The 139,017-nt window shown below is 41.9% G+C and overlaps 4 protein-coding genes and 2 long non-coding RNA genes across 6 annotated transcripts; 3 read left to right on the top strand and 3 right to left on the bottom strand.

The window, feature by feature from the left end:
* Positions 1 to 3,252: 3,252 nt before the first annotated feature.
* Positions 3,253 to 6,505, top strand: foxg1b (forkhead box G1b). Its single transcript, XM_028007073.1, has one exon. It carries the CDS (start codon positions 4,020 to 4,022, stop codon positions 5,247 to 5,249), a length of 1,230 nt encoding a protein of 409 aa, XP_027862874.1. The 5' UTR covers positions 3,253 to 4,019; the 3' UTR covers positions 5,250 to 6,505.
* Positions 6,506 to 35,166: 28,661 nt separating this feature from the next.
* Positions 35,167 to 64,458, bottom strand: LOC114138086 (uncharacterized). Its single transcript, XR_003594155.1, has 3 exons — positions 64,250 to 64,458; positions 55,111 to 55,303; positions 35,167 to 35,774 (listed from the first exon to the last, which is right to left on the bottom strand). It is a non-coding gene; the product is annotated as an uncharacterized LOC114138086 (long non-coding RNA).
* A 5,017-nt stretch (positions 64,459 to 69,475) lies between these two features.
* slc30a6 (solute carrier family 30 member 6) lies at positions 69,476 to 121,595 on the bottom strand. Its single transcript, XM_028007051.1, has 15 exons — positions 121,372 to 121,595; positions 120,361 to 120,407; positions 119,176 to 119,262; positions 114,727 to 114,811; positions 98,573 to 98,615; positions 98,281 to 98,346; positions 92,162 to 92,242; positions 90,131 to 90,166; positions 87,476 to 87,570; positions 84,444 to 84,492; positions 73,625 to 73,744; positions 73,452 to 73,554; positions 73,327 to 73,374; positions 71,785 to 71,853; positions 69,476 to 70,305 (listed from the first exon to the last, which is right to left on the bottom strand). Exons 1-15 carry the CDS (start codon positions 121,553 to 121,555, stop codon positions 69,709 to 69,711), a joined length of 1,710 nt encoding a protein of 569 aa, XP_027862852.1. The 5' UTR covers positions 121,556 to 121,595; the 3' UTR covers positions 69,476 to 69,708.
* On the top strand, positions 78,313 to 89,720 carry LOC114138081 (uncharacterized). Its single transcript, XR_003594150.1, has 3 exons — positions 78,313 to 79,739; positions 79,829 to 80,036; positions 87,889 to 89,720. It is a non-coding gene; the product is annotated as an uncharacterized LOC114138081 (long non-coding RNA).
* A 2,339-nt stretch (positions 121,596 to 123,934) lies between the features above and the next one.
* Positions 123,935 to 129,810, top strand: sult6b1 (sulfotransferase family, cytosolic, 6b, member 1). The gene is made up of 7 exons (XM_028007082.1): positions 123,935 to 124,259; positions 126,836 to 126,948; positions 127,639 to 127,728; positions 127,895 to 128,021; positions 128,811 to 128,905; positions 128,987 to 129,143; positions 129,243 to 129,810. Exons 1-7 carry the CDS (start codon positions 124,064 to 124,066, stop codon positions 129,368 to 129,370), a joined length of 906 nt encoding a protein of 301 aa, XP_027862883.1. The 5' UTR covers positions 123,935 to 124,063; the 3' UTR covers positions 129,371 to 129,810.
* Positions 129,811 to 131,452: 1,642 nt separating this feature from the next.
* Positions 131,453 to 134,258, bottom strand: LOC114137868 (neoverrucotoxin subunit alpha-like). The gene is made up of 3 exons (XM_028006701.1): positions 134,035 to 134,258; positions 132,629 to 132,675; positions 131,453 to 132,505 (listed from the first exon to the last, which is right to left on the bottom strand). The coding sequence occupies exons 1-3, from the start codon at positions 134,256 to 134,258 to the stop codon at positions 131,976 to 131,978; spliced, it is 801 nt and encodes a 266-aa protein (XP_027862502.1). The 3' UTR covers positions 131,453 to 131,975.
* Positions 134,259 to 139,017: the final 4,759 nt, after the last annotated feature.

Genomic DNA, 139,017 nt, shown 5'->3' on the forward strand with positions numbered 1-139,017 from the left:
TCCAAACTTTTTACTAAAGAGGGAAAAATGGGTCAAATCAAAAGAAAATGAGGGGAAATTATTTTACCAGCTAAATATTAAACTAAACATGCAACACTTTAAACACATAATGGTTGATTGTTCTATGAACAGTGAATCTATAATCTATGAATTATTATTGGGATAAAAAACTTTGCAGGTTTGTCTTTTCAAAAGAAACTTTTTAGGTTCAATTGGAATAAAGAATAAAATCAGGATTGAGGTCAGTATTTCCTCGAAAACACTTGTTGTATTTAGCCAAGATTAATAAAAGAGTTCAAAGCAGATTTGGGTTTAGTAAAGTAAACTTTAAAAGTCTCTGACAGAACCAGAAAAACTTTAACGCTGTTAAAAGACAAAGATTGATTTTCTAATGAAAGAAGATTTTACTTTGTAATAATTTTATCCTGATTAAAAACAGAAAGTCTAAATCAAACACCTGTAAGCTCATATCATTCTTGATTTGAAGTCAGGGGCCACAAATGGCCCCCGGACCGCGCCTTGGACCCCGTCTACCTGAGAGCAGAGACTCAAACGTCCCGTTGCTTCTGCCAGGTTCTGACTTTAAACGTTTGACTCCACTGATCAGAGCTGAGAGGAAACTGATGATACAGCCTCTGATTGGCTGAATGCAGTTTGGTGATGGTTGAACTGGTGTTGCTGGTTTGGAGGCGCAGCCGGCTCCATGTTGCACCAACAGCTGCTCTGTTGTGGGTCGCCGCTTCTCGTTGTGTTTCTGTTTTCTGCAGCTTATCCGGGATTATTCGCTTATCCAAAGTGAGCTTTGTTGGGCTCAGAAACAAGGTGGGCGACTTTCAGGCGGCACCATGAAAACGGTTCGGCCCGGCCCAGCCCGGCCCACCTTCAGGCTGCAGCTCCACAGACGCCTGGCTGGTTCCCAGTCCCAAACTGGGACCGAACTGGGATGAATCTCCATCTGACTGCAGGTCGGCTGTAGAGCGCCGCATGGAGCCGTCGAACGCAGCTCACAATGTTTACTGTTGACGCAGCGCTGACATTCAGGGGTCAAAGGTCAAACACAGAGCCCACACTGAACAGCACCAGATTTTAACGGGTCTGAAGGCTCAGCAGGAGGCCGGCTGGACGCTTTCAGACCCGATCTCAGACTGGAAGAAGTTCAGAACCAGAGGAAAGTCCAAGAAGTCCGAGAAGATCTGAGTGGAAGAACTTTGGAGAAATTTATAAGAAAATCAGAAACATGAAACTTATTGATTCTACAGGCTTAAAGTTTTATCCCCATATTTAGGAGAATTATCATAAAAACTATTTATTACATCTCATTTAGGCAATAATAGCCTGATGAGCATGAATATCTTTAGAAAACATATTTGTTGTTAATGTGCTTCATTAGGGAACCAGAAACATGAAGTGTGATTTATTTCACTAAGCTGAACAAAGTATCTGCGTTTCATCATATTTTCAAATTAATTAATTCTTATTGATGCTTTTATTGATCAAAATGTGAAGAAAATAGTAAAACTAAAACAGTTTTGAGGAGTTTTAACTGTCAGGCCACCGGTGAGGGTTAAATGTTATTAACTATAATTTACCGTGATAATGATAATTCAGAATTGTTGTCATAATAATTTTTTATCTTAATTAATCACAATAAATAGTAAACGACATGATGAATCCATGTATGAATATATTGGATCATTTCTGACCCAAGAAAATCCAGAAATTCTCTGAAAATCTGTTTTATTCACCTGAAAGTTTCCTGCAGGGTCAAAGGTTCTGAAACCTGCAGCCTGTGGAGAAGAACCGGACCGAAACCTCAAACCGGACCAGAACCATCTCAGCTTTAAACGACGTTGAATCGTTAAAACCAGGTTCATGCTGATGATGAGAGGATGAGAAGGTCTGACCCCTGACCCCTGACCCGGTCCGGGTTCCCCAGCGTTCGGACCCAATCAGAACACAATGCACCACCGGTTGGACCAGAACAACAAACTGCAGGACCAGAGGGGATTCGGTTCTGTTTGGATTTTAAAAATGGTTGAATGCTATAAAATAATATTTTCATTTGCTAATTTTATTTTAATTGTTTATTTTGCCAATGTTTTCTTAATTGTTATTATGGATTATTAATTAATCCTTAAAATAAATCCACTCATTTTATTTCACTATATTTTAGAAAAAAGTTTAATTTCTAGATTTATTTATTTTTAATTAAAAAATCAATTATGCTAAATATGTAATAAATAAACTCATTTGTCTCTGTTTATATAGCAGATTTTAGTTTATTTGTACAAATATCAATTAAAGACACAGGAAATAAAACAAGCAGTTTATTTATAAAATACAGCAGATCCAGAAACACATTAAACAAAACAGTTTATATCAAATTTAAAATCTTTATAAAAACTGTTATTTAGCTACAAATTACTCTTTATGAAAGAAGAAAATACTTTGAACAATATTTGCATTTGTTGGAGAGGTTTAAAAAAATTTGACACATTTTTCCTTTTATTTAACATAAAACAAAAATTCAGAAGTTGAACATATTTCACATATATTGACTGTAAATTAAAAAGCTTCGAATGGAACAGGAATCAGTTTCTGTGCGTCACAGATTATCGTCCCCCTGCAAACAAACAGGACAGAAAACAAAATTATCCAAACAAACGAGACAAATAAGCAACTTAAATTCCTAAATAGATTTTATAATAATAGTTATAATAATAACTTCTATTATTAATCACAGTATTAGTCACTAAACTGGTGGAAATATCCAGAAACCTGTTTGGACAAAAACACACAAAATGATAAAACAGTAAAACATGAGATTGAAGTTTCTAATTATACTGTCTATTTACTATTAATAATTAAATAAAATTAACAAAAGGCACCTAAATATGCAATTAAAATGAAAAACTAAATCAGAACAAATAGAAAAATAAATGAATGAAAATTAATTACTTAAATGTACAAATTACATAATAATTAAATAAAATAAATGAGGAAAATAAAAAATGTAAATACATATAATTCCAGTAATTCAAAGTCATAAATTTAAAAGAAAGATTTTGAATAAAGATGAAACAATGGTAGAATCAAAAATTAAAAACGGAAATTAAAAACTAAAGAACTAGAAAATAAAATCCCAAGATTAAGAAACAACCAGAATAATAACAATACAACTAGTAACAAAAATAACACGAATAATTCCTGATTAATAATAAGAATTCAAAACAAAAGGTTTGTTTACCTGTCAGTTCCTCGCTCTGACCGACAGGAGGCGCTCTGGTTACAGCATCAACCCGCCGCCTCCAGTCCGCGCGCGCGCGCGCTCGCCGCCGGCTCGGTGATTGGGCAGCGCGGCGCGCGCTCAGCTGTTCGCCCCTCCCCCCCTCCTCTTCCTGTCCGTAAAACGCGCACGCGGGCGCACGGTGAGCGCGCGCTCCGTGTTTGCCCACATGAGCCCAAACTGTTTTCGTCGCTGAGAAAACAAAGTCTGATCTCGCGCAGCTCCAACACGAGGCGCTCTTTTACGCACAGCTCAGATCTGGATTTTACGCACACGGAGCGCGGAGCTGCTACACCTGTGCGTAAACAGCGCCGCGGGGTGAGGGGGCGGATCAGAGGCCGCAGGTTGATGATCAGAACCCGGAGCCGCTCGGGACTCGGTGGAGGTCTGCGGTGTGAGCGCGAGGCAGCAAGGAGCAGAAAGAGGATTTTTGGAGAAGCTCCTCCTCTCCGTGATGTCGGAACCTCCTTAATTACTAATTTCTCCACATCGAAGCCACGCTCTTTCCCTCCCCCTCTTTCTCTTTCTCTTTTCTCTCTCTCCACTCCTCCATCCATGCATCTCTCATCCTGACCCTCCTTTCTCTCTCCTCTCTGTCTCTCTCTGGTTTCCAGGATAACGGAGGTGGACCAGCCTGGAGGAGCCGCTTTTTATTATAATTATTATTTATTCCCGCTTTTTGTTTGGGCTTTTTTTTGTTTGTTTGTTTGTGTTTTCTTTCCTGCCACCGGGCATGGAGGACGTAAAAACCCCGCCGACCGTCCACCGGTCCTCCTCCTTCAGCATCAAGAGCCTCCTGCTGCCCTCCAAGTGCGAGCGCCCGGACCCGGTGGCCGCCGCGATGGTCGGCCTCCCCGGGACTCTGTCTCCATCACCGGGCTCCGACTCAGACAAGTCGCTGGGCCCCCCGGAGCTGGACTCCGCCGCCGCGGGACTGGAGCAGGGGAAGCCGGGCAGGGAGGAGCAGGGGGAGCATGAGGAGGAGGAGGACGGAGGAGGAGGAGGAGGCGGAGGAGGGGAGGACTCCAAGCCGACCCCGACACCGGAGCAGAACTCCACCGGGAGCAACAACAGCGCGAAAAACGGGAAGTACGACAAGCCTCCGTTCAGCTACAACGCGCTGATCATGATGGCCATCCGGCAGAGCCCCGAGAAGCGGCTGACGCTCAACGGCATCTACGAGTTCATCATGAAGAACTTCCCCTACTACCGGGAGCACAAGCAGGGCTGGCAGAACTCCATCCGGCACAACCTCAGCCTCAATAAGTGCTTCGTCAAGGTGCCCCGGCACTACGACGACCCGGGCAAGGGCAACTACTGGATGCTGGACCCAAGCAGCGACGACGTCTTCATCGGCGGGACGACCGGGAAGCTCCGCCGGCGCTCCGCCACCTCTCGCGGGAAGCTGGCCATGAAGCGCGGGCTGCGCTTCGCTCCGCTCGGCTTGGAGCGGCCGAACAACCCGCTGTACTGGCAGATCTCCCCGTTCCTCTCCCTGCACCACCACCACCACCACCACCCGCACTACAACGGATCCTCGCCCGGTTTTCTGAACCAGGCGGCGGGTTACGGGTCTCTCCTGCCCGCCGTGGAGCAGCTGAGTAACGGGGACCTGGGGCGCTCCATGGCGCTGGGCTTGACGAACACTTATGGGATGAGCACGTCGCCGGTGGGGCTGCTGTCCGGACAGACCGCCGGGTACTTTGTCTCAGGGAGCCAACACGCCGCGGCGGCGCCGGGGCCGCCGGGAGGAGGGCCCCCGCCGCAACCGCCACCCCCGCAGCATCTCCCGCAGGGCGCCGCAGGCTTCGGCGGCCTGGGCTCCAGCGGCTCCCCGCAGTCGCTGCTGTCGGACTCCCTCAGAAACAGCTCGTTACCGGCCTTCTCCCCCGGCGTGTCGGCGGGGTTCCCCGGGGTTCTGTCCCACCAGAAGCGGGTGACCCCCAACGCCTTCCTGAACTGACCTCCCCGCCTCACCCCTCCGGACTCTCAGCGGAACAAAAGACGTCTGTAAAGGGCAGAAAATACGCGGTAAATATCAGACAATGCGCAGATTTATAGAAGTATATTAATGAAACTTTTTGGCCATATTCTGGTTTATTTCGATTATTTTCAAGAGGAAAAAAAGGGACAAACTTTTGTTACCCGCGGGTGTAAAACTGTAAACTAGACTTGCCAAAGGTAACAAACACTAGAAGATTATTTCAAACTATTTATATCTTGTACAAAGATTTTCAGTACTTCAATTTGAGTCGTTTATTATTTATGTTTTGTATTTATTGTACAATGTATTTAAATTTTATTCTCAGTGTATTTACTCATCAGTATTAATGAACACGGTGGGTAGGGGGGCTGGGATCATTATTATTTATGAAGTTTGGAGACAATCACAACTTTTTCTGTTTATTTGGGTGGAAAGGCGTTTGAATAAGTTAATAATTAATAATAAGCCTTAAAGTTGTGAAAACAATCAGGGGTTTCAGAGGAAAAATAAGCCTAAAAATCATATCTGCACTCAGGTTTGACCCCAGACAGGAGAGTTTCCTTCCAGAATGAAAATATCCAAACTGAACGTTTTTATTTCTGTGAAACAGAACAAAAACAAAAACAACAAAAATAATAAATAATAACTAATCTCTGCTGCTGCTTAAAATCCGAATATTTGACCCGGATATTAAAGATTTTGGAACCGAACTCTTCATTTTAAAGTATGCAAAGTAAATCCACGTGTTTTAGAGACTTATAGGGTTTGGTGTGTGTGTAAGTGTGTGTGTGAAGGCCTGTAGGAGCCCAACCCCCTCTCTGCGCATGTGCGTAAAAAGGCCCGGCGCTCATAGTGTTTGGAGCGGAGCGGCTCCCCCCTGATGGCGCTCCTCCGCCCCGCTGAGCTGAAGCAGCTTCCCGCTGATCCGCGGAGGCCCCGCTCCGACCGGCGGATCCAGTTTACCACTTATTACAATATTACAATAAATTCAAGCCTCACACACAAACAGGCTCCGTTAAAACTCGTTTTTGTTCCTTAAAGAACAATCAGAACAAATCCTGACAATCAGCCGAACCTTTTTGGGTTCAATTCTGCTGCAAACAGAAAATATGCAACTTTTTCTGCTGTTTTTATATTTTTTCTGACTCAGATGCATAAATTTATTTACAAACTTTTCTGAAAAGAAAACTTTGCTCGACGTGTTTCATCTCAATCATTTTCAATTAATAAATAAATTTTAAAAAATCCCAGATTTTCTAAATTATTTTAAATGTTTTATTACAAATTAATTATGTAAGGCCCGCAATATTTTTACAAAACTAAAAAAAAGATTTTGAAATGACTTCTCACAAAAAATTGGGAATTAGATTTTTTTTTTCTTCCTGGAGCTGATTTTAAATTATTCAAAATAACAAATAATTTATGTTTTTATTTTGTTTGTTTTTTATTTTTAGAAAGCTAGAAATTCTCCAGCAAAATTATAAAATCAGGTTTTATTTTGAATTAATTTTTTTAAGTCCACTTAAGATGAAATGCAACATTCGTTTAAAAAATGCAGGAATAAATTTTTTTCTGAGGCAAAATATGAATATTCTCATTGGTTTTGCTGCACAGAAAAATAAAGGAAATGTCTAATTTTCTATGCAAACGTCCCAATAATCAGCATTGATCAGTTTGTTTATTGATCACTGATCTCAGGTCAGTTAAAAACAAACTGAAGCTTCAGATTATTTTAATCACAGGAAGATAAAAATGTTTTTGTTAAATAAATGCAGGAGTTTTCGCCGCCATGTTCCGGAAGCGGTTTGGGTTTCTGTCTGTTCTGGAGAGTTGCTGGTTAGATTCCTGCCTCAGACCGAAGCCTAAAAGCACAAACCGTCCAGCGGGTCTGACTCAGGATCCTGGACACATTTTCTCTTCGTGTCACTTTGTTTTCTCATATTTTGGGTTTGTAAAAGAAAAATGTTTTGCAGATTTATTTGTTTTTATTTTACTTTTTTTTTTTTTTTTGCACTTTTGTAGTTAGCGTTCACCTGTATGAAGTCTGTACCGTCTGTTTCGTTGCCGTTTGTCTGTCTGTTTTTTTCCAGAGAAACTAAAAACTGATTAAAAAGAATAAAATAACCTGACGGCGATCAGACTGTCATTTCAACTTCCAACAAAAACGGTTTGAACTGTTTGCATGTAAAGATGCTCCGTTGTTTTATTTGACCTTTTAAATACATGCAGTTTATAACTAGATGTTTTCCTTCCACAAAACTTTGATTTAACTGTCAGGACAAAACCAATCATATTTATATTTATATATAAACCTGAAGAAAATCAGGAATCTTATTTTTTCATGTAAATGTTTTCATCCTTCTCGCTCAAACTGGTTAACTTTATTAATAAATATGTTATATATTGAAATTGCCCCTCGGAGACACAAAGAATTTATATTTTAAAATAAATATTTTTTATCTATATATTTGAGGAGATAAATAAGCATCACTAAAAATAACTAAAAATAAAATCCTCAAAGTTACTTTTTCTGTTTTTCCAACATTGAACTTGTTTTAATTTTGTCTTTTAGAAACTTTTCTTTGTTTTAAAGGATTTTTTTATTATATTATTACATATTATAATGTAACGCGTTTACATTTTTTTCTGTTTCAGGCAAATGTTTGTGCTTTAAAAAGAAAGTTTGACCTTTAGGAAATCTGGAAACAATGAATATTTAATATGTTTGTTGAATGATTCTTGCAGCATGAAGCTCTGAGGTTTAGCCGTAAACTCAGTTTGTCAGGCTGAAGTTTATTTTTTATTCAAAGTCAGATGAATTTTGTGTTATTCTTCATGTCATCAGTTTGGTTTTAGTCTAGAGGCGACTCGGCTCGACTCGTTTTGGACCTTTAAAAGTTAAAATCCAGTTTTTTGAGCGTTTTTCTTGAGCTGTTGTCCCGTTTCAGGAGCACAAAGCCTACAATCGAGCATTCAGTCAGTTTCCAAACAGTTTGAGCTTCTTGGACCCGGTGAAGCGTGCAGAGTCACATGATCCATCTGTGTGTGTGTGTGTGTGTGTGTGTTTGCTCCCCAGCGTTCAGCTGGACTGACCTAGAAACAGGCCAGCACTGCGGCGGGATTAGAAATAAAAGACTGAATTTTGTTAAAGGAAAGTGACAGTTTTTCATCTCTTTCTGACAGAAATTGTAATAATTTTTGCACCGATAAAAACAACAACGTTCCTCTGATTGTTCACTGCAGCGGCTGCAGGCAGCGGTTACCTCCACGCTGCAGCCGTCTGCAAACACACAGCAAGGATCATTCAGGCAAATTATTTACATTTTATTACAATACATTAATATATTTGCAACTTAATTGAAATTTACAAAAAAATTAATCCCAGAGAGAAAATAGATGTTAGAATATAGATTAGCAATCAAAGAAATAAACAAAGTAAAAGATTTGAATAATGAAAGAAAACAACTCAGTACATGAAAAGTTACTAAAGACGATCAATAGTAATAATAATACTGATTTAAACTCAGTTATTTTCTGCTTGAAAGAACATTTTTAGTTCTTTAGAAAGAGAAACTCCTGATAATTTAAAAATAGAAATAAAACATAGACACTCATCAGGATCCATTTAGTTGGATAAAGTTATTATTTCACAAGTCCAACTACAAAAACAACATATTAGTTTTAGAAATAATCTCAAACGCATCACCAGGTTTCTGCACAGGGCCGCTCCAAAGATTTTCAGGGCCGCTCCAAAGATTAATTTGGGGGCCGTTTCTACTTAAGCCCCTCCCCCTGCCGTCATCTTTAACATGTTTTTATTAAACATGCTTGCTAGTTTATGTGCTGCTAACAAGCTGTGATCCTCATAAATGTGACCTTGAAGCCAAAATGATGAAAACACAGAAATCATCTCTTCCATAAAAGATCTGCCAGCAGCAGGTTCTGCCACTCATGATGATGAGTTTAAACAGCTTTAGTTTGAGATGCATCAAATCATCACCTGTCATTAATTCAGCCACAATTTAACAACTCTGGTGGAAAAATAAAAAAATATATTTTAAACTAAATGATTTTAATGGAAGGTTGAAGAGCAGCTTGTAGTTTTTAATCTGTTCTTGTTTTTCAAACATCAGATTGTAGCAAAGTTTTATTCTAACCATGGAACTTCTTTAGAAATGTAGACCGAGGACATTAGCGCTAGCTGCTACATGTTTAGCATTTAGATACTACTTTAGCCTTGAATAGCTTCACTTACAGGCTAACTCCTTTTAGCACAACTTGAACACAATAACAGTCTTTTCCTGCTTCCCATCAGATCCGTTTATGAAGCAGAAATCAACCTTCAATGGGCCGAGAGAAGCAGCTTAGTTGTCCGTTGCTGTTAGCGGATGTAGCTTGTGGTATGCTAATTTACATTCACACCAGAAAAACAAGAATACAAACATCCCAGTTCTGAATTTTATATGTAAAAGAAAATCTAAATGTGCTAAAATCCACGTAGTTAATGAAAATAAAAATGTTACTGTAATTATTAAAAGAACTGATCGTTAGCTTTGCCGCGGTTTATTTTTCTGAACATTTTGAGGTGTTTTTTTAACGGACCAATCAGACGACGGGGTTGAAATCAGCCCACCTGATGATGTGGCCTTAAGCGGTACTGCATGTGAAGTTGAGGTTAGCTTTCAGTATTAGCATTGGTGGTATAGGTGTTTTACATCACGGCGTCTCAAAGCTGAGCAGCACAAAGTGATAACTGCATCACATGATGAATTCAGAAGTTCTTTAAGATGTAAACGCTGAATTGGGACCAATTAGAGAAACAGAAAAGCTCCTGGTTCTGACAGGAAACGGTCAATCTGACGATGATGAGATTCAGAGCGACGGGCCTGATGAAGAGCAGCAGACAGAGATGATGAATCAGGACTGACTAAACTCACGACGGCGATGGAGAAACATGGCGGCTGCTCATAAAAAATGTTTCCATGTTTTATGAGGAAACTAGTTTTATTGGAGGACAGAAAGTTTCACCTTTAGAGTTTGATGCAGCCAGAATTAAGTTTATGTGGAAGAGAAGAAAACTTTGAAGTACAAAGTAATAAAAGGCTATAAATTTATTTCTAGTTTTAAATTCAAAAGTTTATTTTATCGTAAACCTGTTGAGGAAAGAAGACGGCGATGGAAGCAGCATGGACCGAACGGACCAGCAGAACTCGGCGTGTTTGTGGATTTACAGCAAACAGTTTTTCATGGTAAGAACAATAATGTTCATATACTTCATAAGTAAGATCCAACCAGATATTATAGAGAAGTTAGGAGTCCAATCAGTTACCATGGAGAAAATGTCCCTCCATCATGTAGCCTAGCATGTAGCATCTGGACATCTGTCTGTTTTTCAGTCTGATCCAGTGGAAAGAGTCGTAAACGGTGTTACGCCGATCCATGATGGCGGAAATCATGTGACGCAAATTCAACCAAAGTCGACGATTTGATCAAATCAACAAACACGTCAGCATGAAGAAGGTTTGGGTCGTTTTCCGAGCTGAACGGTCGACTAGCAGAGTCTTCACACCGACAGTCCAGTTGGTTCTGTGAACCTGAACCGAACCAGAATCACTTCAACCGAACCGAGACCGACGTTTGTAGACGCACCAGAGTTTGATTAGCAATAATCCCTCAATAAACGAACCGGATTTCTAGTCAAACGGACCGGAGCTGGACTAAAGCGGACCGAACTGGGTTGGTGTGAACGCAGACTAAATATCAGAGGCGGTTGAAGCAGAAACATGAGCCTGTATGTATAATTCTGAGCCTGTATGTATAATTGGAGCCTGTATGTATAATTGTGAGCTTGTGTTGGTCATAGAAATGTGAAAACCTGATTATGATGTTTCCTGGTTCAGTCTTTTGCAGAAAACAAAAAGAATCAGTTCAGATCAAGTGAATCTCTTGTTCAAACTGCGTTTCCTTTGGCCTGAAGGATCTGGAGAAGGTTCTGGACCCGGTCCAAACCCTGCTATTTCATGGTCATTTCTGTCTAAAATTATACAGCAAATTTAATGTTGAACCATTTGACCCTCATTTTAATGCCAAAACATGTAAATATTATAATTATTCCATAAAATCATGAACAAATGAGCAAATAAAGAGCCTTTTGTGACAGAAGCATAAATTCACTAATTAAAATGTCCAGCAGACATCATGGCCGCCGCCCCGGTTCCCAGTCTTCATGCTAAGCCAACTGGTCGCCTCATATTTACTGCACAGACATGAGGGGAGAGTTAATCCCGCTCTGATCCAACGCTTAGCAAGAAATCCCAACCCAAAACAATTCCTCTGAGGTTTAACGTGAGAAACGTGTTGATTCAGGACCAAACAGCAGCTTATTCTCTTCTGGAAAACAGACCATTAAAACCTCATTATGGGTAATTAATGTCCATTTTCCATATTTCAGGGAATATTTGTGGAAACAGTGGTCAGGTTTGGGGCGGCAGACTCAGACTCGGTCAGGGACTCGTATCAGCTGATGACTCGTAAACACTGACAATACTGAGCTGTCAGGAGGCAGAACTGGGTTGAGGTGATGAATAAAACATGCAGGCTGGCCTGTGACCTGCTTCCTGCGCCGCCGTCACGCCTCTGATCCACAAACCGCCGCAGATTTCTGCCTCAGCGGCGACCGAGTCCCGACCGAATGACGGATCGGAGAGCAGCGTTGAGTTCGGGCACAGGGAAAGAAATCTGTGTTTTTTGGTTCAATAAGAACCTGCTTGGTGACTTTCTTTATTAGGTTTTATATCTTAAAACAAATTCAGATTGAAATGCATGAATGAGTTTGTGGAAGCCATATTGGAGCCGAGGATTCCCAGGTGAAGCTGGAGGAAAATAAACTCAGCGGTCGGAGAAAATCCTTCCTTTCAGTCTGAGGAAACTTTACGAACAGATCTGCAAACCCTGCGACAGACTGGCGACCTGTCCAGAGTGTACCCCGCCTCTCGCCCGGAACGTAGCTGGAGATAGGCACCAGCAACCCTCCCGACCCCATTAGGGACAAAGGGTGAACAGAAAATGGATGGATGGATGGATGGATCTGCAAACCGTTTCTTCTCCAAACAAACAAAAATATTCGCTGCAGCTTTGGCGTCTAAATGCAGCTGGTAAATCAGTAAATCTTAAAGGGGCGGCGTCGTGTTTTCCAGGGACATAGTGACATTTTATAGCATAATAAAGAAACTATGTTACCATCAGTTGATATAAAAATATAAATACCAGATATGACTTCAAACAAATGTGTCTTTGTAATTTAATTCCTTGAAATTGGGTCTCTGTCTCTTTAAGAAACTCCTGCTCTCTCTGAAGCTCCGCCTCCAGGAAGTTGTCCCAACATGGCTCCTCTATTAACCTTTAACATTTTCACCAGCGTTGCTCTGAGCAGCATGAGATCAGCAGCTGTTTGCTAATTGCTGCTGGCTAGTCTGAAGGAGCAGAGCAGAGCGGGGCGGAGAAACCGCAGCGCCTCAGAGGCGGGGCTAGAGCCAACCAGGCGTTTTGCAGCTGAATGGTTGCCATGGCGATTCTCAAAGAATCAAAGCAACACTCCAGGTTTGTTTTACGGAGCAACATTATAACACATTGAGTTTACATGATGCCGTCCCTTTAAAAGGCTACTGAGTGATTTATTTGACATTTTGAATCTGAAATAATTTACACATCCTGTCCAACAAAAAAATCTCACAACTTTACTAGTTTAGTTAAATTATTGCAGCCGGTTTATTGCTGAGTGTATAAAAAATATTTAGTTTTTTCCTTTTATTGGCCCAGACGTCCTTCTGTCTCTGGGATTTTAACCTTTAACCCCAGAAAAACCTTCAATAACAAACTGTTAGATACTGTAAGTGTCTCATTTTACTGCAGTTTATTTTTAAATCAGCCGACATTAAGAAGCTGAATTATGAGACTCAGGAACAGATTCTTTTAACAGAACCAGATTCTTTCTTAACCAGCTGCATTGAGAAAAGGAAACTTTTTGGTAGAAAAACCTTGGAATGAAAACTAAAGTCAGAGAACAAACTAAGAAACTAAACACATTTTCCACCTCCTGCATGTGAGGATAAATTTATTGATAAAACAAGAGAATAATAACCTGATTGAACTGATTTCCAGTCCAGGATTCAGAACCAATCAGCTCAATAAATGTTCATTTTGCACCAACAATTTAATAAAGTGAAGAAGTTCCTCAAGTGGAGGGAACTTCCTGTCTGCAGCTATAATTTTACTAACTGAATGAATGGTTGGGGATTTTATTTTGCAGAAAGGTTTTATTGCTGCTTGGCGTCGATTTGTTCATTTAATGCAGGTTTTCTGCTCTTCACAGGAAATCTTAACACATTTCTGTTGTTACTATTGAAGAACTTAATAAAATTTCTGCTTCCTTTGTTTAGATACCAGAATGTTACCTGGCAACATGAAACTATGTAAATAATCGATCCTGTTGAGCTGAAATGATAACATTAAATATTGCAGTCTGGTGGTTTTATGTGGATATTTATCAGAAGCAGACGGTTCATCCAGCCGCTGATTGATGGGAGTTTAAACGGTTTTAAGTTCAGCTGTCAGTTAAAGCAGTTTGAATCTGCAGCTTTAGTTTTATTTCACCGCCTGCCTGCAGCGCGTTGACCTGATTAGGTGAAATTAGCCGGTAATTGATGGTAAAGGACAGATGGTTGATCTGGTCGACTGTAGCAGAGGAATCTCAGGTCAAAACTGGAATCCATCAAAAAATAAAAACGCTTTGAATCCTGGAAACATTTTGAATGAAGAACATAAATCAACATATTTGTGTTGATTATTTGACTGATTTTCCCATTTTGGAAACAAAAGTCCAAATTAGAAACAAATAAATGACCAAATATAAAAACTCAGTAAAGCCCATAATAATATTCTAAAAACATTTATAACGTTTCTTCAGCTGCAGCTTGATCAATACATTATCAATATATTTATCTGTTTTCCTTCAGAAAAAGCAGCTAAATAATGAAATTCTGTCCTAAACAAAAGTTTGGATGTTTAAAAAAACAAACATTTATTCACCTGTTTGTTTCTCAGTTTCACCAAAATAAAACAGATTTATAATCAAACTTTACATTTTTAAACATCCTGTGGATCCAGGATGTTTTTAGAATATGTTCATGGTTTTAACTTTATTTATGGCTACAATAGTTTATAATAATAATTTACAAAACAAACTAATATTGTGAAGTAAAGTAACAGATTTTAAAGAAATTACTTTATTAACTTTGAGTTAATTTACACAGGAATAAAGTTTTGGAAGAAAATCAAGATGTTTATGAGACAAAACAAGCAAATTAAAAACCTTTAAAGACGTAGAAACTAGTTTGACGTTTCCAACATTTAACTTAATATAAAAGCTTTATTAAATTCTTCTATGTTTAACTTAGCGGCAGGTTTTTGATGGATGGAGTCGCTGAGCAGGAAGTCTGTCGGCCCTCATGCAGGCGGATCATTAGAACAGAATCCACGACCCGCATCACTCACTCATCAGAACCACGAGTCTGGACCCGGTTGGTTTCACAAGAAAAGGATTACATCATCTAAAAAATACACGTGTTCATTCCTGTACATTTAATACAAATATTCAGAAAATGTTCACAACCAGAAAAAGCCACAAATGTACAAAAATAACTTTAAAAGAGATTCTTCAGTAACAAACTGAGAAAAACTTGTTTTAACGTCTTAATTTCTGTTAATTATTATAAAAACTCAGGATTAAGATTAGAATAACACAACAAACCAATAAAAACTATATTTAATACAGAAATATGAGCTTAATAATGTTTTAAACCTGTTGGTTAATATGAACATAAAACCACATATGAAGGACAAATACTTACACAATAATAACATTTTGACGGTCATAAAAAGCAATAAGAACAATAAATGTTTTATTATTGCTTTTTATTAGTTCTTCTGCTGAAGCCAGTCCAAATATTTAATTCATTAATGTTTTATTTTAGGTCATAATTGATTTCAAAGTTTAAAAGTTTAAATGTTCCTGGACTGTTTGTTTCTTGGAGTTTGAAAAGAAAAATAATTAATTTCACATTTTCCCCGTTTTTATCATAAACTTTGGTTTCTAATCCAAAACCAAACATGAATATTGATGATAACAGAGAAACATCTGAGCTTTTCATTGCTAAACGTTTCTGTCTCCACTGAAGCGTCCAGAACCAGCAGTTAGATTTCCTCTGATGGATCCTGATGCTGATGGCTCATTTAGAAACCACCTGCAGAACCTGAACCCGGGTCGAGAGGTCGCGGCCTGCTGACCTCCCTTTGAACCCGACAGGAAGCTTAACGGGAATTAAAGTTTAGTCAGCGTGGGGAAAGCCTTAAATCCTCTCCTTTCAGTTTGTCTGCACAATAACAACTGAAACTTTGATCAAAGTCTTGTGTTGTTTTAACACTGATGACCAAACCGACCCACAGCGAAACCCGTCCGGCGCCACAGAACCAGCAGCTCCAGGTCAAACGCTTGTTTTGTTTTAACATTTAAGTTTAAATATTTTATTTCACAGTAAAAGAAACTAAAACTTTACTGATGAGGCTCCACTTTATTAAAACTCCCACTCAGGTTGTTGTGGAGAGAAGTGGGCGTGGCCAGCGGGACAAAATGGCAGCTGTTGGGTTTAGAGTCTCTGGTGGCGCCGAAGTTCCTGACTGAAGTGTTTACCGGTCAGATTTACTAAGCCCAGTAAATTAGCAGGAAGCTGCAATCCAGAGGAATCTCCGATTGGAGCGGTCAGCCCTGCAGGCGATCCCGCCACATTAATCTATAAATACAGAGGCGGCCATCTTGATTCGATCAGGCCCAGAGTAATCGGCCTGTGGGAATCAGAGCCGAGCCGCAACCGGGCCGACCTGCTGCTAATCGGGTCCGGGTCTCACGAACCCGACAGGCGTCGATGTATCAGCTGCAGGTGCAGAGAAACACGGCGACGAGCCGCCATGTTTCAGAGCCAAACTGATTCACAATTATTCAATAAATGACTGATGAACTTGAACAAAGTCAGGAACTATTTCTCACAAAATGAAAAATCTTCACTTCAGCGACACGGCGGATTTTTCTACTGCCTGGTTAACGTGGGCATCAACTAAAACATGAAACTAACGATTATTTTTAATAAATAAACAGAACTACATTTACTTTAACTCTGCAGCTTCAAACCAACAAACCCCCCTGTCAGCTGGATTCTTGCTACTCACTGCTGGTCAGCAGGCTTAAAGGCTGCTCTGCCTGTCCCTCCCTTAGAAGAACCACAAGTTCAACAGTTTGGACGTATTTCTGGTTACTAAGAAAACAAGCAGTCATGATGTAGAAACTGAGAACTTTATGAATAATCATGTTTAGCAGCTGCAGACCAGCTGCAGCAGCAGACAGCCTGACTAAAACCAGTGAAACCAGTGAAACAAAATGTCTCCACAGAAAAACTGTTTGATTTATGAAGTTAAATGTTTTTCCACCATAATCTGTGGATGTTGTTGAAAGGAAAACGTTTCTCCACGGCTCGGTTCTGACTGGAAGCTGTAGTCATAATACTGGTTGTAATGGAGCCTGGCTCGGTCGGGTCGGACCCGCAGAGTAAAAGCCTGAGCAGAACCGCTGACTGAACACGCTCAGGGTTGACGCGCCGCTCTGCTTCTCTTTGTTCGCCGTCATGGTTGGTGTTTCTGTGACGGGACGGTTTCACGTTTCACAACATCATGAAACCCAAAAGCTTCTGGACAGAAACTGTCATCACAACGGGACCGGGACCAGGAGAGCCTGAGGGTCCGGACCGGGACCCAGACCAGGACCGGGACCCGGACCAGGACCCAGACCAGGACCAGGACCAGGACCAGGACCAAGACCAGGACCGGGACCAGGACCAGGACCGGGACCAGGACCGAGACCAGGACCCGGACCAGGACCAGGACCCGGACCCAGACCAGGACCAGGACCCGGAGCAGTACCAGTACCAGGACCCAGACCCGGACCCGGGACCCAGACCCGGACCAGGACCCAGACCAGGACCAGGACCAGGACCAGGACCAGGACCAGGATCTGGACAGGGACCAGGACCAGGACCTGGACCGGGACCAGGACCCAGACCAGGACCAGGACCAGGACCAGGATCCGGACAGGGACCAGGACCAGGACCAGGACCAGGACCAGGACCAGGACCGGGACCTGGACCGGGACCAGGACCAGGATCCGGACAGGGACCAGGACCAGGACCAGGACCTGGACCTGGACCGGGACCAGGACCCAGACCCGGACCAGGACGTTAAAACGACCATGAAGGAACCGACGCTTCACAGCAAAGCTCCGTTTTCATAAACAATGCATCCTGATGAAAGCTTTCACTAAATTAAAGATGTTTTTCTAAAACATGTTTTCTGCTGTAAATGTTTTAATTTCTTCCTGTTTCTCCTCATGTTTGGCTGCGAACCAGGACCAGAACCGGGACCAGAACTCATCGGTGGAGCGTTGCATCTTTCACCAAAACTTTATCACACTTCAGCAGAAACTGCTGCAGGTTCATTTCCACACAAACACAAAAATGGAGGAAATATTTTATCCATCTGCTTTATATAAATTTATATTATATATATAACATTATATACATTATATAGTTACGTAAAGATTTTATAAAGTTTTTACTGAAAGGCTTCATGTTTGTTATCAGGTTCAAATAGTTTTAAACTATAATTTTTCTAAATTAAAATATTTTTTACTCTCTAAGATGGTCTATTGATTAGTTAATAACTCAATTAATCAAAAAGTTTATTTGTAAAACATTTCAGTTTTACAAAACAGAAATAAAGTCATAAAATCAAAAGTCACCAACTGAGAGATTAAAACTGGTAAACAAGAATAAAAACATAATAAAATGACGAAAATAAGAATCAAAATGGAAATTATAGATAATAGGAACTAGAACTAGATACAGCAGAAGATCTGAACATAAAGCAGATTTTTTATTTATTCATGATTAGTTTGAATCTAATTTAACCTTAAAGATCTGAAAGATTTATCACTAAAACTCCAGTTTTAGGAAACTGATTCACCACCTGGGGAAAAATCATTTCATTTGAAATATGAAACATAAACAGATCCTGATTCTCAAGTTTAACATGAAAAGTTTTACGTGTCTGAATAAAATATTTATAATGTTTAAAACCAACATTTATCTTTTCCACGTTTACTTCATGATTTATAATAATACTACTATTATAATACTATAATAATACTTTATTTTACATTTTAAAGAATAAATTAAAACATAAATAACAAGAAACAAAAAGAATACCAACCAAATCTAGCAGTAAGTTTTAATTAACGATTTAAAGGATAATAATGAAGATCCTGGTTAATATTTAGAGTTAAATCATTTCATAAACCAGCAGCTCTGATGATTAAAGTCCTAAAATGAAAATTTTAACAAAATCAGATTAAAACTCTTCATTCAGAGCAGATCAAAATAAAAAATACATAAAATACTCTGAACAAAGCAGAATAATTCAATACGAAACAAAATGAAAGTTTTATTATTTATCTGGACATTAATTTATTTAAAACAGATTTAAAACAGGAGAACTGAACGATCCCGTTTTATAATCAGGAAAAACAGTCAAAAAGTTTCCCAAAAACTTTGAAAGTCCTTCAGATTTACTGAGCAGGACTTTAAATGAGGTTTTATTTTATTTAACATCCAGAATAAAAGTAAACCAGGGAATCGTCTTCAGTCCAGAACGTAAACGTGAGAATAAAATGTGGATTTAACGGTAATAATCTCACATTCTGGGGTTTTATTGAGCAGATTAAGATTAATGAGGCGGCAAGTCGATGCGACCAGGAAATTAGCCTCAGGAATATTTCCTACAAAGTTCACAAAATAAAACCCACTCATGTCTTATTTTAGTTTTCTCTGAGATAATTAACTTCATTTACTGGTTCAGAGACAAAACGACTCAGAAAAACTAACAGAAAAAATTAACTACTTGTTTCTAATAAAGATAATAAATCTTTAAAAATCATTTTAGTTTGCATTTAAATCACTAGTGACGCTTTAAAATACAACTGACATTAAATATTGAGTTTGTAGCATTAAAATAAATCATTTAAAGTGTTTAATTCTGGATGATGGCGGTGGATTGATCAACAGGAGGTTCTGCAGTTTGGGTCGAGACAAACAGGAACCAGAATCGATGTCTGGTTGCGTGTGAAGCAGCAGGACTCTGATTTTGGACGTGTGAGTCCAGGATTATTCTGGTCGGTGGCCTCTGATCGTCTAATCTGCTGGTTGAACGGCGCGTCCTTTCGGGTCGCAGCCAAAGAAAGTCCTGCAGAGACAAACACCCAGGTCCACTTAGGTAATCCTGGAGTCCGGTGCAAAACAAAACGGTTCCAGCACTGAAGGAGATCAGATTCACTGACCTTCAGTCAAATCCAGCTGAGGAGCCGAGACCAGAAGGACCAGAACAATATTTAAATGAACTTTAAATCAGACAAATTTAGTTCCTGCTGACTGACGTGTCGACCGGATCCAGTGGGAAACAGAATAAATCCCAAACGGATCATTTTTAAAACCTAAAACATCTTAAAAACTTCAACAAACTGCAGGAATTTTGAGCAACTTTTACAAAAAGCACAAGTTAAAATAATCTAAATAAGGTCAGGATTTAGTTTCAGGTTTTTCATTTTTTGGTGGCCCAAAAAATTTCATTTATTTTTTTAGGAATGAATATTTTGCAAGCAATCATAGAAAACTCATATAAAGATGGGAGAGTTTTAATATTGTTGGATTTTTATGAAACAGAACAAAGTAAGAAAATAAATCAAGAGAATTTGAAGGTTATAAAGTTACAGAATCCGATCAAAGTTCAGTCATTTTATGTGTAAAACACATTTTTGGTGGATAAAATTTATCGTTAAAACATAAATTCTGATCAAATTTGTGTTTTTGTGCAACAAGTTTCCACTTTCTGCAACAATTTAAACATTTTAAATAATTAACCCATCAAACGTCACGCAGCCCAGGAGTCTGGGGAATTTCTCTCATTAAACTGACAATTAAGATGAAAATAAAAAATAAAAACTGATCATAAAACAAAACAAAACTTCAGCAGCAATTTAAGGATTTAAAAATGTTTCTGATTTCTGGAAATGTTGGTGCAGGAAGTGAAAATTGTTTCTCTAAAATTTTTCATGAAAGAAAGAAAATTTTAAAAATTTACTTTTTGTTTTACTGATGACATTAAAATCACAGAAATGTTTTTTAACTGAATGAAAACTCAGCGCTGCGACCGACCGGTGAACCCAGAGGTCAACGCCGGCTGACCTTTCATTCATCTCTGAACTTCCTGTTTGAAGAAAGTTTATATTTTCAGTTAAAAGCAGAAAATAATTCAACTGTAATTTCTGTCCTTTATGATAAACAAGGCAGAAAATAATAAATCGTCATAAAATCCAGAAAAGTTCTCAGATGTTTGCTTTAATAAAATAAAATGTTAAAATTTTTAACTTTTTGTTTTTTATCTTGTTGGTTTAGAAAATATTTTTAATTTATTCAAAGCAACTGAAAAGAAAATCAGCGGCGAGTTTAATGAAGCTTCACGTTTCTGGTCACAAAAACTATTTAATTATTGAACAGAGAGAAAAAAACTACAATACTTTGTGTTGTACTAATATTTTAGTTTTAAGAAGAAAGAAATTTGTTTTGAAAATATAACAAACTACAGAAAGTGTTTGTCTGCAAGCAGTTTTTATGGATTTACATTCAGAAACAGAATTTTGTTAAAAGACGCCGTAAAAATCAAGTTTGCATCACAAAGTTTCTTCAAACTGGAACTTTTTCAGATGAACGTCAGTGATAATCCAGGAACCATCAGAAATTATTAATCTGGTCAAATCTGGTTTGGCACAATTCAGCCGTTTCTGCTCAACAAGAGCAGCGAGTTTAACTTTAATAAAATAAAATCAGTCACGAAAATAATCTAGATTTAAAAATCTAACCTCTGCTTCCCTCGGTGATCCCTTTGAAAAGTCGTGTTTGCTGGTTCTTACATTTTTAATTTAGTTATAAAGAATAAAAAATACATTTATAATAGAACCCTAAAAAATAAAACAGGTTGTTTTAATGTAATTAAATCAAAGGGTTAAAATCCTGCATTGTTCTAATATAAAGGAGAGTTTTAATAACTAATTTAAAAGTTTTACTAAATAACACCAAAATATCCTCCATATGGAGATTTTTAGTTTTTCAACAATTTATTAAAATGTTTATGATTCTAGAAATTCAGAGTAAAGAGAAAAACATTTAAACTTTTAATTACATTTTAACAATCAAACCTGTTAATGCAACTTTTTACAAAATAGGAATAATAATAGAAAAAAATCTGCACTAATGACAGATTGTCAATTTTTTAAAGTTAGAAAAGTTCATATTTAACGATTTTCTGCTAACAGGCGTTTCTTACATTATTACTTTAACAATAACAGATTATGAATTAATGAGCCGTTTAGCTGCTGGAGGAATAAAAAACAGTCAAACAGGAAACCAGACAAATCTGGTAAAAACCAACTGGTGAAACTGGTGAAACTGGTGATACTGGTGATACTGGTTACACTGCTGCGCTACAGGAAACTGTTTTAATATTTAATGCTTCCAAGTTTCAGCATTTTAAAAATTAAGTTTGTAATTTAGATCAAACTGTGAAAAAGTAAAAATGTAAACAAAACTAAAACACAAAAAACTGAATTAAATTAAAGACACTTTAATAATTATTAAAATTCAGCTTTTTATTCAGCGAGTCGTTCAGATAAATTTAAATTTAAAAACTTCCTCCGGTTTTCTGAGTTAGTTTAGTTAAATTGAGCTGATGCTACTTTTTTACGTAAAACTTATTTTTATTCCTTAAACCTTTAACATTTGATTTATGTGAATTATTTTTTCAACATTTACATTTTTGTGTTTACATTTTTTTAACAATTTACACTGGGCTGAAAAATTAAAAACAGAAAAATACCATTAATAAATAAAAAAAGATTAATGAGGCTTAATTACAGCAAACTTCAGTTTACAGGAAAATATTCTAAATTTTATTTAATTCAGGCAAAACCTTTTCCAAAAAGCATAAAGTTAAAATTCTGAAATTAGTCAAATTTAGAAAATATACAGTTAATTTAATTAATTAAATTTTCTGTTACACAGGAATAAAAGTAACTTATTGTAGTTTTAAATTGTTAGAGATGTAATTTTAGATTTTCAGTAAAAATTCATTAAACGGTGAAATAAAAAGATTTTATCGTTTCACTCGTTTGTCGCTTTTAGTTTTTTATCTGTATAAATATTTAATTATAATTATGTTTATTCACAATTTTATTTTGTTTTTATGTTTAACGTAAATTAATCTAATTATAAACAATATAAACAAAACCAGATCATATTATTTTGAACGAGTTGCAGAGATTTCTGCGTCTTTTTGTTTGATATTTTTCACGATTTTTAATCCTTGTGAACTTTGAAGACAATAAAGAAAAAAAAGTCAAACCTGATGAAACTTTAATCCCAGCCTGAAAAATGAACCATATTTTGTATATTTATTTTAAAGGTGGGATTAATAAACCCGAATCTTTATTCCCAGGCATGAATGTTTCATGTGTTGGTGGAAAAGTGCAGAAATCTGCCAGAAGCTGGAACTGGGTCACGGTGAATCCTGCTGACTCGGCGCTCAAAACGCTTTCAAATCTTAAAAAATCTTATTTTCCTGGTTTGAACTTTATGTGACAGAGAACCAGACGTGGTTTGGTTCTGTGAAATGTGAGTAAATCAGCGACAGCTTCAGGTTCATCATCATTAGCGCTTCCTGTGACAGCGGCTAACAGCCCGTGTCACATCCTGTTTGTTTATGATGGAGGACTGTAAACACCAGGACGGCTGTCTGGCGTTTAAACATGAGGACGACCCTGAAGGGGCCGCGGGCCGGGCAGACGACCCGGCTCTGCAGAACTGAAACACTGAAAAATCACCAACGTTGAATTAAATCGGTTTCTGCTCAGATTTTAATGATTCATTTTCCTGGAAATGTTGGTGGTGAAGCAAAAATAATTTTAAAAACATGCTGAATAATTTTAGGTTTGAAAAAAGATGTTTGGGTTGTTTTTAATGTTTTGTAAAAACATTATTTCCGTCTCTGATTCTGATATTCTGCTCACGTTATGTTGAGATTTATTAAATATGAATATGAACTGCAGGTTAAACGGCTTCAAATGATCAACTTTCTCATTTTCACAGGATGTTTTAATATATGTCACAGAATCTGACCAGTCTTGTAATTTCCCACAGTGGTAGGAGTCAGTGAAGGCACCACAGGTTTGTTTCCAGTTTATGAAACATCAAACCAAAGAAATCATTAAAACGTCGTTTAATCTCAGTCACTAGGAACATTTAGCTGTTTATTTATAGTTAAAACTGAGTTTTTTATTATTTACATTTATTAGATGTTTTAGAGTCAGGAAGTTTGATGTTATATTTTAAATGTTTAAAGGCAAACTGGCCACTTTAGGACAAAATTAATTTGTTTATTAAATGATGAATAAAACAAAAACATTTAAATGTAAATATTTCACATTTCTTTAAATGCATTTATTTTTTAAATAATTTACATTTATGTTTTGCAAATCAAAACAATTATAAAAATCCTAACAAACACGTTTCATGTTCACTTTAATTTATATTTTTAAATATATTAACATGTAATTGTTTTCAATTAAACATTTTATTTAAGAATGTTTAATTATGTTCAGTGAACATAATTTCAAATATTCAATGATTCATTTTGAATTTATTTACACAGGTGTGATTGTTCTGTCTGCTGATGTATCTTATTTTTGAATAACTTTTTAAAGTCTAATAATAAATTTCCAACTGGAATATTTCTGTAACTATCTAAAAAGGCAAAAATATGAAACATTTTTGATTTGGGGAAAATATTTAAGCATTTGAATAAAAGAAACAAACTTTTTAGGTTAAAATAGAGACTTTTAAATAAAAACCTGCAGTAAATCAGCTGCTTTCTGATGCATAAAGTTTAAAGTTGAGTAAAATCGGCAGTTTGACGTGAAGAAGTGACGGAGCAGACGCTGCGCTCCACTTCAGACGTTTGTTTTCCTTGGAAACTCGACGCAGAACTTCAGGAGGACCGTCAGACCCGACGCTTCGCTGCAAAGATTTAAATAACTTCCTGCTGCTCACTGATGCGTTCAATGACCGACTCAACGAAGGAAACAAAGAAACACATCAGCTGAATTATTGAAGGTCCTGATTAAGTCCAGATGAGTGGACAGGTTATAACGCGGCGTCATAATTTGAGGGTTTTAAAACGCTGCCATTGTCAGTATTGGCAAACACCTGCATAATAAGTCAGGATTTGGAAAATCTGTGTTTAATCTCTGCAGATTAGAGATGTTCTGCTGGTGGAACCGCTCCGTGCCGCTCACTGGGTCGGTTTCAACGTCTTTGGCTTCCTGTTGTTTTGACACATTTTATAGTTTCTTATCTGCTCAATGTTGAGTTTAAATCCCTCAAAGCGGTTTGTGTTTGTCAAAGCAGAAAGGTTAAACGTGTATTTGCGCCGCACCGGAGCCATTTTGACACATCGGTTGGGTTTTGGTCCCTCCAGCCTCAACCTTCCAGAGTTTTACTTCTGAACGTGTCGCCGACGATGTTTTGGCAGCGTCTGACGGCCTTGAACCCTCCCTGGCCTCTGGAAAGGGCATCGGCGCTAGCCGCGGCCACGACGCAGTAAAATCTGCGCTGCAGTATTTTCAAACAAACACCGCCGCCCTGACCCGGCTGGCGGCGGCGCTCGCTCCCGCCCCGCCTCCCGCCGAAGATCGCGTGCAGAATCCAGGCAACGGCGAGCGAGGCGAGGCAGCGCTCGGCGCTGCAGCACACCCAGGCGGCGTGACCTTCCCCTCCGCTTCGTCACACAGCTCAGCGACTCACTGAGCATGCTCAGTAGGAGCCGCAGTGTTTCGTGACAACACTAATGGTCTGCATGGATCACTGGCACGCAAAGTCACTTCTAATTAGAATTATCTCAGTCTTCGGCAGGATCTCATGTCGGTATTTTTTTCATCCGCTACGAAACGCCGCCGCCGAGTGGTCGGGTTCGCTGCCAGTCACGCCACTGGCCCCGCCCCCGGCCCCGCCTCCTAACCTCTCCTCGCTCTCTGCTCCGTCTTCCCAGTTTTGTTCCTAAACAGGGGGGACACCCCGACCCGCTCTTCATCCACACCTCGTGGCTTCACGCTCCGTTGCCTGCGCATGCTTTCGTTTCTTCCCACAACCATCTGCTCTGTTGGGCTTTCCATCGAAACCGCTCGACGTCGGCCATTCCTGTTCGCTTTCCCCGCCTGACGGGAAGCAGGAAGAGTGACGGGTGTTCCTGTGATTCCTCGTCAGATAACTTCACATCCTCGATTCGCCCGTCGATTCGTCTAGTAAAACCTTTCCTGTCTCTAAATCACTTCCTTCTGGTCCTTTTGTTCAGGTTTAATCCGCGTTTCCAACCCTGACACTTTCCTCTGAAAGGAGCAAAACGCTTAGAGCTCCTTGATTCAGGCTTAACAAATACAGGGTCAAAGGTCAGAGACACAACCTGACAATAGGTCCACAAGAGCTTGACTTCAACGAACAGATTAGACCCTTCACATCTCAAAGTAGTTCAACACTTTAAAGAGCAAGTAACAGTTAAAGTTTCTGAGTTTGGTCAGACAGAGACGGAAGGTGAGACCGGATCCAAACCGAGCGCCGACAGGCTGACGGACGGGAGGGAAAGAGACAGAACCGAGAGGAACACATCAAGGTCAGTCAGTCACAGGGACAGAAAGACGGACAGGTGACCGGAGGGAAAGGACAGCAGAGCTGCCACCGAGTCCGACAGACACATTAGGAGCCTCTCATGGTGCGTTTAGGGGCCTCTCACGGTGCGTTTAGGGGCCTCTCACGGTGCGTTTAGGGGCCTCTCACGGTGCGTTTAGGAGCCTCTCATGGTGCGTTTAGGGGCCTCTCACAGTGCGTTTAGGGGGCTGTCACGGTGCGTTTAGGAGCCTCTCACAGTGCGTTTAGGGGGCTGTCACGGTGCGTTTAGGAGCCTCTCACAGTGCGTTTAGGGGGCTGTCACGGTGCGTTTAGGAGCCTCTCACAGTGCGTTTAGGGGGCTGTCACGGTGCGTTTAGGGGCTTCTCACAGTGCGTTTAGGGGTCCCTCATGGTGCATTCAGGGGGCTGTCATGGTGCGTTTAGGAGCCTCTCACGGTGCGTTTAGGGGTCCCTCATGGTGCGTTTAGGGGCCTCTCACGGTGCGTTTAGGGGTCTCTCACAGTGCGTTTAGGAGCCTCTCACAGTGCGTTTAGGGGCCTCTCACGGTGCGTTTAGGGGCTTCTCACAGTGCGTTTAGGAGCCTCTCACAGTGCGTTTAGGGGGCTGTCACGGTGCATTTAGGGGCTTCTCACGGTGCGTTTAGGGGTCCCTCATGGTGCATTCAGGGGGCTGTCATGGTGCGTTTAGGGGCCTCTCACGGTGCGTTTAGGGGCTTCTCACGGTGCGTTTAGGAGCCTCTCACAGTGCGTTTAGGGGGCTGTCACGGTGCGTTTAGGGGCTTCTCACGGTGCGTTTAGGGGTCCCTCATGGTGCATTCAGGGGGCTGTCATGGTGCGTTTAGGGGCTTCTCACGGTGCGTTTAGGGGTCCCTCATGGTGCATTCAGGGGGCTCTCACGGTGCGTTTAGGGGGCTCTCACGGTGCGTTTAGGGGCCTCTCACGGTGCATTTAGGGGCCTCTCACGGTGCGTTTAGGGGTCCCTCATGGTGCATTCAGGGGGCTCTCACGGTGCATTTAGGGGCCTCTCACGGTGCGTTTAGGGGCCTCTCATGGTGCGTTTAGGGGCCTCTCACGGTGCGTTTAGGGGTCTCTTATGGTGCGTTTAGGGGCCTCTCATGGCGCGTTTAGGGGCCTCTCACGGTGCGTTTAGGGGCCTCTCACGGTGCGTTTAGGGGGCTGTCACGCGGCACCTTGTGCATCTTCCTGGTTGGAGACTCACAGCAAACGGTTCAGCAGGATTCTCTCTGCAACGTATCAAACTTTAAAATCAGGAGCTTCTCTAGAAATCAACTTTTCAAGGTGGATCCAGATGAAAAACATCCGTCTGTCAATGAAACCCTTTAACGCACCATCACAGGTTCCCCAACGGAGGATCAATGTTCAGAGGCCATTTTAGGAAGTTTGTAAATGTTTGTGTTGAAGATGATTTTAGTTTGAAAGAGAAAGAGTTAAAGCTGTAGCATCATTTAAATCTCATCTTAGCAGCTACATTTGAAATGTGAGTAAACGTTTTTGATACTGAGCTAATGTTGGAAAAACATCATTTCTGTTAAATAATAAACGCCGTTAAAATCACGTGAATCAGTTGTTAATCGTGTCAGTGATGGATGTAAATGAGCTACATTACAAGCTTTTATTTTGAAAGTCGAGCTGTGAGGAGTTTGTTCTGCTGGTATCGTCCAGGTTTCCTTTCTTCACTAAAAAACATCTTTCAAATGTCTAAACTTTAGGAATCGAAGCCTGGAAGATGGAACATCTAATTCTGTGAAAACTTTTAGGTAAATGTAAACTGTCTGATTCTGATCTCATGAACTGGGATGAAAAGTTTCAGGATATCAAACGTTACTTTTGTCTGATGCCAGTTTTTGTTTCTTATTCATTAATGAAGCATCTCAGAGTAAAAATCAACCTCCATGTTTTCACCCAACTGTTCAAATAATTAGAGATGCTCAGAAAGGAAGTCTGTAGAAGCATTTAGCATGCAGTGGTGAGTGAATCTTCAGCAGCGCAGACTGAGCGTTCGCATTCTGTTTAAGGGGAATAAGAAACACTTTACTGAATCAGTAAAGAATCCATCTCTGCTAATTGGATTTTGATGCACTTGCAGTGATTTATAAAGTCATTTTTTGGTTGTTAAAGAATTTAAAAAGATGGAAGTTAAAATATTCACCCATATTTTGTATTTACCTACTTATAGACGAGACGAAAAATAAGCAATAAAAGATCATATTTGATCTGTTTGGTAAAACTACTGACAGCCAGAATAAGTATGAATGTTAGAAACAAACTATGTTCTCAAAGCTAAACATGTTATAGAAAGTGGCGTGACAGAGGAGGAGATGAAGAACGAGGAGGAGGAGGAGGACGTGTGAGGAAGAGGAGCAGGACGTGTGAGGAAGAGGAGGAGGACGGCAGCAGGAGGGGGAGGATGAAGGCTGGGACTGCGGAGAAACAGGAGAGCTTTATTGGAAACGAAGGAGGCTGAAGAAGAAGAGTTGTGCAGAAAAGTGAGTGGATGAAGTGAAATGAGGTCAGTGTCAGGTGGGATCAGCAGAATCCGTTCAAACCCGACCCAGAACGTGAGCCAGGGTCCATTTAACCACCAGGTTGTGTCTGAACTCCTGAAACTCAGAGAAAAACTCATTTACAACCAGACGTGATAAATTAACCAAACAGATGGATTTTATATTAGATCTAAAATAAAACATTTAGTTTCTTTACTCCTCAACTCTGGAACTTGAGATGCAGAAACAATAATATTTATATTTACTGCATAAATTAGTTTTTCCGTTTCTATATATTTCTTTTTTATGTGATATTTGGTTTGTGATGAATCTGGCGTCTCTGTTCCTAAATAGAGGAGATAAAGTTACATTTTCCATTTCAGTTCCTTTGGTTCCTGATAGAGACGATGTGATTATCCGTTAGTCGGGTTTGTTGTCGCCTCATTTTAAGATATTTTTAGGGGGCAAAACTTCAGCTTTTGTGAAAAAGAACCAGTTTGTGGTTATAAAGTTTCAACATTGAATCTCGGTACATTTCTTCATGATTTTTGTTTTTTCATCCCACTGCGTCTGAAAAATAAAAACGCAGAGAAACATGCAGCCCAGTCTGAAAAGACGTCAAACTTTTGGTTTTACTACATGTGAAAAAGCAAAACCAGTTCAACCAGGATCCGACGTTTGACTGGATTTTATTGACAAAATTAACATTTTAATTTCTAGTTTGATTTTTATGATTCCAGTTGAAGATTGTTGAGATTTCACCCAGAAAGGTTCGGTTCTGTTTTACTCTAATATTCAGAAACATTTAAACTACTTTCACAGCTTCATCTAAACGTCGTTTTACTGTTAATTAATTCATGGATTAAAAAGACGAATAATTTGGACTAAAAATTTAGAAAACAAAGTTTTTTATGTTTTTTACGGCTGACATTATAGTTCCTGCTAACTATAATGCTACTGCTAACACAGCATCCAAACTGAACATTTATATTAAATACCAGTTTGTAAACACTTTCAAGACATAATCTTTTGACATGTTTCCACTTTTTTGGGAAACCGGATCAGAACCACCATTAGAAAAGGATCCAAAGCTGCAGATTAAGGGAAGATTCTTCGATCCGCTGGTTCGGTCCGAACCTAAAGCCACTTTATTGTTGCTGTTGGCTTTCAGATTGTTTGACAGTGAACTATAACTTGTAAATGAGCAGGTAATGATCGTTGCCTCCATTAGACAGAACCATCAGAACCAAACCTGGTGAACATTCTTGTTTCTTACTAGCAGTCGGTTTTCTGTGAATCGGACCCAGCAGTGAGGAGCCCGGGTCTGTAAACGACCCACTGTGGAGCAACTATGCATTTCTAGTGTTAGCAACATTTCAGCAACATGGTTCTGATCTGCTGCTGGTTCTGATCTGTTGCTGGTTCTGATCTGCTGCTGGTTCTGATCTGCTGCTGGTTCTGATCTGTTGCTGGTTCTGATCTGTTGATGGTTCTGATCCAGACTGGTCTGCATTCACACCAGAAGCAAACGAACCAGAAAGTGTCGGGTGAAACTTCACCCTAACTTTACGCTTCCTGTTCCTTCTGACTCGATGTGTTTAAACATTTCATTTTGTTGTCGTAAATATTAAGTTAAAACTGTAAAAACTTGACTAATAAGTTTCACCTGAAATAAATCTTGACTTTTTTCTTGTCAACAGGTTAAAACAAGTCAATGAAACTCAAGACGTTCATGTGAAACTTGATCTTTCTTAGAGGAAGATTATTATTTTGTAACATGATCAAAAGTAAATGTGTTCAGGGAGGATCATTTAGGGTTTTTTCACACCTGACGGTCCAGTTGACCCGGTTCTACTGGAACCAGAACTCCATCATCTGCTCCACCTCCAGCTGTTGTGGTTCTGACCCAAACCAACCTGTTCCCCTCCTGGCCTGTGGGGGCGCTGCACCAAGAACCACTGAAGGAAACGACACAAAAACCTCTGAAGACGCTGAGAGCAACTTCCTTCTTCACCAGATGGAAACAAGATGGAGGCGTCAGATTTTTCTCTTTAGTCTTTGGCTGAAGACCAGGAGCCATTTCTGCTGCTACCGCTAGGCTAGCACGTTAGCTTTGGTTGTATTTACCCAGAATGCCCTGCTCTGTAGTCCACTTATAGCTTTTGACGCGGTCTCTGGTCCGCTTGGTGTTCACATTCAAACAGAACCAGTGTTCACTTCAACCGAACCCAGACTGAGGTCTGGAGGTGGATCAGAGTTAGCTTAGCATTCAGACCTCCACAAAAAGCTGGACTTTAAAGACAAACGGACTGGAGTTGGATTAAAGCGACTGAACAAAGGGTGATGTGAACGAACCATTGATCAATACTCCAGATCATTGAATCAAGGATCCAGGATGATGGCAGCAACGAGGCTCTGTCATGGTAGAGGCGGCATCATGCTATGGGGTTCTGGTGAAACTCATTTCCAGTTTTGACAAAGTCCAGCAGAACTTTAGAGCAGAAACACGACACCATTTTCTACCCAGCCAAAGGCTGAGGAAGACGAGGGAAGAGGTGCTGAAGTTTCCCCTTTGGAGAAGTTTTGTTTGTTCATCTCCCATTTTCTCCTCAGTCTTTGTAACTTTTAAAGGTTTTTATTGGCGTTCTGGTGGCTGCAGATCAGTTGGTGCACAGAAAACTTACGGTGAGGACAGATTAACTCAGAGGCAGACAGGACGGGAGCTAAAGAGGTGAGGCAGCGACAACCAGAGGAGACGGGAGGAGGTTAACGCCGGAGGAGGTGTAGCCAGTTTGACCCCAACACTCCCACCTGCGTCCCGCCCCGGGAAAAAACCCACCAATGGGAGCTCGGCACGCCGCCCCTCCCTCCGCTCCCAGTTTTCAGGCCAGTTGCGTGACCAGTAATCGCCTCGCCGTGCGAAGCGCCTCGGCCGCCATCCGCCGCCGCGGGACATGTGACCCGCTCAGCGAGGCCCGGCTGAATAATGCAGGACCGGCGCCGCGGACGGCAAAGGAGCATCGGCTCTAAAACGTGACCGTGGTATGGGGTTGACCTTGCTGCTGTATACAAAGTTAAAGGTCAAAGCCAGTGCTCTGACATGGAGCTGAATAAAATCATAATCTACTGGAAACGAAGAGTTAACGTAGATCTGGTTTTTGGTCAGCTAGATAAAACAACACACTCTAGATCTAGTTCATTAAAAACAGTTTTTTGCTCGATTCTATAATAATCTGCTGATGTAGAAAAGTTTGAGTATTTTACACCTGCAAAATGTTGGTAAGTAATAAAGTTTTTTACGCTTTAAAGGAGCAAAAGCCACAAATTAAGTTCTGGAGAAGGAAAAAATACATTTTACAAAGATTAGAGAGCCGTCTGACCTCGTCTCCTCTACGTTTTCATGGGTTTCAGGTTGTTTAGTGGAGCAACAAAAAGCACATGACAGCAATCACACGGCTCGAGTGTCTGACAGAGCAAATTAACTTGGTCTGCAGGTCCGAAGCAGCACACGCAGCTTTCCACTGGATGTTTGACGGAAACGTTTGAGAGAAACTCTGGAGGAAACAAGCAGGAAACGAGGCTCTGATAGATCTGCTTCCAACTTCCAAGGTTACGAGTTGCTTCCACTTTTCTCCAGGATTTTAAGACAGTTTAAAACCGTGCAGCCGCTCAATTCAACAAACGTTTAATTCCTTGTATATTATTGTGATTAAAATGCACAATAACCTGCTGTGATGAACAGAAAGGCAACAAATCAACACAAAGCATCCGAACACAACAGAGACGAAGTAAATATGGAATCAAAACTTCAAGATGAAATTCAACAAAATGGTTTCATTTTTAGAAATGCATATAATAAAAAAATAGTTTAATATTCAGGGTTTAGAAAACAAACCACATTAAGTTTATTTACATTGTTTTACAACTAAATTAATGGTTTTATATCGAGAAATAATAAATGACAGCCAGTTCATTAAATTATTTTAATATTGATTTATATTATATGGTGACCTTTATTTTATGATCTTTATGTTTTTCCAGCTCATTAATCATTTGGATTTTCTGTAAACGGTTCCGGTCCGAAGCGTTTATCCCAACCGACTGGGAACCAACGTTCCTGAACTGGGCAAAGTTTAGAAAACAAAACCATTTCTGTTAGTTATGTGAAATAAAATAAAAAGTATCGCAAACAAACTTAGATTATTTGTATTTATTCTAGAATATTCCAGGCTGTTATTGTAGATTTTGATTTCAAATTTGTTTCAAATTTTGCAAAAGCAGTGAAATAACCCTTTAATGAGTCAGAAGCATTGAATTATTTCATCATATCTGGAAAAATAAAATGTCATAAAATCTAAATATGCTAACATTATTTAGTCAGATACAATGAAGTTAAACACAAACAAAAAAATTACATTTATTCTGGAAACAACTTTATTCTTACTTTGTGTTTTGATTTTTAATAAAAATTTAAAAAGTAAGGTCAAACCTCCAGCAACATCAAAACAAGCTCAAAATGTCCCAGGAATTATTCCCATTTAAACACATTAAAAACATTCAACATCAAACATGTTGGCGATGAATCTACGGCTCAGGGGTTTTTGGAAAGAGATGTCCGATGATAATCACAACTCTACGGCTTTTTAACATGTGCAGAAATAACAGCTGTACATTTTAGCAGCACTGGCATCCCGTACCTTTGGGTCTGATGAGCCGTATCACCGACTGATGGATGTTTGGACATTTCTGCACCGTTTGCATTCAGTTGTGTTCAAGTTTAGGGACTCGACAATATTTAATTTCCTCCTTTATGAAACTTCAATAGTTAAAAATGATATTTTCCAGAGTGAAAACAGGATCAACAAGCCTGCATTGGGTCTAAAAACCTTCTAGATTTTAATTCAAATCAAGATGAAATATTAAAAACATGCATCCCAGTTTCTTCCTGTTAAACCCTGTAAACCTTCGCTGGTCTGATAAATGTTTATCTGCATAAACGTATCGCTGAACACGGATATGTTTTGGTTCAGCGTGTTAAAGTCACCGCCATGTTGTGGGTGGCTCAAAAACTTTACCATCTTTTATTTGTAATTACCAAATTTATGGCACAAATGTCATTAAAAATCTAATTTGAAAAAATCTGATAATTCAAAAAATCCCACAGAATAATTAGTGATAACTGAGACAATGTTTTATAACAATAAAACTTATGAAATACAACTGAGTTATTTTAGTTATGACTAAATTAAATTAAAAAACTCAATTTATCTTCATTTAGCTGTAAAAAGATAAGTTAAATTAAGATAAAGTTCATATTTGTTTTGTGTTTGTTCATTTTTGTAACCGTTATCAATCATTTTAATGCAAAATGTAACAAAATGTTATAAATAAAAACAATGTTTCAAACAAGCGGGACATTTAAAGAGTCGGCGTCCCGAATTAAAGTTAAAAATACAGTTTCTGCTTTTTCTTCCTAAAGTTAAATACTGGCTAAACTAGAAATATGAGAAATATTTTAAATGAATTAGACAGACATGTTGGTAATTATCTCACCGAGAAACTACAATGAAAAAAGAAAATCAGGCTCAAAAATGTAAGATCAAAACAAAATGATTGGAGAAAATAACTTAACAAAAAGCATCAAAAACATTTCAGCTGATTTTTCTACCCAGGTTACACAAACAAAAATAATAATAATAAATATTTTGTAATAAAATAATGTCCTGAAATGACTAGCTTCTACCAATTATATTTTATTAGTTAGATTTATCAGAATAATATTAATTTCTGCTTTTATCGGTCAGAACTGAGTCACCTGGAAGTTATTTTAACTTAATATCTATAAAATGTTTGTCATCAACAACAACACAGCTGAGCAAAAATATCCTACAAAAATAAAAATATCCTACGGCAAGCGTGTGTTTATATTCTCTATAATAATATAAGGATGTTTTTGCATGTAGGGGTGATAATTATTTTTTCCTCTTAAACATAAACTGAAATTAAAAAATTAATAAAATCCACCTACATTTGGAGGATGTCTGCAGACTCGTTAGTCCTACTGTCCCTGAAGCTTGTTGTCGTGGAAACCATCAGCTCCTTGCTCAAACTGTGAGGCGCCGATGAGGACGAGGACATAATTGAGCAGGAAAAGGAAAAACCCCCGTGGTGACCAGAGGTCACGTCTCGTTCCCCCAAATTCGGTGCAATCTGAGACGATGTGTCCAGATTTTAATTAAGGTTGGAACAGATTAGAGTAATTATCCAAACAAAGGAAGTAGCTGCTTCAGGAACGCATTGTGGCAGCGAGACACAAAGAAGTCTAATCTGAAGATTCATTTTTCTTATTTTTGGAAAATCTTGCTACATAACATACCAGCTATTAGTCTTTGTTTTGGATGATAAAATATATTTGATCTCAAAAACTAAATTTAAATCAAATCTGACAACTTTTCAAACAAATATAAAGTTTCCTAGAAGTGAGATGTGAATTTTCCCATCATCCCTCCAAAGCCAGCGGTGGCTACTTCCTTGTAGCAGGAGGCTAAATCCATGATAGACCAACATATGCTAGCCGTTAGCATGCCTTGGCTGGTCACCTGCGACTCCTGCTTTCATCATTAAAGAAAATATCATCACGAAAAATGTAGCATGACTTCCAGCGTAAACATACAGTAAAATGAGAAGCCTAGGCATGCTAGCAGCTAGCCTAATGCTACCCATCCATACAAATACAACACACCCGTCCTAAAATGAACGTTTTTAGGCACAGTGTTACGTGTCGCTCCTGCAACTCTAAACTGAGCAAATCAGAAGTTTTGTTTGCTGATGGAAAGCAAAATTAAACGATGCTCCTAAGACGTACTGCGTACAACGTCTGTTGAAATCCCGACCTCTCAGACTTTAACTGATCCGATTTCCTACCTCCGAGGTTCCTGGAACGCAGCATCAGTTCATCAGGTTGGTTAATTTGCTGCTGGCCCTCCACTGCGAGCGTCTCGGCTTCACCAGATGTTGAATCTGCTGCGGATTTGTTTCCATCCATCTGATGGTGCGCCTAAAAAAGACAAAAATCATACAATCTATTATTATTATTGTACTTTATTTTATCTCAACTTGTTAATGTGCTGTGTGAAACTGTGCAGTCCTGAGTTAAATGTATTTTTGTAGAAGATTCACAAAAGTTTCCATACATCTGTTAATCAGTCTATTTGTAATGTTAATTTATCGTAGTGATTTAATTGAAAAGGTTATGAAGGAATCACTGCTGTGTTTCTTCCTGATAATCTCACTTCATCCTTGTGTGGATCAGGACGACAACCTGGGCGGGTCAACTTCAACCCCCCATTCCATATCTTAAAGTTATTCAGAACCTGGACAGAACCAGAGTCCAGAGTGAAGTAACACAATCAGCTGAGTTTACATCAGTGTTTGAAGGAAACGGCGGAATTCAAAATAAAATTTTAAGAAAAAGTTTTTACACTCGCTTGAGGTTGTTTTTGTTTATTTCAGAAGATACTTAATGTGCTTAAAGGAAATATATCAACTGTACGCTACACACAGACTCGTTGCCATAGCAACTGACTGACAACGGCACCATGTGTCACAATTCAACACCGAAAAACACGCAAATGTTTCCCAGAACATTCAGTCTGCTGCAGTTTTATGTTTTCAGGATTGATGTTTATTTTGTAAATATTAATAAGTGTTCGTTGTGGTAGATTAGCTACTGCTGCTATTAGCTAAGCTAACACAGCAGTGGTAGATTAGCTACCGTTGGTATTAGCTAAGCTAACACAGCAGTGGTAGATTAGCTACCATTGGTATTAGCTAAGCTAACACAGCAGTGGTAGATTAGCTACCGTTGGTATTAGCTAAGCTAACACAGCAGTGGTAGATTAGCCAATTTACATCTCTGCTCAGCAGAGACTGATGCTTTATTTGCTTTAGTAAAGCAAATAAAAAGGTGTTTCGGTCACATTTTTATTTTTGTAACTGAACTAAACACACTGAATTCCACAGCACATCTACATGTTAACGTTATCACAGTCAAGCTAGCATAGCTGACCTACTTCTTTCTCCCTGTATTTTATTAAGACATTTTCCTAACGTTTCCACTAGCTGCCATAATGTTGACAATTAGTAGCAAAGATCTGCATCCATTTTTCTTGTATGCATCTTGTGGACATTTAAGATTTAGTCCCTTTTGTTGACAACTTGACAGCTAAACTCGATGGTAGTCACCATCAGCCAGCATTTTTTGTCCTCCAGCAGGGAGATGGAGGCGTGACGTCACACTGTGATGTTTCTATAGAAAGTGCTGATGCCCTGCAGTAATAAAAGTCTACTTTTATAGTTTTTTTTAGTAATTTCTCCAGCTCTCTGTGTGGAATAAGGGCCAATAAAATGAACCGTTGGATCCAGTCCTGGGCTTGGCGTCCTGTTGTCCACTCTGCAGTGAGCCGAGGTGGACACCTGATGAGGACGCGTCTCTTTAGAGGTTTTATCAGGCGCGGCCAGCTGGCCTGAGGCCACCAGGGTCATCCTGGGACTAGTTGGAGGGATTATATCATCCCAGATGGCCTGGGAGAGCAGAGGATGGGAGTCTCCAGCTTCAGGAGGTCTGATGATGTCAGAGGCCTGGTGGACGGCCAGCTTCTGATTATTTTCTTATTATTTTTTTTCCTTATTTTAAATGTCTTAAAGTTCAAGTGCTAAATGTTCATTAGAATTTAAAGTTTATTGAGCTTTAACAATGTGTTGTTGTGTTATTATTGTGCCTTTACCATTATATTTCTTATCAAGACTACAATATTATCATTTATCGCAATTATTTCTGGGACAATTTAACGTCCAGTAAAACTTGTTGTGACACAGAACGAGTTATGAGACATCGTCACTGTTTTATCTGGAACGGCAGAGATGATGAATATGACGAGCTGATGGATTTACTGCCAGTCCCTCCCAGTTCCCTGTTTCTGCTGCTCTGCAGTCCAACACACTGAGCTGCTGACACCAGGCGATGCAGAGGCTTACAGGTCACCAATGTTAGGCACCGCGAGGGATCAGGAGGCAGTAATAACATTACCGGAGGATAGACAGCGGGCTGGTGGCTGCGGCGCTCTGAGTCAGAGCAGGAGGGATCAGGGGAGCATCGGGGGCTTTCAGGCTCAAACATCTTTAAGGTTCTTCTGGTCCTGATCAGAACTCCTGACCCAGTCCTCGGTTCTGTCCGTTTTCCTTCCAAACAGCCCAACATTCAGGATGTAAAAATGCTCTCCAGACTTTCTGAAGGTATTTTCTGAGTTTTCCCTCCAACATTAATAACTGGGTTTGTTTTCGTTAAAGAAAACCCAGAAGCTTTCTGAGCTCTCCTGTCCGATCCGGCCTGTGATTGGTCCGCTCAGTCAGCGCAGCTGCACAGGAACATGGTATTGTCTATTTAATGCTCATTAACCTGCAGAGCGTCTATGTTCGAACACACCGGCTTACAGGTCACTAATGTTAGGCACTCCTGAGGGATAATGCTGCCAGATAACCGGAGGCTTTACTGCTCAGGATAATCCAGTGTGCCAACATGGAGGCCGCTGTCTGGCATCACAACATGATGTTTACAGAGACACTCGCTCCACTTTCACCCAACCAGCAAACGGCAGATCCATCCATCCATCAGAAGTTCTCATTGTTCTGATCCAGTTACTGGAGAATGGTGAGTTCACTGTCCGTAGGAAGAGTGGCACAGTCCAACATCTGTGGCTACTTCACTGCCCGTACCAATGGTGGGACAATTGAAATCTATGTAGGCCTGTCGCAATAAACAATAAATCAGTTAATCATACGATAAATTAAAACTATCGACGTCATTTTAATTATCAGCATGGATTTAATTTCCATTAAATCAGTGTGAAAAGGTCTTCAAACAATATTATCGTTTATCGCAATAATTTTTGAGACAATTAATTGTTCAGCAAAATTTGTTATGGTGACAAAACTACATCTATGTAGCGTTTACTGTCTGTAGGAACAGAGGGACAGTAACCAACTGTGGTTAGTTCAATGACTGTAGTTGGGTGGGACAATCAAAGTTACTTGACTGATCGTATGGAGTGTAGTTCACTGTCCGCAATAATAGTTTCTGTCTACTTCACTGACTCTAGTTGAAGTGGGACAATCAGCTCCTGAGATTACTTCATTGTTCGTGGTGACAATGGGACAATTCTGTTTGGATACTTCACTGCCTCAGGAAAAAGTGGGACAACCAACCTCTGTGGTTAGTTCACTTTCAACAGTAATAGTTGGACAATTGGTGCCACTGGTTAGTTCACTGTCCTAAGTGAGAGTGAGAAATGGCATCTGTGGTTACTTCACTGTCTGACCACAGTGCGAAAGTCCACAGCTGTGGGTAGTTCCCTGTCCTATTGTCTTTAGAGACATTGAACTCATCACAGGAATTGAACTGACCCTCTGAACTCAACACAAGTAGTGAGCTGTCCCACTTTTACAGCAGATAGTGAACTCATCACATATAATGAAATGTCCCACTGTAACTACAGGCAGTGAACTCATCACAGGTAAACTGTATTTTTCCAGAGGTAATCGTTCTCTCCTGTAATTGATCCCTAGTTTGAATAAAACACGTCACACAGTTTCCTGTTTTCTGTCTCAGCGGTTTGAGTCGTACTTCCTGAAGTCTCCGCCATCTTGGATCAGAACTGGACCAAACCCAGATTTCCAACAGTCATAAACGCGTTTCCTCTCCGTGTTTTGGAGTGTTTTCGGTTGGCGCAGGCGCCCGAGTCGCCCAGACTCCATCCCAGCTTCCTTACAACAACAATGAGCAGCAGCTGGACGCACGCTGGCAGCCGGGCCTGCAGAACCGCACACCGCTCTGGATTATTGTCAAAGCTGATGACCTGTTTGCTTAACCCCCTCACCAGACTCCTGGGGAGCGCCGCGCCGCGCCGCGCCGCCTCCTCCTCCACATTGTTTCATTAACTCAATTACATCACATGTCTTCAAACGCATCAGGAAATCAGGTTGGTCGTTCCTCCGCCTCAGCAGGGTCTGTCTCCAGTACCTGCTAATATTTTTCACTTCACCGCTGAACAGAGACAAATACATAAATTATATCGGGATCAACACAATGAGTCTGAGTCTGACCCGTTATTCTGCTGGATTAAATATCATTCATTAAATTTAAACTGCCTGAAGTCTTTGATGCCTTCAGGGTTTCAAAAGAAGTGTTAGGAATATAACAAATGAATACCAGAGGGTCCGATTTCTAAACTAGACAGTGAACTAAGCACAGAAACCATATAATGTGTTGTAGCAAAAACGTGCTGAGTTCACTGTTTGTAGTAACAGTAGGAAAATTTACTTCCTGTGGTTAGTTCACTGACTGGAGAAACAGTAGGAGAGTTTAACGCCTGTGGTGAGTTCGCTGTCTGTAGTTGCTGTGGGACAAAATTATGATTTTGATGTGTTTTGAAGTGAACCTGATCTCAGATGTTGAAGGCAGCAGATTCTCAGGTTAATTATCCCAGTTTTCAGGAGAACTTCCTGAGAGATCCGGTAGATCTCTCAGGGGAACCGCCGGCGGACCGGGCCGGCGGACCGGGCCAGTGGGAGGAACCGTGGCCCATCAGAACGATCGCTCCAATCCGCTGAAGCATTTCAGACTTTTTAAACTCCGGGTCTCCCCGCCCGTATCCCTTCCCCATAAATCCGTATTTTCCCAATCCATGAACGCTAAGCGTGTGAAACGACTAACCGTTCCGGACGGTAAACCTGGTGAAACGGGTAAACAGCTCATCGTTACGCTGCGCTGACCAAACAAACTCCACTAATGGCCTCCTGCGGCTCCTCCTTCATTCAGTTTTCATCTCCTCGTCTCTCGGTTCGACTCAATCTGGCAACCTTTTCTGCTTTCTTGCTGCTTCACCTCTAACCTGACCTTTTCCCTTTCTCTCGGCTCCCCTTCCCTTCCCTAATTAGTCACTGAATAGACGGAGAGGTGAGCTCTTCCTGGATTAGGAACGCCCAGCGTTCAGTTAAAACCTGACATCGGAACATTAAATCTTCCAGACTCAAACTGTCGGCCTCAGAATAAAGACAGCGCTGAGGGATTATCACTCTATGAAGCACTGAATTACAGCTTACATTTGTAGCCCATATTGTCATGGAGATCCAGGCTCTGATCTGTTCCGGTTCAAAGGTTTCGGGATAAGTCCGACCTGAGCGTAAAGCCCCGCTGTCCTTGTCCGGCGCTCGGCCTGCTGGGGATTTGGAAGTCAAGCTCTGATATTTGTCTGGGTTCACAGAGAACCAGTGACTCCATCTTAGAGCTGCTGGTCTGCAGGTCAAGACATGGAAACTGCAACGTTTTATTAGGAACACCAGGAACTGCAGCCACGGTGGACAACAGATGGACATGTCCACAGATCAGGGCAGGAACGTCTTTCATTTAGACGATGTGAACCAGAATTAAACATAAAAGCTCAAGTTTATACATAAAATCCCACTGCTGTGATTAAATATTCCTTATCAAGCTGCATCTCAAGATTTCATTTACAAAACTCTGGCTATTAATATTAATATTTAAGCTCTTAGGACGACTTGCTTTGTAAACATCAATTAAAGCATCCTGTGCAAATTATGAACTTGATCCAGGTTTATTTGGGATCTTTGTCCAGTTGGAACAGCGAACCACCTGACCCAAATTATTCCCCTCAGAGTAAAGCAAACCGTTGAGATTATTCAAGAACCATCGACGAGCCAATCACGTTCTGGAGGAATGATTTATGACCTGCTGAGGCAAAGAGCGACTCGTCTGGACACGATAACCAGGTTTCAGAGAGTTAAAGCAAGACTTTCAATTAGAACAATGTTAAGCATGGTGGTGGTAGGTTAGTGCTGTGGGGCTACTTTACTGATCGTGGTATTGGTGAACTGCAAAAGGAAGATGGAAAATTGGAAGAGGAGGAATGCCTCCACCTTAATTTGGGTTTTCCTGATGGAGAATGATTCCAAAGACATGTGAGAACTGGACCGGTTCTGGACCGGATAAATACCCAACAACAAGATTTTAAGGAGTAAAAACATGGCTGGGATTTGTCTTCCCATCCTGGAGAAACCACCGCTGTAATAAATCATGGAAAGATGAACAGGACCTGAAGCTCACTCTGGGTTTTCCAGGAGTCTGGTTCTGGTTTGACCCACTACAGTCCCCTCCTCTTCCTCATTTCCATAAGTGACGTCACCTGCATGTGGGTTGATGGTCCGTTTGGAACAGACAGACAATGAGACTATTGAGTGTTTAATGTACCGTCCAACTCATGTTCCCATGTTTTCCTTTGGTTTTAGTCAAACCTATTAGGCAGTTAAAGGCCTTCATCGTGTCCATATGAAGAAAACAAACTACAGCCTGAAGGATCCTGAAAACCAGCACAGAAACTCAACTCAGAGCAGCTGGAAGGTCCCAGTTTGAATCCCAGCAGGGGGTCTTTCTGTGTGGAGTTTGTATGAGTGGGTTATCTCTGGGTACTCCGGTTTCTGTTGGGCTATTCGGGCTCTCTAAACTGTCCTAAGGTGAACCGCCTCTGACCTTCAAAGGTAAGAGGGCTTAGAAAGAAACAAATGATTTATTAAAAGCTTCATGTAGCTTTTAATGTAGCTACAGCAGGAGCTACGTTAGAATCAGGGGTGTGGTTGTTTGGCTCCGCCCACATTTTGACCCCGCCCCCAAACTGCATGCTGCTATAAGTAATGAAAAGGAGCCCAGACTGTTAACTGACAGCATTTATTGGTCAGTAGCTCCACAATTTTGTATTAACATTATTTTTTTTTTATTGGTAAGATGAACTATTCTAATTTTTTGGGAACTAAATATTGGATTTTTATTCAAATATATCACTCTGCTTTTCATTAATCTTTATAATTTAAGTTTTACTACTTTTAATTTCATTACTGGAATATAAATAAGCTGCACCTGAATATCCAGAACCTGACATTAAGAGAAGTTTTCCTCCTTAAAGTTGCTCCCTGTCGTCGAGGCGGAGCCTCAAACATGAACGCTCTCCTTCCTCCTCCCAGGTTTTACTTGGGATTAATTATGTTCATCTTTTCCTGGAAACCAGCTGAGAACGTTGAGCTTTCTGGCTGCACTGGTCTGCTCTCGGCTTGATCCTCTGTTGACTCTTTGGTTTCCATGTGATTGAAAACAGCACTAATCTGCTAACCCTGCAGAACCGCAGCACGTTACTCCTGCCGCCGCAGCTGACATCCGATCCGTCTCACAACGCTTTCCCTCCGACGTAATTCACTAAAGACGCCCGACTGCAGCGGCTTAAAGCACGGCGCTGCTACGTGCAACTTCCAGTTATTCTGGTGTGACAAATGAAGGATTACATGATTTATGTTCTGGGTCAAGAGGCCAAGAGACGCATGTTTGATCTGCAATACATTTGAACAACCTAAATATCAGACGTGCAAAGATTAATCACAATATAATTCCTCAATATTGGGTTGATGCACAACGCCATGTTTGGACCCCAAACAGACATTAATGCTTCACCCCAGGGTGTAAATCCCACATCTATGGATTGTGGGCTTTAAAAATCAATTCTAGTGCAGGACTGACTGGATGCTGCAGCGAAGCAACTTCAAATTAAATCACTTCATGGCAGACAACTTGAAGAGAGACATTTCAAAATACAAGGTTTCAGCACATTTTTAGAGTTTATGTTCCCTCTCTCTAAATGCCATTCTGTCTCTGCGGATACCAACACATGAAGAGTTTCACATTTTAAAAGGGTCCAGCAGAACACTTCAATTTATGGATGTAAATTTGTAGTATAGAGTGAAAAAAGTGTCCAAAATATCCCTTAGAAAAAATGTTTAAATATAGGATCTAAGTGCAACATGAATATATGTTTAAAGTTAAAGCTTCAGCAAATATTCTAATACTGACTTTCTGCAGTGTTACAATATTCTTGTATCAATAAAATGATTAAATCCTTAAGGTGCTGCCACACAGTCTATGCTCATGTTTTCTAAAAACCTCAGAAAATAAAAAAGGAAACCATTTGATGGACCATCAAGCCCTGTGCTGTCTTTAAATTATGAGTCTTTATGTTGTTTTAACAATTAATGTTAAAACACTTCATGTTTAAACAACCCGGTTCTACTGGAACCAGAACATCTGCTCCACCTCCAGCTGCTGTGGCTCTGAGTCAAACCAACCTGTTCCCCTCCTGGCCTGTGGGGGCGCTGCACCAAGAACCACTGAAGGAAACGACACAAAAACCTCTGAAGACACTGAGAGCAACTTCCTTCTACACCAGATGGAAACAAGATGGAGGCGTCAGATTTTAGCGGTTGGAGGATTTTTCTTTTTTTCCTTGGTGAAAAACCACAATCTACTTCTCCTGCTAGCGCTAGGCTAACACGTTTGTTTGTTTTGGTTGTATTTACCCAGAATGCCGTGTGCTGTAGTCCACTTCCTGCTTTTGGAGCGGTCTCCCGTCCGCTTGGCGTTCACATTGCAGTCGAATCGGACCAGAGTTTACTAAACCAAACCAGATTTATAGATGAGCCTGAGTTTGCTTCAGCATTTGATTCCCAAACGAACTGGATATTGTTTTATTTTATTTTTTATAATAAAGATTAAGTAGAAATTTGATTTCTATTCTGTATTTGTGCCCTAATCTGATTAAATATTTATTAACTGGGTTAATCAGACAGCAGCTGCATGAGTTGTGAATTAAGTGAAGCTATTATTGGGTCATTGCTGCAGCATTTGAGTTTCTGCAGCAGATGGACGATATCCATGAACTGTGAGCGCTGCAGCGCTGCTGGGGAAATTTGTCAGCATAAATGAAACATGATTAGTGACAGACTTGTTTCTGTAGTGATTAAGTCGTGTCTATTAGCACATCCTCATACCTAAGAGCGCTTTAGAGGAACCAGTTAACGTCGCAGTCATGTTTCCTGGACTGTGGCAGAACCCAGAGAACTCAGGATCTTCGAGCTGCAAGGCAACATTTCCACCAACGGCTGCACCAAGCAGCTCATTCTGTCTTTATTTTGATCATTTTGGTCTTGTATTACATGGGTTTTAAACGATTTTCTGCAGTATTTAACGGTGTTGTGCTTGTTATTGTTTCCTGGCAGGATGCAGATATTACTGTCCAGCCTGTTGTCAGTCGGCGCTCAGGCTGCAGCATTATTATCACCATCTGCGCCTCGGGGGATTTACTGATCAGGACTTTACAAGCTGTTTTCAATAAACACATCCAAACAGTAAAACAGCGCACGCTTTGCTTCATTGTGCAACCTAATGAGAGTCACAACGAGCTGCAGCAAGAAAAAGCAACAAATAATCAGCTAACTGTGGTAAACAGCTAACTATGGTTATTTAATTTCTACAGTCATTTAATTATTGGTGCAGAATGGTGGCAAAAATGCTAACCTGCAGATTTTTAGTGGTTAAATGTAATTTTTCTCAACTGAAAACCAACTTAAATCTGTTCTCTACAGCTGGAGACAAAGAAAAGGAGGATGAAACAAAACGTCACTAAGCAGCTTAGACATTGTGTTTTAGTTGTTTATTATTATTACTTCAGTCATTTCCAGTAAATAGGATGATAAAACTTTCAATATTTTAATTTGTATAAATCCCGTATAAATGCTTCTGCTTGCACAAAGTTCCTACTGAAACCTTTTCTAACTTCCTGTATCAGCTGGCTGTGCTGTAGTGCTAATGCTAGACTGTATAAATTATTTCTGTTAGCATGGTAGGTTACAAAAAACAGGATTTTATACTGTTTTTATAAAGTTTTAATTTATAAAAATGGTGTTTTATAACTTTTATTGCCGTTAGCTGTGCTAATGCTAATTTGTATCTATTGATTTATTATAATACAGCAAAATACAACAGCATTTCTGTTAGCTTATTTGCCAACGACCAAACACATTCTTAAAAATGTAAGAAATGTTAAAATTGTGTTTCCCAACTGAACGGAGTCTATCGGACTATTAGGTGTAAAAACACATTAAATGGATGGAATCAGTTTGTTTCCTTTTAGGTTGTCACAATTATTGAAGCAAAAACTGAGTTTTTTTACAGGTTGTCTTTGGTTTCAGGTCATATTTCTCCTAGATGCCGAGAACTTTGATCCCAATTTACAGGAAAAAACAGTTTTGCTTCAGTTAGCTTTAATGCTGACTGAAAAAAGCCAAAGTATGATTCACATGCACCAAAATAACTTCAAATACTCTGTGAGTAATATACTGTAAAAGAAAATGTGTGTTCCCTGGTCTGTGCAGGAGACCACGGTGTCTGGGAACCGACCAATCAGTGGAGAGGATGAAAGGCAGAAATGCTAATCAGGCATCTGGAAACCATGACAATCAGTGAGGAGGAAGAGCTCAATCACTGCGACGGGACGGCCTGGATGGTGAGCATCACCGACAACAAGAGGATCCCCGTCGTTGGCAAAAAGATATTAGTTCCTGTTCAGTAAACCTGCACAAACATCATGGGAGCAGAGAAACAGTTTCCTGCTCTTCAATCAGACCTCATCGTTCCCCAATCCACAGATAATAAAAACAACAATGAGGAGAAGGAGCGCAGTTTTACGAACCACTTCAAATAATCAGAGAAAACCACAGAAACCAGATAAAAAACAAAACCACAGAAACCAGACAGACATGTTTAAGTTTATCACCATACACGGATAAATTCAACTAAAGTATGCTTTCTAATCAACTGATTTTTTAAAGTCTCCCAATGGAAAAACTTGGAGCAAATAAAAAAATTTTTCATAAATAATTTGAAGTTACATTTTACACAAAAATCCATAAATACTGAACCAGGAAGAGGCGAGGTCCAGTATAGGCACACTTGGAGATATATATATATATATAAAGTGTTTTTATTACATTTGAAAGATTCAGTATTTGAAAACATTAATTTGAGGTTTTAATGTTCAAACGCAGCGGGTTAAACCATGTTCAAGCTTCCTCCACACGGGCAGTTGCTCATTTTTGCACAAACTGAGTTTTAGTCGGGCAGTCAGACAGAAATGAAATGCAGCGAAGCAGACAAGTTAAAAGAGGCAGATTTAACACACTCTCAGATATGACATAACACACAGAAACAGAAGGGCGGTCATGATGACACACAGCAAGTCTTATCTAAACAACAGATACAAGCTGAGCAGTGACTGACGCGCCCCGAGGGGGAAACATGGCGGAAAGACGGCGAAGGACAACAAACCTGAAGATGAAGATCATTTCTCTCTGCTGACGGTGAAACGATTAATTCAAGAAATAAATCACATGTAGATGAACTCTGAAATAAATCTGATGAATCTGCAGCAGTTCAACACTCTCCCACCTGCGTCAGGTAAACTCCAGGTACGTCACTGACAGTGGCGCCCCCTAGGGGGGACACACGGGGGCCAAGCCATACAGAGTCATCTTCCTCAATCAAAATCTAAATGTAAAACCCAACAAATAAATAAAACACATTTAGATTTAGTTGTTTACTGGCCTGGTCTGGTCATCCTACATATTTCCCTCAATACAGAAGATTCTGTTCCACATTTGAAGAAAATAACTTTTTCTCCAAAAACAATCAAACTGCCTATTTTAATAGTTTAAAATATCAAATATACCTTAATGTGCATCAATGCACACAGTGGAAACCATCTTAGCGCTAAGACACAAGCTAACACCCACAGGCTTCCTTAACTCAGCTCAACCAATCAGCACCAAGGAAAACAACCAGAGCTCCAGGATTGGCTGAATTCCAAATGCCAGCCAATAGCGAGTCGAGTAGCATTGTTGCTAGGCATTTCAGCTTCCCAAGATGCATTTCCAATCAAATACTTTAGATCTACTATCCTAACAAATCAACAACGAGTGAATTTTACAGGATCGTCTGCAGATCAGCTGATCCATGGATGTTTTAATGACAGGAGGTCAAAGGTCGTTCATATTTTGGATAATTCTGTCATCTGGAGAGAAACTCAGATCATGAGGAAATAAAAATAATGAAACATGTTGTGATGGAAGTCATGTGCAGTGGAGCAGCAGATCCGAGTCGAGTTGATCCGTTTAGATCTCAGTGGGATCCAAACCCACAGACTCACAATCAGAAAAACCAGCCAACATTTTAACTTCACTGCTTATAAAGTTTTAAATCGTTTGTCACCATCAGGGGAATAAATGGAGGTCTAAAAAATAACGTAGAATACGCGCATTTTTCAAAACTATTCAGCTGAAATCCTGAACGCTGCATTAGGAGAAATGCAGCGAAAAGCATTTCGCCTCAACGCTGCATGAAGCGTAAAGGCGAAATGCTTAATGCAGCGTTGCTGCAAGCAAGAGCGCCCCCTGTTGACCAGTGGGATCTAAAAACTCTAACCATTCTACTTACAACTAAACCAACCTGAAGGTTTTATCATGAACTTTCATTCACCAAAAAGCTTCAAAACAGAAATTAAAGAGTCGGAGCGCCTGAAGTTAAACACTTTAAATGATTTCAGTCATAAAAACATTTTTCCAGTAAAACTTTCCTCAGATTCCTGAGTGTGTGAGTGTGTGAGTGGGGGAGTGTGTGAGTGGGGGAGTGTTAGTGTGGGAGTGTGTGAGTGTGGGAGTGTGTGAGTGTGGGAGTGTGTGAGTGTGGGAGTGTGTGAGTGTGGGAGTGTTAGTGTGGGAGTGTGTGAGTGGGGGAGTGTTAGTGTGGGAGTGTGTGAGTGGGGGAGTGTTAGTGTGGGAGTGTGTGAGTGGGGGAGTGTTAGTGTGGGAGTGTGTGAGTGTGGGAGTGTGTGAGTGTGGGAGTGTGTGAGTGTGTGACGGCTGCGTGTTAATCTGCACATGAACACACTCATGGCGCTCCGCCAGTGTCCCGTAATGACCGCTGACGATCCGACCACCAACGGACCATCAATGAAACGGAGTTGACCCAAACAACAGATGGTGTTTCTGCACGCAACTCCACCACACCACACACACACACGCCAACACACACACACACCACGCACACAGTGTGTGTAGTTCCCTCCGGTTTAATGAGACAAGATGGCTGCTGCTGTGACATCAACAAAGAGGTCGGCGGCTGTGTGGAAGTGGAGGAGCAGACAAAGGGCCGGGGTGATCGGGGTGAACTGGTGACGGTAAAGGTCTCACACGCAACCTGGCAACCCGGCAATCTGGCAATCTGGCAACCGGGAACGGGGGTCTGGAGGGCGGACGGCGCGCCGCGGCCCTCAGAGCGCGGCGCGTCGGCCACGCAGCCACAACCTCCTGGAGGAAACACCGACCTGAGCAGGAAAAGGTTTCAAAATGGCTGCTGTTGCCATGGCGATAAAGGTAGGAGAAAGTTTCACCATATTTCATCTACATTTGTAGTTTTTTGTTCTGTCCGTCTTAATTTGACATTTTTCTGCTTCTTTCCGCTGTGAGGTTCTAACAAACATGATCAATCTCATTTACCGATTAGAAAATATTTATAGAATCAAACATCAACTTGATGTATTTTGTATTATTTTATGTATTTTTCAGTGAAATAATTATTGCAAGAAGAAATACTAAAAATTGAATGAAGTATATTTCTGTAGCGCCACATCACAACGTCGTCTCAAGGCTTTTTACAGAAACAGTTTTTATTCAGTCACATTCATTCCAACTGATCCCAATTATCAAACAATACAGAACGATCAATTAATTATTCACAGTAAATTAAAAGTTTCGATGGAAACCCAGCAGAGCTTCGAGTCGTTGACTGGAAATGAAACATAAACTAATTATATTTTAATGAATCTAAATAGTTTTTGCTAAGATGTGAAAAACACTCAATGAATTCATGTTCAGTTTATTTATTATAAGAAAAATGGAACAAATCAAAGTTTCATATTTTTTAGGAAACTATATTTTGATCAATTTCAGTTTCTGAAAAACTGGTTCAATTTTATCAAATGTGAAAAATATTTAAATCTTACATTATAATGTCAGCAAATTTTTTCTCAAAGGTAAAGTAAGTGGAAACAAAAAGTATTTAATAGTTTAATTCATTTAGATCCATCAGTTGGTTAATAACCCACAAATACTAATAATGTCCCTAAATAATAGTTCTGTATATTTATGGGAGGATATAAAACCATTTATTTTATTTTATAAATCGTCAAACAGATTCAGACGTTTCGCTCCAGTTAAATAATTTTTACATTTCAGAGTTTAACTATAAACTAGTTTGAGTCGTTTATCTGAAAACCTGTTTGAAAAATAATTACAACGTTTTGTTTACACACAGATGTACAGAAATTTAAATGCCTTAACATTTATTTTACTCAAATACAAAATTAGAAAATTAATCAAAATATATTTATTCAATTTGCTGCACTGATTAAATATATATTTATTTGCTGCATTAAGACTGAAGCCTTGGTGAATTTATAGATTATTAAAGAATCTGTCAGGAAGACAAAAACATTTTAAATATTCTCATGTTAATTTTAAAAATGATTACATTTTTGTATAAAATTTGAAAAATAAACCTCAAGTTAAAAAAGTTTGGTGTCAAATAATTTACTTGACAAAATAAATGAATAAAGTAAAAATGTATAATTGATCTAAATTATATAAACGACACAAAAAGGTTTGAAATTTGAGATGCTGCCAATAAAGTTTTTCAATTTACCAAAAAAAATAAATAAAACTGAGAAAAGGTTAAGTTGAGGTCATTGAGTCCACTCAGGTTCTGGTTCTGGTTCTGATCCAGTCACACAGCGGTTTGATTCTGAACTGTCCCGATTGTTTCCTGTCCAGATTTTCCTAAAACGCAGCAGAAGAAGAAACTCAGATTTCCTGCTGGACCCAAACGTCCCGTCGTCCAGACCCAACCGGGTCAGAGGGAACCGGTCCAAACAGGGCTCACCACGCCTCCCTCCAGCCTCACGGCGCCCCCTGGATGTTCGCAGGTGAACTGCTCCATCGGCTCAGAGTTCAGAGCTGGTTTCTGACCAGAACCGACCCAGTACGGAGATTCTGGGTTTGGTTCGTTAAGTTGGACGATTCGATCGCCTTCGGTCAATATTCGCTCCGAACGCCGACGGTTGAAACCTGAATTTTATGTTAATTTAAACAAACGTCAGTTTATCTCCTGACAGCTGATGTTAATAATCTGGAGTTTATTTATAATAATCTGGAGTTTATTTTTAATAATCTGGAGTTTATTTTTCATAATCTGGAGTTTATTTTTCATAATCTGGAGTTTATTTTTAATAATCTGGAGTTTATTTTTAATTATCTGGAGTTTATTTTTAATAATCTGGAGTTTATTTATAATAATCTGGAGTTTATTTTTCATAATCTGGAGTTTATTTTTAATTATCTGGAGTTTATTTATAATAATCTGGAGTTTATTTTTCATAATCTGGAGTTTATTTTTAATAATCTGGAGTTTATTTATAATAATCTGGAGTTTATTTTTCATAATCTGGAGTTTATTTTTCATAATCTGGAGTTTATTTATAATAATCTGGAGTTTATTTTTAATAATCTGGAGTTTATTTTTAATTATCTGGAGTTTATTTTTAATAATCTGGAGTTTATTTATAATAATCTGGAGTTTATTTTTCATAATCTGGAGTTTATTTTTAATAATCTGGAGTTTATTTTTCATAATCTGGAGTTTATTTTTAATTATCTGGAGTTTATTTTTAATTATTTGGGTTTTGGAACTTTTACCACTAATAATCCATTTTTTAAAATAATTTAAAAACTGGTTCGGAACATCAGATCTGTCAACATTTTAATAATAATTACCGTCTCCACATGTCCTTTACTGTCTAAGTGAGGATTCGTTTAGTTTTATACTTTAATAATTGTGTTTTACTTTCCTTGAATTTATTTATTGATAACATTTATTTAAGTTTGGGTTTGTTTCTGCTGCACTTCTTCCTTTTTCTATAAAGTTTTATTTTCTTTATCTGCCTTCCGTCTCATTTTTCTACATTATGTTTTCTTACACCACGGGTTTCCAAAGTGCGGCCCGGGGGCCATCTGAGGTCGTTGGAATAATTTTTTGAGGCCCCAAAGTCAGTTAAAGGAAAGTTCAAGTTTGTGTCTTCAGTGAACAAGTTTTATCAGATTTTTAAATAAAATTCTTCTTAAATATAAAATATTCAGCACAACAATTTTTTTTTCACTAACTAGATTTTTAGGAAGGATAACAAACATCCAATAACTTTATATCCAAACACTAAATTCATCAACTTGGCCAATGTTTTCAGATTAATTTCTCATTTCTGGAAAACTAATGTTTTTAAAATTCTAGACAAAAAAAAGGAAAATTTTTGAAATTATTAGTGAAGAAACTTTAAAACTATGATCCACAATAATTAGTTCATTTCTACTCTGTTTTAATAAAATCCACTTGGTGATTTTGGGTCAGGATGTGAAAAGTTTTCTCAAAGTGTTTCATTAGTAATAACATAGTAAGAAGCATTTTGAACTGCTTTGTTGCTGAAAATGTGCTAAATAAATAAAATGACCATTAAGATGTGAACAAACCTCAGAAACGGATCCAACAGGAACTAAAATAAGTGAATAATGAATCTTAAACTACGATGACTGTAGAAATGTTGAGTGTAGCTCATTTATAAAACAACAAATTGTGAAACTGGGTCAGAATTCTAGAAAACTGACTAAACTGAAGCTATGAAAACATGAAACCTGTTAAATTCTGTCAAACTAAACTTTGTGTTTGTCCACAGAATAAAATACTGAAATAAACAAACAGGAAAAGTCATTTTTTACAGTGTTTATAATTAATCCCAGTTATTCGTTCCTAAAATCCGCTGCTGCTGGATCTACGGCAAGCCAGTTTAACATATAATCCTCATTTCACAATAAAGCCCCAAAATGTAAAGCAATCTGAATTTGACCGCCATGTTTCTTCTGACAGGAAGTAATATCCAGATTTTGGAGCGGCCCAGTCAAAGTTCTGACCCAGATCAGAATCTACGGAGGGAGCTACTGATTAGGGTGATGGTAAGGAGGCATTTCCACTAGACTGTTTAATTCTGAACCTTATCCGGCAAACCAAGCCCACAGCATCATACCTCCACCACCGTGTGTGACAGTTGGGACAGTCTGTGCTGACTGACAGACTTTAGCTAAGCTGCTGTCTTTCAACTTTAACCTTTGACCTGCAGAGTTTGGTTATTTCAGAGCTTCCTGCTCTGAAATGAAGCTGCGGTTGTCCTGACAACCCTTCCCAGGTTGCTGCTCTAAGGTCATTGCTGTAGTCTTTCTGCCCTGGCGTTGTGCTAACACACACCTGTTTGCTCAGCAAACTGAATAAACTCCTGATCTAACGGAGGCGAACCAGAACCGAGTGGATCACTGATTCATCAAACTCCTGTTGGTCACAAACTGAAATAAAAACAACTTCAGATTAAAACGTTTCTTTAACCTGTGAAATCCAAACTTGCTCTGGCTGTTTAGAGGAAGCTAATCTGGGTTAGCAGCGCCAGAAATACCAGATTAATAAATAAATATCAGTTCTTCAATCATAACTGCTCTGTAAAAGAACCGTTCACCTGATCCAGCTGGGACTCTGCTGCCCCCTGATGGAGACTGAAGGAATTAAACAGACAAACTCAACGTCTGGATTCATCCTGATTGAATCACAACAGCAGAAAATCAGGCAAAATGTCCAAAAATAACCAGATTAATTCACATCATCTCCTCATTCATATTCACCAACTTCAATTTATTGCCGTCAATATTTAAGTTATTTAAAAAATGTTAAAAAAAGAACTTTCTGCTTTAAGTTTGAAATTTGCATTTATAAATTATTTTGTTACGTCAGTGACATTATACATCAGCAATTTAAATTATTGTAATGCACTTTGATAATTTGTTATATTTAAAAAAGAATTTTTTTAAATAAAACTAAGAATAATGTGCAGTTAATTTGTTAATTATATAATTATTTTTATTCATAAAATCTTCAATATGATTTACGTGTATTTAATAAAAAATAAATAAGATTATGTTTGATAAATATAAATATAAAGGAGCTGTTCATCTTCAGATAAACTTGTTCTGTTTCTTATTCGCTCACAAAGAAACTTAAATTCAGAAATTCTGTTATTTCTATCAGATATGCTGATGATGCTTTTTATGTTTCATTCACATCAAAATTGGGTCAAACTTTGATTAAATTTAAACTTTTATTTGGACTGTTTGGTAAAAAATAAAATATGTAGAAAAAAACTGTCTACAACTTCAATATTTGCTGAAATTTGATTGACTTAAAATATTATTTTATACTTTATTAAAACTAGTTTTAGTTGTTTTAAAAACTAAAACTGTTTTTACAGTTTTTCAGGGAAAGAAATGTAATTTTCCATCTAATTTAAATCTTTTATGGTTTCTAAAGATCTGCTACAATTAAAATAAACATATCTGAAGATCATAATTAGTTGTAGGTATTAGCATTAGCATGTGAAACTTAGCATTAACTCATTAACAGAACAGCATTGTTAGCATTAACATGCTAATGTCAGGACTACGGACTGTGTTTGCTCTGACATTAGCATAATGCTAATAAAGCTCAGTTACTGCTAAGGTTCGAACATGAGGGAATATTTGTAGCACCATTTAGCACAACACTTAGCTGTAGTAGCTTGTGGTGGCGTCACGTCACCAAGCTAGTGGTGTTGAATCGCAGTCTTAGCTAATCAGCTGGATGTTAGCTCCTCTCAGCTTTCAAATACTACGCATGCTTACAAAGGGGAGTTTTCTGAACTTATGAAGCTAATGCTAATGCTAGAACCACAGTTTGTCTTTTAAATGATTGACTTAAAACCTTCTTTTATTAAAAACACCCAGAGAAAGAATGATTTGAAGCTGACATGTGATGAGGATCTGGTGAATGATCGCACTAAAGAATCAAACCACCAAGAAACCTTTGAAATTCCAAAAATCATTTAGAAAATCAGACGACATAACATCCTTTAGAAACGAGCCAAAGTCCAGAGTAAACAAACCTCTGAAATATGTTTTGGAAAACCAGGACAACGAGTGATGAAGGCTACTAGAAACGACTGAAAGGACAGTAGAGATAAAGTGTTTTCTACAAAGTATACAGATACTATAAAAGATAGTATAAAAGTATACATTTCTTTCTATTGCTTAGAGACCAAAACTGCATCAGTACCAGCTTCCACAGCAGTAATCAGATAAACTGCATCAATCTTCATTATGACGGTTAATACAAAAGGTTTCAGGTCTAAACGTCCCAGCAGTCACATCTGTCCGATTCATCCTTACAGACATCATCATCGTCAGTGACGACTGTCTGTCTGGAGTCTTACCTTCATCCCAGGAAGTTTCCACCGTCAGTTTCCCTCCAGGGTCCAGCCAATCAGAAAGCAGCAACATGTTGGGTCAGGTGGTGCCGCTTGTCCAGGAAGACCGAACTGTAAGGTCTGCTGCTGCTCCAGAGATGAAGGCAATAAAGTCCAAACAGAAACTTCACACACACACCAGCCAGGAGAGTGTGTGTAGCTGTCAGGAAAACAAAGGATGAAGTTCAGAGACCTGTTCAGTCCTCTGTCACCGAGATCATTCCTGAATTCAGCAGTAAGGTCTGATTTTCACTGGGAATTTCTGATCGGTAATTTAACATCAAACATCCAGCAGGCAGAAGGGAAAGAGTTCCTCTAAAGACGAGAAGCAATCGCTCCGGACTCGGATAAATGGGCGCCGGTTGGGGGTCCACCAGTTTTAGGGGGTTGTTTCAGGACAGGTTGTTCCCGATCCCGCTGTGTGCCACTGTCTGGTTCTGGTTCTGTTTAGGAATGGGCTCCGCTCCCCAGTTCCCAGACCCAGAAATGAGACAGTTTGGGCAGCGGGCCAGGACCGACCGGGGTCCTGAAACGTCCCGGAGAATGACCCGGAGACCCTGCTGTCGCCTCACATGAGCTTCAAACTGGAAGTCATACACACAGCTGCCGGCGGGCCGGGCCGGCGGGTCGGGCCGGGGCGGCAGTAAGTGTTTGGGTTTGTGGAGCCGACTGCGTGTCCTCAAGCAGGTTCAAGCTGGAGGGGATGGAGAAACGGTGGCGGACATGTTGGGTTTTGTTTCCCTTTGGACCAATCAAACAGTTCTGCTGCAAATAATCAAAGACCAGAAACTAAAAGACTGATTTTATAATACGGATAAATTCCTTTCAATAGACAAGATGGATTATTAACCAACATGAAAACAGGGATTGGAAATTAAAAGAACATAAAATCAAAAACACTTCAGACCGTCAGAGGCCAGTCCAGCTGTCTGGACAATATAAACCCAGTTAAACTGGTTTCAGTTTGTTAGTTTTCTACTGTGTGAACTCTGTGCATTTATCGTATCATTTACCATGTATTATGATACGTTTCCAATCACAATAATACTTTTGAATTATCGTTATAATAAATTCTGATTAATATTTTTTGAAAACTGTCCAAATTGATGTATCATTTTTACGATTTTCACCAATTTTGTTCCATGAACATATCAATAAATACCAATACATTTGAAATTATGATTAAATGCAGTTATAGTGAGCAGTTTACTGATATAAATAACTTTGTTCACGTCAGATGGGAATGTTTTTCACCAACAGGGTCTGTGATTGAGGGCTATACAGTGAGAAATACTTATTCACAATAATACAATAACTATTGTACTATAGTTATGGTGCAATCTATCATAATAAAACATGAACTCCCCATCGCCCACCTCTCAGTCCCACCAGCCTGGTTCAGTTAATCCAACTCCAGTCCATTTGCCTTGAAAGTCCGGTTCATTTGGGTTGATGTGAACGAATCACGGACCAAACAGTGAACTCTGGTCCGACTGCAAACCTCCGTCTGGGTTAGCTGAAGTGAACTCTGGATGAATTGCATCTGAATTTCCTAAGAAACTGTTTCCATCCTGGGAGGATAAAAACAAGAAGAGACAGATGCTGCAGATCTGCTACCAGTCTGTCGATGAGAGCTTCATCTGTTGGGGCAGCAGCATCAGAACCGGAGACCTAACAGGCTGGTTCTGTTCTGGTTCTGTTCTGAGGACTGTGGAACCTCTGAAGATGATGAAATGATTCTTTAGAAAATCAAGAACATTTAAAAACCCTGAGCTTCCTCTTCATCAGACTGTCACCATGTCTTCAGTCTGAAGCTTCTTCATGCTTAGAGCCGTCGACTCTTTAAGATCGTTTTATAATATTTCATTTCTCTCTGGGATCAATAGAGTGTTTGTGAATTAAACTGATTTTATTTGGAGCTTATGTTCTGTAAACGTTTTGGCTGCTCACTGAGGAGGATCTAATGTCTTCAGACAAGCTGCTTCAGATGTTGTAACATTTTCTCCTGCGTTCCTAAAGCCTGACCTTCAAACCAGCAGGATTCAGGTCACATGTTCCCATTTCTCATATCTGGGCCTTGTTTACTCCTCCAGTGAACAGACTCACCCTCCCCCCGACCCTCTGGCGCTTTGCTGTTGTATGAAAACACAGCTGACCCTCATGGCCTTCCACTGTTCCTGTCAAACCAACCGATTACTCCATCTGTCCGTCCATCCATCCATCCGTCCATCCATCCATCCATCCATCCATCCATCCTCGACAGGGTCACTCAGGTTAGACCAGTAAATCAGGACTTTCACATCCTTTACTTTGACAACCCAGAGCACCAGCTTCATTACTGCAGATGAAGCCCTGATCCATTTGACTCTGGTTCCGAAGGAGTCCAGCTTCCTCTGGGTGAACATTATGAGTCGAGTCTCTTTCTGGCATCTTCACAATCTGATGAACTCTGGTGGTTTAGGGTTGAAGACCATAACCGACTCTAAAACCCAGAAACCCTCAACAACCAGTTTCTCCACATCGTCTTCAGATCTGAAGACTAAAGATGGCGCCTCGGCGAAGTCCAACACGCTCTGGGAAAAACCGGACTTTATGGAAGAGATCACCTCCCATAAATCTTTCATTCTCACAATTCGATTCAAAACGATTATTCATAATGATTTCTGCTTTAATCTATAGATGTACAAAGGATCCTCATGATCTACTCCAGTCTGCTTAGCAAGAGACATTAAAGCGTCTTTTCCACTTCCTGTCTGCGTCCTACCTTTAGCTTTAACAAAGCGTCCCGAAGACAGCGCCACCTTTCTGCAGAAAGCCTCCACTGTGGATGATAACATAATAGTTTCCATCCTGGAGTTTTTAGAAATCTGACAGTCTTTGCTGTTATCTAGTGAAGAATTATAGAAAATATACAGAATTCCTCATCAGGTTGGATAATTGTTCCTGAAAAGTATTCATGTCGCCTACGGATAAAAAAATCAGGATAGTGGAAACGACGAGTTATGACAACATTTCTGTCAGATCATTTCTGCATTGAACATGACAGCAAACCTCTGACCAATCACAACGCACCAATCGCTCCGGCCATTAGGGCCGACCTCCAACACCTGGAGCTCAGATCCAGCTCAGCTTCCCTGGGAATTTGGTGAAAACCAAAATGAGTCCAAATGTTTGGCTGTAATGAAGACGGAGCCGTTGAATCTTTCATTTTTGGAGTTTTCTTTGTTTTAGTGCCTTCTGTCTGCAGTTCAGTACGGTTCTCATGGAAACGTCCCACATCGCTACCAAACGCAGGCGGATAGACAATGGATTTGATTTTTAATATCTGAACTGCAGTGAGTGAGAATCTTGACTCTTATGTGATTTTGAGCACATCCCCACTGAATAAACTGCAGAACCAGCAGCCATATTATTACTCTGAGGTTCACCTGAACCCAGTTTGATCCCAGATTGGAGCTGAAGTATCTGGGTAACTGCCCCATTTCCTCTCGCCGGACTCAAACATCCCAGCGTGTCTGAATGTCCTCATGATGCAGATCAGCCAGGAAACGTCACATTTCTAACATCCATCCTGACTCTGTCCGTGTTTAACGGAGGATTTACTACAATTTAGAGAAAAACATCGTTAGAGTGTTTGGCTTTTCTGTCAGTCTTAAATAATCCACCTTTACCTGCTAAAGCTCAGCAGTAACGTTGCTGAATATTCGTCACTGAAGTGACGTTTCCATCATGGAGGCTGATTCAGCCTGAAGTAACACTTTATATGAAACGAAGAGCAGAATCAGTGGAGCTGAGGATAAAAACAGAAACGCTGCAGAACGGATCAAACGGCGGAGTCAGAGTTGGAGAAGCCGACCTGTTTTACACACACACACACACACACACACACACACACACACACACACACACACACACACCCACACACACACCATACATTGTTAATGGGAGTGAAGCACTCTGTGTTGACTGTGGCTGAGCAGAGAGGCGGCGAGACGTCAAACAGCATCAGCATCAAACTGTGCAGAGTTCAACGTCGGCTCGCCGGCGCCGCCCTGCTGCCGCGGCACGAACACTGCACCCTGCCTGACCTGCAGGTGCTGCTACACCATGCCTGTGACCTTTGACACCTAAGTGTTAATGCTGCAGATACAGCTGGTCATGTTTAATGGAAACCATCTGAGGCTTTAACTGACATGAGCAACAACTTCTACCGAGAACCAAACTGTCAGGAAGCCAGGAGATTGTTTTATACATAACGATAAAGAAAACACTCTGACTATGATGTTTCTTAAAACATCATCATTTTCCTTCAGGACCAACCAGAGATTCTTCCCTTGAATCTCTGGGGACTCGTTGACCATCTCAGCACCAGAGGTCCTAACATCATTCAGATCTTCTGTCTTAAACTAGATAAGTTTCCAGACTGGTTACGGTTGAAATACTAAATATTTAACTATGAAATGATCAAATATGTATTTGTGTCTATGAAAATGACTGTTCTGCATTCAGAGGGATGAAGGACAGCTGAGTCTATTAACGGTTAATGTTTCCGTTTAGTCAGGAGAAACTTGTGCAGGTGGAAGTTTTGACATCCCACCAACTTTCCATCAAGTTGATCCGAACCAGGATAAATAAACGCCTCCAGCAGACACTCAGCCTCCATCCGCTGTAAATCCAGTCCGCCTCGCTAAGGTCCAATAACGAGCCTGCTGGGACGGTTAAAGTCCTCGGTTCAAATCCCAGCAGTGTCTACTTCCTGACGTTATGTGGTACCGACCCATCTAACTGTTTAACAACCCAAACCCAGTCCGCAGCTCTGTGAGGATGAACTGATGTTAGCTGTGCTAACCGTAAAGCTGCAATCATTTACATGCAGAAGAACTTGTTAGCTGTGCTAGTTGTTAGCGCTAGCTAGAGGCTGTAGCCAGGGGGAAAGGTTAGCGTTTCAGTCCTGCTGCAGGTGAACATCCTGCATGAACAGATAAACTCCACACTAATCAGAAACCACAAGAGTCTTGGTCCAAGCAGTTTCTACATAATGCACTTCATCAGTCTAATTTTTACTCCAGTGTCTCCTAAGTAGGACCAGACAGGACTGGAATTGCTTATTTATGAAGAATTAAGAACTTTTATCTATTCTAAATTTCCTCATTAATGTATTTCACTCCAGGAAAGTTGAGCCTGAATCATTTGTTTCAACATAAAAACCAAAAACGTTCAAGAAACTCAATTAAAAAATGATCTGTGTTGAAGTAAAGTCAAATATTCCCTGAAGCGGACCAGGCAGAGTCTTAGGAACCGTCTCAGACCTTCGGGGTCAAGCAGCTGGACTCAGACACCCTCAGTAAAAACACTCGGCGGCCTGTTTGAAAGTCGTCAAACTGCATCTAAAGGTTTCTGACAGGTTCTTGTGTTCCCGGGCCGAGCTCTCTGTTTGCACTAATTAACACCTCCATTGTGTTCTGCTCCCAGTTGACCCGTTTCCAGCTCAAATAACCCCTAACATGAAACCTACAAACCTTTGAAGCTGCTACATGAACACAAGAAAACCACTGGCGATAATTTAATTTGATGTTGGTGTTACCACCCTGCTGCCCCTGTGGTTCCATCATGACCCAGATAATTCAGGGTATTTGAAACCCCGGGGTTTTGTACAGAACAACATTTTCTGAACCTCCAGAATAACGAAAGCATGAATGAAAGCCACTGAAGCTTTGTTTAGTGGTAGCTCTGCTCATCACCTGCTAAATGTCTTCAGTGAAGCATGGGGGTTGCTGTGTAATGATGCGGGACAGATGGGTTCTGATTGGTGTTGGGGTTAGTAGGAGGAGACCTTTCACATTAAAAAGCACTGATCATGGTGCTCAAGTTGAGCTAACCTCAACACCAACGTACGGACGTCTCCACTGAGGAAACATCGTTCCCTCCATCGTTCAGTGACATCATGGGTTCTGGGTTCTGGTGATCGGTTGAACCCGGTCAGGGAACCAGCTTGTCTAGAGACGCTGTGTGTTAGCTGGTTAAAGCGTCTGGGTCATAAACAGAAGATCCTCTAATTCCAGCTTTATCATTAATTTACCTCAACTAATGATATCAGGTGCAAAATAATTTCCTTTGAAAGACAGAAAAATGTCCACATGAGGTCAAACTCTGGATTCTTTGTTTTAACTGTAAAATCTGGACAAAGGTTCTCCACAGTAATCCTGATCCATTCGGTTCAGATTCTTGATGCCATGATGAGATCATGGCTGCCCAGATTAGATGGTTTCCTGAAACTCCTGACTCCCAGCCAGCTCAAGTGAAGACAAGAGGCTGTTTGTTTCCTGTACTGTAGATGTACAAACACAAATCTCTCCCATCTTCTTCTGAAAAACATTAATCTCCATTTTCCATCAATCCGATCATTCCTCACATGCTTTCCTCCTATAGATCTCCAGCAGCTGTTAGACGGTGAGTTTTGTGGATGAAGGACGGACAGCATCTCCATGATTACAGCTGCTCCTAAATGCCATTTCAGGTCAGTGGATTAGGATGCTGCCTTAATGCTGCAGCAGTGTGTGTTTGTGTGTGTTTTGTGGTGGATTAGTCTTTATTTGAAGTGTGAGGTCTGATTTAATCTGCAGGTCGCAGTAAACAGATGCAGTGATCCGGCCTGTGTGAACGCAGCGTTCCCTGCCAGTGTTATACAACACACTCTGGAGATTAACGCGGCGATTTCACTGTTTTAGCACCGCTGGTTCCTGCAGAGGGTGATGCCATTTGATACACGCGTTAGGACTGATACCGCCGCCTCCGATGGGCGAGGGGAATCTGGTGTCACTTACGGACCGGACCGTTGGATGGTCCAGTTCAAACAACCGACACATCCTCAGGTCATCAATCACCCCAACTGGAACCGGTCCATCATTTCATTACAGACACAGAACCAAACATCCTACAGACACGAAGCTGACCTTGAGACAATAATGGAGAAGTGTCAGATTTTAGTGCTTGTAGAATTTCTCTTTAGTCTTTGGCTAAAGACCATGAGCCATTTCTCCCGCTAGCGCTAGGCTAACGCATTTGTTCTGGTTGTATTTACCCAGAATGCCCTGCATTGTAGTCCACTTCTTGCTTTTGGAGCCGTTTCTGGTCTGCTTGGCTTTCACTTATGCATTCAAACTGAACCAGAGTTCACTTCAACCGAACAGAGACCAATGTTTGGAGACGGACCAGAGTTTGGGTCAAAGGTCGATTGTGCATTCACACCTCAGAAAAAGGAAGCAGACTTTCTACGCTGACGGACTGGAGTTGGAGTGAGGCAGACTAAAAACATAAAGTTTTTATGTCTATAGATAGTTACAACAAGACTGAACCTGAAGTTATCACCATGGAAACACAACATCTTTACAGAGGAGCAGCATTACTGAAGTTTAGATTAGATTTTAAAGTTTTTCTGGGAGAACTAGTTCACAGGCTAGTAGTAGAACATCTTATAAAACTAGTCAAAGTTATTTGTGTTTTCTGAGAGTCGGACACTGAGGAGGATGTGGCCAGCTGTGGTGATGAGAACCGACCAGCTGTGGTGATGAGAACCGACCAGCTGTGGTGATGAGAACCGACCAGCTGTGGTGATGAGAACCGACCAGCTGTGGTGATGGGAACCGACCAGCTGTGGTCATGGGAACCGACCAGCTGTGGTGATGAGAACCGACCAGCTGTGGTCATGAGAACCGACCAGCTGTGGTGATGAGAACCGACCAGCTGTGGTGATGGGAACCGACCAGCTGTGGTGATGGGAACCGACCAGCTGAGGTGATGAGAACCGACCAGCTGTGGTCATGAGAACCGACCAGCTGTGGTGATGAGAACCGACCAGCTGTGGTCATGAGAACCGACCAGCTGTGGTCATGAGAACCGACCAGCTGTGGTGATGAGAACCGACCAGCTGTGGTGATGAGAACCGACCAGCTGTGGTCATGAGAACCGACCAGCTGTGGTCATGAGAACCGACCAGCTGTGGTGATGAGAACCGACCAGCTGTGGTGATGGGAACCGACCAGCTGTGGTGATGGGAACCGACCAGCTGAGGTGATGAGAACCGACCAGCTGTGGTGATGAGAACCGACCAGCTGTGGTGATGAGAACCGACCAGCTGTGGTGATGAGAACCGACCAGCTGTGGTGATGAGAACCGACCAGCTGTGGTCATGAGAACCGACCAGCTGTGGTCATGAGAACCGACCAGCTGTGGTCATGAGAACCGACCAGCTGTGGTCATGAGAACCGACCAGCTGTGGTGATGAGAACCGACCAGCTCTGGTGATGAGAACCGACCAGCTGTGGTCATGAGAACCGACCAGCTGTGGTGATGAGAACCGACCAGCTGTGGTCATGAGAACCGACCAGCTGTGGTCATGAGAACCGACCAGCTGTGGTGATGAGAACCGACCAGCTGTGGTGATGAGAACCGACCAGCTGTGGTCATGAGAACCGACCAGCTGTGGTCATGAGAACCGACCAGCTGTGGTGATGAGAACCGACCAGCTGTGGTCATGAGAACCGACCAGCTGTGGTGATGAGAACCGACCAGCTGTGGTCATGAGAACCGACCAGCTGTGGTCATGAGAACCGACCAGCTGTGGTCATGAGAACCGACCAGCTGTGGTGATGAGAACCGACCAGCTGTGGTCATGAGAACCGACCAGCTGTGGTGATGAGAACCGACCAGCTGTGGTGATGAGAACCGACCAGCTGTGGTCATGAGAACCGACCAGCTGTGGTGATGAGAACTGTCTGTATGAGTTTAGATTTTAAGTTCATAAAGTTCATTTGTGTCCAGAAAGGCTTTTTTTACTGCACACATTGGTGTGTAAATGCTAGAAACGGCAAAATCATCAAAATAAAAATCATTAATGACAAAATGAAGGCCTTAGTTTGGACCCTGAGTGTAATTTAGATTTTATTATAGCAGGAAGAAATGTATATTTGCACATCTAAATTTTATAGTTACGTTTCATAGTTCGTGTAAATGGATCTGAAAACCAGTCTGCAGGTTTCAATAATCTACCGATTAACTAACTGCGTCACAGTTTGGTTATTTTTACAAACATTTGAAATATCCTTACCGCCAATGAAATGATCCGGCTCGTGTTTCCTCTGGAGATTAATCAGCTGTTGCTAAGCAGAAAAGTTTCCCACCTTCACAGGAAGGAATGAAATTTTCTCTCCACTGTTTTACCGCCTTTGTTTTTACGTCCCTGAATCCAACAGCATCCAACCGGAGCAACGAAGTGGAAAACGGCGCTTACTCTCAAGATGGCGAAAGATAATTAAACAAGAAAAAAATGGCGACAGCGCGCCGGTGATGGGGGATGTGACGTCATGTAGGAACTATTTTAAAGTCCAGTCAAAATGGATCCGTGGACTGTATTAAATTAAATATACAAACATCAGCGACTCCTTAAAAATCTCAGGAACTGTCTGCGATGACAGAGACCGGAAATGTTTCCACATTAGGAACAAATTTTAATCACCATAAATGCAAAACTTTTCATTCACAATGAAACCCTGCTTGAACCTAACAGACAGAGGTGTGACCAAGTCACTGAGTTGCAAGTCTCAAGTAAGTCTCAAGTCTTTGTCCTCAAGTCCGAGTCAAGTCTCAAGTCAGGAACCTTTAATTTCAAGTCATTTCGAGTCGTTTTTATTTTATTTTATTTTTTATAATTTGCAATTATACATAAAATTCAAATAATAGACCATTTGTTCGTGTAGCTGAACACAAAGTATAAAAAACATTTTTAAATTGGACCACTTTATTGCCCAGTTCTGTTAAACTTGATATTCAATAAAAAAGACGAAAATGCTGACATTTCCACAGCACAATACAAAGAACCATAACAGCAGTTTTTTCCTCTTTTCTCTGACCTGTCAAAACAATATATTGTCAATATAATTTCCCAACATAGATGTCTTCAAATACACCAACCATCCTTAGATGATACTAGACCCGGCTCATCATCATGATGGGACAGAGAGACTCTGTTCCCTGTGTTCAGGTCCAGAATCTGCTTTCTGTTCCGGAGCCCCGCTCACTATCCACCGGCTTCCTGAGCTAACACGGTGCACATTATTTGTGGAGGCATTTGAAGGACCGGATTTATGGTAAATAATCACCAATTTAACCCGGAGTACACATGCTAACACGAAGTTAGCTAAAGTCAGCTATCTTACAGCAAAAGAAAAGCGCCACCTACCGATCTTTGTGAAGCTTCAAATGCCGGACAAAGTTGGACATCGTGGCATTTCCATCCGATATTCTCTTCTTGCATGTTTTACAAGTTGCAGTTCGGTTTTTAGTCGAAAGTTCATAACCTACGTAGCCAAAAGAAATTACTCGCGGAAGCATATTCGAGCGGTTATTTCGTATTTCGTTCCCTGAGCTCTGTAGCTTTGCCGCGTTTTTTTAAACGTCCAAATCCTGTTAATTTGATTGGTTGTGCTGCAGCTACGTACACATACATACATAAGGAGAGAGGAAAACCATAGTGACGGTCTGCGCATATTGATACGGAATGAGTGACATTAATTAATGACGCCACTTTATAAATAATGTGTTTTAAATTTTAAGACTTTGAGTAAAAAATATCAAGTCTTTTCAAGTAAACAGCTTCAAGTCGAGTCAAGTCTCAAGTCAATGGCATGAAAGTCAAAGTCAAGTCCGAGTCTTTGAGCATTTTTTCAAGTCAAGTCTCAAGTCGTGATTTTAACAACTCGAGTCTGACTCGAGTCCAAGTCATGTGACTCGAGTCCCCACCTCTGCTAACAGATAATAATAATAATAATAATAATAATAATAATAATAATAATAATTTCCTGTCTGAACTAAAATCTCTGAATCCCTCAAATTTATTATTAATAAAAATAGCAATATATTTCTTTCTAATTAAATAAAATATTTCCCCAAAACTGACTATTTTTTTATTTAGTTAATTTTGTTTTTTGTTTGCTTGTATGCTTTTTCTACTTTCTTTTAATTAATTAATCTTTTATCTGAAATATGTATTTCTATATTTCTTAAATTTATCCTTTGATTGTCTAACCATGGATTCTGTTTATATCTTGTTTTTGATGTGATTAATTAATGCAGAACCTGATTGTTTTGTTTGGGCAGCAGGGAGAAAATGAGAAGAGGAAAAATGATAAAAATCTGTTTTATGATTTCAATAATGTAAAATTAAAGAGACTTTTGTTGACGCATCACCTGAATCTGCCTTATTTCATACATTTACCAATAACTCTACAAGATGTTAAGCTTTATTTTACTGGTTCACAATAACATTTGATAAGTTCATGAAGCAGCTACATGTCTGACCTCTGACCTCTGACCTCGGGTGAACAGATGTCATTTTCCCCGTTAGCCAGCAGCTGAAAGGTTCTGCTCAGATGTCGGTCAGGTTCTGGGGATTTTCTCAGATTCCTGAAGTTTCTCCTAGTAGTTTGGTAATAAAGGTGTGAAGTCAGTCCTGATGTGAACGCCGCAGCGCCGATTCAGACCCAAACAGAACCGTTTTACTTCAGAGGCTTAGAGCTGTTGAGCACATCCAGAGCTCCGCTAAGCTGCCGAGGCAAAATACGCTTTGTTTGCTGAAAATCTCCTCAGAAAGCCTCACAACAGAAACACAGGACAGATTATCCGCTGCTGGAGAGGAAATGAAATTCTTCAGATGGGGCACTTAAACGGGCTCAGGGATGATGCTGTGTGTGTGTGTCAGTGTGTGTGTGTGTGTGTGTGTTTCCTGAAACTGTTTCAGAAACTGAGTTCATGATGTCATCCTGGTTGTTATATTTCTTCCAAAATTGTTGAGTTTCCAGTTGTTCATGAAGGACTGATAAGTTCAGACAGCAACCGTCGCTGCGCTCAGTTTCCAGCTGCAGTTATCGCGTCTGTGATGGTTTTCTATGAGTTTGAAGTTTCCACATGTTTATTCTACCTGAATGTCCCCCCACAACCTTTCAAACTTGATATTTTTTCTGGACTTTGACTAGACCGCTCCACCACTACAGCGGGCAGCAGGTGCAAATGCATTGAAAACACATGAATGACACAAACTCAAAAATACAAACACACACACACACAAAAAATAACACAAACAAAAAAAATGCTGCAATCACAGAAGCAAAGATGCCTGAAATATCAAAAACAACAGAAAATATAAAAACTTGCTCCAAGTCCTCCAGGCCACTAGGGGGAGTGGACCAACAAACAATATGGGAGCCGGCAGTAAAGACTTGATGTCACAATCTAACAGGAAGTCCAGGAGAAAGTTGGAGAAATAAAGGAAAAGAGTCTTTTATAATTTTATAGGTTAGCAGCATATTAACAGAGGTAACGTTACCTCCACCAGGCTCCCCCTGGTGGTCTGGAGGACTTTATCTTTGCTGTTGTTTGGATATTTTTAAAATATTTTTTCAGTGTACATAATTCATGTGTAAACTGTTTGCACCAGTCGTCCGCCATCTTGACTATTTCCTTCAATCTGCTCCGAATGTGAATCTTAACATTTTACTCTGAAAATCTTCAAAGTTCATGATGGACTTGATGACGGCAACGGGTTGTTCTGGTTCTGGTTGTTCTGCTGGGCAGCAGCAGTTGCTGCTCTGACATCATTGCTGATGTCTTTCAACCCTGGAGCTGTTTTATAACAAACCTGAACTATGACAGCCAAACTGCTTCTAAACTGAAACGATGATCAGATATTCAGTTCATTTCATGATCAGCTAATCGAAGCAGTGAGGGTGTACTTAGTTTCCTTTCTCATCTTTTCCACTTTCTGTTCATGTTTGCTCATTAAATCCCAACAGGCTGGAATCTGTTGTGGGTTTTTGTATATTTGAGGTTTATAGGCTGTAAACACCTTTTATTACATCCTGATATTTAACGCGTTTGAACTGAATATGTTTCTGATTTGAGCTTCAGACTTTCATGAAGCTGAAACCTAAAATAAAACCAGTTTGTGGTAAATTGAATCTGGACATTGATGGAAAACTATTTTGTGCTGAATTGTTGGTGAAAACTGAACCATCTGCTTTAAGAACGAGACTGGAGATTTTCCTCCAGTCGAACCAGTTCAACAGAACCCAGTGACCCATCAGGAAACTGGTTCCCATTAAGGGTTTTCAGGAACCAGTTCGACTGGCAGGAATCGGGAATTTGAGGGATATTCTCAGGTTTTGTGTTGGCGCCGTTTGGATGCTGGATCATCCCAGTAATGATGCTGGGCTGAGATCCGACGCGGTTCTCCTCACCGTCACGGACCCAGAACCAGCTGGTTCTGACCAGGTTGTGATAGGTTTGGGTTTTCCACTACAGATTAGTTTGATTCCACTTTTTATTTTTATATTGTTTAGTTTTAATAAGTTAAAGTAGCAGTTTTAGTTTTTTAATTCAGAGTATTGAGATTATTTTATGTCATTTTATTCGTTTTAGTAAACTGTAACGGTTTTGGTTCTGGATAATTGGAGTTCTGCTGTTCGGGATGGAAACCCAGTCCTGAACCTTCAGAACTTATTATATCTACATTTTAAATATTTGGCTGCAGAGAATCATTTCTTGTGGTAACATATTAATATGCATCGAGGGAGAAAACATCAGGATCTTCATTTTCTGTTATTCATGGAAAAGTAAAGATTAGTGAACATAAAGAAAACAATAAAAACTAATTAAAGCTAAAGAAATGTACATCTAGAATGTGCCGACAGTCTGAGGTGATTTTCACTGTTGGACGATTCAGTTACTTCCTGATGACTCACTACTGCCCTCTGGCGGCCGTTCAGTTAAAGGAGAATTAAATCATCACCTGAAGTCTTCATCATCCTCATCATCCTCATCATCTGCAAACCAAAGTTAAACCATCAAACTGTTTTTAATCAGCAGACACTTTTTAATAGTTTCAGATAAAATCATCTGTAAAATAGAAACAATTAAAGGTAGAAGAAGAGAAATATATAAATAGATCCCAGTCCTGGCACAAAACTTGAATTAAATTACTGCAACAGTAATTTTATATTTACTGTTGCAGAAGTTTAAAGATAAAAATTGGGAATAATAATAATGAAAAATGGGATTAATGAGTTAAAATGTTTCTTTTACAAAATTAACCAAATATTTATTAAAGTGTTTGATTTGTTCACTTTGTTCTGTTTCAGTTGAAAAATGTTTGTGATTTGAACCATTAATTAAATGGAGTTTAAAGGAATCTGATGGTTTATTAGAAGTTTGTAACATGAGTTTCATCTCATTTCATTTCTGATTTTCCTTCCAGGATCTTCATCAGGATTAAATCAACTCCTTCAAAATAAAACGATTTTATTTAGAATTAAGCATTTATGTGATGCTTGAACCGTTACAGTCACACCCAGACTGGTTTTTCCTCCCAGTGGTTCCCGTTACGAACCGATGCTAACGGCTAACGGCCGAACGCTGCTGGTCCCGTTTCCGTCTGAATAAATAATCCTGAATGTTTCTCTCCATCCAGACACGTTGAGTTTCCCCTCAACGTGTCTGGATGAGGTTCTGAGTCAGTCAGGGCTGATAGTGTCTGTACTGGGACTGAGGCGCAGCAGGGTTGCTGGTTCCAAACCGGAGCGGCGGCGTTGAGCCAGCAAAGGGAGTCCTGTAACTGTGGGAGGAGGGGAGTCCGAACCCGGCGCCCAGGCCCGGCACCGCCGGGCCCCGCCCCGCTCCGGGCCCCGCCCCCAGCATCCCGGCGTACGGCGGCGCCCCGTAGGAAAGTCCCAGGCCTCCAAAGGGCCGGTGGGCGTGCTGGCCAGGGGCGGGGATCACAAGCGGCGCCACGTTCCGGCCCGGCGTGTCGAAGGAGAACTCCGGCGGGGGGCTGCTGGGCTTGGAAGGCGTGGAGGTCAGGGGGTCGAACTCCTGGCCTCCTGCTGAGCCGTACAGAACCGGAGGGAAGGAGGCGGCGTAGCCTTCAGGGGCCACCGGCAGCGGCGGCGTGGCGGCCGGGGAGGACAGCACGCCACTCAGCAGGGGGCGGGTCCAGTCGTCCTTGAAGATCTGGACGGTCAGCGTGGCGACGAGCGGCAGCAGCCGGTTGGTGACGTGGGCCAGAACCAGCTGCTCGTTGGCATCCCGCCGGATCCGGACGTGGGCGGAGCCAGCCTGAGCACAGAGAGGGTCAGAGGTCAGAGATATTCAGCCAGAACTGAGGAAACAGCTCGTTCCCATGACAACCCGACAGCGCCAACGCTTGGGTCCGAAGAGAACGTCGATGTGGATCCAAACAGTGAACGCCGGTGTGTGTCCCGGCCTCGCTCTCCTCATGAGGACGATCAAACGTGGAAAAGGACACAGAGAGAGAGGGAGGGCAGGCGGGCGGGCGAGCGAGCGGCCCCGGGGGCAGGAGTGCAGTCAGGGGGGTCAAATGGGTTTGGACAGCTGCTCCGTTAGCGCTGGGCCAACAGCGAGCAGAAACATCCACACATGACAACAAGCAGCACCGCGGGGCAGCGATAGCTCCAAAAACCATCACAGCAGGCAAAACAAAGGTAAACACTGCAGGCTGCGCCACCTGCAGGCCGGCAGAGGAACTGCACCTCACAGGACAACTACACTCAACTGAGACTTTCAGTTTTTATTCATGGTTATTGTGCCACAGGTTATTGTAGAAGTGGCACTTCTACACATGATGATGTTTTCAGTGTTTCCACAACAAGAACTTTCCTTCATCTTGTTGTTTTTCTGCAGCAATAATCATAAATTTATCCTAAATGAACAAACCCAGTCTGACTGCTGCAGATCTGGAGGAATTTTTATTTACAGTCAGTTTCATCCATCAACTTTATGCACAGTAACCATGAATGTAATTAACTTAAAATAACATTAGGCATGTTTCATTCTTAAAGTTTGTTCCAAGACTTTTGGTAGCGTGTTTATTAAATCCTTTAGCTTTGTCTGGTACTCTGCATTATTTCACTATTTTATATTCTTTTATCTATTTGATTTATTTTAGTGTGTGGGTTTGTTGTGTAGTCTGTCAACTGACTTATTATTTTATGTTTTTTTTATTTCTACTTTTCGGTTTCAAAAGAAAAAAATTAAGTTTGATGAAAGAATCAAAATATTTTCTTAAACTTCAAATTTATGGTAAATAAAAGCTGAAGAAAATAAATATTGTTTCTCTCTGTTGATGTATTATATAAAAACAACTGCTAAAGTATTTCAGAACTAAACATTCCTGCCTTACATTAATCCATCATGGCCGCCCGTTTCTTTTCCACTAAAATATATTTTTGGTCCTAAAAACAACAAAACATTTGTGAATAAAGAGTTCAGATGGTAAAATAAGAGTCTGGATTGTTCCACCAGGAGGTTCTGAATCCCTGATATCATGAAAAGCTGTGCCGTGTGTTAAATGGGCTCCAGCTGAGCGGTTCTGCTGAGTAATCGGACCTTTTGTCTCCGGGTCTCCCCGCTCCCCGGCCAGCTGGACCCGGAAGACGACGTCAGAACCGACTCAGCGCGGTGACGGTTGGTCCGCATGAATGACTCATCCCGCCTGGATGGGCCCACCGCTGACGCTCTCAGCCCACCAATCACAAAGCACCCAGACCCACCAGCCGTCCAATCACAGCCACCTACCAGAGACCCAAAGCCAACGGTCCAGAAATGCTCGTTCCGGACCTCCAGGACGCCGTCCAGAGTCGACACCTGAGTGGACACAAACAGAAACAATCTGAGTCTCTAAAACAAAGATCAATAAATTTTAAATTACAATAAACTGGAAGACATTTTAAATATCCAAAATAAAGAAACAACAAATAAAATGAATTATGAAAACAAAACTGTCCTTCAAAAAGACCCACAGAACAAAACGGAAAACTTTCATCACTCAGTTTCTGAAAGAGAAAAGCGATAAATCAAATGGAAATTATTGAGTTCATTTTAATTTATCATCCGATTTATTGCTTATAGTCACTGGCCAATAAATCTCTGCACATTTTGATATGAATAATAAACCATTTCAGCTGTTTATGTTGGATTTATCCCAGATTAGGAGCAACTGGGTTGGAAACTCATGATGAAAGAAAATAAATCTAAAATTCTTAGAGTCTACAGGTATAATATAAATTAATTATATTATATTATATTATATTATATATATTACATTGCATTACATTATATTACATATTACATTATATTACATTATATTTTAGCACCAACATCGGTGCAGCTCTGATTCATAAAACCAGGCTGATTTTAATAACTGATGTTTGTTTCCATCTTGTTGCTGTTTGTGTTTCTGAAGGGGAGGGAGTCGGTCATGTGACTGATGATGATGCAGCAAAGGATTGTGGGATGCTTAACTGAACCAGAGAAGTAATGCCAGTGGTGTCATCGGTTTCCATGGTGTTGGAAGAGATTAATATTATTGGTAAATATTGATGTTTCCTCCAAACCTGCAGCTGAACATGAATCTTGTCCTTTATTCAGTTTGTCCTGCATTGACCTTTAACCTTTAACCTGTCGGGTTGAGCGCTTTACGCTCTGACGTTGGGCTGAATCTGCTGGACTCAGAGCTTCTCCTCTAAACTTTCTTCAAGTAGTCTGGATTTGACCTTTGACCCTTTCTGTACTTGCTTCTATCAGATTATTAAAGACATATTTATTCTTTGGCGATGTGTGAAACATATGCATCTAAACATTTTGTCTCAAAATCCTAAACCTCTCCACGGTCAAACGTTCACATTTCTTAGTTATTGTTATTATTAATATTATTATTATTAATAATAATTATGACCCAATCTGGATAAATGGTTGGATCTGAATATTTCTCGGTTCCTGCTGCTGTGATGCAAAACTAACGAATGTTTGAACTAGTCCCAGTCTGAAACGCCTCCAAACCAATAAATGTAGCAAAAATAATTTTATTTTACTTCTTTCATCCAAAGATAAAATCCTGATGAGTTTAGAGTGAAGGGTTCGATCCAAGACGTTTTTCTGACGCGTCGTTTTAACACGTCTGCATGATGATCCGTTAATCTGACGATTCACACCAGGAGGAAACGTCCCAGTGTTTCAGATTAAGCTTTAATAAATGCAACCATGCTGCGTGTTTTCATAACTTTGAGGTTTGAATAGTTTTACAAGCTGTCATAGGAACATTCAGACATGACCTCTGACCTCTCTGAGAAGCTTGTCCAGCTGGCCGATGATGTGTGACGGCGTAGTCTGAGAGAGACAGGAGGACAGCAGTGAGACATCCGACAGCAACATGGAGGCTAAACATGAGCGGCGGCGTCTCTGACCTGCAGCAGCACCTTGCCGCTGTAGACGCTCATGGGATACATGGTGCCAAAGGTCATGAGGGCGATGGCGACGGCCGACGCCGTGTCCACCGCGTTGTAGTTACTGGACACAGAGAGGAGGACGGCGTGAGACGGACCCAGACGGTGTGGGACGCGGGACTCTGAGTGCTTACTTGATTTCTATCAGCATGTAGGTGACGCAGAGGGACGTCGCTCCGGCCAGGTTGATGAGGACAAACGGGTTCATCCGAGGAAGCAGGACGCTGCTGAGACCCGGAACGACGCCGCACAGACTGGAACCGAGCGGAGAAACAGAAACGGGATGAGAGACGGGATCTAATCCGGTTTGAACCAGCAAACCGAATCCAGAGCTAAACGGCTCCAGCTGGAATCCTGCAAGGTGAAAATGTTCATCACTGGAAAAGCAGCTTCAGACCAAACGTCCATAAAACATTTTTAATTCGTTAAGTTTAGGCTCAAACCTGAAGCTCCGCCCAGTTTTGATCTGTTTATGTGTCATAAATATTAATGTGTTTGTTTCTGAGGTGATTTGACAGAAAAGTTCATTTCTGAGTGAAAGTGAACATAAATACCAATAATTAGATCTATCAGCTGTTCACACGGCGATGAAAGCAGATTAAATCAGATCATATTTCACAGAATTCGTCACAATCTGAGCAAAAAACAAAACCAACCTGTGGAAAAGTCCAACTTTCTGTCAGCTTTTTAACTTGTGAATTGTTCTGTTGTAAAGTTTCTGCCACATTTTTCTATTTATTTATAAGTTTCACAAACACAATGAAAAGTTTTGTTACCAAAACCAGAACAGAACAATCTGATCCAGTTTCCCAAAGTGATGGAGGTTAAACAAACCGACAATAACAACATAAATAAACCCATTTCTAGAGAGGTTATTATTTCACTTTACATTCATTCATTCATAAGCTGATCAAATTCAGGCTTTAATTTGGCATCAGAAACCTAATCGATTCACAAAGCTTCTCAACATCTGGGTCAAAACTTCACAGAAACATTTAAAGCAGAACAGAACCAGCCTCATCGGATCCAAACCTCCTGAAGAAAAAACAGTTTTCTGTTTTATCTAGAAAGTTCATCTCCTTTCAACAAAAACATCAAGTTCTTGTTTTGTTTTAAATGGAAGATGAATAAAGTTTATTGTTATAATGTTTGACCAGACCGGAGTGACAGGACGAAGCCGGACCCGGTTCCTGTTGGGTTCCTGCTGCCTCCAGCTGAGACGTTTGGTTCTGGAAAAAGGCCGATAAATGAAAACGTGGACCAATCCCAGCAGAACTAATGGACTTTAGGGCTCATTAACTGGGACGGACCCAGTAAAGCAGTTTGAAACAACTGAGTTATGAACATTTTTATTTCTCCATCTCAGCAGAAACATTCAGATAAATCCTAACAACAAACAGGATGAATCGGTTCTAATCGGTTCTAATCGGTTCTAATGGTTCTAACTCCGGTGGGAAACAGCAGAAGAAGAAAGGTTCAGCTTTCTGCCACCTGTGGATCCGGGAACGGTTTGGGATCAGGCTGAAGGGCACTTCGGCAGGACTCTGGTCTTAATGCGACGTGACACGTGAAGACGAGGCGTGGGAGGACGTTCCCATGATGCATCACGTGAGCAGGACGCTTTTAGCCGTGGCGGCTGAGTGACGGGGTGTCGGGTCGGTTTAATCAGGAAGTGACTGATGGGCGTCTAATAGGAACCGGCCGCTCATCAGTGGCTGCTGTCATCAGACCCAACAGGTTTCACCACTGGTGACACAAAACCAGCTGGATGTGGCCTAGAATACGACCAGAGCGTTAAAACACGGTGGTGGAGGAGTGATGATCTGGGCTGGGTTTACAGCTACAGACCAGGACGCAAACAAACACCAAACATCCACAAGCTGTCAGTAAAATTTAAATCATTTCAGCCACTCATTCAGACATGTTGGTGGACAAAGTGACGAGTTTCTTTACTTCAGTTCTGATCCACTGGTCAAATAATACTAAAGTTAAAGTAAAAGTAGCTGTTAAATAGTTAAAGTGCTGCAGTATGTGTTTTCTGAGAAACTACTGAGAACTTAAAAATGACAAGGCATTTCATCTGAGCAGAGCTGGAAAAATCAGGAACATTTCAGCTACAAAGGTCAGATCAGTAACTAAAATAATTTTATCCGAACCTAAAGCGGGTTCAGATAAAGGGATGGATGAGAGACGCAGCCGCCATTTCCACCCAGTGGGAAACAAAATGGTTTAAACTGCATATCAGCGTCTGTTGAAATTCACTGCATTGACTTTAATTTACTCCACTGACACAAACAGAGAAACAGAGAAAAAGTTTTACTTTCATCCATAAAATGAAGTGAAAGTAAAAAGTATAATTATCAAAAACTGAACTTCAGTATTTGAGGAACTTCCTGTTGCTACTGGCCAAATCTCTCAGATGAAGACGAACTGATCAGTAAACCGAGAGCTTTGCCTTTTGGTTCAGCTGTTTTCACCACAATCACTGCAGACGCGTCATCAACCCGTCATCCATCTGCTGCTCAGTCACAAACAAAACCTGAGACACTTAAACTCCTCCACCTGGCCAGGGCCCGGTCTACGACCTGAAGTAGGCAGGTCAACACCATGGCCTCAGAGTGGAGGTGATGATTTTCATCAGGCATCTAATCAACTTGGTTTGGGTCTTTTAACAGATTCTGACTTTAATAATTAGAAACTTCTGTAGTCTGAGTATTTTCAGACAGTTTCTTACTAATAATTACATAAAGAAATCAATTTTAGTCCAAAAATAACAACAAAAGTTCTGTCTGAGCTTCAGAAAGTCGGAATAAATGAACCAGAAACTGGTGAAGAACCGCTGCCAGAACCAGAAACCCAAACAGCGCCGGCCCGGTGTTCCAGGAACAGATTAACGGGTCAATGAAAACCTCTGCAGGCGGAACATCCGAGTGTCAGACTGAATATCCGGCGCGTCAAAAGTCAGCGCTGCGGGGCGGCGTCCGTCGGAGGCGTGGAGTTGTCACCACGAAGCGAAGCAAAGCCAGGCGAAACGCGGCGCGGCGCCACGAGGAGTTTGTCATTAGATGTTTAGTAACAACAGCGGCGTGGATGTTAGCACATAATTAATGTCAAAACACGCCGTGATGCTCGCTGCCCTCCGGCTGGACAGAGAGAGGAAGACGAGGAAGCAGGAGGAAGATGAGGATCAACATTCCAGCTCTTCCTGCTGGTTTCCAGCAGCTCCTGAATAATGGAGGCGCTGCAGAAGGACGGCGGTTCTGGGAATCAGGAGAGCAGGTTCCTGTTCACCTCAGGACACGGAGCGTCTGTCTGAGACCGGGCAGAACCGGATCAGAACCAGGGCCAGAACCAGGCCCAGAGCTGGGCCAGAACCAGGCCAGAACCGGATCAGAACCAGGGCCAGAACCAGGCCCAGAGCTGGGCCAGAAACCTGGATCCGCTCAGTAACTTTTATCAACCAGAGAAACGTTTGAAGTTTCTCCTGCTTGCAGATTTGATGTTTTTATCCAGAAGTTCATTCTGTGTAATAATGATTAAATTAGTTAAACTCAGATTAACTAATTACTAGTATAAATGCTAACTACATAATTACAGTGAAATATTAAATTGCTGCTGACTTTGTGGTTTAAAATGTATAAACATGATTAAATTTGACTAGGCCGTCACAATAAGCAATAAATCAATTAATCACATGATAAATTAACACAAACTCAATCATTTCCATGATTGATCGTTTTTCTCTTCCTACCAAAACCTGGATGATTAAAGTCCGTTTGCTGTTTTGGTTTCCACTGAACCTTTTGTTGAAGGACAGTTTGTTTACAGAGGTTTCATAATTCATTTTATTTCTTTTTCTAGTTATTTTGGATATTTAAAATGTTTTCCAGTTCCAGAGTTAAATGGTCATGAGAATAAGTTCTGGTATTCCACAGCAACTTCTGATTTGTGGCCTAAATTTGACCAGGAAATGTTAAAGTGTTTCCTCCAGTTTGGGACGGAGGAATTTAATCATCTCGGGTAAAAATGGAGTAAAAATGGAAGCTGATTCACCTGTAAAGAAGGTGGAACATTTTACCTAAATCAAGAATAACTTAACTCCTCCTTATCTTCAGTTGGTGGAAATTCAATCTAATCAGCAGATTTTCTTTGAGAAATGAAGATTTATTATGAGGAAATGCAGGAAGTAGACTGCACCCACACCAGGTCACAAACCCTGAGGAGAGGAAGTGGACGAACCTGATGATCCTTTAATCCCTGCTGCAAACTGATATAATTTGATATAAAACTGTGTGTGTGTGTGTGTGGACTCTGGATTAAAACCAAGGCAAACACTTCATAATCCCGTCCACTGTTTCCACAGCAACTAATCAGCAGCGTCAAAACTGATTCAGTTTAAGGAGTTCTGACATCATAACGAAGGAGAACTTAAAGTCAGTAAGAATTATTCTGATTGGTTTATGCAGAGATTGATCTGCAGGCTGGAGCAACCAGGACTTTATTCTAAGGTCTTTATTACACATAAGCTTCTTTAGTCCATCTTGTTAAAGTGGTTCAGCTCCAACAGGTGTAAACACAACTAATGTGGGGCTCAAACAGATTCTACCTGCAGCCAAGAAATCAGACTGAATGTTTCTGCTGAGCCAGGAACATCTGGACATGTCGAGGATTTATGAACCCGGACAATTATTCTGACTACAAAATTATTCTGACTACAAAATTATTCTGACTACAAAACTATTCTGACTACAAAATTATTCTGACTACAAAACTATTCTGACTACAAAATTATTCTGACTACAAAACTATTTTGACTACAAAATTATTCTGACTACAAAATTATTCTGACTACAAAACTATTCTGACTACAAAAACCCGATGGAGTCTCAGATCGTTCTGAGTCCAACAGGAAGTCAGAGTTCAGTGATTTAATTAGGCCGGAGCAGAAACCCAGCAGCTTATGAAGGACCAACAAGAATCTGCTGAGTCATGCTAGCACCAGAGTGCCAAGTCACTGGTTGCTATGGTGATTTTTACCTGTGATTTTCAAGAGTCTAGAAATATAAGGAGGGTGAATAAAAGTTAAAGTAATTAAAAGTCTAAACTTTAATTTTCTCCAAAAGTATAAAACTCAGTGGAGGAATCTAAAACACCGAGAGGTGAAGGGTCAAAGCTACCAAGCTGCTCGTCTCGCGCCGCAACGCTAACGCATCAGAGTCCAACTTCCTTTGACTTGTTCAGGCTTCAGCTGTGAAGCCCGGCTGACCTACAGGTCCAAACAGGACTGGGTTTTCTAACTCAGTCAGTTCCATCATGAAACTGTTTATCTGAAGCTTCCTAAGCGTGTTGGACTTAGCATCCCCATGCTAACCTGATGCTAAGCTAGCATCTTATTCAGTCTGGACGACTGACTGGACATGAAGGACCAGGTGGGCCTCGATTCTAACCAACAGGTCTGCAGCTCTAGTTTGGATTTTATTATCTGAACTTGTGTTTTCTTATTGTTGGAAGTTGTTTCATATTTCTGCTACAGAGAAATAATTACTCAGCTCTAAATGTTACATTTCATCCACTCTTTAGCAGGAACTGTCAGAGTGTGACGTTATTTTTATTCCTGCCAGAGAAAACATTTGTTTCCTTTTTTTAAATTGGTCTCTGTCCTCCCCAACAGCAACTCCCACGTGCACGCCCACGCGCACGCCCACGTGCACGCAGAGCAGAGAGATTTCAGGCTTGTGGCTGGTGAGGCCAACAGAGCAGCAGGCTTTACGTAACCCAGTTGGCCCCCAGACTGTGTTCGGGTTGAATGGGGACATCTCACTGCAACACACAGAGAAAAGCCTTTCTGTGCACACACACACCCCGACACACACACACACGCCGACACAGATACACAAACACACACTAGTACCCAGAAAACGCTCACACAAAGGCGAGCAGGAACACTGTGTATCCTCCACACACATTTAAAGAGTGGAAACTAGGTTGGGACGTCCTGTTCACTTCTGCCCTCACAGCCAATCAGAGCTCAGCTCTGTTGCACAGCTCTGCAGGCTGTCGCCCCGTGTAACCTGCACCAAATGAGCTGCTGACCCTCAGTGTGTGTGTCCATTACATACATCAGATGAGCTGTGGGTCGTAATAATCATCACAGCGCGAGCGGCGGAGGATCTGGACTTTGGGTCAGTGGGACAGTCCAGATTTAGATGGAAAGAAACGCTGAATGTTTGGGTCCAATCAGCTGTGAAGGTCAATGTTCACTAAACTAGACCAGAGTCTGAAACTGGAAGTGATGGAAGACATGTGATCTAATCACTGCCGTGTTTATGTGTCTGCAGGTTTGAACCAGATAAAAAGGATGAGTCGGCATGGAGACAGCAGCAGCCGGACCGGAGACGGCGCAGCGTCAGGAACTGTCTGCAGACAGAACCTCTGTCAGCCGCCATGATGCAGCGATCCAACAGGCTGGAGCAAAACCAAAACATCAACACACCTTCTCACGGCGTTTCCTGGCCAGAAGGGAAACTGCGCCGGGAGACCCTGGAGGTCCGTAAAACACCTCATGGGTTTTTCTGAAACATCTTTTATAATTTTGGTTGCAGCTCCAGGATGAGCTTCATAAACTTAAGGTTCAAACATTTCCTGGTTCAGTGTGTTAACTGGCTTCAGAAGCATTTTTTCTTCTGACTGGACAATAAATTAGCAGAAACTACAAAAGATTTTTTATGCAAAAGACAGAATTTAAGATCCGATACATTCATAGGTAAAATATCAGCTTCCAGCAACACATCAGGTGACGGAGAGAGACGACATTCAGCTCTTTGCTCTCAGACGCCGTTTCACATCCAACCTGGTGCAACACAAACACGCTACAGAATAAAAGGATTTTCTTTCCAATGGTTTATACTTTGAAACACCAGCTGGTCCAAAACATTTTCTTCAGGACAAAAAGACCAGATGAGGTCCAGATGGAAACTCCAGTTTTCAGTTTCTGATCGTTTAATGAGATCGAAACGTTTTTTAGAACAATTTAAAAAACTTTTCCTCTTCACAGTTTGTCTTTATGAAGGATTCCTAGAAACTGTAAAACAACCTGATTAAGACGAAGGGAAGCTGCACAGATTTATGAAAACAAGCTGCAGGAAAGTTTTTGATCAGCTGATTTAACTTGATCTTCATCTTTAAAAGCTTTAATGTTCGTTTCTTTCTCTTTCTATCCATAAAATGGTCCAATATTTCCCTGGGATGCATCGTGGAAACAGAACTGTTGCAAACACTTGTTGCATAAACTGTAAATGTGCTGCTGACTGGGATTCAACAGCGGCTCTAATATGAATTTTATAAAACCACATCAGAAGCAGCTGGTCTGATGATGTCAGTCACCAGACGCTGAGGAGAAGTTTTACCCAGAGATCTCTCTGGCTGATGGCATCACTGCAGATGGTTTGACCCTGAATGGTCACCTGATCCGAAGGCCTCGAGGTTTTTAAATACAAACTTTAAACTGGTTTTAATGGGTCTGACTTTTCTCCTCCTTCCTGTTACTTCTTCAGCAGACAAACGGTTTCAAAGGGTTCTGGTAGCTTTACTGTTCAGAGTAAACGTCAGGAAAGAAGAGAAATGAGGGACAGGGAGGAGCAGGACGGAGGGACAGGGAGGAGGAGGACGGAGAGACAGGGAGGAGGAGGACGGAGAGGAAGGAAGGAGGAGGACGGAGAGACAGGGAGGAGGAGGACGGAGAGGAAGGAAGGAGGAGGACAGAGGGACAGGGAGGAGCAGGACGGAGGGACAGGGAGGAGGAGGACGGAGAGACAGGGAGGAGGAGGACGGAGAGACAGGGAGGAGGAGGACGGAGAGGAAGGAAGGAGGAGGACGGAGAGACAGGGAGGAGGAGGACGGAGAGGAAGGAAGGAGGAGGACAGAGGGACAGGGAGGAGCAGGACGGAGGGACAGGGAGGAGGAGGACGGAGAGACAGGGAGGAGGAGGACGGAGAGACAGGGAGGAGGAGGACGGAGAGGAAGGAAGGAGGAGGACGGAGAGACAGGGAGGAGCAGGACGGAGAGGAAGGAAGGAGGAGGACGGAGAGACAGGGAGGAGGAGGACGGAGAGGAAGGAAGGAGGAGGACAGAGGGACAGGGAGGAGCAGGACGGAGGGACAGGGAGGAGGAGGACGGAGAGGAAGGAAGGAGGAGGACGGAGAGACAGGGAGGAGGAGGACGGAGAGGAAGGAAGGAGGAGGACGGAGAGACAGGGAGGAGCAGGACGGAGAGGAAGGAAGGAGGAGGACGGAGAGACAGGGAGGAGGAGGACGGAGAGGAAGGAAGGAGGAGGACGGAGGGACAGGGAGGAGCAGGACGGAGGGACAGGGAGGAGGAGGACGGAGAGACAGGGAGGAGGAGGACGGAGAGACAGGGAGGAGGAGGACGGAGAGGAAGGAAGGAGGAGGACAGAGGGACAGGGAGGAGGAGGACGGAGAGACAGGGAGGAGGAGGACGGAGAGGAAGGAAGGAGCAGGACGGAGGGACAGGGAGGAGGAGGACGGAGGGACAGGGAGGAGGAGGACGGAGAGACAGGGAGGAGGAGGACGGAGAGACAGGGAGGAGGAGGACGGAGAGGAAGGAAGGAGGAGGACGGAGAGACAGGGAGGAGCAGGACGGAGAGGAAGGAAGGAGGAGGACGGAGAGACAGGGAGGAGGAGGACGGAGAGGAAGGAAGGAGGAGGACAGAGGGACAGGGAGGAGCAGGACGGAGGGACAGGGAGGAGGAGGACGGAGAGGAAGGAAGGAGGAGGACGGAGAGACAGGGAGGAGGAGGACGGAGAGGAAGGAAGGAGGAGGACGGAGAGACAGGGAGGAGCAGGACGGAGAGGAAGGAAGGAGGAGGACGGAGAGACAGGGAGGAGGAGGACGGAGAGGAAGGAAGGAGGAGGACGGAGAGACAGGGAGGAGCAGGACGGAGAGGAAGGAAGGAGGAGGACGGAGAGACAGGGAGGAGGAGGACGGAGAGGAAGGAAGGAGGAGGACAGAGGGACAGGGAGGAGCAGGACGGAGGGACAGGGAGGAGGAGGACGGAGAGGAAGGAAGGAGGAGGACGGAGAGACAGGGAGGAGGAGGACGGAGAGGAAGGAAGGAGGAGGACGGAGAGACAGGGAGGAGCAGGACGGAGAGGAAGGAAGGAGGAGGACGGAGAGACAGGGAGGAGGAGGACGGAGAGGAAGGAAGGAGGAGGACAGAGGGACAGGGAGGAGGAGGACGGAGAGACAGGGAGGAGGAGGACGGAGAGGAAGGAAGGAGCAGGACGGAGGGACAGGGAGGAGGAGGACGGAGGGACAGGGAGGAGGAGGACGGAGAGACAGGGAGGAGGAGGACGGAGAGGAAGGAGCAGGACGGAGGGACAGGAAGGAGGAGGACGGAGAGACAGGGAGGAGCAGGACGGAGAGGAAGGAAGGAGGAGGACGGAGGGACAGGGAGGAGCAGGACGGAGGGACAGGGAGGAGCAGGACGGAGGGACAGGGAGGAGGAGGACGGAGGGACAGGGAGGAGGAGGACGGAGGGACAGGGAGGAGGAGGACGGAGGGACAGGGAGGAGCAGGACGGAGGGACAGGGAGGAGGAGGACGGAGAGGAAGGAAGGAGGAGGACGGAGGGACAGGGAGGAGCAGGACGGAGGGACAGGGAGGAGGAGGACGGAGGGACAGGGAGGAGCAGGACGGAGGGACAGGGAGGAGGAGGACGGAGGGACAGGGAGGAGCAGGACGGAGGGACAGGGAGGAGGAGGACGGAGAGGAAGGAGCAGGACGGAGGGACAGGAAGGAGGAGGACGGAGAGACAGGGAGGAGCAGGACGGAGAGGAAGGAAGGAGGAGGACGGAGGGACAGGGAGGAGCAGGACGGAGGGACAGGGAGGAGCAGGACGGAGGGACAGGGAGGAGGAGGACGGAGGGACAGGGAGGAGGAGGACGGAGGGACAGGGAGGAGCAGGACGGAGGGACAGGGAGGAGGAGGACGGAGAGGAAGGAAGGAGGAGGACGGAGGGACAGGGAGGAGCAGGACGGAGGGACAGGGAGGAGGAGGACGGAGGGACAGGGAGGAGCAGGACGGAGGGACAGGGAGGAGGAGGACGGAGGGACAGGGAGGAGCAGGACGGAGGGACAGGGAGGAGCAGGACGGAGGGACAGGGAGGAGCAGGACGGAGGGACAGGGAGGAGGAGGACGGAGAGGAAGGAAGGAGGAGGACGGAGGGACAGGGAGGAGCAGGACGGAGGGACAGGGAGGAGCAGGACGGAGGGACAGGGAGGAGGAGGACGGAGGGACAGGGAGGAGCAGGACGGAGGGACAGGGAGGAGGAGGACGGAGAGGAAGGAAGGAGGAGGACGGAGGGACAGGGAGGAGCAGGACGGAGGGACAGGGAGGAGCAGGACGGAGGGACAGGGAGGAGCAGGACGGAGGGACAGGGAGGAGGAGGACGGAGGGACAGGGAGGAGCAGGACGGAGGGACAGGGAGGAGGAGGACGGAGAGACAGGGAGGAGGAGGACGGAGAGGAAGGAGCAGGACGGAGGGACAGGAAGGAGGAGGACGGAGAGACAGGGAGGAGCAGGACGGAGAGGAAGGAAGGAGGAGGACGGAGGGACAGGGAGGAGCAGGACGGAGGGACAGGGAGGAGCAGGACGGAGAGGAAGGAAGGAGGAGGACGGAGGGACAGGGAGGAGCAGGACGGAGGGACAGGGAGGAGCAGGACGGAGGGACAGGGAGGAGGAGGACGGAGGGACAGGGAGGAGCAGGACGGAGGGACAGGGAGGAGGAGGACGGAGAGGAAGGAAGGAGGAGGACGGAGGGACAGGGAGGAGCAGGACGGAGGGACAGGGAGGAGCAGGACGGAGGGACAGGGAGGAGCAGGACGGAGAGGAAGGAGCAGGACGGAGGGACAGGAAGGCGGCGCTGTCGATGCTCTTACCTGCGGCTCAGGTCGGCCACGTGTTCCTGGAGCCAGCTGCTGCTGGCCGCTGGAGGGAGACACATGGAGACACACAGATCCAGAGTCAGTGAAACATGATCGGCCCACTCTGAGGCGGGTCTGACACAGAACCAGAACAAAGTAACCGCTTCATTTTGAACTGTCAGCATAGAGACAGATTCTTCTCAGAATGGAAACTAAAGGCATGAAATTCAAGGAATATGAGTGGCTCTTAACCCGAGCCCTGAGGGATCCCACATGAGAAAGAGCAGAAACTGGAAATCTGCCCAGTTTCCCCCAGAACCAGCTAAACGTTGCAATTTAGACACAACAGAGATAAATCCTTTCACTTAGGAGCATTTTATCGTCCGTTAAATAAAAATATTCCTCTGAAAATCTTCAGCAGGAACTAAAATGAAATAAAAATGGAGCCAAATTTAAGAAAAAGGACTGGAAACGTGAATAAAACCTGGAAACCACCAAGTTAAAGTGTTTCTGCTGCGTCTGGGGATGAAGGCAGGATGAAGGTCCGACCCGACCAGAACCGTTTAACTGTTTGATCTGCAGAGGATCAGATGGATCTCACTGGAATATCATCTGCTCTCATTTAGGAAACTGACATTTTTACAAAGAATCTCTTTATTTTGTTCTTTAAGAGTAAAGTACAAAACTTTTACTGCCATTCTTATAATAACTGGACTTTACATTTTGTTTTGGGTCTGAGCGTCGGGTCGGGTCGGGTCGGGCCGGGCCGGGCCAGGCCGGGTCGGGCAGGTGCTGCAGCCATGAACAGATCTGTGCAGCTGCAGACGGAGAACATGTTTCTGGTCCGGCGCTGCAGGAAACAGTCAGAACCAGCTGGTTCCTCCGTCAGCTGGTTCTACCGGGTTGAGACCCTTCACCTCCTCGCTCCGCTCCAGAACCGTTCTATTCCTGGACCGGAGCGGCAGCGCGCCGCTCCTCCGTCAGCGCCGGGATAAAAATATCCCGATTAAACAGAGAGAAGTGAAGCCGCTCGGCTGCTGCGTCCACCTTCACCGTCCGCCGGGGGCCAGCGGAGGTCAAAGGTCCCTCACATCCTGTGCGGCTCTGGGTGTGTGTGCTGCAGTGTGTGTGTTTTGGTGTGTGTGATGTTTGTTTTGCCAGCAGGCTGAGTCAGTCTAAACAAACATTTTAATGGAGTCACTTATTTATGATACGTGAGCTGCAGGAGGACGGCCGAGTGTTTCAGCGCCGCGAAGCGAGGAGCAGCAGCAGCGTTGCATAACACACCGCCGGGGTGTGTGTGTGTGTGTGTGTGTGTGTGTGTGTGTGCGGCCCCCTCCCTTTGAAAAATGTCAGATGTTAAGTGATGTTGAGACTGCTCCAAACACAGCAACCAAAAGCTGAAACACACACACACACACACACACTCTGAGCTCATGCATCAGTGGACAAACTGTGAGTCAGTCGGGGAGAAGAGGAGGAAAAACAAGAGGAAAACTACTGGGGAAGGAGGGAGAGGTGTAAAACGGAGAGGAGGAAGAGAAGAGCAGGAAGAACTTAAAACAGCAAAGAAGACAAGAGGGAAAAGAGAAGAAGAACAGAGGAACTAAAAGAGGAAACAAGAAAACGTGGAAAGGATGAGGAAGGAAGGAGAGAAAAGAAAAGGAGAAAAAGAAAAGAGGTGCAAAAGGAGAGAATGAGGAAAAAACAATGTTACAATGCAGGAGGAAAAAAACAGATGACAAAAATACAGAAAGAAGGGAGGAAAGAGAAGAAGCAGTGAGACAGGAAAAGAGGATGAGAGAAATTACAAGAAGTCAGGAGGAAGCAAGAGCAGAAGAGAATAAAAGAGGACAAGAAAGAAAGGAGGGAGGAAAGCAAAGGATGAAGTCAACTGGAGAGGAAGGAACAGGAGGACGAATGAGGACAGGAGGAAATGAGAATAGAGAGGAAGAGGAGCAGCGAATGAACTGCAGAGCAGGCTGAGAGTCATTTATGGACCGGGACTCGGAAGATGCCGAGTCTGTGGTTGCCATGGAGATTCCCACCATTTTCTGAGCAGCTTTCCATGAGGAGGGCGACCAGAAACATGGGAGGGAATTTAACCCCCAACCAAACTACTGATGAGGGAAACTTTTTATCAACTCACTGAATAATTACTGAACTGATTTTATTCTTATTCTGTGTTTCAGAAACAAATTAATGAGAACTTTGGCTCAACGTCAGACGTCAGCTTCCTCTGGGTAAACTCACCAATGATCCTCTGGAAACACTGAAAACCAATCAGCTGTCAGCATAATGCTCTGGAAAACACTGACAACCAATCAGCTGTCAGCATAATGCTCTGGAAAACACTGAAAACCAATCAGCTGTCAGCATAATGCTCTGGAAAACACTGACAACCAATCAGCTGTCAGCATAATGCTCTGGAAAACACTGACAACCAATCAGCTGTCAGCATAATGCTCTGGAAAACACTGAAAACCAATCAGCTGTCAGCATAATGCTCTGGAAAACACTGACAACCAATCAGCTGTCAGCATAATGCTCTGGAAAACACTGACAACCAATCAGCTGTCAGCATAATGCTCTGGAAAACACTGAAAACCAATCAGCTGTCAGCATAATGCTCTGGAAAACACTGACAACCAATCAGCTGTCAGCATAATGCTATGGAAAACACTGACAACCAATCAGCTGTCAGCATAATGCTCTGGAAAACACTGACAGCCAATCAGCTGTCAGCATAATGCTATGGAAAACACTGACAGCCAATCAGCTGTCAGCATAATGCTCTGGAAAACACTGACAGCCAATCAGCTGTCAGCATAATGCTCTGGAAAACACTGACAACCAATCAGCTGCTGCGTTTCATTTGATTTCATCTGATTTATTCACTGACAGAGGAAAGGCGCCGCCTCACTCCAATAATCCCCCCAAAATATCACAAAGGCTAAATCATTCTATTCCCCAAAGGAGGAGGAATTACAGGCTCTGCTCCACCAGAACCGGACCGGACCGGAACCGAAGGAGGGGTCGGGGCTTACCGTCAGAGACGTAGGAGAAGGGCTTGTTCCTGACGGAGAGCAGAGTCAGCAGGTTGAAGAACAGAGCGACGAACGTCCCGACCAGCAGCCGCCCTCTGGGGACAGAAACAGATCTGTTACCCGCCGACCAGGCAAAACATTATGACCACCTGCTGCTCTCCTCGCCCTGACCCGAGGAGGTGCAGGGAGAGCTGTGGCACCTGGTACCAACAGCAGCAGAACCGTTACATCCTGGTAGATCTGACATGTTTCATTATACATGAAGTGACCTGTGGAACTAAAACTTTTCATCAATATTAAGAAATTATTAACTAAAACAAGCTGTTAGTCAGTTTTGTCTCATTTCACATAGAATAAGGCATTGGCACTAAAAACTAGACTGAATTACTTGGTAATACTTTGTATTTTTGTAGGTGGTACAGAAACATCCTGATGGACCCAAAGCTTCCCAAACCATCACACTCATCCCGCCTAGAAGCCCCGCCCACCAGGTAATGGAAAGGAAACGTCTGCAGAGAGCAGAGGGGAGGATTTATCTAATCAGATTAAGATTCATTCATTCCAGGATCAACCAAACTCTCGTTTCCTCCACTGGAACGACTGCTTCCAATCCCAAAGTCATTTTTTGTTTTCAAAGCAGTCCAGGTTCCTCTGGTTCTTCCTGCCCAGCAGCTGCTGGGAGACAGAAGGACTGATGATGATCGCTCCCACTGCAGAGAAACCACAGAGCTCAGACTGCGGCATCCGCAGTGCACAAAGCAGCGTTTTCACAGGTCCTTCCTCCCATCACTGCTTCCAACAAACTCAGTGCCGATATTTGCAAAGCTTCATTTTAAATAACATTCATGGTGCTATTGCATGTTTTTTTTTGTTTTTGTGTAATTAATGAACAAAAACGTCATCCTGCTACTTGAACATCCTTTGCATTGCAGCACATTATTTCCTAACTACACAGTATTTTCTGTAATAATCTTTCACAGTATATAATTCTTAATCTTGTTTTTAAACATCTCCTCCATTCTCTGACCTTATCAGGCATCTTTTCTGCACAGATACATTTAAAAAATCCAGTTTATGACTATAAAACCTCCAGGACACAAAAACAAGCAGAAACTCTTCAAATCAAACTGAAACTGATTGATTTACATCATGTAAGCTGATAAAATCACCACCAGTTCACAAGTAGAACAAGAAGTAAAAAACTCCACCAATAATCCAATTAAGGGACTAAAAAGGAGCCAACAGCCCCCCCCCCCTCACAGGTCAGATTAATCAGCACAGAAATGTGGGTGTTGCTGTTCCAGCCAATCGGACGGCTGCTCCGGTCCTGAGGAGCCAATCACGTTGAGACAGAAGAGGAAAGGAGAGATAAGACGGCGAGGGTTTAATCCTGTCACAGGTTAAATCTCTGGGCTTCAGGTTATCAAAGCTGCCATTAATCAGTTCCATCCCACAGAAAGACAGAGTCACCAAACGGGTTTCATTTCTACGATTTATACAGTTTTTAGTTATTTTTTTTTAGCTATCCAGATCGATCTCATCTGTATAGATCCTAGCAGAGACAGATGCTCACTACAACCTTTTTCTGGACCACCAACAGATGTTTATGACAAACCGACATCTGGGATTTATCCACGACAGGAATCATGGGTAAAAACTCAGTATGGTAGAAATTTAAAAAGAACCACTTCTGTTTTCATTTACCCTGAAACTCTGGGTTGAGTTTCTGACATTTCTGACTGTTTCCAACAGTAAATATCACATTTCTCATCTAAAACTTGTTCACAGCTCATATTTTATATGCAGCTGTTTAGAAACAGGCAGTAAAATACTTTAATAAACAAACTAAAATATTTGTACTCATGTTCTTTAAAGGGTTTTCTTCTGATATTTATGAAAATTGCATCCCTTCATCCATCTTCACAACATTTAATTTCCCTTAAGGATTAATAAAATATTTCTGAATTGAATCTGAATTTTGAATCCAGTGTTAAGAGAGCAGAGAGAGAACTTGCATTATTATGCTGTTATAAATATATTACTTTAAAATGGTCTGAAAACAGGAATATTATCATTTATCAAAATAAATGTTCAGACAATTTATTATCCAGCAAAACCTGTCACTGTGACAAGGTGTTACCTGGCTGAAGATTACGGAAAGTAAGTTCCTGAAGGAAAATGTTCCTTAAAGTATTTAATTTATAAATTAAATCAGCAACAAAGTTTGGAGAAAATATTTACAAACTGAAGAAAACACCTGAGAGCTGCAACGAGCTGTGGATCAATCAGATTCCAATAGAAACAAAAAGAAATTTCCTCCCGCGCCGTGTGACTAAACAGTTTTAAATGTGGAGGAACACACACACACACACACACACACACACACACACACCCATCCCAGTGAGACTGAGGGAGAAGACGTCAGCGCTGCCACTGTTCCTCTAAATGTAATTCTGTTTGCTGCTCTGAGTGACCCAGTTGTTTGGGATGTTCTGTTCTCTCAACAGCTGGCACTCCCCGTGTGTGTGTGTGGGTGGGTGTGTGTGTGTGTGTTCATCTCAGAGACACACAGGAGGGTATCATGTCTGTTTATTTTCCGTCCTCCTGTGGGAATGTGTGTGTGTGTGTGTGTGTGTGTGGAGGGATAATACTTACGTGTGGACCTCCGGCTGCTCCACGAAGCGCTCCACACTAAAAACACAGAAACACACACAGTGAGTAAACAACAGCGGCCGGTCGGATCGGAGTGGGCCCGACCCGGGTGTGTGTGTGTGTATGTGTGTGTGTGTGTGAGACAGTGATGGAGACATGAACCGAACAAGAGGAGACAAGGAGACAAGGAGCAAACATTCACACACACACTGGGAAAAAGCAAACAGGTGAAAACACACACACACACACACACACCTCATCATGGCTGATGGTATTTTCAGTGAACAAACTAAATTAATTTTCAGGAGGTAAAACTTCAACCTCCCTCCAGTCTCAGGATTGTATGGAAACCAGTTTCATATTTTATTCTTGTAATCATCTTGGTTTAGTTGGGGAACGATAAGCTGAATGTCTGAATGTTTTTCTCTTTGTCCCCATGTGTGTGTTTATTTAACAATAATTTAAAATCATCCCAATTTATAAACTCGACTCGTTTTCAACATTCGCTCATTTATAAACTTTTTTTTTTTTTTTAGATTTTTAAGATTTTTTCTGCTTTTGCTTTTCTGTAACACTTTGGACATTATTCGGACATATTCAGATCAATGTGCCATGCCAATGAACTTTCTGTCCAGACTTTGACTAGGCCACTAAATCATCATTTAGCTTTTTTCAGCCATGTGTGACTAAACGGTTTAAATCCACAGCTGGATTTAAACTCAGCTGGAGTTGTTAGGATCATTTTTCTGCAGCAGAACCTGGCTGTGGTTTGACCTGAAGGTCAAACACTGAAGGTCGAACGTTAACCTTCAGGATTTACTGAGAAAAATTAACAATTTCATCAACTACAAAAAAATCACGTCTACATTAGACATCAGGATCAGTGTGCTAAAGACCCAATGGGAGTATGCGCGTGTGTGTGTGTGTGTGTGTGTGTTGTGATCTCGGACCACTGAGCCCTCCCCTCCCTGAGAAACGACCTCAGGACGACCCCAAACCTGACGCCAGGAAAGGTGTGAGTGTGTTACACTGACGATGCGGTGGCATTCCTGCAAACATCCAGGTTCACCAGTTAACACACACACACACACACACACACACATACAGAAACATTCAGGGTATTCAGGTGACACCTGGAGCCGGGCAGTAAAACACATCCCGACCCACCACTCCTGGTTCGATTCTACATCCAAACAGAACCGGGTCAGAGGTCAATGCTCCACTAAAGGCTGTTGCTGTTAGTTTGACTTTGTTCATCTGCTGATCAACAACTCTAAAAATTATTCTAGAGACGGCGGCCATCTTTACTGCAATAAACGCAGCGCTGCTGGGAGACGGCTACGTTCTTCTTGCGCGAGTAGCAAGAAGACTCGTGACACGTTACTCGTGTGACGTAAACTGTTCACACAGAAGTCTGACCTCATCACATTTAATTTGTAGAACAAAAACCTGTTTTGTTGGGGTTTTTTGCTGAAATTGGATTTCAGCACAAAAAAAAAAAATGAAAAATGAAAAACTCTAAATTGGTTTCCAACAATTTAGAGCAAAAACATCTGCAAATGTTTTATCTATTAAACTACTGTTAAAAACCAATTTTGGTTTAAAGTTGACTTTCTTAACTCATAATAGTTTTATATTTTGTTGTTTGCACTAATAAAATGATCCTTGGTGAAGTTGTTTCCCTGTAAGGTTCGTTCTGATCAGACCTCAGGAGCTTTAATGGCGCCGCTCTGTTCAGGAACAGGAAACAGGATCAACCCAACGCCGCCCAGTTGAAAATGTGTAAAAAGTCTGAAAACAATTTTATTTCCTATCTCAGCAGAAAATCCTGCAGAAACATATATATCTTTAAACAGAAAACAGGAAAATGTTATCTTTTCTCTAAAGATTCATGATAAAACTTCATCAAGAAAACTCATTTCTGTCATTTTGTTTTAAAATGTAAAGCAAAGGGCATCAGAAACTCAACTAAAACAGGATTTCTGTGTGAAGCAGGTCAAACAAATAAATCCAGGTATTATTCCAGGTCTGTACCTTTCCTTCAGGATGAACAGAGCTCCCAGCTGGACCAGGACAGTAGAGGCAAAAACGGCCAAAACCTCCAACCTTTCAAACCTGAACAGGAGAAAAAAGACACAAACTGGTGGATCCATTCATCTCCAACCTGCTCAGACAAACATTCAGAACACGAAGCGAAAACCTGAGAGACCTCAGAGCGATTCTTCCAGACATCACCAACATCTGGAGCGGATCCGGACTGAGGTGATCTAATCTCATGTTTGGCTTCTGACCTGAGGAGATTCCTCACCACAGAGTATCACTTCAAAAACACTTCAGCCTTGTAACGTGTTGCTTCATCGCGCTGGGATGAATAAAACTGGGTTCAAACCGTTTAAAGACGTAAAAATAAGCAATAAAAGTCTTAAATCTTCCCCTGAACAGACAGGAAGCGAGTGAAGACGAGCCAAGACTGAAGTCATGTTTTTATACTTTTTAGTGGCCGTTAAAAAGATGAGCTCCAGCTTTCTGCAGATTGATTCACACCAACACAAACCATTAATGGAGGAAAGATTGATGTCATAAAAGCACCAACATCTAACAGGCAACAGGAAGATAACATGAGCAGAAACTGTTAGGTGAGAAAGAAGTTGGTGGTTTGGTTGCTTTCACTCCTCCAGCCATGTGTCGAGTTTTACGAGACGAATGTTTGTGATTCGCTACTAGATTGTAAACAGATCCTCATTTGAGGAAGGCAGACAAATGTTTATACATGTGATGTAATTCATATAAATAAGTGAGAAATGCTGCACTTTGCAGGCGTTGTGGTTTAGATATTTTAGAAAACAGTCAAGGACTGTTAGGCAGCTAATTTGGGATTAACAATCTGGTTTTGGAATCAGAGGATTTCAGGAAGTCGGTTTGGAGGTCACGTTATCTGGTCTAGTACAAACCTTCTTAACATGGCTATATCATTTCAATTAATGGAAATAATAAACAGTTTTATCGAGTTCTGAAAGTTTCACAGATTTTCTTCTCCAGAGAGAAAAATCTGGATTAGTTTCAGGATTTGTCCAGAATCTGGGAGAAGAAGCCGACAGCCAATCAGAAACCGGCTCAGCGACGGGAATCCAAACATCCCGGCTGTTAAATCTGGGAAACCACCTCCAACCCAGAACTGACATTCAGTTACAGCGGTTGCCGACCTTTGACCTCCTCATATAGAGAGCAGCTTAGCAAGCGTTGAGCTAATGGGGTTAAGATCGACGCCGACTGTGATCCGATGGGCCGCGTGATTGACCCGAACCGAGGAGCTTCTGTTTCTGCTAAATGAAGTGGAAATTGGTGAAAATAACCTGAATTTAATTTCCTGATGACTAAATAATAAACCCTGAAGCCCAGAAGAACCGGCCCGACGTGCTGCTGCTTCGGGTTCAGGATGAGCGGTTCTGTTTTAATGAGCGGTCCGCTGAGCGCCGAGGCTAATCTCCACGCTGCATGTCACCGATCCAACGACCCATTTAATACCAACAAACTGAAACCGAGTGTTTCTAGGACTGCAGCCATGTTTGTTTACAGACATCCCACCTCTGACCTCAACACCGCCCCGGCCCGGTCCGGTTCAGATTGTTAAATCTCTGATCCTCCACACACCAGGGGGGAAACCAATGACTGCGCTCTCATAATCCAGCCTGCAGGTTTGCAGAACCAGAGATCTGAGTCAGAATCAAGCAGCACCGTTTTCACTACTTTCTGTTTGACTAAATGAACAGAAGTGCTCCTGTTATGACCAGCATTTTTGTTTTGTGCCTGTAGGAGATTTGCCGATAGAGTCCAGATGTTCTGCTTCTGGCCTCAGAGGTTCTTTAGAGAACCACCAGAAAACCAAGAAGCCCAGGTCAAAGGTCAGAGAGGTTTAAAGCAGGATGATAGTCTCTGACCAATCCGCCATCTGGACACAGAGACAGGATGGACGTCCTGCTAACGGTTTCACCTTTACGGTTTTCACCTAAACTGTAAAGGTGAAACCGTCAGCAACTCCTGAATTCTAGGAAACGACTTTGTTGAAGCCCAGTGAGAGCAGAAGACCAGTGGTGGGTTTGTAAATAAACCGGATGAGTGACCCTGACGAAGGTCACAAGTCGAAACGCGTCGGTTTTCAAATGCCGTTGATTCCTGGTGTTTGTGGCGTCTGGGCTTTAGAAGAGTAGCAGGTCACCACAACTCAGCAGACAGAAGCTACGTCCAGATGTCATGAGCCACACAAAGGTTTTCAAATATTTACATTTTGTGCCTCTGGTAAGGCTCAGAGGGGAAAGTTCACTGTGTCAGGAATTATTCAGCAAATGTGTTTCCATCTTTAGCGCATTAACTGTTTTGCTGAAACCACCTGGAAACGAGGAAATTATTCCACATTTTGCTGTTTCTATCAACCTTTTCTGATGCGATACTTGAAAATGCACATTTTAACAAACGTTGATGATGATCACATCAGATAAAATAAAACAATATCCTCCCAGATGACCTGGAGGTCTAATACCTGACCACAGCTCACAGCCTGCTGCAGCAGTGGCCGGCTTTCAGAGTTTACAGCTTTACCAGGCAGCTGTGCATAAAGACTGCAGCTTCATGCTGAAGCAACAGGCTCGTCCATAAAACAGCAATAAGCCTGCAAAGACAAGCTCATCTTTAAGCTGAAGCTGGTCTATCCATCAAAGATGTGAGTTTAATGACTGAGGCTGGAAACTCCAGGAGGAACACACTGCAACCTCAGCGGCTGATGAGGGGCAATAAAGTTGCTCCGGACGTCTCCAGGTTTAAATCCAGGCAGGAGGGAAGCAATGAGCTCAGTGACATGTAGAAAGTGGAACATCATCGTTTATGTCCAGATTTACTCCGTCCTGCTTCTTCTGGTGCAGAATCATGACTCTTGTCTCACATCGGTGACGTAAGAGTCGGATAAAATACGACATGGCTGTTCAGGCTGCAGACGCTTTGGAAACAATCGATTCAGTTCCTCATATGGAAGAGGACAGATCAGATTGGTTTAGGTGGAAAGTAAAATGAGAATGGGGCCGATCAGTCTGCTGAGGAAAAGTGGCATTTGGGTCAAAAATGGACAAAAAAGACAAAGTGAACTTGGGTCAGATTTGCCTGCTGAGTGAATGTTGCCAAACAAATCTGTCAGGTTTTGAGGAAAATGGGAAACTTAAAGGTGTAAACAGAGATAAACGGCGTTAAAGCTGCTCAGCTGAATCTAGAAGAGTTCATGTGATTCAGATGGAGGAGAAGCAGAGAAACGGTTCTGAATGCGGGAAGCTGCTGAAGACGGTTCTGTTGACCGGCGAGTTCTAACTGAATGGACCGGCCCGCGATCCGGAGATCCAAAATCCTGCGGGTCGTCTGTGTCAGTCTGCACACAAAGCGACGTGAACGCCCACAGATGACTCCAGCAAAAACTCCCACAAAGTGCTCTTTGTTTGAGAGGACTGGCTGCGTGCTGCAAGGTCGGAGGTCACGCTCCGCTCCGCCTAAGGCTGATCCATACGGACACCATGTAGAAGAACCTCCAGCCTGGCTGTGACTGGAACGGACCCGTCAGCGGAGGAACAGCGCCGCCGCTGAAATCTGTGAGAAAGGATTCACTGGGAGGATGAAAGCGACACACGAGGCGTTTGGGTCGCTCCAGTTAATGATGGTCAGATTGATGATTTTAGGAAAACAGAATTAGAGCCGCCACCTCATATTCAGGCTGACGGCGCCGTCACAGCAGAGCCCAGAACCTCTGATGCCGACGTCTTCCTCACTGTGGTCAGTAGAAACGGCTCCGTTCGTCACGGTGTGATGGGCCATGCTTCCTCTGAACGGTTCTGGTTCTGGTTCCACTGGGATGAGTCCAGACCTCACTGCGCTCCAGAGCAACACAAACCGGGTCAGCCTGATGCAGGTCAAAGTTCATTTACAAACCCACCTCTGATCTGCAGGGAGAAAAACTCCTTGCTCAGCAGGAAGATTTTTATTTTATTTTATTTTAACTGTCATCAAGACACAAATATTACCAGGCAAAAAAATCTTAAAATTATAAAATAAAAGTCGTTTTAATGAAAGGAAAAAAAACTTCACCAGTTATCAGGGTCTGATGTGAGAATAATTTGATTCTGATGTATAAAAGATGAATTATCTCCATATTTGTGAAACTAATACCAAAATAATCATCATTCCTCATTTTAATTTTTATTATATTTCATGGAGGAAATCTCACAGAAAGTCTCACCTTCCTCTGGTAATATTAAACTTTATTATCAGTTATTATAACTTTATTCTGCAACTTTATTTTTGCATTATGATTTTATTCTCGCTTTTATTTCTATTCTTGTACTATTACAGCTTTTTGACTTTATTTTTATATTATTATTACTTTATTCTCTAAATGGAAACAACAAAAAACTAATTTTCTTGGCCTGCCATGTTCTAGGTTTCACTGTAGATGTTGGAAAAAATCCAGATTTTTTTCCAGAAGCAATAAATAAACAATATTATTAATTTGAAGAAGAATATTATTGCTACAAAATAACAACTTTGCTACTGGATGATTAAATGCTGTATAATCTGAACAGCTTTATCACTGAGATTAGATTATCTGTAATTAATCCCAGAGAAAAGAAAATCTAACTATTTTAATCAGTTTCAATTATAAAAGCCTTTTTTTAAAGGATCATTTCTACCTGTTGTCGACACTAAGAGTGAAAAGGAGTCAAGTAGATTGACCATATTATATCTGCCGCTCTCCTGCTTTCCTCCGTTTCTCATCTGCACTCTGTGACCTTTAACCTTTGGGTATTGCCATTAGTGTCCAGTGGGAGCATCTGCTGCCCTGAGACGCTGTCCAACTGGTTCAATGTTGGACCAGCATGAAAAATACAATTTAAAGCTCTTGGAATATATAAGCCAATAATTAATGCTCTCTGAACCGTCCTTCGCTTTACGAACGCTACGCTCACTGACGTTGCCATGACGATATCAGCGATACTCTGAGCAGGCCTACCTACTGCAGATTAAAAGCCGACTGAGCGCTAAAGGTCCGGTTAGTTGTGGTTCTTTAAACCAATCAGTTCAACAGAAAAATAAAGCTTGTAACAATAAACCAGATTTAGTACAAATGGAGCGGAATAATTCCTGGAAAGATCGTTTTTCTGCTGCAGCGGCTTAGATGGAGCTGGAGAAATCTGCTGCTGAGCCACTGGGAGACCATCAGGACGCAACGTTACACACACACACACACACACACACACACACACACACACACACACACACACACACACTGGGGCTTTATGGGACTCAAGTCAAGCTGAAAAGCAGATTTCCACCTGATTGCCACTCCTTCAAACCCTGGGGTCAGAGGTCACCTCTTAGGATCAAACGTCTTCTTATGGACAAACAGACAGCGACTGAAGCAGCTGCACAGGCCGGTGTGTTTGTTTCTTGGTGACCCGGTCCGTTCTCTGAGATTTTATCTCACTCTTTGGGTTTTATTAAAGTTTAACCTCAGCATTCTGTACCAGGCCCGGTTCTGGAGAGTCTCGGTATAAAACACTGACATCGTTTTAACTGAAACATCCACTGGGTTGTCCCAGTGTATCATCAGCCTGGCGGGCCACCAGGCTTTACTCGACCCCCACCAGGCTGAGCATTACTCATTTATTATAAGTTCATTTATCCAGCAGCAAAGACAGAAAAAGAAACGGAAACTTCAGCTAATAAAGAGGCAAATCATTGATAAAGATGAAACATCTGAAGTACAAAAATTATTTTCATTTTCTTTTTATGTTTACCTTTTTGAAGACTTTATAGTTGGTGTTTGGGTATTGTTATTGTCTTCCAGTAACACATAATTACCTGGTGATATTTTCACATTTCCTGTCAACTAAACATTTTTGAACTCAAAAACAAAAACCTGGTGGAAACACCGAGCGCTGCTACGACCAGGCTTAGCAAGTCTTCTGGGGAAACCCTGAACATGTGTGTTACCACAATGCCAAGAAGGAAAGACATCAGCAATGACCTCACATTACCTAATTGATTCTGTCCATCAGTGAAGTAAATGAAAGAAAGTGGAATATCAGCTCTAAGAGCTTCAACCTGCAGAGTGAACTCACCCGAATGAGTAGACCTGACTGGGCTTCTTCATCGTCACCCAGGAGCTGATGAGACAGGTGATCAAACTGCAGGTGAGAGGAGGAAGAGCAGACGGAGCGAGAGGAGAGGAAGGGTGATGGCAGGGAAAGAGGAGAACAGGTGATTGATGGAGGGGTGGAAGGCCAGAGATGAGAGGAGAGCGGATGAGAAGAGTCAGTGAGCGACAAGTGGAGAAGAATCACAGAACCAACCCACAGGGTCGGCCAAGGGTCACCTCTGACCCAAACCCACGTTAATGACCCGGGTACTCACCTGAACAGGTCGAAGATGGTGAGATATGTGTAGGCAGTTAAAGCTGTAAAGACAAGAAAACACAGAAACAGTGAAAACCTCAGAGCTTTTAACACTGATGGTGAATCGTAGATCAAATCAGTAACAGAAGCTTTTACCTGACATTTCTATAACACCACAGCATCATCTGTAAGACTGAAGCTGCTCTTTTATGAGTCTGTATTAATCCTCATCCCTTCACTAGAAAAAACTCCATCATGGCTCAAAACCAAACTCTGGTTTAAATGGTGTTTCCTTCTTTCACAGAACCAGGGATGGTTGTGTAGCTTCAGTGAAACCATCGTTTAAATCTGATGTTTGTGTCGCAGTGGATCTCTGATCCTGGTGGCAGTTATGGACCGCTGCTGGGCACAAACAGATGAACTCTACAAATACTTGAGACTCCCTCTGAAATAATTTATAACTGCCTTTTTAATAGTTCAAACACCAAATATATCCTAGCATGCAGAATGGAAACCATCTTAGCACTACCACAGAAGCCAACATTTGCAGTCTTCCTTATCTCTACGCTCTGTGATCCACACTCAGCAGACAGGACAATGATTGCCACTCCTGGATTGTTTGCTTTGAAAACAACAACCAACAGTGTCAAGTATAATTGCATCTAGATAAGTTGGCTTCCCAAGCTGCATTTTCTTTCTTGTGATAAAAGAGATAAATAATAGAGATGCTGAGTGGTCTGGGGAGAAAGTTAGAGCCGAGGTTGAGATGGGTTGGATGTGTGCAGAGGAGGAACTGAAGATGCTGCGAGGCAAAGAGGGCTGAGGGATGCAGACGCCAAGGCTTGGAAGGAACCTTAGGAAATGGGATCATCTTTAAGGTTTACGTCTTTCAGACCACATCAGTGCCCAGGATTTATTAGGCAGGTTAGCAGAACCAAACTATGGTTGTACTGACGGGCCACAGCTGCTCAGGCGATGAGTCTGAGCACCAATGAGTCTGGAAACTGGATCAGTTTTATCTGAGTCAGTTAGTAGAAAGCAGCCAGTGCAGCAGGAAAGCTGGTGGTTCAGTAAGTTAGTGAGTAAACCAGAAACTAATCAGTCTGTTAACCAACCAAACAACGAGACCAGCTTGGCTTAAATACAGCAAACCTGCCCGTCCATCTGTCAATCTTTCAGCCCGTCTGTCTGCCGAAACGTCCGTCTTCCGGCCTGTCAGCTTTCTGTAATCAGGCTGTGCCGTGGGGGAAGAGGAGGCAGGATTAGAGCGGCTTTGTGCTGAGAGGAACATTTTGTTTCCCCACTAAAAGAGTCCATGTTGGCCAACCTGACGCCCTGTAATCCTCCTGACAGAGAGGCCCGCGGCAAAGACCCGCAGAGACTGACAGAGGGGGGCGGAGAGCGGCAGAGCGACAGGCTGGGAGGGAGACAGATGGATGGAAACATCAAGGCAGATAGACGGCACAGAGAGAGAGAAGTGAGAAGGCAGGAGACAGGATGATGGACAGACTGACAGAGGAGAGGTGAATGAGTGAGAAAGAGTGTGAGAGTCTGGGCAACTGATGAAGAGGAGCGGCAGAGTGGAGGAAGGAGACGAGAAGAACGGAGCAAACTGATACAAAACCGATAGAAACAGTTTCAGAGCTGCAGAACCAGGCACCATCGATGAGCCTGAACCACAGCTAATTGACCTGTTACCATGGTAACAGCCGTTGAGTTGAACCCAACTTTCAAACCAACATCAAGGATTTCCTCCAGAACCAGAGTAACTGACGGAGCTCTACAGGGTTCGGTCCAGTTCATCTTATAAATCCTTAACCAGGATGGGATGAATTCCCATGAAACTCACCTAAACGCTTCAATAATCAACCAATAAGGACCACAGGCAGGTAAACATTACAGGAAACCCAGATTATTACTGGAAATGGAAAAATGATTAAATTCTGGAGGTGTTGGCAGGATTCAGGCCATCGGCCCGAACACATTTCTTTTGTCTGAAACTTTTAAAACTGGTTTCAACCAAAAATCATATGAAAAAATCCAAATATCGAAACAATGTAATGACATCAGAAACTCTGAGGGACAATATTCAGTTTATGATAAATCAGTTTCCATCCAATTATTATGAACATTCTGAGTAAACTTTAAGATGTCGCATAAAACAAAGGAAGAAAAATAAAATGTGAATTTGTGATTTTTACTTGCTGGGTGCGAATCAACCAGTGTAGTTTTATCAGAAGCTGGGCATGGCTGTAATAATCCAGATGCAGATGGAGAACACGTCTCAAAACGCTCCTAAAACTTTTAGATGAATCCTTTTCCCAAGACGTGTCTAAAGGCCGTCAGACTCTGGTCCAAACTGACTCGGCGAACATCAATAACCTGCTAATGAATTTTCACACGTTACATGGCTGACTTTCTGCCTTTATGCGGCTATTGTGGTCATATTCTGTGGTTTGATAATCTGAGAATTTGTCAGGAGAAAAGCAAAACATCATAACTCCTGATTCACCAGGTTTCCAGATCAGAAGATCGTTTTACGTCTTCATGTTCAGTCGTCTGCTTTCGCTGCATCTGCCTGTTATTGTGATCTGCTGCAGCTCATGTCTCCACAGGGATCAATGAGGTTTGATGTCATTGTGTTGTGTTGAATTAAAAGCTGCAGACAATAAAAGCAATAATAATACAAACGCTGACATCACAGTGACCCTGAAACAGGCCGGGTTCAATCAATGGACGGGTTACAGTTTCCCCTCGCTGTGCTCGGATAGTTTTACATACAGTCTCTCTTTCTCTCTCTCACACACACACACACACACACACCCCTACACACACCCAGCCAGGCTCAGGTTCTTCATAAGACTCCAGCTTACAAACACTGACACCCAGAGGACGAGTGGAAGTGACACCAGAGCAACAAACAGCCGGCGAGACGTTCGTCATCTACAACTCACAGATGGGCAGAAAGCTAAACTGAAGACAGAGAACACACATTTTATGATGTCCACACACACACACACACACACACAATGAAAAGAAAATATCCATCAGACGATCGATGGAGAAGTTCAGTCAAACTACTCTCTAGCCATCTGCTTTTCAGTCCTCACTTCTCTTATGTCCCCAAGTTTCCTTCATATTTGACTTCTTCTGAAAGATTAAACTGCTAAGAAGTGAGGTGAAAGAAGATTCGACAGAGAGAGGGAAGGAGAAAGTCAAAGGGAAGAAGGAGAAATGAGAGGAGAAGCAGGAGGATGAATATTTAATGCTGTCTGCACATGAGCAGCCCAAACATCCAGGGAAGAGTAAAGGAAAGTGGAGGACCGAAGCAGCGATCATGTGCAACAGTAACAGACGCATGAAGACTGAGCTGGACGTTTATTCACCACCTACAGACCCTCAGGCTTATTTACCAAGATCTGTTGCTTTAAGCTAAAAGAATCAATAAGCTGCTTGAGCAACAAGCTTCATTCACAATCATTGGATGGGAAATGATTGTATTTATGGATGCACTGATATGAAAATCTGGGTCGATATCAATATTAATATTCTCATTATGGTTGGTTATAAATATAATAGGGCCAGTACTAAAACGAATTAACTTGGATTAATTAATCACATACATTTTAACATTTATTTAGACTCTAATGGTATTTATTGTACAGTAAATAAAGAGGAAATGGGGCGGAGAGAGAAGGAAGACATGCAGTGTATGGGTCAGGAACTGAACCCAGGACCACTGGGTTGAAGACCACAGTTTCTGCACACGGTACCAACTGATCCAGCTAGCGCCCCCTACAGTACTCGTCAAAGATTTTAGTGCAATAAGTTGATTTTCTGTTTGTTTTACATAGAAAAATCCCAGGCTTGAGTTTTTGTGCTGCGTTTCTGGAACGGCTGTAAATCTGAAGCAGGTTTATTTATGGGTGCTTGTGTTTATGGTTTCTGTACCGTAAACCCGAAGGATTCATTTTGTTTTTAGATATTCTGTTGTGTTCACGTCTCTCCCTGGGTCGTTCTGCTGACGGCCCAGTTTGGCCCAAGCTTCAGCTGATGGACAGATGGACTCACATTTGGTTAAATAAAACTTTGGTGTACAGAGGAGCCTGCAAGGTGTCCGGATTCCTGTTCCAGAAAAGTAGGCCCAAACCATCAGCCCTCCACCACCGTGCCGGACAGCTGGTATGAGGTGAAGGTGCTAAAATGCTTCATCTGGTTTCTTCCGTCTTCCCTTCCAACCAAAGTCTGTGCTGAGTCAATCATGAGGACTATAGAGGCAGCAACAGATGCTTCTTTAAGGTCACTGCTGCAGCAAAATGCCACATCTCCTGATTTTACAGCAGTGCTGTGATGGTCATTTAATCAGCTGAATCTGATCTGGTTTGGTCTAAATGTAGCTTATTTTTGCATAAACTGATCCAAACCAGGAAGCAGCAATAATAAAGTTTTTTTATATTCTGACTAGTTCAGGGTCCGTCGTCTTATCAATCCGGTCATAAATGAAGAGGGAATCAGAAACACGGAGGGGAGGAAGTGCTAACCACAGCAAACAGAGGCTTAGTGGCATCGGTTCCGGTAAACAGTAAACTGAGACCCACAGAGCGGGCCGTGGTGTCGGGTCAGCTCTTGTGATGTGCAGATGTAAACTAAAAGCTTCTATCGAACGTCTCAACTGCTGCGGTGACGAGGATCCCCAAGGACGAGGAAGAGGAGGAGGACAGAGATGAAGAAACGCAAAGTGCTGATTGTTTAGAAAGAAACCTGAAACTGGACCTGAAGGACGGCCAGACAGAACCGAACCCACCTGACAGACTCCCTGATCCCTGCAAAGATACAACATGACGGGTCACAACAGCAAACAAGAGCTTTTCTCTACATGTTTAAAACTGAAGAACATGACTGATTAAACACACAACACACACACTGTAACCACAACACACACACTGTAACCACAACACACACACGCACACACTCATCATCATGTCATCCTCAGTCGATATGAAACCGGACCGAAGCTCCAATGCCTCCATTTATGTGGTGAAACAGAGACTCTGATCTCAGGCATCTGTTGGGACACACTAACCGCCACAACCTGCTCCACCCAATCTGCAGACCCCCTCAGCCGTGACCTATGACCCTGAAGTCCCTCTGAGGTTGTTAGGATCAATGTAACATCGTCCATTAAGACCAAAGTACTACCCAGAGTACTGGTTTGTTAAAGCAGCTCATGTTAAACAAGTGACCCTCTGTGGAGAGACTGGACTCTCCTTGGGTTTCTACTGAACCTCAGATCGTTGGTCAGACTGGTTTAACTGGTCCTTTACCTGGTCCAGAATAAATGTTAAGGTTCCCACATACTTACTTCACTCTGGAGGTACGTGTGCACTTGAGGTTGACTCAGTGCGGACGTCCACTGACACGGACATGCAAAGGTCAACTTTTACTACCATGATGCGTATTTGTACTCAGTGTCACATAAATGATCTCCTTCCATTAAGGTCATGGCTGAAACTGTGGGAAATGAAGGAATTTGTCCAGGAAATCGGTACAATCCGCAATAAAAACTCGACCAATGACGGTGAATGCAGAATCCACGTGGTTCAACGAACACGTACAGTACACTGGAGTGTATGGGAGCCTTATGGCTGTTCATCCAACTGAAAGTCCAGTAGATTCTGTTTGACTGGGGACCAAAACTGCATCATCTGCTCCACCTCCAGCTGCTGTGGTTCTCTTCCTGTCTGCACTGAGTCAAACCAACCTGTTCCCCTCCTGGCCTGTGGGCGCGCTGCACCAAGAACCACTGAAGGAAACGACACAAAAACCTCTGAAGACACTGAGAGCAACTTCCTTCTTCACCCAATGGAAAGTAAAGTGGAGTGGCGCCAGACTTTGAGGATTTCTCTAACAAAAAACCATGAATCATTTCTCCCGCTAGTGTTAGACTCACATGTTTGTTTTGGTTCTATTTACCCAGAATGCCATGCGCTGTAGTCCGCTTAATGCTTTTGGTCCACTTGGTGTTCACATATACAGCACCACTTCAACCAAACTGAAACCTAGGTTCATAGTCAGACCAAAGTTTCTTGGTCTGCATCAGGTTTGATCGCTGATCCCAAACGAACCGGACTTTCTGAGCAAACGGACTGGAGTTGGAGTGAAGCAAACTTAACAGCTGGTGGGAATGCAGCCTAAATCTGTTTGTCACCAATCAGTCAAGAAAACTGCAACAAGATATTAATCAGCAGATTTTCTGCTTCTTGAGGAGATAAAATGTGTCTCAAAGGTAAAGATTTGATGTTTATTTAGTTGTCTGTCTTATTTGGAGATGTGTTCCTCTGCACACATCATCAACATCTTCAGGAGATCCAGTCCTGCCGAGCGAGAAGCAGATGTAGTGGATGTTCAGAGAGTAAGAGGAGCTGATCGCACACACACACACCCCCACAGTGTGAGTGTGTGTTGGGTGTACCGAAGGGCCCCGTGGGAAGGAAAGCTTCACCAGCTGTGTTCTGACACACAGGAACACTCAAGGCCCGAGGACAACACACACCCACATACACACACTCATAGATCACGCGTGTGCACTGAGCCGTGTCTCCATGACAAACAAACAAACTAATGGATATGCATACAAACATTGCTCCAATGCAAAACATGACTAACATGTTGGGATAAAAATTCACAGTCGTGTCCTCACCAAGAAACCACAACATGGCTTTTACTCTTACAGGAACTGTCAGAAATAAGACATCATCCCTGGGTGGTACGCTCCGAGTAAAGAGGACAGGGAGGAGAAATGTAAAGCAAAGGGGGAGAGCGGAGAGGATGAGGAGGAGGTGTGTTTATCCGTCTGTGGAAGAGACACTTGACCTGGTTTCTCTGAGAAACACTCAAACCGGGAGCGTCGTTCAGAGGGAATCGTACAGCCGATCGGATGAAATATTAAAGAGACGGAGAAGTGTACAACCACAGGGAAGATGGGCCGTAGAAGAACATCACCTCAGTCAGGACGCTGATCCTGTCGAAAGAAATATAACGGCCGTTGCTTTGCTCTGGTCCGTAGGAAGGAATCATGCTGCGGGCCAGCAGCAAGCAGGGGTCTCAGCCATTAAAAGTGGGCCGGTGTGGGTTTCTTGATGCTGGTCAGGCAGCGCTGTTGTTGCACTGCTGCTGAAACACAATCTGGTGATGATTCTACAGAACCTCCTGAGCGAGCGCGGCTCCTCTTGGATCAAATTGTGCAGCGGACGACCGGATCGGTTTCCAGCCTTAACAAAGTAAAGGCATCAGCTGTTTTACCCGCCAAACTAAATACACACACAGCTGAATTTAAGTCCAGCTTCACTGAACACACAATCAGAACACTTTAACGAAACCCAACTCCGTCCATTTTTGGTCCCATTACCATTACGCTCACAGTTCCTGCCTCTGCCAGGGAAAGTTTTCCGTGTCACACAAACAACTCAAAAGAAAAGATGTTTTAGCAGAAAACAGGTAGCTTGTATGAAGATCGACTTGGAACAGGGAGATTTTAGTGACGCATGTGAACCGTTCGTGTTCCCGATTGGACCCAATGCACTACATTCATCTCCAAACAAATTCTAAAACTAAAAACTGAATGAACAAGTTAGAATTTATTAACCAGGTCAGCACAAAACTAGCCAACAAATAATAGAAAGACCTGAAAGTGCTGCAATGTTATACAAATATTCAGCAGACATGTTCACAAGTAAAGAAAAATATGATGTAGCTGATTCCAATCTGTGGTTCAGCCACCTGGGACGAGCCGTACTGTGGAGCCGACTGGGTCGTCAGCAGACCAGTGATCCCAAACACCCTAAACACCTCAAACTGGAAATGTTCAGCCATAACACTCAACCAGACAACACCAACCAGCGTTTCAGCGTAAAGAATCCAAACCAGCTCTCAGGCATGGTGGTGGCAGGCTGGTGGTTTGGTGGCTGTGGGACCAGGAGAGCTTGCAGTCATTGAGCCGACTATTAACTCTTTGTAGAATCAAATGTCAGAACAACTGGCTGACAGCTGAAGCTTGATGAAGTGGAGTCTTTTCTTTCTGCCAGATGCAGGATCTCCAGTAAATCCCGTCAGAGTTCCCATTTCCAAAGAGGGAAAAAAAGTTGTCATCCTAGTAGCTCCCAGATTCCAATAAGCTGAGAATTTCTAAGCATGGTTTAGTCAGTACAGCACAATATACTGCAGGACAAACTTTATCCCAGTCATGCTTGCTGTGATGACATCGCAAAAGACTGCTTTGATGTGAGTTTTGGAGGGTTGTTATACTTCAAACCCAAGGAATAAACACCCAACAAGCCAGTAATGTGGCAGACATGTTGAATGGACCCATTATCCTCAAAGTGCAGAACCTGGTTATGGCACTAACGATCAGGAGGAGCGATGATGATCTTGAAGGTTATGAATATTTGAATCATACCAACATCAGACCTAGTTTGGTCCAAAAGCAAACATTTCTAGGCGGTACCAGTTACTGGCTCCTTAGAACCCAGGATGGGGAATTTTTAGGGTCTGGATGAAAAACAGCTTGAAAATTTCTCGGCTCAACAGTCTTACCGCCTCCTATAGAGCATACTGGGACATTATTCCTATATGTGTGTGTGTGTGCCTGTGTGTGTGTTTATTTCCATACATGCTAAGCCTGAAGTCATAAGCTAATGGGTCCAGAATGTGGGCTTGTTTTCCAGCGCGGTATGTACATATGAGGCTTTGTGTGAGTCAGTTGCTGCAGATCACAGCATTAGTCTTGCAGCCGGAGGTCAGTGGGGGCGAGGGTACAGCGCAGAGTGGGGGATTGACTCCAACATGGCTTCTTTTATAAAGTACAAAGTATTAGATGATGTTTCAGGAGCAGAGCCAGAAACGGTCCGCTTAAACGACAAGACGTAAACAGAACCAGAGCTTAAAGAAGCACACAGCTGCAACACCTATTCAAAGCTCAGCTAAGCTGCTAGAGGAGTGCAAAGTCATGGTTGGTTCTGTTTAATAAGATTAAACCAGAACCTGCTGTTAACCCATGAGGTCAGGAGCATCTGCTTGTCCATTCAGGTTCGATCTGCAGTGATGAGATGAACTATGGAGCCTTATAAACCAAACCTTTACAGACACCTGCTCTGTGTCTGGACCCAAACCCGCCTGTAATCCACAGCTCCAGGTTTGGACCAAACCAAGCACAGCATAGTAGCTGTTGAGCACGGCGGAGGAGGGTGATGATTTGGGCTCGTTTTTGCAGCCATGTGATCAGGATCTCCTCTGTATCTTCTGAATAATGTATTCCTGGGTACCGATGTCTGGTCCAGGTTCTGACTGATGGTGCTTCATCCTCACCTTCTCAGTGCTCAGAGGTGACCCGGTTTCTTTCTGACCACAGGTGATCGGTGGGCTTCAGACCTGGGGAGCTTCCAAACATTCAAAGATCTGATATTTAACCCAGTTGTTTCCTTTGAGTCTTGTGACGTGTTGCACATTTGATTTCTTAGATCATCACCAAACTGTTCCTGGATAGCTGGACGATGTTCCTGCTGGGTTTTGATCCAATTTTTTATCCATGACCGTCCTTGGGTGGCACTGGGGCAAAGTCTCTCGGATCAGAAGCAACCAGATTCATGGATGAGCATCTTCATAGCATTTTCTTCTTCAGGTATTCATCAGGAATCATCAGAGTGAAGAAATCTTTCTGGACGTATTCTGCTGTCCTAGCAGGAGTTCAGTCTGTAGTTTATCTCGGACAGAAGACGCTTCATTGCAGCCCCTCTACTCCGAAACCCATCAGTGTTGGAAAAACTCTGTCTTGGAAATCCTAAAAAAATATTCTATGCAGGTCAATGGATTTCTGAAGAACCAGAAAAAAGTCTTTACCTCCAAACATTTCCGTCATGTGTGGCGGTTTGATGCCAACTGATGATGGAGCTAAGATGGTGTTCTCCATCACTCTGCCACTTTTTCAATCTGCTACTGACGGCGTTTTCCCAGCTGACGGTCCGGTAGACGAGATTTGATTGGGGACCAAAGTTGCAACATTCATTCTAATTCCAGCAGCTTTGGTTCTGTTTCTCACTGAACCGCGCCAGAGTTCACTTCTCTCCAAACGATCCGGACTTTCTGTACAAACGGACTGAAGTTGGAATAAAGCAGACTGAACATGACTGGTGTGAACGAACCCTTAGATTGACACCTGAAGCTTTCAGAACCAGTGTTTGCATCACGACTGTGTGAAGGTCAACTGCTCTGAGAGCTGGACTGTCAAGTCACGAGAAACCGTGTCAGTGTGTGAATCGCTGCTTCGCTTTATAAATCTGCTTAGATAACCCGTGTAAACACTGTCGGTTCCACCCACAGTCACTGAGAGGAGTGGAAACTCCAATCTGTTGCTGCTGGGTTTTTCTAAGTAACGAACACAGAAGGGAAATGACATTAGGAACAGTGAGTACGGATAAGCAGCGCTCCGATTATCTCTTTCGACAGCCTCCGTGGTCCGCCGAGCCAAGCCCCCCCGTCCCGTAAAGGATGCATCAAGTCTACACGGTTTGCAGAGCGTCTGTTAAGCCGTTAGTCATGGGCTAATGAGGCCAAAGAGTGTGTGTTTCTATATAAGCAGGGCTGCATGCATGGCGCTCTGAGCGCATCAGAGGAGCAGTTGCTCTGGAGCATGGCATTAGACTTGCAAAGGGGAGGTCAGAGAGGACGTTAGTGTGAGTGTGAAAGAGAGAAAACCCAGCGAATGTGTGTCTCTCTGTAGGGACGGACTTCTGCTTCATTTAAACTACAGGCGGAAATTCACTGGAGGCGCTGGATGTGCGCATTCGAACGCTCCCAACAGACCTGCATGCATCGAGGAAAAAACAACAAACTGCAGCAAATTACTAGAAAAGATTTCTGAACCAACTAATAACTGCTAAATTAGACACAGAGCTAATTCTACCAGATGTGCATTTCATTTGGCTAACAGAGGAGAAGACTCGTTTAGCCCCATCTGGAAAGTCCTGCCCTCATTTCAAAGATTAACCTTAAAAGGTCACAGAAAAGAAAAACATCAAGACGAGGTGGTGAGCTGCAGGAAATATCTCATGTTTCACAAACCAACTGTAAAAAAAGCTTCTAGCTATAAACAGCAGCAAGAGAACAAAATCACTAAACTGTCAGAAATCAATTCACTGATTGATTCCTGAACCCAACAAACCAGTTCAGGAAAACTTTTCAGACCTCACCACGTCTCATGTTTGAATGGAAACATTCCCAATCCGGAGAAAATTCCAGCTCAACTGTGGGAAACCTTCAGTTTCTGTGCCGGTTCTGAGTCGGACCGGTTCCGACATCATCCTCTGGTCTGTTCGGGTTTTCTATCTGTTCCGCTCAAACTAATCAAAGGTTTAAATGAGTCCAAGCATCTGAACCTCAGATGGAAGAAGAAACTACAAAAATGGCTCCACTGTTGTAGTTTCTGCCAGCAGGATTGGTTTTTCATGATCTTCTCATTTTCTCCTATTTCAGGTATAAATCTGAACCTTTAAAGCTCCTGTCACCCAAACTCCAGTTTGAATATGGATGGGAGGTGGAGATTTATCAGAAAAAATATTTTCTCCACAGTAGATAACCTGAAACAACCTTCACAACAAAACGATTAAAATACTGAGTGATGCAATAAGGACAAAGATAATCTCTTTATTCTAGTGTTAATAAAATCTTCCTGTGGTGAAAACATCTCTTCTCTCTCAGGTCAGATTTATTTTTACTGGTTAAACATATTTAGAAGTTATTCAACATATTTATCATGGAAAAAACCCAGAATTTAGTTACATAAAAGGTAAAAATTGTCTATGAATTCATGACAAACTGTAAGAGTAGCAAAATCAAGGAAGGAATAATTAGACAATAGAAAAGGAACTAAAGTATTTTTCATAGTTTTTCTAAAATTACAAACTTGGAAAAAACTGGAATCAAACTAAATTTTCCAGGAATCAGCAGTGACTTCAGTCAGACAGGAAACCGGAAAAATGCCAGGAAAACCAGGAACCAAAACCAAAACCAGGAAAAACAGAAAACCTTTTGTGTTCTGACAGGAGCAATAATAATAATAATAATAATAATAATAATAATAATAACAACGACTGATAGCTCCGCCCTCGGTACCATATAAAGTATAATTATACTTTTAGGGTATTTTCATCATATTTAGTCAAAGTCTAATAAAACTAAGAGCAGAGGAAAATCCGTATCGTTTTGTTGTTTCATTCACTGATCATCTGGAAAATCTGAGTTTCATGAACAATAAGGAGGAAATAAATTGATCTAAAATAAATAAATAGAGACCAAGCAGAAATTAAACAGTTCAGTTTTCATCTAAACAGTTAAAAGCTTCATCAGAGGGTGTGTATGTGTATGTGTATGTGTGTGTGTGTGTGTGTGTGTGTGGGTCCAGGTGACGCAGGTAGAACAGAAGCATCCTGAAGCCGTCTCATCCATCCTGAGTATCGACAGCGGTGTCTCCTTCTCCCAGCCGTTCGATCCCCGGTTCTCCACTTCCTGCGAGCGCGACACCCGACGCCGCCCCGCCAGCGTCTGTCTGCGTGTTTTTCTGCAGTATTTGCAGCGTGCAGGGATCGGGTGGCACGCTGTTCTCTTCATGGCAGCGTTTTTCCAGAGCGGCGCGGTCCCTGAGCGGGTCTCGGGTTGGTGGCCGAGCATAAACACGAGGTCTGGCTGCAGCAGGCCGTGATCTCAGACAGGCGGCAGCGATAGCCGCATGTTTACAGCTCAGCCACCCTCTGATGCACACAAACACACCAGAACACCAACACAACACTTCTCACTGCCTTTCACTTCATAACTGTCGAGTTTTTCATCTCGGAGGAGGCAGATAATAATGTTGAGGGGATTTTCAGACACTTTGAAACCAAGATAATTATTGATCAGCTGCTTTGACAGCAGAATTAAACACTGAAAAACTATCACTGAACACAAGCTTAGGAGACTGGGGGAAACATTGGAACAACAAAGTTACAACGCCCCCTAAAGGCACAGAGAGTTTACAGAGAGTTTACATTCACGCAGCAGATCTTCATGCTCAGTTCAGATCTTTCTGGGCAGCTGTTCCTGTCTGATTGAATGTGACTGCAGTCAGACTTCTGAGCGAACGGTTTACGACCCCAAAGCGACCCGCATGCGCAGAAGAAGAACGTAGCTGCTTCCCAGCAGCGCTCCGTTTACAGCAGTAAAGATGGCCGCCGCAGCGGTAAAGATGGCCGCCATCTCGGGTGAATTTTAAAGATGTTGAGAGCGACAGCACGGTTAGCAGACGGAGGAAGCTTTTAAACAAGAAGCTAACTGCTAACAGCAAAGGCCTTTAGTGGAGCATTGGCTTCAGCTTCTGACCTAGTTCTGACCCGGTTCTGTTTGGATGCTGGGCCAGGAGTGGTCGGTCGGGATGTGATGCGTTCAGTGACTCAGACTGCTTTCATCACTTCAATATTATCATTTTCAAACATTGATTATGTCCAGATTTATCGTCCGGATTCTTCTGCTGCAGAATTATGATGAAAAAGTCGGAAGAAATTAAATTTGTTAAAAAGGTTTAAATAACATTTACTGTTTCACCCTCCAGTTTATGAATACGCTCTAATTTAAGCTGAACTATTTTATTTCCCAGTAAAACATGGAATAGTTCAATAAGTGTGAAAACTTTCTGCAAGACTAAAGTGGAGAGGGAACCGAAGCGCGAGAGACGTCTGGGATCCTGAGCCCGTTCGTTCTGATGTTCTGATGTGTTAATGTTTTAGTGTTTTGGTCTTCATGTCCTGATGTTTTGTTGTTCATGTTCTGATGTTTTGGTCTTTATGTTCTGATGTTTTGTTGTTCATGTTCTGATGTTTTGGTCTTTATGTTCTGATGTTTTGTTGTTCATGTTCTTCATGTTCTGATGTTTTGTTGTTCGTGTTCTGACGTTTTGGTCTTCATGTTCTGACGTTTTGGTCTTCATGTTCTGACGTTTTGGTCTTCATGTTCTGACGTTTTGGTCTTCATGTTCTGACGTTTTGGTCTTCATGTTCTGATGTTTTGTTGTTCATGTTCTGATGTTTTGGTCTTCATGTTCTGATGTTTTGGTCTTCGTGTTCTGACGTTTTGGTCTTCATGTTCTTCATGTTCTGATGTTTTGTTGTTCGTGTTCTGATGTTTTGTTGTTCGTGTTCTGATGTTTTGGTCTTCATGTTCTGATGTTTTGGTCTTCATGTTCTGATGTTTTGGTCTTCATGTTCTGACGTTTTGGTCTTCATGTTCTGACGTTTTGGTCTTCATGTTCTGACGTTTTGGTCTTCATGTTCTGACGTTTTGGTCTTCATGTTCTGACGTTTTGGTCTTCATGTTCTGATGTTTTGGTCTTCATGTTCTGATGTTTTGGTCTTCATGTTCTGATGTTTTGGTGTTCATGTTCTGACGTTTTGGTCTTCATGTTCTGACGTTTTGGTCTTCATGTTCTGACGTTTTGGTCTTCATGTTCTGACGTTTTGGTCTTCATGTTCTGATGTTTTGGTGTTCATGTTCTGACGTTTTGGTCTTCATGTTCTGATGTTTTGGTGTTCATGTTCTGACGTTTTGGTCTTCATGTTCTGACGTTTTGGTGTTCATGTTCTGATGTTTTGTTGTTCATGTTCTGATGTTTTGGTCTTCATGTTCTGATGTTTTGGTGTTCATGTTCTGACGTTTTGGTCTTCATGTTCTGACGTTTTGGTGTTCATGTTCTGATGTTTTGGTCTTCATGTTCTGATGTTTTGGTGTTCATGTTCTGACGTTTTGGTGTTCATGTTCTGACGTTTTGGTGTTCATGTTCTGATGTTTTGTTGTTCATGTTCTGATGTTTTGGTCTTTATGTTCTGATGTTTTGTTGTTCATGTTCTGATGTTTTGGTCTTTATGTTCTGATGTTTTGTTGTTCATGTTCTGATGTTTTGTTGTTCATGTTCTGATGTTTTGGTCTTCGTGTTCTGACGTTTTGGTCTTCGTGTTCTGACGTTTTGGTCTTCATGTTCTGATGTTTTGGTGTTCATGTTCTTCATGTTCTGATGTTTTGTTGTTCGTGTTCTGATGTTTTGTTGTTCGTGTTCTGATGTTTTGGTCTTCATGTTCTGATGTTTTGGTCTTCATGTTCTGATGTTTTGGTGTTCATGTTCTGATGTTTTGGTGTTCATGTTCTGACGTTTTGGTGTTCATGTTCTGACGTTTTGGTCTTCATGTTCTGATGTTTTGGTCTTCATGTTCTGACGTTTTGGTCTTCATGTTCTGATGTTTTGTTGTTCATGTTCTGATGTTTTGGTCTTCATGTTCTGATGTTTTGGTGTTCATGTTCTGACGTTTTGGTCTTCATGTTCTGACGTTTTGGTCTTCATGTTCTGACGTTTTGGTCTTCATGTTCTGATGTTTTGGTCTTCATGTTCTGACGTTTTGGTGTTCATGTTCTGATGTTTTGGTCTTCATGTTCTGATGTTTTGTTGTTCATGTTCTGATGTTTTGTTGTTCATGTTCTGATGTTTTGGTCTTCATGTTCTGATGTTTTGGTGTTCATGTTCTGACGTTTTGGTCTTCATGTTCTGACGTTTTGGTCTTCATGTTCTGATGTTTTGGTCTTCATGTTCTGACGTTTTGGTGTTCATGTTCTTCATGTTCTGATGTTTTGTTGTTCGTGTTCTGACGTTTTGGTGTTCATGTTCTTCATGTTCTGACGTTTTGGTGTTCGTGTTCTCCATCGATGTAACGGATCTTTTCTTCAGATCATAGAAGGTAAAAAGAGCTGCTGCCTCCGTCTAACTGAGTCGACCAGAACAGCAGCAAAATTCCCCGCTGAGAGGCAGAAGGATCGGTCCGGACCCCGCAGTGAGGCGACGGCGCCCTGAGACCCGTTCACAGTGTGTGTTTACAGCTGCACACACACACACACACACACACATCTAGATGTGAGGCTGTCAATCTGTGTTTACTGTGTGTGGACAGGTTTCTGCGCCGGTTAACGTCTCAAAGAGGACAATTCTGTCAGAGCCGGTATGTCAGACGGCCTACGTCTGTCTGCTGGTCGCTGTACAGTGGATCAGTGTGGATCAGTGTGGGTCTGTGTGGATCAGTGTGGATCAGTGTGGGTCGCTGTGCTCACCCATGCTGTTGGTGGAGCTGCACCACAGCAGCAGACAGCCGGTGCACAGCAGGTTGAGCGCTCCGAACAGCAGGATCCTCCACGACTGAAAATGACAGAAAACAAACAGAAGAAATGAGAAACATGAGGAGCAAAACTTCAGCCTGTTGGACCCAGAAAACAACAAGATTTAACTCAATCTTAACTGAAAACATACAATTAGACGTCAAAACGTTTGTTAAAACTATTCAAAGTTAACATTTTCAACCTTGAAAATTTAAAATGATACACAAAATGGAGCAAAAAGAAGAAATATTTCCTTCTGTTAGACGAGTTAGTTATTTTTTAGTACCTGTTGGCTTTATTTTGAAAATCTAATACCAGGAAATGTAGGTCACCAGTTGCCATGGTGATTCCTGTTTATCCAGTGGAGCCCACAGCATCACTGTTTTATTAAAACTCAAAGTTTTAAAGGACTCCTGCATGTGTAAAGTGTCTATATCGAGATTAAAATATGAGCTTTTCTAAACCAAAAAGTGTTTTAAAACTCGACATAAAAAAATGTAAAAACAACTTCAGAGCTTGTCAACGGTTTGGTTAAAAATCTGTTTTAAAATGTTTTTCTATTGGATTCAGTTTTTTGTAATCGGGCGGCGCGGTGAACAACGGGACATGATAAAAACAAATCAAATGTTTTGCATGAAGGTTTTGAGCCTCATGCTGATTTCCAGTCTGGTCTGTTTTGGACCTCCATGGAGAACAGAGTATTTAAGGGTTCTGGTCCAGATGGATGGCAAAGGCATCAGAATAAGTCCGTTTTAGGACGGACCGAACCGTCCTGGGAAATCCCAGCTCAGACTGGAGTAAGCCAATAATCCAGCTTCACTATCTTTACCTTCACTTTATGCAAGGAGCAGAAAACCGACGCTCCTCTTCTTTTTCTCTCATTACTAATTTTCCATTTCAGAACCAAAGATTTAGTTTTTATAACGAGGAGATAAAAGTTTTATTTTCAGTCAGATTCAAACATCAAACCCTTAAAATGAGAATGAATTTGTTTTTAGCAGGACAGATGGTGATTATCACGCAGCATTCAGATCCATTCAGCTGCAGTTTTATAAAGAACCTCAGCAGAACCAGCGGTTCTGGTCAGAATAACGAAGAATAACGAAGAGTTTAAAGTCGATTCATGTTACAAAACATTTTTGTTAAGTTTCAAAATAAACCTAAAAGCCGTTTGAGTCCGAACGGTTCTGATGCTGAGCGGCAGCTAGCAGAACATTCTGCCGTCCAGCTGAAACCCGGCCCGGGTTCTGGGAGGCGGTGTTGGTTTTCCAGCAGCTGGAGGTATTTTGGTTGGAAGAGAAGACAGCGGCATCGACCTCCGATCGCCTCCTGAGGCATGAAGGTGACCCCACTTCCTGCTCTGGTTCTAGAGGCGAGCCGGGCCGGGCCAGGCCGGCGGTGCTGCTGCTAGATCTTTCTGATCGGGACGGGAACTCTGAGTCCATTCAGCACTGTTCTGCTCTGTTTGTAAAATTCAGCAGAATTTTCAATGAAAAAGCTGCAGCGAGTCGCCCTCTGTGTGTTTGTGTCAGACAGAAGAAACGGAAGAAGGGCACGGTGTGTGTGTGTGTGTGTATGTAGGGGTGTGTGTATGTAGGGGTGTGTGTGTGTGTAGGGTGTACGTGTGTCCTGGCCTGTCACTTTGTGTTGGACTCATAAGCGGCGGCGAGGCGAGCCGAGTGCTGTGAAATCTACAATTACTGTGGTGCGCCGTGTTATGACAGCAGCAGGCAGCGGCAGAACGGGAGACCTGCAGTGTGTGTGTGTGTGTGTGTGTGGGTGTGTATGTGTGTGTGTGTGTGTGCAAACACTAAGACGACGTTCAGCCCAAAACATTATCAGCCCGCTTTCACATCCACGCCGCCCCTGGGGGCTACTGGGTCGCCGCGGCCCGGTGCGCTGCTGCCCCCCTCTGTCCACAGGAGGAACGGCGGCGCTAACGGCAGCCTCCTCCTGATGCCAGCGTGTTGCCGTGACGACCGGCGGCGTGACTCATGAGGGAGACGGCCTTTAACCGAAACCTGAAGAGGTCCGACCCGTTTCTCCAGGGAAGCCTCGTTCCCCTGAAACAACTCGGCTTACACAACGATCCGGTGACGGAGCACGGAACCGGATCAGAGGAGGTTCTGACCCGGAACCTGGGTTCCTGCTCGGGTTCTGTCAGCAGCAGCACAAAGCGGCTGACCTCTGACCCCGTTTTCCTCTGGTCTATTTAAAGTTTCATTTTCAGTCACTATAATAATTTATCCTGATAAACAATAATATTGTTGTTTTGAGATCATTTCCAGTATCATAACGGTAACAATAATAATGCAAGAACTCATCCTCAAAGATCAATAAACTTTAAATTGTAACAAACATTTAACACTAAAACTGGAAGACATTTTAAATATCCAAAATCAATAAAACAACAAATAAAATTTATTCTGAAACACCAGAATCAAAACTTTTATCATCCAAGAGAAACATGATAAATCAGGAAAATGTAGATTATTCCGTTTGTTTTATCATGTGATTAATTGATTTATTGATTATTGAATCCTGGAAAAACGAACGCAGTGCTGACATCACTTCCCTGTTTCACGAACACATCCCACAATCCTTTGCTGCTTCACCATCACTAACCGCGCTTCCTTTGTTTTGTTTGCACTTTTAAAAGTTGATGGAAACGACAAAATTTTAAATAATTTCCTCAATTTCACAAAAAAAGTGATTTTTTAAACTTTCTTCGTCTTCCTCCTGTGAAGAGCCCAGCTTGTCCTCAGCTTGTTGTCAGAAACACCCAGACGGTTGTTGACAGGAAAGTTGTGATCGGTTCTGATCCGTGTTGGACACGCTGTAATCCAATCCCAGGTAGGAAGACCTCCTTTAATCCACTCCGACTGGTGTGAGCTCAAAGTGGATTAATATAAAATAACAGAGAGATAAACAGAAAGTCTGCGATCCTTTTATGTTTCCTGTGCTCCATTTATTTTCCTCTTTGTTTACTGGGACCAGATTCAGGTAAACTGGGAGGAAAACGCGGCAGGATGAGCCGCATCCCTTCAATCCACCATCACAACTTGTTTTTGATTTTTAATCTAAGAAATTAAAGTAACAAATCTGTCAAAAAGCCTTAAAATCCACAACAATACGAACGATGAGACCAAACCTGTGAATGAACAGTGATGCTGTCCATGCTGGGATCTCACAGGAAGGCCTGATGGTCGACTTGCTGGCTACGTTTCTATTAAATGTTTCCATGGAAATTCAGGGCAAACTTTCAAATTGTTTCTAGAAAGAAAAGGTGAATTTGCTGCATTTTCGTTTGGACTGAATCGACCAGCAGAGCCTCATTTCATCACATGGCTGTAATAAACAGGAAGTAGAGGCTGGAAGCAGAAACATGGAGCGTTCTCCTCTCCAAGATGGAAGATCGGATTTAGAAATCCATCAGTTTGGTGCCTCTGGTAAGGCACATACCCACCAGAAAGTGGAAACGTTCGTTTTGTCTGGATTTACTTTGCTGTTCCCAATCTCCCCTTCAGCTCTTTCACTGTTTTTCAGAAAAAACAAAAACCATCTCTAATAAGTGAATGAACTGTTTAGTAAACTTAAGGAAGTTATTTTGAGTTTCCATCAACCTTTTCTGATCAAACAGAAACACAATCAGTGGAAACTCACATCTCTGATCTGCTGCTCAGCAACAAAACCCAGAGAACCGAAAGGCTTCCTGGATTCACCTGCTGCATCCTGGATTCACCTGCTGCATCCTGGCTGCACTAAGGAGCGTCAACACAGATCCTTCCTCCCATCACTGCTGCCAACAATCTCCACCTCTTTACATCCCTGCTGGGATCTGAACAATCTTTTTTAATCTATTATCGCTTGTTGCTGTTTCTATGCAGAAATAAACTCATCCTGTGTATTTTTAAATGATCCTCCTCTTTTGCGCGTCTCTCATTATTGCTCATGTTTATTCATACTGTACTGACTTATTCTTATTTTACTGTTTTTAGCCAAAACTTGCTCTGATTATACTTGATTTTCACCACTAATCGACAGTAAATGTCATGTATTTTCCCTGAATCTCCAGTCTGGAGCCAGACTTGAACATCTGCAGTTCAGAAGCTGCAGACTTTAACATCTGGCAGCAGATCCAGGGTTCAGTCAGGATTCCTGGTTCCTAGCAGGCAGTGAAAACCAAAACAATGAGAATAAAAGAGGAGTAAACATCAGCATGGTGACCGAGTGGGAAAACAGGATTAGCTGAGGTGTTCGGCTCTGCCTCCATGACTCAGATCCAGCTCCTAACAGGCTTACTGCATAACGGGATTACAGAGCAAGGATTCCCCTGATGCCTTCACCCTGAATGGAACGGGACGAAGATTAGAGGCGGAAAAACTAAAACCAAACGCTGCCTACCCGTCTGTCCGAGGAAACCAGCCGGAACTCCTGCAGGAGCTTCCCGATCACGGATCTGTGCGTCTTCCTGAAGGGATGGATCGTCCCCTGCAGGAAAACAAAACATGAGGAGATCAGATGTAAAATAATCACATCACACTCACTGACTATAGTTAATGTTTGAAGGATTTTCTACAACCCAAAAGCTGAATAAAACAGGTTGAGTGATTATTAATAATTAATAAATCCGTTTGATCAAACCACAGAGCAACAAGGCTACAGTCTATTTTTAAAGGTGGTATTATCTTTGGTTTTTAAGGTGGTATTATTAGGTTCAATAGGAAGGTGGAGAGACAATCATTTCAGCTAAAAGCCACGGACTGGCCAACACTGCCACCAAGTGGTGCATCTTTGTATGACATGTGAACTAAATGCATCAACTAAAACTTTTCAGATTAATTTTCTTTAAATTCAAGAGACCAAATATTCACTTATTTCCATCTTAAAACAGATTCATCAGATCATCCTTGAACAGTCCAGACCAGAAATGTCCAAACTTTGTGAAAATTGTCAAGTTCAATTAATTCAAAAATATGATTTTTTGCTACTTTTATGCAACTTTTTTTTCTCTTTATCTACAAACTCTGCTGTGAAGTTTTCTAGACTTGGTTAGTTTCTACTTTTATCCAGAAAACAAATATAAACAGCTCATTTAAGGTTCATTTTTCCAGCTTTAATGCGTCATTGTGTCCTGGTCACTTTTTAACTAACAGCTGCTGAATGTTTGTGGCTTTATTTACTGTTAAGTTAAAATTAAAAGAAAAATCCATTTCCATCTTGAACTGAGGTTGGAGGCTTTATGTATAAACCTTCGAAAATCCATAAATGGACAAGTTTTCAAAACAAATGTTTACTAATCCTGATGTTTTTGTGCAGGTAGAGAGAATAAAATAACTTTAATCACTAATAATCAGTTCAGGTGAATCAGAAAGAGTCCAGATGAAATCTCTGCATTAATCTAGTTAACAGACTGGAAACAATTAAAAGATTTTCTTCAAAATGTTACAGAAATGTTCTACTTCTGCTCAGAAGTTGGAGGAACTTTGACATTTTATTTGAGCTGTGAAAAATGTTGAAATTGAGCAGGAAGAGGAAGAAAAGGTGAGTTTTAAAACCTGTGTGTGTGTCGGTGTTTCTGGGACCTACCAGGACGGAGGCGTCGTGTTCGTGCTTCTTCCTGTGCAGAGGAACATCTGAGGAGACAAACATCTTCAGTCACCATGGAAACAGAAACAGCTGGTTCTTTACTCAGACATTAACTCAGGTTTAAAGCTGATGATGAGGAACCTTCATCAAAACGGTAAGTTTCCTACATAAATACTGAAAACTTACAAATAGTTTGTTTATAATAAATCTATATAAATCACTACTGAGAGCTTTAGAGGTCCATGACTGTCTCAGGGCTGAAACGATTAATCGGATTAATTGTGATTAATCAATATTTGAAAAAATCACCAACTAATTTAGTGATTGATTAATAACTGGAGTATAGAGACTGAAATATTGCCTCAACAACAACACAGTCCAGCAGGTCTGAACTTTTCACAGGAAGGATTTTTGATCTTTGCTACAAACGATCAAACATTCACTAAAGGAAAAACTTTTCTGACTTTTAGGAAATAAAACGTTGATTTTGTTACATAAAAAAGAAATAAATTGTTTATTTGCCTTTTTAATGGATTTAAATATGTAAACAGACAAACAGTCACCCAGGTTCTGGTTGCTCTGTTGCTGGAGGACGTGCAACATAAACCGAGGTCATGGGTTTGATTCCCGGTCGGTACCAGGCTGGTTTATGGATGTGTGCTCGGTTCTGTTCCCGCTGCTGGTTCTGTTCCCGAGTAACTTTTCCTTCCCACCGTCACCCAAAGCTTTGCTATAAACGGTAAAAATCATTTCACCGAATGAACGGAGATCAGGAGGAAATGGACCTGGACGTGTTGGACTGTAACCCGGATTTAATAATCTGAATGAGAAGCTGAGCGGGTCAACCCGGACCAGAACCGGACCCGGACCCAGACTGCTGAGGTTCCGATGAGCAGCAGACGGAACCTGAAGCTCCATGTTGCTGTTGAACCCAGATTTAAAGCTGACTGGATCTTCAGAACCACACAGCAGAACCAGCTGTTAGCTGTTAGCACAGCTAGCATAACAAACCTGGTTCCTTGATGTTGATGACGTCCACCGACACCATATCCGGTTTATCCAGCGGAACCACCTTCCGCTCCGTCACCCCGGACGGAACCACGTCCGGCTTCGAACCGAACTTTCTGGGATAAAAATCCCCCGCAGTTTGGTAAGACAGACCCGGAGACGTGGACATCATCCCGTCCATCGCCATCTTGGACTTCCGCCTCCTCCGTCTTCTTCTTCCTGTTCGTGGAGCGCAGTGAACGCAGTTCCGGGTTTACTGCCGCCCCCTACTGGCCATTTCCTAGTAACACCTGAGTGTTTAAATTTGTCATCGATACTAAAACAATAAATAAAAGGATTAGGATTATAACAAATTCTTACTTTAATACAGACTGGCTCCTGATGAAACCAGCTTTAATAACAGAGATTAACTGTAAACAACACAAAATAATAATAAAAAATTGAATTATAAAAAAATATATTCATTTGAAAATGTTCACCACCATCCATTATATGTACCAATAGTTCTAAAGGAGAAATTATCATAGAGAGAAAAAAGGAAGGTCCATGTTGATGCTTCAGTGCAACAGTATAAAGAGGAACAGCTAAAAGCAAAATGTCCGTTCCTCTTCAGTGTGAACATCTGCTTAGAGTTTTGACAGGAGCAAACAAAAAATCATAAATGATTTTTCCAAACAAAAAACCCTGAAAAAAATACAGAAAAAACAAAAAATGTGAGTCCAGCTGTCAGACAGCTGGACTTTGGTCTAAACTGTTTAATCAACAGAATAATGATCCTGAAAACAGCAGCAAACCTGCAATCAAAAAAATAAACTAACCAGGGTGCTGTAATGGCCTAGTCAAAGTCCTAATTGAATTGCTGTGATGAGACCTTCACAGAACTGCAGACCTGAAACTAAAACCCTGAAATAAAAGAATCCAACCTCGTTTTAAAGTGTTTGGATAAAAACATTTTAGCTCTAAGTCTGATTTCGTTTCCACTCTGTCCTTCAGGAGTCAGAGTCAAACTGAAAGAGACTTTTCTCATTCATTCAATCATTGAGGAAGAAAGGCAAATAATCTGGACCGATCCGAGAGATGAACCCACAAAACAGAAACCAAACTATCAGGTTTGATGAAGGTTTCTGTTAAATTACAGTTTAGAAAAGTCTAATTTAAGTGTTTAAGGGAGAAAAGTAAAAATATGTTTTGAGAAGGAAAGTCTGATTTAGTTCATCTTGATGCAGTCAGAGCTCATTTCATGTCAGTCCTCATTCCCTCAGCGCTAGAAAGGGATTTTTGTCTGCAGCACTTTGTTAAGTGACACAGTGAGGCCCCTGAACCGAGCGGCACCAAGCAACCGACCCGGACACGAAAACAGGAGACACTGAGCGGGCGGGGGCAGGAGAGAAGGAGAGAATGATGGAGGTCTGGGAATGGAGAGAAACCAGAGAGGTGAAACAAACCGTGAACAGTCAGAAGGATGGATCTGAATCCTGGAGGACGGAGAAACTCAGAGCTGAAGGCTGCAGCCGACATTCCTGACCGTCCCGTCCTGGACAAGAGACGACAGAAAGACGGTCACTGAGCTTAAAATGCCTTTCAGAGCAACAATGTGCAGGATGTCATTCTGCTGCAGTCTGAGCAAAACTGGAAGAAGGTCCAGACAGAAAAAAAGAGACGAAGCTTCATGCTGCATTTCTGACTGAAGCAACAACTGAAGTGGAGACGAATATTTATAGCTGAGAGCAAAAACATCCACAGGAAAAAACATTGGAAACTTTATATACATGTAGAAAAATATGAATAAAACAAACAGATGGATGGATGGATGGATGGATGGATGGATGGATGGTTGGATGGTTGGATGTATGGTTGGATGGTTCCTGGCTCCAGTTGTTCCCTCACTGATCTTTTCTTTCTTTTTTCTCTTAAGAATCTAAATAATAATTTGAACTTTATTGAATTTTGTCTTCAAACTCGGCTGAAGCCACGACCTTCTCATGACCTTCATGTATAAAACCACTGCTGTCATAAATCCATCTTCAGATAAATTCATAAAAGAAGCTTAAAGTCGGACCATCGGTACCTACAGTCATGACTTTCAGTTGGTTTGTGACAGGAAGTGGAGCGGATGACTTCCTGTGGAGAGGGAAGAAACTGATCCAGAGTCTGATTTTATTTTCTGATTGATTTTTATTTTACTGTAAATGTTCTGAATGACTGACGGTGCCGGACGCCCATCAGCTTCACAGCTCTGTGTGTAAAAGCAGAACCAGAACCAGCAGCCAGTTTGGGTTCATTCCTTCTCCTCCATGTCAGGAAACAGAAATAAACATCTGGGCTGCAGATGAGAACAAACAGCAACTTTCAGTTCAACTTTCTCTCCAGTGACCTCTTGACCTCTCCGATCTGCTGGATGAAAGACGGGGAAACGTGATCCATCACTAACCCTAACGCAGCTCTGACCATGAAGCTGCAGCTTTTCCTGCATGTGCGTGCAGAGAGGCAGAGAGGAGGTGCTTCCAGTCTCCTCCTGCTGCTCCTCCTCCTCCTCCTGCTCCTGCTCCTCCTCCAGCTTCTCCTCCTCCTGCTCCTCCTCCTCTCTCTCCCTCGGCGCTCCGCAGTCTGAACACGGAGCAGTTTTTCCTGTTGCTCTTCTCTCTGATCTCCTGCACTTTGCAGCGGCTCCAGATCTGTAGATTCCCTCAGCAGGATGAGCAGCAACCCGCTCGGCGACAGGATGCAGGCCCGGCTGGAGAGGGCGAAGGTCATGAGCGACGAGGACAAGCTGTACAGACACAACGGGGTTCTGTACCCGACCCTCATGTGTCCGGAGGAACATTTGAAGTGTCTGGACGGCCTGAAGGCCAGAGACGACGACATCATGCTGGTGGCTTATCCTAAATGTGGTGAGTGGCAGAAAAACTTCCTCCAATCACGTTTCAAACTTTGCTTCATTCATGTTGCATTAATTTGTTTCATGCTTAGTTACAGCAGAGAATCATTTCAATCATAAAACCCCAAAATGAACATTTAGTCAGATATTTGTTCTTTTAGGAGGAATCTTCATTGGAGTTGCTGATGAAACTTTTCTGGAAGCAACAGTTTGGTTTGGTGTTGCAGATTTAAACAGTGTTTCCTCTGACCTGGTTCTGGTTCTGATCCGTCTCAGTTTAATGAATGAGAAGCTGAATACAAAGAACAGGAAGTAAAGCTGCTCTGCTGCAGCCAACCTGCTCTACAGGTTTACTCACTGGGTTCCTGTCAGAGAAAAGGAAAATGCAAATGGAGCAGATCACGTCTGTGTACTCTGACCTCTGACCTCTGTCCACGTTTCTCATGGCTGCTGCTGTTGTGAATGTTGGCGACACACCTGGAGGTGAAAAGGCTGGAAGGAAAACCTTTCCTGGCTGAACGCCCAGAGCTGATGCTCCTGGAGGTCAGACTGGGACGAACTGAGGAGTTTAGAGCAGAGAGGAAAAGTTTTCTGCACTTCCAGAATTATCTAGCAAAGATTTTTAGGTTAAATTCACACAGCAGGAAAATGAAACCAAAATCTGACTTTTTTCCATCTCTGTTAGCTGTTAGCTTTCTGTTTATCATCTGTGGGCTGAAACCTTACAGTGGATGTTTTCAGGGAAATGATTCCTTCCTCCAGCTCAGCAGAGGCTGAAATTCATTTATCATGTCAGCCTGCAGCTGTGGCTGCTGTCCAGTAGCTCCAGTAGCTCCAGTAGCTCCAGTAGCTCCAGTAGCTCCAGTAGCTCCAGTAGCCCCAGTAGCCCTAGTAGCTCCAGTAGCCCCAGTAGCTCCAGTAGCCAGTAGGAAAGGAAAACATGTTCATTAGTGTCTTATTAGAGATTAATGGACGGATGATCAGGGATTTCTCTGCATCATGACTTTCCTGTTGTATAATTGTGAGTCTGTTCCTTTGAGCATCCATATATGATTTATATTGATGATAATTGAAATATTTAAAGACATTTCCAGACTGATGATCATTTAATTTCACACAGCTGATGAGGATCAACTGAGATTAAAAACTGAGGCTGATGACTCAGAACCACGACTTTGATAAAAACACCTGCAAAGTCAACATCCTCTGTTAAAGTAACTTAAATAATAAAACCCTCCATCTGTGACCTGAACAAATATTAACTCATAAACAATAAACTGAAATCTGCTAACAAGAAACTTTTCTTTCATAAAAATTGACAAAAAGTGAGTAAATGTTAAAACAGCAATGATATCAGATAAAACAAAAATTTTCAAATCTGATTTCTACAAAATAAAACTGGTTCATTATGATCAATAATGATATATTTTAAACTACAGTTTGTATTTTCTTGTAAACTGTATTAGAAATATGTTTATATTATAGATTGTTGGTTTATGACTTAATTCACTTAATTTACTGTTTTATTCTATATTTTTTCTGCATCTTTTCAAAGAACCAAACTTATTAAAACCAGGACAAAAAGTGTAAATTAGTGTGAAATTTCATTTCTATTCAGATGTCAGTTTGATAAATGACCCAAACTAACCGGACCTGGAGGTTTGTCCATCTAATCCCTCATTATTGTACATTCATTCAGAACAAATGTTAAAAGCTTTTATTATTCACCTGCAGAGAGTTTAACCTGATGATTAAATGATTTATTTCACTCTAATCCGAACCAAACCCAAAGTTATGAACAGCAGCTCAGCTCCCATTACGGCTCAAATAAAAATATTCCATAACATTTTAAAAAGAAAAGTATCAACATTTTATTTTTACATTATGACTTAATGTGAAAAAATGTTTAAATTAATTTATGAATGAAAAAACTAAACAACCCAAACATGATGAAAGTTTGTTTTTGTGTTGATGAAACAACCAGAAGTGCAAATAAGAAAGTTAATAAACTCAGATACTCAGAATTTAGTCAGTCAGAACAGAAACAACTGATCTTTAATGTTTATATTATTCTAAATGTTTGGCATGACTCACAATAATAACAGCATTTATAATTATAATGTTTCTTTAATTGAAGTGAAGATTAATGACAGTTTAGATCCTGTTGGTGTTTGAGCTTTAATCTGTCGTTGAAACACAGACAGCAGATTATTCATGAGGCGAAGCGTCACGTTTCTGAATGAACTCCAGGAATGTGACGAGTTCTGTTTTCTCTGAAATGTTTATTTTGGAGGAAACGTTTTGCACAACAGCCATGAAGACAGTCGAGATAATCTCCCTCAGAGGAATGCTGCAGCCTGAGGCGGTTCTGCAGGGCGCGCCGCGACAGAGATATTCATCTTTACGTCCCTCAGTCCTGCAGGCGGTCGCTATGGAAACCCAGATGGGACAGAAGAGAGACACTCTGAGACTGTTCCTGGAAGTCAGTTTGGGACAAACTGGACGATTTGAACTAAATTAAGTTTAAACGAAGATGTTCTGGTTCCTGCATGCCTCTTTAATGAATCATTTACCTCCTGCTGTGTCCAGGATTTAACTGGATGGTTGGAGTCATGAAGAAGATCATTGCAGAAGCCACCCAGATGAAGAATGAATCCAAGATGCCTCCGCTGATCGAGTTCTTTGGCCCAGAAGTCTTGAAGGTGTTAAAATGAGAAAAAGTTTTTGTCAGAATGTTTCCTTTAAACACTAAGATGTTTAAACTTTACATTTATCTGTTTGTACTTTGTGGTCACATGTAGTGATACTGAGCTTCTTATCAGAGTTCAGACGTTAGTAACAACCAGACCGCTGTCCCAGTTCAGACAGGCTGCGGCACAGCAGGAGGTGAAAGGTCAAACTGTGCTGGTGGAGAACAGGAGGATTGTTATTGTGTCGGGGTGAAGCTGGTAACTGTGTCCAAACTTTAAATAATCCAGATTATTTCTGTCACCTGCTGCAGAGAAACAAACTAATCCAGTCAGACTGATGATGATCCCAGAGGATGTAAATGTCAAACTGCTCAATTAATCAAATTATCACTGAAGTTAAAATACCTGAATATTTTAAAAGTAATAAATGATGTCTGGTTTCCTCCTGGACCTGCAAACCAACGTTGGAGAAAACAAACTGCTGGATGGAAAATCTAAACGTTCTTCCTCTATGAGAAATGTTGAAAAGAAAAAACTAAAACAAGCAGATCTATAACATGGTGACTTCTTAACAAGAAAAATAAAATCTCAGTCTGAACTCAGATTCAGATATGTTTAGTGACCAAAGAGGAACCAGGTTGAAATCAGACAGAAAATATTCTGTCTGATTTAGTTACATTTATTCTCTGCCTGTTTTTTCAGGCCGTGGTTGAAGCTCCGTCTCCGAGGTTTCTGGGAACTCACCTTCATCCAGACATCATGCCGTCCTCCTTCAGCGAGAAGAAAACAAAGGTACATCCTGAATCTGCTGCAAACTGCATTTAAACAACAGTTGGGTTTTATTCTTGATGAATATTCTCTGTATGACACTAAGTACGACAGGAGCTCAGAGGAAACCTGCAGTTCGATCAGCTCCAGCTTCAGAGAAGCAGTTTTAATGATCATGTCGTTTCTCCAGACGGTGGTGGTCTTCAGGAACCCAAAGGACACTTTGGTTTCCTACTATCATTTCTGCAACAACAACCCGGTTCTGCCGTCTGTGGAGTCCTGGGATTCTTTCTTCTCCCAGTTCATGAAAGGAGACGGTGAGTGGGAACCAGCAGGGTGACCCTAACCCTGCAGAGAGAGAAAACGTTACAAACCGGAGAAACAGGAGCAGAAGAAACTAAACGTGTTTTATGTTGCAGAAAACATCAAACATTTGGCAGCAATGCAGCAGGTCAGGTGTCTGCAGCCACTCAGGATTTTAAAAACAGATTAATAATGATAAAAAAACAACTGGAGCTTTAAAAATAAATGTAGCTTTCATAGCAGGTTTTGACCATTTTTCAGTTTTTTCATGGAAAAATTGAATCTAATTTCTACAACAGAATGATGATAAAAACTAGAGGAGGGTGAAAACCCAGAAGGTTTACTGAAGTAAAAGTAGTTTTACTTTGAAATGACAGAGTAAAAAGTTTAGTGCAGTAAAATTACTGCTATAAATATCTAATTATTAAAGTTACTCCAGTAAATTGAACAGGTTTCTGTCCAGCTTTACTCAGTGATCTTTGCAGAAACACTCAGAGGTATTTTATATGTTTCCATGTAAATGAATGAGATCAGTGATTTCTATTATAGATTCTGTTTCTTACAGCCTGGAATATAAAGTTCTGCTGTTTATTAAAGCGGGTCCAATTTATGGCATCAAAGCTCCTTAGATAACATAATAAACTGTTCAAACATTGATCAGTCTGCTGATTGGATTCTGGTTTCTGGGTCAAACCTTTCAAATAATTCCTCATGTTACTGGTTTCACTGGTTGCCATGTAACCAGTTATAAATGATGCCCATATTCCACAGAAACCATGAATAAGTGATATTTGTGTGTGTAGTTGCCTGGGGCTCGTACTTTGACCACGCCTTGGCCTGGAACCAGAGGATGGACGACCCCAACGTCTTGGTGGTGACCTATGAGGACCTGAAGCAGGTCAGTCCTCCGATTCCTCAATCTCTCCGTTTGGTGGCTGAAATGGAAATCTGCTCTCAGACCATGTTTCCTGTCCTGCAGGATCTCGGCGCAGGGATCCGGCGGATCTCCGGCTTCGTCGGCTTCAGCCTGACGGAGGCTCAGGTGCGGCAGGTGGCAGCGGCCAGCACCTTTAACGCCATGAAGGAGAGTTCAGCCAACTCCCACGGCAACATGGGAAACGTCATCTTCAGGAAAGGTCACCAACAATAAAATCATTTTATCTTCCAACAGAGTCTGGAGTAAAAATGAGTTCTTTCCCCTCTAAAATGATCGATTCAATCTCCTCCATGTGCAGGTGAGGTTGGAGACTGGAGGAACCATTTCAGTCCAGAACAGAGCCGAGAAATGGACGAAGCTTTCAACAAACACCTGGCAGGAACAAAACTGGGAGCAAAGCTGGACTACCAGCGTCACTGTCAGTAGGAAACAGAGACGGGAAGAAGAAGAAGAAGAAGAAGAAGAAGGGAACGATGGAGGAGGAGAGATGAATCAACACCTTCAATCTGAACACAGGTGGAGCGTCGGTTCTGCCTGACAGACTGAGCTCAGGGCGAAACTCCCACAGCTCAACAGAAGAAGGAAGATATAAAAATAAGACGGAATAATTTGGTTATAATCAATTTTGTTTCACTGCAGATATTAAAAATGAAGTTTGATGTTTTTAATCAATTTAAGCAACTTATGATAAACAGAAAGAAATGAAATATGATGTGAACATCAGTGAAGGACCAAAAAAGATACATATCAGCTGAAAGAAGTTTAATAGAAATGAAATATAACACAAATTTTTTCGATTCATCAAAAAAATATTATATTTCATTTTGTCCTTCTAGTACCTTTAAATATTAAACAAGATTTTGTTGGATTTTCTTCTCACTGTTTTTTATTTTTATGTTTCTTGGATAATTCCCATCAAGGATTAAATTTAAATCATCGTGAAAAAATACTTTAATGCCACATGAAACAAAATTTCATAAAAAGCAACATTTGAAATTGTTGATATTTTATTACTAATCCAAAACAGTGATTTTGTTCATAAACAGAATATTAGCAGAACTGAGCCTCATTTATATTTGGCAGAAAATCTGGACTGAATTGATTTTGTACAATAACTTTAAAATGACAGCAAATATAAACACCAAGATGGCTGCATGAAGAGTGGCTTCAATCTATTTTGGAAAACATTTATTGTCTGAGGAGGAAGATCCAGAATGAGGCCAGAAAAATGTGAAATTATCCTAGAAAAGCATTTATTTCATAGCAGCTGGTCTGAAACAAAAGCTGAATCTCTCCAAAGGTCGTGGAAAAGATCAGATCTTTGTTTCTCAGAGCTGCTGCCTCTCAGAGAGTAAACTCTATAACATAAAATCACTGCAGGCTGCAGAAAGTGCTGCTTTGAAACACGGCAGCATCTCATTTTCTCCTCTTGTACAGTTAGAACTGGGTTGAATGGTTTTAGAAACTGGAAAAAATAGACTTCAAGAATTTGGGTTTTTAACTTTATTGATCAAAACTTCTGGTAATTTTGTTGAGAACATCAATCAATTTAAAACCATGAAGAAATCTTACAGGGAACAATCTCAAAAATTACATTTCCACAACTTCCAGCAAGATGTTGATGTTAATCTGCAGAGTTTAGCAACTACAGCAAACAGCAAAATAAAATAAAATAAAATCAAGCAAATAGACAAAAGTAGATAAGTTGAACAAATAATTATCCTTCCCTAAAACTGGCTGAGTGATTTTCTGAATGTAATAAATTTGCCAGGAGTCAGAGAGAGACAGAGGGTCGGATCACATGGAAAGACCTTTCCTGGGTTGATCCATGTTTTCTTCATCAAGGTAAAAATCCATCATAAAGTTTCTCCATGTACAGATGGAGCCTCAAAAATCCTTCAACTCATTCTGGGCAGAACCTGTGAAACTTCTTGGATCCACAAACATTAAAGAACATCATGAAGCAGCAACACTGAGAGCAAATCCACATTTTAAACCTTTGGCTCGCGGGTCGGCCTCATCAGGTTTGTGATTTTACAATCTCCTGCTCATTTTCACTCACGGTTTAAATTATTTTATTCTTAGTTACTCTAATTTAATTGGGGGGAATCTGTCGACACAGGGTGTCAGGTTTATGCACCCAGAACATCAAATTCAGACACAAGGAAAGACGAGACAGACTTAGATTCTTTAATTAATCAGCACCTTTATGCTATAAACTATCATATTATAAACATAAAGAATATGATGTCCTTCTGCTGAGCGTCTGATTAGAACAAACTGTTTCTGCATCCTGCAGCAGGGCCTCCTTCAACATACTGATTAGTATTTATATAGGTTATTATATCACAGGGTAATAAACTCCTGATCAGGCCCATAATCAGGGCCGCGTATAGGGGGGGAAGTTAGGACACTTCCAAGGGCCCCTGACCGACGGGGCCCCACAAAATAGGCTTTTTTTTATAGAAATTAAAAAAAATTGGGGCCCTGTCAATTACAAAATTATTCATACTGTGTTTCCTAAAATAGTTTATAGCAGTAAAAATTAAATGTTACCTCCCAGAGCAAAAAGCACATCTATATTTTCACTGAACTTCCCTGGATCTGCATGAAATGGTTCGTTCCTGCTTGGAGCCTCAATCTGGTCATTCCAGCATCATTTAGACCAGTGGAGCCCAAAGTGGCCCCTGAGGGCCGGGATCCTGCAGGTTCTAGTCTCTCCCTGGTTTAACTCACCTGGATCCAATGATGGATCATTAGAGGCCTAAGAAGAACTTTGACCTGCTGAAAGGTTGTTACTAAAACCAGGGAGGGAATAAAACATGCAGGACGCAACCGGGCCTCCAGGAGAAACAGCGCCCCCTAGTGGCACTGTTTTGCTTCATTATTTTGATATCTGACAACATTTAATGTTTCATAATTTAAAACTGTATTATTTTATTATGGGGAAAATAACTTTGAACTGTCTTGTCAATAAACTTGACTTTTACTTTTGACTTTAACAGAGAGAAAATCTCTGATACAAGAAACTCTAGTTCTTCAGAACCAGTGAAAAACCAGGGACCCAGAACCCAAACCCAGCATAGAGAGGTTCAGTGAATGTGGTTTTATAGGTGTAGATGTGGGTCAGTGAGTCAGAGGAAACTTTGTAGAAGGACAGAATGCCAGCAGGACAGTCCACATACACACCTACTCTGTGAGAGAAACAGGAGGAAGGGAGACGAGTTCGTATGTCATTGTGCCTCACATAGCACTCATCATCACCGCAGGTGATCAGACACCAGGAATGATCATTCCCTCCAAACCAACAGGTTCTACTGTCTACTTTCCTCTCAATTCTTTTGTAACTCACTGCTATATCAACCCCTCCTCTCCACTCAACCTCCCAGTAACAGCGACCAGTCAGACCAGTTTCACACAGGACATTGTGAAGATACTCAAATCTGTCTGGATGATCAGGATATAACTGATCCTCCTCCACACATGTCAACTTCCTGTTGTCTTCAGACAGTTTCAGTTTTCTGCTCATTGTGTTTGTGTCGATGGTGAGTTGACAGGAATCTGATGGAGAGAACAAACACAGTCCAGCTGCAGTTATTGATCATTTATTGATCTTTGATTATGTTTGAAGATGGTTGAATGAAGCTGCTTTGTTGTCATGAATCAGATGAAAAACACACTTACATTTCCTCAGACCTGGTGTCAACCATCGGACTCCATCAGGCTCCACCCTGAAAGGAGGAGGAGGGTCAGACCATCAGACTCTATCAGCAGCAAACATGGACATTACATCTCTAACACACATTGTCTTCACTGAGACAGTCCAACATCTGGACACTTGTTGTAAAGATCTAGAGAAAAAGAAACAGCTGAGAGCTGATGATCATGATGATGATGATGATGATGACGGATGATGATGATGGTGATGATGATGATGATGGAAACATTACAAACTGCAGTGATGTAGGAAAGTGTCATGAAGTGGTGTGGTGAGGTGGTGAGGCAGACGCTTGAGACCCAGGTAAGATGTATGATGACAGTTTTAATGGTGACAGTGCAAGATCCAAAACACCAGGCAGCACGACTGAGCGGAAGCCAGGGCTCAACGCCGGTAGCAACTGGTTTTAGCATGGACCGACAGGTCGCAGACACACAGGTGGCATTAAATACACAGAGGGTAATCACAGAAACAAGACACACCAGGGAACAATCGAGGGGAGGACAGGACAACGAAGAGACTCAATAACACAGAAAACTCTAAATAAATACACAGAAAAACACAGAACATGACAGAAGGACAGTTGGTGCTGCAACAGAACTAAATGTGTGGATGACAAAACTTTCTCCAGCTGAACAGAAACAAAACTGAAGTTTTTATCTTTGGACATAAAGAGGCACAATCTAGAGTTATAGATCTAGAGTCAATGCACAACTTCAATTCCTACAATTGGAAACTAGAGATCAGAAATCTGGGAGTAGTGATGACCTCTGACCTGAACCTTCAGACCCACATAAAGACAGTAAAGTCGGCCTTCTGTCACCAAGAGAACATTTCCAGGATTAGAGGACTAATGTCTCAGTGAGATCTAGAGAAACTCAACTGCTGCATTTATTACTGCAACAGCATCTTCAAAGATCTGCCTTAAAAAAATCCTCCAGCTGCAGCTGATCCAGATGCTGCTGCTGGAGTTCTGACTAAAACCAGGAAGTTAGAGCACAACAGACCAGTTCTACTGTCTGGAACAAACTTCCAGAAAACTGTAAAACAGCTGAAACACTGAGATCCTGTGATTTTAGAGTAAAACCTGCTGGTTAAAGTTGATTTTGTGCCACAATAAATGAAACATGAATCAACATTTTGATGTGTAATGACAGCACTTTGAAAAATGTAACGTTTCTTTGTGTTTTTATTATATAAATCACACTGAACTATCTTATTACTGATCCTATACAAAGAAACTTGATTAATTGATTTGTCTGCAAATTGGCTTGAGAAGATTTAACACATTAAATCATCATCATGTAAATCCAGCCAGAGGCTCACTGAGGTGTTGGGATCTGTTTCCTGTTAGACTCTCTGTCCTCCATACCTGAGAGTTTCCAGTCTCCACTTTGGATCCTTCAGTCCAGCCGACAGCAGCTTCACTCCTGAGTCTCCTGGATGATTGTAGCTCAGGTCCAACTCTCTCAGATGGGAGGGGTTAAAGGTCAGAGCTGAGGCCAGAGAAGCACAGCCTTCCTCTGAGATCAGACAACCTGACAATCTGCAGACACAACAGAGGGAGAACCTGAAGTCTGAACTGGACGTTATCATAAGAAAATATATATATATATATATATTTGCCTGTGAGTTATTTTTAAAGTGACAGTTTTTATAGTTATATTCACATTTTCAACATCATAACTGGATTACTACAAACCTAAGGACTGGGGGATTTTCTTACTTTTATTTTTATCTTACTTTTCTTCATCTCCAAGTTGAACCAAGACAAAATGCCTCCGGCCGACCCCAAGGACATTAGCAGTATTATACAACAACTTCAGTCTATAGAAATGAAGATCAAACAGCTGGAGGTGAACTTTGAAATCAACGCTAACTATGGAAATCAGACAACTCTTCCTCAAATCAACGGAGAGGTTGTAGGCCTCGCATCAAGCAGCTCACCCTGGAACGCTCTGGGTGCCAAGCCGAAACAAAAGTCTCACACCGCAGATCCGATGAGGTGACTGACAGGGAGAACCCCTCACCTGGACGAATCAGCGTGGCCGGCTCTGAGCCGAAACCCACCTTCAACCTCAACACCTGCTCCACCAAAGAAAAACAAACAAGCAGCTGCAACCAAAACGGTTCCACCGACCGCGCTCCCAAGGACAAAGCGACCAGCCCGGGCCTCAAAACATTCTGACTCTGTGGGAATCCCACTGAAAAACAGATTTTCTGTACTCCAGCCTGAGCCTCTGAGTGAAACCTCACCTTCAAACATCAACAATGAGGAAAGACCATCACATCCACCCCCTAAAGACAAAGCGGCTACCAGGAAAACGAAAGGTATGCCAAAAGTGCTTATTGTTGGAGATGAGGCAGTAAATGGAATCAGTCACGTTTGCAATCCCAAGAAAACGAGAGTGATTTCTTTTCCTGGTGACACTGTATCTGATTTAACTCGTAAAGTTCTCTCGCTAACCGCTGATCAGCCAGATATTGAGTCCTTAGTTGTGCATGTTGGAGCCAACGATGTGGCAAAGCAGAAATCTGAGATTCTGAAAAAGGACTTTAATATTCTTCTGGAAACTATGGGAAAGTTAAAAATGAAGTTATTTCTCAGTGGTCCAATTCCATCACCTCAATGGGGAGACGAAAAACACTCCAGGCTGGACATGATAAACAAATGGCTGATTAAAAGCTGCTCTGCCAGCTCAGTGACCTTCATCGATAACCTCTGGATCTATTGGCAGCGCTTTCACCTTTTTGGTGGTCAGACCATCAGTCTCTTTCAGCAGTAAACATGGACATTACATCTCTAACACACATTGTCCTCTACTGAGACAGTCCAACATTTGGACATGTTCACTTGTTGTAAAGATCTAGAGAAAAAGAAACAGCTGAGAGCAGACAGAGAGGTGGACGCAATCTTAATAAACATGGGACAAAGCTACTCACTGCAAACCTTTTTTATTTTATCAACAAGGACAGCAATGTGATCATCGCTTCAGAAGAACAGGCTCAAGGATTTCTGACTAGGAAGAAACCGTCGGCTTATCAGGAACAACCCATTCCAAAACATGCTGATACATAGACTGGAGAAGGAGAGACTGGTTCCCTTCCCCCCTCCCTCTCTGCTCACCCACTTATTCACAGGATTCACAAAATACTTATGAGGAAATGTCTTCTGGACCAGAGTTTCTTAAATTTACAGATGGAATGAATCAACAGGTTCTCCTCGGCACGTCTCTCCTTAGCGCTCACGTAGCAGACCTCACTTCATTTAAGCCACCTGACTCTAACTTCCCACAAAACTCCAACGTTTGTGGAAAATTTCTTTACTGACTTGAATGAGCTTCTATCTCTTATGTATATTGGTTATGATTGTTTAATAATTGTTGGTGATTTCAACATTCATGTTGACAACCCCCAAGACAGAGGGGCAAAAAAGCTCGCTAATATTTTAGAGACTTTTGGTCCAACACAACATGTCAAACAAGCAACACACACTCAAGGACACACACTGGACCTGGTTATCAGTAAGGGTGTAAATATTTCCAATGTCTCTGTAACTGATGTCGCCTGTCGCATCACTTCCTGTTATCTTTGAAAGTTCTTTATCTTTTAACCCACTTGGACAAACAGCAACCATCACAAAACGTTCTCTCACTGAAAACACAGCAGAAACTTTTAATCAAATCTACTCTTCTTCCTCACCCTTAAGCTGTAATGATGTAGATAAGTTGGTAAAAGATTTTCAGTCTAAAGTCTCAGATATTATTGATTCCAATAAAATGAAGGTTGTGTCTGGCAGGAAGAAATCTCCATGGAGAAATACACAAACAGTTAGATCTGCAAGACAACTCTGCCGTAGGGCAGAACGAAAATGGCGTAAAACTCAACTCCACGTTCATTGTGACATCTATAAAGAAAGTCTACGTAACTATCATTTAACACTAAATCATGCAAGAGAGGCTTTCTTTGCAGATGTCATAAACAAAAACATTAACAATGCTCCAGCTTTATTTGCAACAGTTAACAGAATCACAAACCCTCCTATGATGTTACCGCCTGAATTCCAATGTTTTGCCGCCTGCAACCAGTTTTCCAGCTTCTTTTCAGAGAAAATTAATAAAATCAGAGGATTAATCTGTACATCCACTATAAAGTCAGAACCAATGCTGAGCCCAAACAAAACAAATACAGGAAAAATGACCCAATTTCAACTACTTAATTATAAAACCCTACAGGAAATTATAAGTCAATAAGCTCCAGTTCCTGCTGCCTGGATGTCCTAGATCTATAACTCTAGAACATTTCTTTAAGAAAGTCCTGCCTGTTATTGCTGCTGATCTGATCCAGATAGTAAACTCATCGCTCTCATCAGGCGTTTTCCCCCAGGCTCTGAAAACAGCAGTAATCAAACCACTGATAAAAAAGAACAATCTGGACAAATCACTAATGCAGAATTACAGGCCGACCTCTGACCTCTGACCTCTGATTCATCAGCAAAGTTATTGACAAAGCTGTGTAAACAATTAACTAGCTTCCTAACTATAACCAACCACTTTGACTCCTTCCAGTCTGGTTTCCATGGTCACCACAGTACAGAGACTGGCCTAGTCAAAGTGTTCAATGACATCAATATAAATACGGACTGTGGCAGAACCACAGTGCTGGTTCTGTTGGACCTCACTGTTGACCACGATATATTACTGAATCGACTGGAGAGTTGGGTCGGACTCTCCGGTCCAGTGCTTAACTGGTTTGAATCCTACATAAAGAACAGGGATTACTTTGTTTCAATTGGAAACTTCTCATCAAAGAGGTCAAAGGTCACATGTGGGGTACCCCAAGGTTCCATCCTAGGACCCCTCTTATTCAATATTTATATGCTCCCACTAGCTCAGGTTATAACAGGAAATAATATTAGCTACCATAACTATGCAGATGACACACAGCTCTACATTATGATGTCACCAGGTGACCTTTGACCCCATCCAATCACTGAACAGATGCTTAGAACAGATAAATGTGTGGATGTGCCAAAACTTTCTCCAGCTGAACAGAAACAAAACTGAAGTTATTATTTTTGGACCTAAAGAGGAATGATCTAGAGTTATAGATCTAGAGCTATAGATCTAGAGTCAATGCACAGCTTCAGTTATTACAACTGAAAACCAGCGATCAGCCTGAAACCTGGGAGTAGTGATGGACTCTGACCTGAACCCCCAGAGCCACATAAAGACAGTTACAAAGTCGGCCTTCTATCACCTGAAGAACATTTCCAGGATTAAAGGACTAATGTCTCAGCCAGATCTATAGAAACTCATCCATGCCTTCATCTTCAGTCGTATTGATTATTGCAACAGCGTCTTCACGGGTCTGTCCAACAAATCAATCAAACAGCTGCAGCTGATCCAGATGCTGCTGCTGGCGTTCTGACTAAAACCAGGAAGATAGAGCACATAACACCAGTTTTAAAGTCCCTCCACTGGCTCCCTGTAGCTCAAAGAATAGACTTTAAAATACTGTAGTTAGTTTATAAATCACTGAACGGCTTAGCACCACAATACATTAAAGATCTGCTGTTGTTGTATCAACCTTCCAGAACTCTCAGGTTCTGGTTCTGGTTCTGCTCTGCATCCCCAGAACCAGAACCAAACGAGGAGAAGCAGCTTTCAGCATCTATCTGGAACAAACTTCCAGAAAACTGTAAAACAGCTGAAACACTGACTTCTTTTAAATCTCCACTAAAAACCCACCTGGTTAGAATTGTATTTGAAATGTAATCAATTACAAATTTATTGATGGAACTTGACTTAATGCTGTGTTTTGATTGTTGATTCTATGTTGAAATTGCACAAAAACTTGTGAGGGACGACGGAGTCCCAGAGCGAAATCCGTGTAAGAGTTGTACGGAGCCTCGTGCCAGAAGCCCATTAAAATGCATCTACATCGTTTTAAACTGTGTGATTGTGAGCGTGAGTGAAAATAAAAATATATTTTTTGTTCCATATAACACAGTAGGAGTGTAACAGGTAAACCTTTTATGGTTGCAAACTCGACTAAAAACCCACCTGTTTAGGATTGTATTTGAAATGTAATCAATTACAAATTTATTGATGGAACTTGACTTAATGACTTAATGCTGTGTTTTGATTGTTGATTCTATCTTGCTTTGTGTTTCTGTGTTTGTAATGATGTAAAGCTCTTTGAAACGTCTTGCTGCTGAAATGTGCTATACAAATAACATTTGATTGATTAGTACTTACTGTATATATACTGTATATGTAACGGATAGTGAACTATTTAAAATAAATTGCCCAAATAATTTATATTTGTAGACTATTTATTGTAAATTATTCAA

This window comes from Xiphophorus couchianus, chromosome 22, assembly GCF_001444195.1.
Source record: "Xiphophorus couchianus chromosome 22, X_couchianus-1.0, whole genome shotgun sequence".
NCBI lineage: Eukaryota > Metazoa > Chordata > Actinopteri > Cyprinodontiformes > Poeciliidae > Xiphophorus > Xiphophorus couchianus.

Bases quoted from the DNA above. Each gene is read 5' to 3' on its own strand.
- foxg1b (XM_028007073.1), top strand. From the start codon at position 4,020: ATGGAGGACGTAAAAACCCCGCCGACCGTCCACCGGTCCTCCTCCTTC.
- slc30a6 (XM_028007051.1), bottom strand. From the start codon at position 121,555: ATGGCGATGGACGGGATGATGTCCACGTCTCCGGGTCTGTCTTACCAA. The intron at 87,571-90,130 runs GTAAGTATTATC...TTCTGTCCCCAG, and splicing joins GAGCAGCCGGAGGTCCACAC to AGGGCGGCTGCTGGTCGGGA. The intron at 73,375-73,451 runs GTCAGAGACGCC...TGTCTCTCTCAG, and splicing joins GCGGCAAGGTGCTGCTGCAG to ACTACGCCGTCACACATCAT.
- LOC114137868 (XM_028006701.1), bottom strand. From the start codon at position 134,258: ATGATAACGTCCAGTTCAGACTTCAGGTTCTCCCTCTGTTGTGTCTGC. The intron at 132,676-134,034 runs GTATGGAGGACA...TCCTCCTTTCAG, and splicing joins TGGAGACTGGAAACTCTCAG to GGTGGAGCCTGATGGAGTCC. The intron at 132,506-132,628 runs GTAAGTGTGTTT...TCTCTCCATCAG, and splicing joins GACACCAGGTCTGAGGAAAT to ATTCCTGTCAACTCACCATC.
- sult6b1 (XM_028007082.1), top strand. From the start codon at position 124,064: ATGAGCAGCAACCCGCTCGGCGACAGGATGCAGGCCCGGCTGGAGAGG. The intron at 124,260-126,835 runs GTGAGTGGCAGA...TGCTGTGTCCAG, and splicing joins GGTGGCTTATCCTAAATGTG to GATTTAACTGGATGGTTGGA. The intron at 128,906-128,986 runs GTCAGTCCTCCG...CCTGTCCTGCAG, and splicing joins CCTATGAGGACCTGAAGCAG to GATCTCGGCGCAGGGATCCG.